Source organism: Anarhichas minor, unplaced genomic scaffold, assembly GCF_050575085.1.
Source record: "Anarhichas minor isolate MPS153535 unplaced genomic scaffold, ASM5057508v1 ptg000087l, whole genome shotgun sequence".
NCBI lineage: Eukaryota > Metazoa > Chordata > Actinopteri > Perciformes > Anarhichadidae > Anarhichas > Anarhichas minor.
This window is the reverse complement of record NW_027466533.1, coordinates 2,427,898-2,572,076: the sequence shown is the minus strand read 5'-3', so window position 1 is coordinate 2,572,076 and position 144,179 is coordinate 2,427,898. Positions and strand designations below refer to the sequence as shown.

General features: G+C 44.5%; 5 protein-coding genes across 5 annotated transcripts in view; 2 read left to right on the top strand and 3 right to left on the bottom strand.

Moving 5' to 3' along the window:
- Positions 1-1,059, bottom strand: part of gpr183a (G protein-coupled receptor 183a) — a 5,098-nt gene extending 4,039 nt beyond the window's left edge. Inside the window, exon 1 of the mRNA XM_076081939.1 lies at positions 857-1,059. The gene's annotated coding sequence lies outside the window, so the exon portion shown is untranslated. The remainder of the gene's footprint in view (positions 1-856) is intronic.
- Positions 1,060-10,241: 9,182 nt separating this feature from the next.
- Positions 10,242-12,304, bottom strand: LOC142938647 (G-protein coupled receptor 183). Its single transcript, XM_076081960.1, has 3 exons — positions 11,944-12,304; positions 11,004-11,518; positions 10,242-10,921 (listed from the first exon to the last, which is right to left on the bottom strand). Exons 1-3 carry the CDS (start codon positions 12,302-12,304, stop codon positions 10,694-10,696), a joined length of 1,104 nt encoding a protein of 367 aa, XP_075938075.1. The 3' UTR covers positions 10,242-10,693.
- Positions 12,305-29,216: 16,912 nt separating this feature from the next.
- Positions 29,217-99,098, top strand: clybl (citrate lyase beta like). The gene is made up of 8 exons (XM_076081927.1): positions 29,217-29,264; positions 63,146-63,359; positions 83,708-83,896; positions 88,715-88,816; positions 90,189-90,282; positions 91,517-91,684; positions 95,631-95,755; positions 97,063-99,098. Exons 1-8 carry the CDS (start codon positions 29,221-29,223, stop codon positions 97,165-97,167), a joined length of 1,041 nt encoding a protein of 346 aa, XP_075938042.1. The 5' UTR covers positions 29,217-29,220; the 3' UTR covers positions 97,168-99,098.
- A 13,852-nt stretch (positions 99,099-112,950) lies between these two features.
- On the bottom strand, positions 112,951-115,937 carry zic5 (Zic family zinc finger 5). The gene is made up of 2 exons (XM_076081896.1): positions 114,852-115,937; positions 112,951-113,411 (listed from the first exon to the last, which is right to left on the bottom strand). The coding sequence occupies exons 1-2, from the start codon at positions 115,900-115,902 to the stop codon at positions 112,951-112,953; spliced, it is 1,512 nt and encodes a 503-aa protein (XP_075938011.1). The 5' UTR covers positions 115,903-115,937.
- Positions 115,938-120,942: 5,005 nt separating this feature from the next.
- Positions 120,943-124,061, top strand: zic2a (zic family member 2 (odd-paired homolog, Drosophila), a). Its single transcript, XM_076081880.1, has 3 exons — positions 120,943-122,241; positions 123,504-123,667; positions 123,861-124,061. The coding sequence occupies exons 1-3, from the start codon at positions 121,269-121,271 to the stop codon at positions 124,059-124,061; spliced, it is 1,338 nt and encodes a 445-aa protein (XP_075937995.1). The 5' UTR covers positions 120,943-121,268.
- The last annotated feature ends 20,118 nt before the right edge of the window (positions 124,062-144,179 follow it).

Here is a 144,179-nt window from a genome sequence, read left to right as displayed (position 1 = left end):
ATAGAGTAACTGTGCCCCACTGGCTGACTCACAGGACATAGCTGTTGTTTTCGTGCTGTTTGCTGCTAAAAGTGACATGAAGGAAGTCTGTGAACAATAACAGGTCATGACTGGGATTCTGAATACAGCTGCAGCACTCTCACACTTAGCTTCTTTTTTTTAATGCAGAGTGTGTGTTGAGAGACGTCCTTGTCTATAAGGAAGTCAGCTTCCCCAGGGTGCTCTGCCTTAGAATGGCAGGCCGCTGGAAAGTCATATTGTTGGAGCCAAAATTATAACCCGCTCTGCTGGAGCACATGATGCAGCGAAGAAACACGCTTCCTGGCTCATTAGCACAAGTGAAGAAAAAAAGAATCACTATTTCTAAAATGCCTTTCTTATCCAAATGAAGTTATACACGTACATTTAACAATCTGTAAATGACTTATGTTTTATGTCAAGAATATGCTCTGTACTTTTCCAATAACACTCGAGCTGTTGTGAAAGTGGTTTGCCTCTTAACCGTGGGTGTTGTAACTAAGATAGATAGCTTGTAAATGTGTATTTTTAGCACCGAATTTCCTTCAGAGAAGAGCAAGCTTTTTATTTTTTCCATAAGACAATATTAATTATGTTTAAAGTACAGAGGATATAGTTTGTAAGGGTGTGACGATCCTCCATTAGGTTTCATGTAGTAGATATCTGAGTCTGGAATACAATACAACCTCTCTCACAACGTAAATCCATCACAAGCCAAACTGCAAAACTGACACAGCTCGATGTATTACCCACGTTCACTTCACACGCGATGTCGTGTCACCAGGAACGGTTCAACCTGACCCTTCAAAAACAACACAGTTTGTGAAAGGGAACCTACCTCACAGATGGAATATCTTTTCCCCTTTGCCTTAAGTCACACGGATCCAGAAGACATGACACTTCTCTTGCAAAGCTTATCTCAACTAGAAGGGATGTCCTGACAGCACTACCACGAACTCTGTCCTGTACGAGAGCAGCATGACATTCAGAAATCAAGATCTGCTCAAGTAACCATAGTGACAAAATATCCTCTCTCTCTCTCTCTCTCTCTCTCTCTCTCTCTCTCTCTCTCTCTCTCTCTGCCAACATGTGTGCGTGTCTCTCCGCCTCTCTCACTTTTGCATAACCTTTCAAACTTTCTTTCTGTCAGCACACACTTTTGAATCACTTACTGATTGCAACCAAAAAATGAGATAAATCATGTGACACATTGACGTGTGTAATATGTCATTTGGCCTTAGTTGATTGATAAAGCTGAGGGGGTGGGGGGGTTGAGCCATCTGTTTGTGTGTGTGACATATATTGGGAAAGGAAAATCTAGGTTTCATAAAGCATGCCGTGTGTGTGTGTGTGTGTGTGTGTGTGTGTGTGTGTGTGTGTGTGTGTGTGTGTGTGTGTGTGTGTGTGTGTGTGTGTGCGCTCTTTGGAGGATGTGGCTTCAGCTGTACAGATGAGATCGTCCAGAGTTGCTTTTGTTGGCCACCCATCTTGTTTTGCAATCTTTGTGCTAATACTAATACTAATTTATTAATGTTGCACAATAAACACATCACAATTCTTTCTCTCTTTTTTCAGTTTCTGATCAATTTGCCTTTTGGTTGTAATCAAATGAGTGGCAGCGAAATGAGGAACTTCCCCTTTGCTCCAGAAGCACCTTTGTTTTGATGTCTTGAGCTCAGAATGACTTTCAGAAAAGAAGAGCCACATGACTCTCTAGATCTACATCTCTCTCTTTTTATTTCTTTCTTTTGAAATAAATAACAATGATTTGCTTTCAGACATCGAGTATTAGGTGTTAGCAGTACTGATTGCAGGTGTAATAAGATTTGTTCTGCCTCAAATCACCAGTGACTTCCTGTGGTTAAAGCACATCGATGCCACAGAGTATAAAAGCTGAAAGCAAAAAGGTGATGGTTTTAGATGTAAGTGTATAGCAGCGTACTTTGGAGTGCGAGATCAGAGACCATTTGAAATGTAAGATGTGGTCAAGCCTTGAGATATTACAGGCAAGAAAATGAGCAGAAGAAAATGTGTTATTAGGTGAAGATTCTGCTCTCAATATTTGGATCACAGGTTGCTGAGCACATACTTAAGCTTTGTGTACAAACTGCTGCCCTGTGGTTTTCACACCTGTGAATTTCTCCCGCCCTTCTGAGTACCGCTCAGTAGAAGTGTTTCTTTCCAGCTGCAATCAAGAGAAATACAAAAAAAAGTAAAAAATTTAGTTATTAAGAATTGTGCCAATATTTAAATGCTGTTTGATAAAAAATATATATGTATACAAGCATCATATTGTATGTTTTTTTTTTTGACCACAACCTTCCTTTGTTCAAAACAAGTCCGGCGGCGAGGCAGAGGAAGCAGCCTGACTTCCTCATCGCCTCGCCTTGTGGGTCTGACTCACTGGGCATCAGACGGCCGGATCACACCGATCGCTGACAGACAGCAGACATGGTGCTCTGCCACGGCTATTCATAGAAGACAATGGAGCTGAAAACCAAAGGACCACTACGGCGTCTTTACACTCTGTCCCTGTTGAAATCGGGATGAAGATATAAAACAATGATGATGATGAAATATATATATATATAAATGTGCAGAAACCATGAGAGAATTGGCAGACTTCTCAGAGCATTTGATAAGAATCATTTTTTTTGCATATCCTTTGCATAATAAAGGAAGTTATGAGACAAAAAAACGTCTAAAGAGGAAATCCTCCGTATCTGTTGAAATATACGGTTATCTGCCATTTATGCTCTAATTTATATGTTTTTTGGAGGACGATTAACCTTACAAAAACTGTAATATAGTGCTTTGGTATTCCCCTATCATACGCTAGTTTCTTTTGTTCTATGTATTTAAAACTTCTCTTATATGGCTCTTACCAGGGGCGTTTCTAGGATTCAAAGAAAGGGGGGGCTTAGCCCCAAAGGGAGAGGCATGTTTGGCAATTTTTTTTGGGACCCATATGGCGCAGCGGATATCCATTGTTTCAGACAGTTCATAGATTGGTTCAATCAGAAAGAGTGTGATTTTGCTTGCATTTAGTATATGATAACACAAGAGACAGAATTTCAGGGTCATAGTGAAATTTGACAACACAAATATGAACTTTTCTCAAATAAAGAGAGAGAAATTATTTTCCTGCTTGTAAAGGAAAGACGGATAAACTAGCTTTCATATCCGCGTCACTCCCAAATCCTAATTCTTAAAAGGACCGCACACAATGGATGGAGAATGGACCTGACAACTTTATATCGTTAAGTATGATGATAGGCTATTGGATTGTAATTTGAAGGGGGAGAAAACATACAAACCAGAACGCACGCACAGATGTAGCATGTTAGAGTTATAAATAACTTAACATAACATGTGAGAAACAATAGTTTAATTTAATGACATCTTTTTTTTTTTTTTAAGCCAATAATGCCAAATTATTTGGGGGGGCTGAAGAACATTTTAGGGGGGCTTTTAGCCCCTGGCTCTTACTCTGTGTGATTTTACAGCACGTATATATATTCCAGTTTGATCACACTACTGACTGGAAGATAATAAATCTCAGCGAGACCTTTGCTCTGTGGTACTAAGACAGAGCTCGGCAACCTGCGGCTCTTCAGCCCCTCTGTTGCGGCTCCCTGAGTCTACATCCACACTAATACGTTTTCGTTTTAAACGATCTCCGTCCACACGGCGTTTCAGCATCGTTTTCTAAATGATCTCCGTCCAGACTTAAACACCTGAAATGGAATATCACGTGACTATTCACGTACACTGGGCATGCGGGTGGGTGCTGGTGTAAATAGGAAGTAGATTGGTTGCTCAAAGCCACTAACGTGACTTCAGACGGCCGCTCCGTAGGTCTGATAACGCCGCTGGTCACGCTGCTCGCTAATCGCTCCAATAACAGCTGCTTCCTCCGCAGAAATACAGACTTTAACTGGACAACAGCTGCTAGTAAAGACAACAAGGTCAGTAATACCTGACCTTAAATAAAAATGTTTTAATATTTTGTCAACTAAAATGTGCGTCACATCCTATTACGTCGCTGTCAAGCGCCTTTCCCTGCAGGTGGCTAATCATGATTTGCAGACCCCCGCCCTCGGTAAACTATCAATGGATAAATCCAAAAAAAGAAAAGTCACGGAGGAAAATAGAGAGTTTAACTCTGCGTGGACGTCTTCATTTGCTTTCACTGCCAACGATGCTGGCTTACCTGTATGCTTGATATGTGCAAAGAATGTAATGTTGAAAGACACTTCCAGAACAAACACACAGCATTTGCTGAAAAGTGTCACGCTGGAGATGAGCGACAAAGAGCGATTTCTCAACTGCCGCAGCAAACTCTCCTCTTCATAAGAGTTTGATATTGTTATAACAGGTAAAATACCAATAAAATGTCAAGAATTGTCTTTATTCTTGTTCTATAATTTCATAAATACAACAAACTATAGTTTTTGTATATATAATATAACTACCGTATTTTCCGCACTATAAGGCGCACTTAAAAGCCTTTCATTTTCTCAAAAAACGACAGTGCGCCTTGTAATCCGGAGCGCCTTATATATGGATCAATTGGTTAATTGGTTGATCCATACTGGTTGTACACGGCGCTCTGTCAAAATGTTTCAGTACGACTGGTAAACTACAAAGCCGCACCGCGGTAAACACCGGTACTGTGCTTACTCCTAGTCCAACACCACTTGTGTGTATAAAGACCCCAAAATGGCACCTTTCAAGAGACACGCTTACGACGCTATTCTATTCTGTGCGCCTTATAATCCGGTGCGCCCTATATATAAAAACAGTTCTAAAATAGGCCATTCATTGAAGGTGCGCCTTATAATCCGGTGCGCTTTATAGTGCGGAAAATACGGTATATATAAAACTTTATAAACTGTGATATCAAATCGGGCAAAATGGCTCTTTGGATAGTAAAGGTTGCCGACCCCTGTACTAAGATGACAATATGTGGCTCTTGACGTTCAGCCGATCAATTCAATTGCAGACTCCTTTACCAACAACATTAGGATTATGTACAGTGCCCTTTAAAGTAGCATTATCTTGGACACCATGTTTCATGAATGCAGTTTATGTGTTCACAGCGTGCAGATGGTATAAAGTTGCGTTCTCATGGTGATGAATAAAGTGTCTGTAGTGTGTAGCCTCTCTCCTGTTGTTCAACACGTGGTTAAGATAAGATTGCAACAGTTTACAGGAAACCTCTGTGGTGTTCAGAAAAAAAGAAAGAAGAAAAAAAGCATTGGTTGGGCAACACAATTTACATCAAAATGCCAACTATTGACATTTTACAGCACTCTGGTTTTATTTGACATTTGATGATTAGAAAGTTGCATACATTTTATGGTTTTATGGTAGACATATCAACACATCTTTAAGACGTTTAACAGAGTACTTCTACAGTTTTACAACCATCAAATTATAGTAAATAACCTTTTTCAAAAGAATAACACTTTCTGTTTTTCATTTTCACTTTCAGTCTAGCAAACAGCATAATTTAGATTTGGACCAAAATTCTGACCAAATGATGCATAATGTGTGCTGTAAGGTCAGAACGTGTCGGCCAGTGACACCATTGTGTTGTGTTGGCTCTGCACTCTGGTACACTAGATTTACAATAAAACAATATAATGGCTGATTTAATGAACTGTGCAGACAGACACTGATGGTCTTGATTGATGGCCTGATGTGGCCCAACCCCTTAAGGGTTAAAAGAGCTGAGGGGGGTTCCCCCAAAACAGATGTCAACACTGAAAATTAAAGGCAGCACTTTAACCTCAAAGTCACAGTTTCATTTAAAATCCAATGTGTTGGAGTACAGACCCAAAACAAATGAAAAAACACTGTCCTAAAACTCTGAAACTGCTCTATAGAAGTCATGTGATTACAGTGACCTTTTTACTGAGGATTAGTTGGAACTAGCTCCTGTTACAGCAGAGGACATGTTGTAATGATTACGTTGTGGCCTAATATCAAAGGCCATTTGTTGTCTGTACCATCTCATATGCCACTTTGAATAATGACCCCAACAATACATTTGGATGGTAGAATTTGGAGTACATTTAAAGTATCACATGTTCAGAATTATACTCTTCTCCCCTATGCACAATACATATCATAAAACCAGGCGCCTCTTCTCAGACTCACAGGGCCTTTCTCAATATGCGTACTTCTCTGTACTTGTGAACTCGTGGACTTTTGAAACGTCATCAGTCTCAGCCCAAGTACTGTTCCAATTCAAAGTTCACATTAAGCCAAGCACGGTCCAAATGCCCGGATGTGGCTCGCTCCGCCCATTTGACCGGGTATGTATCGGAGGTGACTTGTCTGTACTTGGGACAGCCAAATATCCCAGAATGCATTTTGCACCAGCAACAGGAAACAATGGCGGAGGAGAAATCACACAACTGGAAGTTGAAACTTTATAAATACTACTGTTGTTAAGTCACAGAAAGTAATTTTAGGATGTTTTGAGGTGAGAAGTTAGTTGTTAAAGCATCAAATCTGTGGTCGGTTTGTAAAGATTCAGCCGATTTAAAAATATGCTCCGACGATTTCGGAGATGTGAGGTGTTGCTAGCGGGACCGGCAGTAAACCAGCACCGGGGGCTCAGCGCTCATGTTACCCGCCTAGAACAGCCTGATCTCGGCAGTAAACCCCGCCAGCACCGGGGGCTCAGCGCTCACGGTGCCCGCCTAGAACAGCCTGATCTCGGCGAGTCTTTTTGAAACTTGCCGCTGGTATTGACGTCTCTGTAGCGTTTTCCTCGTCGGCAAAGAGTACAGCAATCCGGATCTGATCCACATACATATATATACATACAATTATATATATACAATTATTTATGTATATATATATATATATATATATATAAATATAATTGTATGTGTGTGTATATATATATGTGTATATAATATAATACACTTATATAATAATATAACATTTTTTATTTTAAATGAAAATGAAAACAGCAGGGTTGTCATATTTAGTTTGATTGTAAAAATACTTTACAGTAAAAAAACGGATTAAACTCATTAGCAAGACCAGCTGAGGTGGTGATGTCATCAAGTAAGCTGCTGTTCCAATTGTCCCTACTGCGTTCTCTGGACTTGTGAACTTGGGTATTGAGAAAGGCCCACAGTGTCCTCTTCTGGCTAGGAATGAGTACTGCAGCTGTTGAGGTTCCGCTCATTTACAGTGGGTTCAACAGGAACAGAATAGGTCAAAGATTTGCACTTGTTTAGAATATACTTAGAGTTGTGCTGTAACTTCGTCACAGGATGGCAGCAATGTGTTTACTGCTTCATCAGATTCCTCTTCAAATAAATTCATAACAGCATTGCAGACAAAAGCTTGTTTACTAACTACAGTTAACTACGTGGAATATAAACAGATACTATACACTGCAAGTCCATGGTTGTCATCTAAAAGGTAATAAATATTGATGGAAACCACATTAAATATGCACAGAAATCTCCGAAATATTGAATCTTGAATGAAATTAAAATTATGAGAAACAAAAGAACAGAACATTGTATTGTATTGTATGTAGCTGTACTTGTAACAGTCTGGTTCTGTGTTAACAACAGCACTGTGTTTATCTGATACTAATACTAGCCTTATTGGTTAGCTCAGCAAAAGTAACGACCCCAAACCAAAAAACACTAAAATAACTCTTCAAATCCTTTTTAAAGATATATTAATACATCATGTTATTGGGAAATAAATGTCAATATCTCCTTTTTCTCTAACTTGTCTAAAATCCTATGTACATATAGCAACTAAGATAAAGCACAAAGATAAAAGATGAACCCGCGCATATATGAATTTAAGTTTCTTCTTTGAACCATTGGGTCTGCCCCACCACCACAACGCCATCACCATGACATGATTGTCATTTTGGTTGTCTCTCATCTTGTTTTTTTCCCTCTAAATAAGACATTATTATGCGACAGAAATGTTAATTAACTTTCATGAAGTGAAAACACACTGTGAAAGGATTAAAGTTGTAAGACAGAAACACGGCAACTCTCAGACTGGACAACGCCATGGTAGCAACCTGTCAATCACAAGGTAGCCCCGCCCTAAAGCATACCCTGCTTTTATTTACTAAATGAACATCATGCTGTATTGAAGAAGACATGAAACAAGCGATTGAGACCATAAACTCATGTTTACAATGTCCATCCATCCAACCAACCATTTTCTAACCGCTTATCCTGTTCAGGGTCGCGGGGAGTTTAGGCACTTCAGTATTGGCTTCACTTTTTGTTGTTCGATTGTGACGGCAAAGGTCAGAGTTTCTTATCCCATCAACCAGCAGTTAATGTTGACTTAAAAAACATTGTAAAAAATGTTTGACATATCAAACATCATATGGTACTTTTTACATTAAGGGACAACTGCCCTTTAAACATAAAAATACCATAATCATCTCTCAATTTACACGCACACAACTTGAAATAAACTTGCTGTCCTTGAAATGACATGCTTCTTACATATACATGAAATTTCCGTATCAGAACCTTTTTAAAATACCTGAATATGAAGGTCAGACTCACCAAATACGCAACATTAAAGGCTTGACTTCAGGTTATACCACGAGTTTGGCTTTGCTCTTAAAAGTTAATAACTTCATGCACATGTCTCCTTAATCTTCATACGAAACATTTAGATGGAAGACTGTTAATGCCTTAATGAAAACAAACCAAACACAGAAATATAACCAGAATGCATATTATTTGATGGCAGCCATGACAGACGGTCTTTCAACATCAAAACAGTTTCCTGTATGCCAGCCGGCTGGACGGACACCACTATTGACTGCACAGTTACATTTCTGATTGACTATCGGTATTTTTAAGAGACGGATTGCGGTGCTGTAGGCTGTGAAAACAGATGCTTTTAACTGGATCTTCTTGGCTGAGTTATCTGTAAGTGTAGACAGCTAAGCTAACTGGTTTTAGCTAGCTAGCGTTAGCTTACAGTAAATAGCTGGGTTAATGGAGAAATGCCTTAAGTGCTGAACTTGAGACTACAGGATGTATGAATGCCATGCATAACGTTACTACTGATGAAAGCAGTAAGTTTAGAAGCTAACTTCTAGTCATTTAAATAAATAACTTTTGGGAACAAAAGTTGTTCCCTCCTTTCGGAGGCGACATGATTCCCATCATGCCCTAGGTTCTAAAACCTATGGCCGCTCCTTTCTCATGAGGTTATCGTTGCCTACGTGTTCATGGCGTCAGAGCAACTGAGATCAGGCAGCAACCTCGGGTTCTGAAAAGTGAAGCCAATGTCCGTTTAATCTGCGACTCCTCGGGTTGTTATATAGAGAATTATATAGAAGTCTATGAGAAAATGACTCTACTTCTCACTTGATTTATTTCCTCAGTAAACATTGTAAACATGAGTTTATGGTCTCAATCTCTAGTTTCAAGTCTTCTTCAATACAGCATGATGTTCATTTAGTAAATGATGGTCCATTTAGAGTCAAATAGACCATAAAGCAGAGTATGCTTTAGGGCGGGGCTACCGTATATGGCGTCTCTGCCACGGCCTGTCTAACCTGTGTAAAATTGGTGTTCCGGACGGGCAGTCGGTCGGTCCCTTGGGATCAGACCCCCGGTGCCGTGGGTTGCACCGACACAATAACTGACTTTCAGAGACCCTATAAGAATAATTTATATAATTTGTCATAATACTTGTTTGTGTATTCTGTGTCTTGACAAATACATCATGTACAATAACATCGAAACGCATCAGTAATCATTCAAACCAATACAACCCCTTCATGACACAATTTGTGCCGTGAATTACTTTCTATGCAAAATCACAGGGCAACATTTCCAAATACGCAGGAAATGTTAAAGGTTAAATTTAAATATGGCACTCTGCGTTACAAACAGAGAGAGTGCACCTGCTTAAATTTGTCAGACACACACACAAGCAGCAGCCCGACCACAAGATGTGGAACCCAGCTGGAATGAGGCCCGTGAGGGGGAGCAGGAAAGGTGGGTGAGGAAGCGGTGACAATGCTCATCTACGCACTCCCACACAGAACTCAGAAGTGGATATGAAAGAGAGATGTGTGACACGGTTTCATTTTGGCATACCCAACTTTCTTGCATTATATGTAGCTATGGGGACCATATGAAACAAGTTTTTTAGTAATAACAGAGCACACATTACAGATGTATTTATTAGCAGCTTCGGTGTCCAATAATAAACTAACTACCCACTTACACACGACTTGGTCCGCATATGTGTTTCTCTACAAAAAGGAAGCGAAAGTTGCCGTTGTAATGACCACAAAAACTGTTACAGAAAAAAGCTTATTTGGGACAGTGAGGACGTTTCCTCCCCCTTACACTGATTCAAGCAGAATTCATTTTTACATTACTTTATGACACTGTATCACAGACGCATGTTAACAAGAAAAGCAATACGATATAATGTAAAAACAGAAATATAATAGATATAGAAGAATAAATCACACAATGTTATCAACCAAACATCATTGTTATTAACACTTTTGTTTGTTATTTTTAGCAAATTTGATGTTGCATTTTAATGTTTACCCACTGCATATGAACATGCCACAATATCTCAAGTGAAAGACTTGTCATTTCCACAGACAGAGGGACTAAAATAGGCCTTAATGTAGGTCTTCTCTGTGACACTGGTTGTGTATCTCCTGTAAAGCTGAGCTGTGGTTTCTCTCTGGTGTTGTGCTGCTGTTCTCAGCTGTCATTTTGGAGGAGGCGGCGGAAGTATACAGATAGTCCTTGAACAGGCTCAGCACCCGCTTCTTGTAGGTCTTAATGGCAAAGAAGTAGATGACTGGGTCCAAGCAGCAGTTGAAGTTCATGAGCGAAACTGTGATCTGCAAGGGAGAGGGTATATCATAAGGAGTAAAAATTGACGGGGAATGGTTCGACAATCAAACGAAGGAGCACCGGTCCTACCTGTAAGGACACCTTAAAGGCCCTCAGTTCCTCGCACGTTGCCTGATGGTGTATCTTTCTGGACATAAACTGCATGACGTTGAGGTGGTAAGGGCTGAAGCACGCGATAAAAGTGAGGAGGATGAGGAGAATGATGGTGTTGACCCTGTGATTCCTCCTTGATCGACCGGTCATTGAGTTCTGCTTGGCCGCGGCTCGCAGCTTCAGGTTGATCTTGGCGTAGCAGCCGGCGATGACGGCGAGCGGACAGCAGAAGGAGACGGCGCAGGCCAGGAGCAGGAGATAAGGCGTGAAGCGGGAGCCCTCAAAGTTGAAGTACTCCATGCAGGTTCGCCTCCCCTGGTGCTCGCGCAGCATGCTGCGGAACAGTAGGGGGGCCACCTGCAGGGAGACCAGGGCCCAGACCACGCAGGAGACCCTGCGAACCACCCTCACGCTTCGCAAACACTGCAGCCGGTGTGGATGCACCATGGCCAGGTATCGATCCAGACTGATGCAGGTCATGAAGCCAATACCTGGTGGAAATATGATGGATACGCAATGTAGTTTCTGCTTAACGCATGCAGGGCAGGATGGCAAAACAAATACATAATTCCACAGATAATAATCAAAAGTAGAGATCATGAATGTTGACCAAATGGGCTGCGCATCCATGACTTTGTAGAAGGTGTTTCCACCATACTGGTCCCATTTTAATAATTGAAATGGTCAACAAACTTTTTACACTTCATATACTTGGAAGTATATGAAGGTTGGATGCAAATTTTGAATGAACTCTTAATCGTATACTGTTTTTTTTCTCCTATGTAAATGCTTATGTCTCTCTCACATAAAGTTAAACGTGGAAAAATAAAGTCTGAACGTGGAGATGTGGTAGCATATGTTTACAAAGTGTAAAAACACACTCGTGGAGCCTTATTGGCAACAGAACCAATATTACCTGCATATGTATTTGCAAAGAAGAGGAGCGTTGTCAGTCTGCAGAGGAGGTCACCAAAGGGCCAGTCAAAGTGGCGGATGTAGTAAATAATTCGTCCAGGCAGCGCCAGTGTGAACAGGGCGTCGGACAGCGCGAGGTTGACCAGATAGACAGAGGTGGAGTTGAACTTCTGCTTCCTCTGGCAGATCACGTAGAGGACCAAGCTGTTGCCGCAAACACTGATAATGAAAACCACAGAGTAGAAAATTGGGAAGAGCACCACGGCAGACCTCTGGTAGACAAACACGTCGCAGCTGCTCTGGTTTGGAGGGTTTTCGGCTGAGTCCGGGGTGATATTTTCAAACGCCATCTCACCTGTCATTTTGAGAAAAGTGTGAAAATCATAAATCAAAAAGCAGAAGACAAGAGTGCATAAGCAAAGGAACAATAAACAAAGGAAAACGGAGCTATACAGTAGATAAAGATAATACATATGTATAGTACTTACAACAAGAGATACGGTTCCCCAGCTGATTTACTGTTTACACTCCTGAGTCTGCTGGTTGTGGTTGTAAATTGAGCTGTGTTACTTGAAATGCCTCTGAAAAGGTTGGAAGCAGTGTTCAAATCCCACCTCTCCTTTTTGACATCATATGTCTGTCTTACTGAAACACCAGTAGTTTGAAGATCTCTATGCACTGTGCGTGGCAGACTGTTTTATAGCTTTACATTGACAATTTTGAAACAAATGTGATCTATAGTCCCCTCAATTTTAATAGCATGATAACTAAATGAAGATAGAACATTTTGTGATTTTAACTAAAATGTTAATTTGACCTCTCTCTCTCTCTCTCTGTCTCTCTCTCTCTCTGTCTCTGTCTCTCTGTCTCTCTCTCTCTCTCTCTCTCGCTCAATTCAATGTGCTTTATTGACATGACATTTTCAGAAATGTTGCCAGAGCATCAATATACAAAAGTACACAATAATATTGATATGAATATTAATTATAAAATGTATATCTCAGTCACCTGTTAAGGACATTTGATGAGTTGCAAACTCTTTCAAAGCTCCTACACAAATAAGGATTGGTGCATCTGCATGTATAAAGGTATACATGTATGACATAGACATCGTACTGTTCCGTCTTGGCCAACACGTTCTCACTCCCAGTGGCCCTACGTCTCAAACTATGACACTCTCAGTTCCATTCTAGCATCAGCGTTGTATGTGTCAGCTGTTTACCTGAGAAGAGAATGAAGTCTCTCTCTCTGTGTGTGCTGTTATCAGACTTTCTCCTTGCTTTGTTGACATAGCCGGGCTGGCCGTGTGTACTTTAAGTGCATGTTCGTGCATGTGAGCATGCCCCTCTGGCTAGCTCATCACCGCCGCTCTGCACTGCGCTGGTACGGTGTTTACAGCTTATAACGTCGTCCCGACAGACAGGGTCGTCGCGAAGACGTGGTGCCCACCCTGTGGTTCTCAGGTAAACGCTGTTAGCGCTGCTTTCCGTTGTTAGCACCAATGAGTTGCGAGCCACTGAGAAGCATTTGAAATGCTCCCAATCTTGCACCATTAAGTAGGCCGACATAGGTTACGTTTTGTGTGATTTAGGTGTACAACACTAACTGTAAGTCTAAAGGAAAGTATCACCTCTAAATATTGATGGTTAACCTTTTGGGTACCCACTTTTTGTCCCAAATAGAAGGTGAGTCCCCACTATGGGACTAAGGGCACAAACCTCACATTCCCACAATGTGGTTAAAACAAGAGTGCTACAGAGTGCTTTCAGTGTGTGTTAGAGAGATAGAGAGAGAGAGAGAGAGAGAGCGAAAGAGAGAGAAGAGAGAGAGAGATAAAGTAAGCGTGTGTTTGCGTTAATGTCGCTTCTCTGCATGCATGAAGTATCCATTTCAGTTTGGTCGCTTTGGTCTAGCTGGAGTTCAATGAAAGAGTGCACGTATTTGCACTACCGCTTGCAGCGGGTGCAGCGTATTTTTGAGAAAGGTTAGATGAAGTGATTAAGTGTGAGGTTTTATAATACCTTCCTGCCTCTGAGGTTTCTCAAGTTTGAACTCAACGTAGCTGAGGTGAAGGCATGCAGGCCTGAGGTGGAGCTGTTGGAATATATAGAAGGAAACGGAAGTGTTGCTGGTGCTTGTATAACAATAACACAACCAAAAAAAACCTGTGATGTGTGAATGAATCACTAACAGTTTGAAGAAGTTCACCTCTACATACAGCTCAACCACCAACCAGCTAAAATAATTTAAAACGTGAACAATCCCAACTGAAAAAAAAACTGGTTAAATTCTGAGAATAGTTATGGTGTTTATAAAGATGTGGCAAAGTAAGCTGCAGCAGCATCACTTCAGCAAACAAAACCTCAGTTTGCAAATTCTCACTCATCATTCTTTATCAAATTTATCTCAGTGATAGCCTGAGATGATTATCATTTTCTATGATAGACATTGAAAGCTAGCATTTTATAAAAGATCATTTGTGGAGCATCTTGGTAGCCAAATGCTGAAAGTGCATACCATATTAACTCACGGTCCGGGGGTTTGATACTGGCCTTTGGATATTTGTTGCATGTCATACCCCTCTCTCTCTGTCCCTGTTTTCAGTTTGTCTCTATACTGTTATCTGTCTAATAAAGGAGAAAAAAAGAAAGAGCCCTTGTAAGAGTTCACATTGCCACGACCTTTCAAAGAACATAAGAGCCAAAAATAATAACCATTATTATCACTTAAACCCTCAATCAAAATACAAATGTGATACGACATGAGGTCCAACGGTGTGCTAAATCATATCAAATTATTGTAAGACTAATGGTACAGTACAGTGGCCAAGCTAACAATATCAGTACAGTAGTAGTAGTAGTACACTGGCTACAGTATCTCATCTCGCTCGCCCACCAGAGCTCTCCAGGTTGGTGTAATTGAAATGGATGGCTGCTGGAAAGGCAAAAGGTCACTAATTGTCACCAGTCAAATGCGGTTATAATACAGCTCAGTTAGGTCACAATAAGAGCTTCATGTCACCTGCAGGTTAGGAGCCTGCTGCACTTCAGGCATGCATTTCATGCTCCATTAATTGTGTGCGCAGAGTTAAACATCTCGTGTGCTGGAAAAAGGGAAAGACGCGTCGTTTGTTGAGCGCTCGCTAGGTGTCCTGGGGAGGGGGGGAGGGGGGGTTCTCAGTGTTAAATACAGCGGGAGGACATGGAAAGAAGGAGATGATCACTTCTGCTCATGCATGCCCTTTGAGTTTTCACAAGTCAAAACAAGCAATGTAATTAAGAGCTGCATCAATGACTTTTACCTCTCTATTCATCTCAAACATGTGCAAACCTGCTCTTTAAAGTTAATCCGAAAGCTTGAAATCGCAACGGTGCCTCTCTTTTTGGATCAACTCTGCACCTAAATGTAATCTAGTCAAAATGACTGCTTAGAATAGGTCGCTTTTTGATTTACAGTATTCTACTTCATAGATCACACCAGCACTGTGGAAATGGTGCACACGGTGTGTAGCAGTTCTCTGGGTTGATGGGTGTGTGACATGAAAGGTCTTAGGAAATTGAAAGTGACGACCCAGCATGGAACATGCATGGAAGTCACTTCTCAGAAATGTGACCTTTTTCTGGTTGTTAAGTCAGGGGTGGGCTCAAAAAAAAAGGGGGGGGGGGACAAACTGATTTAAAGAGAATTATACAATAGTCAATGGTTGCGACTGCAGCCCCATAAAAGAACACCCCAGAAGGCATATCGTTTTAAAGGCACCCCTTGTGGTGGTGGGGGGGGGGGGGGGGGGACCAGCGGTGTGTTGGTGAGGCAAACTGGGAATGACTTCTGGTGTCCTCGACGCGTGCGGAACAGCCAGCGTGGTTCCACAAACGATGCCTAACCAAATTTAGGATGTTTTTCGCTGCCAAAATGAATTGTGTGTGAAACTTTCCCCCCACGCGGTCGAACTTCTAGTCTGCTTTATCGGGCCAACTTAGCCGTGCTGCTGTCGACCCAGTCAGCAGCTGAACAAAAGCAGTGTTCTGATGGACAATCACTGTTAAGTAATGGGGATTTTTTTACAAATAGACATGCAGTATATTTGTGAGTTCAGTTGCAATGCAGGCTGCTATAAATGTTGACTGCTATTATTGCATAAAACCACTAGAGGGGGTGCAATCACTACGAATCAGAAACAGAAAATAATGCAGCGCCATTCAAATTAAAGGACGAAATTAATTTGAGCAAAATGTTTCGGTTTTAAAAAAAATGTTTTAGTTTGTTTTACTCTCGTTATTTAATATTTCTATTTTACAAAGTCAGTGTGGTGGTGTTAAAATTGCGTGCTTGTGTGCGTTTATGCATCTGTGTGTGTGTGTGTGTGTGTGTGCATAAGTAGACTGCTGGACATACCGCAGGGGGACTCCTGCGTTGTCAGGGGGCCTCATGTGGCTCGTGTCCATTCTCATCATCACCACCACCCCCCCTGCATCAGCCACCGCCTGCCCCGCTCAGAATCCATGTCCCCTGCTCCACACTCTCTCCTCGTTCACACTTTGCGTCCCCGCTTGTCACCGTCGCCACTGACGAGCTCTTGTGTGGTTTTCAACCAAAACACTATTTAGACCCTTCGCTTCACAGAGACAAGTACGCCGCTTCGCTCGGCTTGCCTTACCTAAAAATTAATGTAAATGAAGATACAAGTGCTCTCGTGCTGACTGAGGCTGTGTGCGTGTGAAGGGCCCGACATTTCACGCTGTCACAGGTGTGCATGGACAGCGTTTTAAAGCCACAGTCCACAGTCCCTTTCGTTCATGGCGAGCCTCTCCTAATCTAACATGTCACGGTGTTGACACTAGTGTGGCTGGTTGTGCTAAAAACACACGCCTGCTCATCGTGCCTGGTGTCCGTTTGAACTGCTCGTGACTTCACACTCATGAACAAGCCGCGATCTCCACCTTGCTCCCACATTTAGGAAAAGCCTTGCGGTACATAAACTCACATACACATACACAACTCACTACAGCAACTGCAGACGGTAAGCTCTGATTGGCCACATGTCGAGGAATCGTTGATTGTTATAACCTGAAAAAGTTGAAGTGGTCTGATAATTTTTTTGCTTGCTCAGAAGTTGTTCCCGGGTTTTAGATGCATGAAAAAGTTTTGTTGGAGCTTCAGACAAAAAACCCGATGCAGCAGCACAGTGAAATAGACATCAAGATGTGAAGGCCCAATTCTGAACAGAAAGCATTGAAGGTAACATCACTGCTGGAAACCAAAACATGGTACTGTCATTTAATCATGTTGTACAGCAGTAGCTTTAAAGTACATTGAAACCATAAAGAGTACGCAGAACTCAAAAAGTTATTCCTTAAAGCCTTCAATGTTGTTTTCACTCATCATGCCTCTTAATGTGTAAGTGCAGTGGCCATACAATTCACTTGGAATTACCAGTAATTTGCTAGTAATTCCTCTATGCTCTACTGTTTTAGGTTAGTTGTTTGCTGAGCACAATTGATTAACTGATTAACTTCTGTAGAGCTACAGTAGCTGGGAATATTTAGTGAGAAACAAAAATGTTGATATTATTTGATAAATAATTAGAATCCCACATGCACAGTTCATTTACAAGACAAACACATGCAAATGCAATGGTGTATTCTGAGCTGAAATTGAACACAAACCAGTCCACAGACACACACACATGACTTCTTGTAGTTTGATTGACTTCATCTTAAACGGTTTCAGTCAATCGAGCAAACAAAAAGTGAGACATCAATGATCATCTGGACAATTAGCCCACTCCCCTCCATAGGTGAATCACAGGTCAGAGGTCAGCTACAGTGCCGCTCCCCTGGGGCTGGTAGGGATTTAGTGACTTGGTCAGCAGCACGGATACTGGATCTGAAACCTGAAGTGAGGAGGTCTCACATGACTGTCTTTCAATGCAATGCGGTTTTGTCTGTATACTTCTGCTAAAATTATTTGAGAAATGCAGCTGAGCAGCACCATCTTCAGGATCTGCAGCAAAACAGTCCCTCTAGTTCTGAGCGCTGACCTTTGACCTTCTTTGCTGGTGTTTTTTATTTTCTTATTTTTCATATTTCTCTTAAATTTATTTTTCTTTTCAGGTTTAACTGCACATATACATATATGACCTGGGGTTCTTGCTTTTTTGCTCTCTCTGATATGATTTGGTGATGAAGAAATGTGTAAATCTTTTTAAAAAACGACACGGTACCTGTTTTCAAATCTAATAAAACCTGAAATGCAAACGTACACTGCAGCAAATGTGTGCACACGTCAAAACTCATGTACATAAGGTCAAACAAACGCTGTCCCAATGACTGCTGCGTTTTCCTGTCGCTGTTCCCCTTCACTAACGTTACCCCAACATGTACATAGAGCACTTAAAACAAAGCCTGCATTCATCTGTGGCCACCGGCTGAAGACGAGGCCTTGTTCGGCGGTCCGTGCCCCGGCAGGTTTTCAGGTCATCTGAGACTATGTGCATATTTTGGATGTCATCTCCGCTGTATTATTGTTTTATTCACAGGGCATGGACTAATTATTTCAACAGCTCTCTTCATTCGGGCGCAGACTGACAGTTGCCGTCATTGGAGTGATCAGTCCGCTCCTCGGACTCGGCCGAGGCTATTTGATGTATATTAACAATAATTGGTGCCACCGCCACAATGATGTTTGGTAAACCTTTGTGCTATTTTCCAGGAGGATGCCCATGAGGAATTTCTGAGTGGCTGCTCCGTCTACGCAGACGCCTTCAGAGTCAGGACAGATGGGGAGGACTGCTGTCCTCTGCAGATCAGAGACACCACGACCTAATCATCATCACATGCGGGACATACGGTCATCCTCGTTGTCTCGTTGTCTCGTTGTCTCTTCCGATCAACAGTATCTACCGCATGTGCTCCAATTCCATTACTGTAACAGCTTCATCTGCTGGATCATATTGAGCGAGTCGAAGACAGTGTGGCGTTTGTTATCATAAACAATTGTAGGGATACCTATATTGTTTGAGACAGAATTTACCCGTCATGTGATAGTGACATGCTAGAAAGTCACACTCATTTAAAAATTAGGTTTATGTGAGTCATGAAGAAGATAATAAATGAAGATCTTTTTTTTCTTCAATGAATAATATGATTTGTTTGCAATCATAAGCAAACAAACACCAGTAAATACAAAATATAAAAGTCTCAGCACCTTTTTGAATACATAAGTGACGGCAGACAAGTCATTGTTACAATTTTATATTTCGATAAAAATCGACGTTCTTTCATCAATCAAACTTTTTTACTGCTTGCCAACTTAAGAATTCTTGTCAGGCCTTGTCCTTTTTAAGTGGGCCGACTCAAAATGTGTGCGCGCTGTTATGTTTGATTCCGTGGTACAAGTACAAGTTATTTTGCTCTCCTCCTTGTAATCCTGGCAGCCGGGGCCGATTGCAGTGAGGTGGTGGAGTCTCCGGTTCCAGCATCTAGCGGTGACTCCAGCAGGTCTTGAGTGTGCCAGATCCTACAAGTGAATGAGAGGCAGATGTGTGGTGACAGCGCTACGCTCATTAGGCCGAATCAGTGTCACAGTGTGACAACTGGCCAACTTGAGGCTTCTCTCGTCACTCAGAGCTTTACCACGTTCAGCCGAAACCATCAACTGCTCTGCATTCTCTCTTTTGCCCAAAAAACAACACCTTTTAGGGTGAATCACTTTCTTAAATTCTGTGAATACACTGTCACCAACCAGCCATAACGTTTCTCTAAACCTTAAACCAACTTCTTCTCCACACCCCACCTCTGATCCCAGTGGTGTCCCCTGCCTCTGACCACTGATCAACCCCTTCTCCGCAATCCCAGCTGTGTGGTCAGCTCCGGGCCCCTCGGGGGCCTCCGTCCCTGGGCTGAAGTTGTGATATCTATTTCAGTCCACTAGAGACCGAGACAGCCGCCGCCGTGGCTCCAGAGAATTCCCTGTCCGGCGATTACCGATGGTTGCGCTCCGCTCATATGCTTCAGCATCTCCTATGTCCAAACTGCTTAGCATCTGACGGGTCGCTCTGAGCCATTAAGGCCAGTTCGCAATTATAGATGTGTGGCTGCTGGACACAGAAACAGATGTGCTTTGATCTATTTACGGTAGGGTGGATTTGGGGGGGGGGGGGGGGGGGGGGGGTGTTCATCACAGCTTACTAGCATGCGTGGGTCAGCTCACGCACCTCTGACATCCCTTGTCTTTCAGTTCACTTGACATGCACTTGTGTTTTTCAATCAGCAAAAAGTTAAGTGATGAATGGGCACTGAGAGAGAACGGCAATAGCAGCTGCTATGTGTGTGTGTGTTTGTGTGTGTGTGTGGGTGTGTGTGTATGGGTGTCAGCACACATAATTAAGCACGTGTGAATGTACTGCGTGCGCGTTTATGCCTTCAATCTGCATCTGCCAACCGCAACCGAGCATGTGTGGAGGTGAGAGCTTACTGAATGGAAATTTCTGACGACCCTGTTGCACTGAATAAAAAAGCAAACCAATTGGAGCCCCATCTGTTCAAGCACCCACATCCACCAAGGGGCAAAATAGTTAGTGTTGCGGTACATTTTTAACGCCTTGTCTCCTTTTTTCTTTTTTTTCCCTCACCCCTCAGCTTGAAGTGCTTTGGGTGGTGAAAAATGGAAAACAAATGTTCTGTTGACAGCTTTCTTATGCCCAGGGTGTGTGCGTATTTATATCATAAAGGTGCCAACACATCCTGGTTTTACAGGCTGACCATCGCTAAGGGGAGAAGAGAGGGGGACAAAGCGAGGGGGGGGCAGGGCTATCCTGTAGATCATTCTGGTAATTACTAGATCAATGATGAATAGGCCGCGATAAGCCTGTGACAAATTAGCTTACAACTAAGTCTGCTGTGGTGTGAAATTTGTATTCATTTGAAAAGAATGTAGCTTTATAATCAGAGTAGGACATCTACAAGTGAAACGTGCTGATTGCATGTTGGGTCCTGGTGTAAATACACAGTACACTCTGGATCTGGACTGCGTCAAGATTGAGGCTGAATGTCTCCCGTGCCGCTCGGAGCGCAGTAATAACGTGGACTCGGCCCCGGAGTTTGAAGCAGAGCATGCCTCGGTGACATTCAGTCATTCTTCCTCCTCGTCACTTGTCTTATTGTCACCACTTGGCTGGTATTAAAAATTCACGGGTCACTTGTATGGCATTTAGTGGCTGTCTCCAGCGGGCCGCGCGCCCGTGCTAACTAGTCAATTGTGACCACTTTTCACAGCGGCGGCAAACGCCTTGGGCGAACTGTGATTTCATAAATGTTTACGGTGTCAGTGGCGAGCCTGATGGGGGGAAATGGTAATAACTCTACTCTACCAAATATGAATAATGAATGAACTCATATCATTTCATAAATCAGACGGGATGTGCAACATATGGAAATAAGCAGGCACATCCTTGCCACTGGGTTCGGCTGTTAAACAAGAGCACCGCGTTTTTAAACCGCTTTCACCGCCGCGATGCTTTGTCCCGTATGTTGCAGCACTGTCTGCTGTAGCATCACAGAGGTTGCATTCAGAGAGCACAGAGGGAGTCCAACATTGACATTGTGCTGGAAGCAGGCCCTGTCCTGAGGTGAACCATGTGTACACAGCTTTAGGTCCTCTCTGATGTAGGTGTTCCTCAGTCCGCCAGCGTCGTGTTGCGAGGGCCACCGACCCACTGTGCTTGCGCCGCGTCGGTGCGCTATACTCGGAACATTCATTCATAAAGCTTGCATCCAGCGAGCCACTGCCCGCACTAGGAGGCAGTGATCTTGAAAACAGTGTCGTTTTTTGCATCCCAAGCTTTCCCACAGCTCATATTTTTGCCGTTTTAGTCTTTTGAGACTTTAAGTAAACATGTTTATCGATTGTAGAATTATCCCCAGAATCACTGAAGTGCAAAAGCTCATTCCCTCAACAAAATGACAGGTGCCCAAGAAGTTAATATTCCGAGGTCTGGCTGGTCCTGCTCATTACTTCAGTTAAATGAAGTGAGAGAGGGGGAATCAGGGTGAACCGAACAGGAAAAAAAGAGCCCTTAAAACCATTTCCTGCCATTTGGGTAACGTGCAGAAAAGTCGGAGGCTCTGTTTGTCCATCCTGCTTTTCTTTACGCCGCTTTTTAATCTCAATGTGGATGCGTGTTTGTCTTATTTTCCTCACTTTGGTCTAATATCTTCTCCTGTCTTTTGCGGCATTGCTCCTTCCTCTCTCTCTCTCTCTCTGTCTGTTTTTCTCATGATTGCTGGGTCAGTAACTTGGCGGTGGATTGGGTCAGGGGGCGCAGTCGGGTTTTGTCCACCAGCTTTGGGTTGTGAAGGCTAATGCCTCCTGACACACTCAGCTCCATCAGTCCCGGCCGCATCATTCCAGTAATGCAGAAGTCATCGGGGCCTGGGATTGCGTGAGGGCTCTCATCTGGAAACCCAAACAACCTTAACCTCATTGAATTCCTGTTGAAGAATGCAAAAATTAATGAATGGATTAAATTGCTGCTTTGTCTCATTGGATTACACAATATTGTTTGGGATTGCTGCAATTTTGGAGAAACATCTCCAAAGTGTTCCCATGTAGTGATCGAAGAGGAACATGCCAACATATTTTCTCACCTTAAAATCCATAAACATACAGTATTGAGTGTGCGCAGGCTATGTTGTAATGTATGTTCAAAGGCCAAAATTTTATCTGGATTGCGTGGCCTCTTTAGCTGGTGTGCTGGTCTTTTCCAACCATACTACACTTCCTTTACAGGCACTCAACTGAATTGTTGCTTAACCTGCGCAGTGACCCTGCCACATGCTATCTGCAGCCTTCCATCCCTGATCCACCGCTACACTATTCCCCTTGTGGGCAAGGGTTTTTGCTACGCGACAACCGGAGCCGCAGACTCGCAGAGAGAAATCCATAAACCTTGTGTGTGTAGGGCAGAGAAAAAAAATAAAAAAATCAGCACCAGTGCTTACTCATCTGTTAAAAACGGAGTGATCTGCAAAGTTTGTATGAGAGGGTTTTTGACGGTGCCCTGCTGCTTTGTCAGTGCAGCACATGCTGCAGGCACTGGCATCCCCTATTGCCTTCCAGGTCATTGGCCAGGCTCAGCGGGAGGTGGGCTTCTAGCCCCATGACACGTCCCTGATTCACAGCTGGATCCGTAACAAGGTATCATAGCAAATGAGTCGGTAAAACATCACTGGTTTGAAGAGCGTGAAAAATTGTCATGATATCATTTGTAATTCCGGATCTGGACTGCCGTTGGTAAGGATAAGGGGCGATGGAGGGCGAGAGATGTGGTTATGAAGGGGTTTTATTCCTCTTCGCCATCTCCAATAGTCTCGCCCCCCCCCCCCCCACACACACACACACACACAAACTATCATCCCCACTACCCCACAGCCTGACCCCCAAAACTGATGCCTGAGGGGGGGGGGGGGGAATCCAAGCTAATGTAAGGAGGCAATAATTAAACATCTCGTGATTCTAAGCCAAGTGAGTTATAGGTGTTGGACTCGTAACATGTGAGCTTCGTGACACCATGTCCACTTCTTGAATGCGGATTTTGCTCCTCATTGCACATGACGTGGTGGTCGTCGTGGTGTGTCAGGTTGGTTCCTTTCCCCCGGTGTGCTGCGGCGATGGTGGCGATGTTTGGGGAGACTGGACAGAGGAGTTAGTGAAATGGTTTGAGAAACATTACAGCTGCTGAGCACAATGCAAAAATAAGTGCTAAAATATCCACATACAGTAGTGTTACTTATCATTTGAAAAAAATGTAAACTGAAAAAAAATAGGACAGACAATATATGCTGGATAAAAATTGGTAACAATTTTTTAAATAAAATACTTTCAAAAGAAAAGGCGTCTTTTATAACATATCATGTAACTGTCAGTCAATAGAAAACATTACACTCAATTGTTTTATTGCCAAATTCTGTCATTGTCATTAAAACCATTGTTTGTGTACAGTACATTGGTCATACTTGAAAATCTTGTATCTTGTGTAGTAATATTCACGAAGGAAAACTATCACAAATTGACATAAAGACATAAACCACAGTCTGTATTATGCAATAAAATTAGACACATAAACCCTTGTGATCTTTAACCTTTCTGTGTTGAGAGTACAGTTGGCTGTGAGGCTGTGTACAGGTTTGATGGATGCAAAGAATGGACAAACATCAGCTCCCTCTAAAACCACAATGGAGACCTTGGATCTAAATGTCATGGTTTCATAACGGATACACTGACATTTGTGTGATGGGATTTAGCCATGGGTTAATATAGCCATTGCTGGCACACCGCATTGATGTCCATCTCACTCGGGCTGTGAAGTCTATCTTACCATTCTTTGTTTTTTTTTGGTGCCCTCACAGAAGTTTCATTCAAAGGGAATTGGATTGGATTCTATGCTGGTTAAAGCCAATTATTTTATCAGAAAACAAACCTGTTTGATATGTAGGTTTGTTTTATATGATGATAATGTGCCTCAGGAGCAGTTCAGATCATTCTTTTTTTGTTGAGTGTTGGTGCTGGGGAGTGTGTGTGTGTGTGTGTGGGGGGGGGGTGGGGCGGCTGTCGGGGGGGAAAGGCGGGCGATCAGCATTAAAATCAGAGCCATGTAAATCTAATCAATTATACAGTTTTTCAGATAAAATGTTGGTAAATCAAAACACATTTTCCAAAAGTCACAGTATAATGAGAAATTTAAATTGGAAACAGAAACCATTTGTTTATTATAAATGCCAGGGTGAGGTGGTGACTTGCCATCCATAAATTTCGTTATCCTTTCATATTCCTTTTATCTATGACTACAGCTTTGGCACTCATTCAAGATTTTAATGAACCCAGACTTCTGAGGCATCAAGGCCTAGTGATGCATTGTCCATTTGGATCAGGGCGTACGGAGGGGGGACAATGGCAAGAGGCTTTTGCCTTTGACATAATATTTTATATTCTATTGCCTTACAGGGGGGTCATTAGGTGATTGCAACATTTAACAACATAACAGATTGACAAGAATAAACATATATTCAGCATATATCTGGAATTGACAACCAGACTGATGATCTCGTGTGTGTGTGTGTGTGCATGTGGCAAAGGGGTGACTTGAATCAAAAAAACTATTTTCTGAGCTTTACGGGGACACAGAGAACCCCCCTGCTCTGGCGCGACCTGGTGTCGGCTGCTTTCTTGGGCTCAGAGGTTCCTAGGGGAGACCAGAATGGAAGTTGAGCATCTCGCTGTGATCCAAAGAAAGTGTGCCAAATGCTATCAAAACTGGATTAGCAGACAACAATTGTGTTCGATGAACGGAAGGGGGGAGGGAAAGATGTAGTTTCTAAGTAACCCGTGGATGGAATTTTCCAACTCCGTCGCATTTCTGGAAAGGTTGCACACATAAACCATCTTTAGTTAGGGATACAATCTATGTAAAACAACCCACAGAAACAGCACACTGAGATATGTTGATATAGACTTTATAAAAAACAAGGGCCTATTTGTAAGTCATTTCTGATCCTTTGAGGCTAACTCGTCTTTCTGCCATTTGAGTTGAAATATGTTTTCTATGCGTTGTCAGCCTTTGGAAGAGAGGATCATCTATTAAGAACAGGCCGATCTGTCATCAAAATGACCTAGAGAGTAAATGGCAAATAGTCACATTATAAGCAGTCCCTGCATGCAACCTCTTGTTACAGGTTCCATATGTCTATGAGTTCAACCAGACAAATGTTTCTGTCTCAGATCGTTTAAGTTAGATAATTTTTAGAGGCCACTTAACCAATAATTTAAAAAAGAAATGATAAATGTCCAAAAATATGATACCAATGATTTGATGAGCAGAATTGTGTCCCCCGTTTTGTTGAAAATCACATGACCCCTCCCAGTGGCGGCTGGTGGAAAATGTTCTAGGTCGGGCCATCCTATCAATTTCAGCAAACATCCCAGTATGATTTAATGCAAAAAAATTAAAGTATCAAACACGCATTACTGCTTTGCAGTTAAATATTTAACATTTATTCCAACACGAAAAAAAGCAGTAAATAACACTTATATAATATAATATAATATAACATGTTTATGTATTGAGATGCCCCTATGGACCTTGTTATAGGACGTAAAGATCAGGAGAAGTAAACATGAAGTGTAATTATGAATACTGATGTTAAATTAAGCTATGATGAGTTTTCACTGTTAATTTAACATCTCAATTAAATGTTGATGCCTCCATGACCAAGTTAAGCAGATGAGACTGAGGGCAACTATGTAGAAGAAAAGATGTTCACTTTGCCTAATATGTAGCTTGACAGAGTTCTCCATGTGTGTCCTGGTGTTCTCATGTTTCCTTACCTCCTCATCCCTCACTCCCGTAACTGTCCGTGCTGGATCTGTCCCCGTTGTTTTAAAAAGCTAAATAAGTTATTAGCATGACGTCATCTTGCTAGCCAAACCTGTCTGGTGTACAGGCTAGTACAGAAGCTTCGCATGTACTGCTTCCCTTTCCCGCTAGTCTGCTGTCTTGATTGTGAGGTCAGGTTGATCTGATATCAGCTCTTTGGCTGCAGAATCTCCGCCAAAGTTCTCCTCTCAAACGAGACTTGGAGGAGTAGTGCTCGCCTGTAGAGACTTCTCCTGACGAGAACACGCAGCTAGGGGGGTTTTGGCCCCACGCTGAATCTATTTGAGGGCGCTGATTGGCTAAATTGTATGTCACTCATTTATATCTTTAATCAGCAATTGGCTAAACTGATTCATAGACCCGCCTCTTTTGGGCCAAAATGATTTTGCCCCCCTAGCTGCGCGTTCTGAGACGTGTCGTGCACACAGGCGGAGAGCACGAGCAGGAAAAGCATATATTTTGCGCAGATATCATATTTTACACATATTACTGGGTACATTCCATAGTTCAAAGACACAAATATTGACAATTTGTATAATTTATGATTATTATAATTTTTTTGTGTGTGGCTCAAGGTGGGGCCAGGCCCTCTATTGACCAGCCGCCACTGACCCCTCCGACTTATTCAGTGACCCATTGGGCTGGTCCTGACCCCCAGGTTGGGAACCAATGCATTGCATGAACTGAGCCACTGGTGTAAAGTCTATTGGTGTACACTTTCTGGTCAGAACACAAGTTACATTTAATAAAAAAAAAAAACGGTTTATGATGTCAAGGCAGGACATCTCCAACTGAAGCACGACCGAGAAATGGTCACCATGGACTAAGGCCCTGTCCACACTACTCCGTTTTTACTCCGTATTTGCTACGTTTACACTGAGCGGCCACACTACGCCGGAGTTTTGGAGCACCCTAAACGGAGGAATCTGAAAACTCCGCCGAGGTTGGAGGTATTTGAGAACTCCGGGGTTGCGTTTGCGTGTGGACGGTCGGATACGGATGTGCTTAGAAAAAATTACGCCCACACCCGTGTTCGCTACTGGATTGGTTCTTGGCAACCATGATGTCTCCGTCCCTGATTCGTCACACTCACTATCACGTGACCTGTACCCGGAAGAAAACAAACTGGGTTACCAGCGATTCATTTCAACATGGATAACTAATTGCAAGCGTTGCTGCTAGCACAACAGCTACATTATGTTGCTGCTAGCACAACAGCTAGCATGTTACATGTTACATGCTGGCTATATCATGGATTGTTGTTTTGTATTCATGTAATGTGTATAGGGACAGTTTGTAAAGCCATATTTCATATTGTGTTTCCACAGTTTTACAAATAAGAAAGATTCACACTGAAGTCTTGAAACTCTTCTATGGATTCCATGGTCTTTATTTCACGGATCTACTGTTAGCGATCTGCTAAGCTTTCCTGCACGAAGCAAGAGCAGAATAGAGTGAGAGACGTGTGTTGACCACATTGATGGACCCATATTCTAGTAAACGTTTACGTGTAAGTGTTGATTTTAAAGTAAATTTGATGTGAGAGAGAGAGAGAGATAGACCCGCAGCGCTGTAATGCTAATCGCGGTTAGCATTTCTCCATTGGCGGTAATGTTAAAATTAGCTTAGAAGCTAGCTAGGCGGACATGATGTTCAGAGCTACTAGTGAGAACAGACATCAACAACACGGAGGAAACGAATGAGAGACCACATTGATGGACCCATAATCTAGTAAACGTTTATGTGTAAGTGTTGATGTTAAAGTAAATTTGATGTGAGAGAGAGATAGACCTGCAGCGCTGTAACTACGTCTGAAAAATAAAACTTCTAAAACTTTCCACGAACTGTGTCTGTTTGAGTTTATAGAGGGAGATTTTAGAGGAAGATCTTAAGTATCAAATACAACCTTTCATTATTAAAGACTACTTTATTACTCTGTCGTATTATTTTTTTTTAACTAAGCAAGCAATCCACTTCCTGTTTACACCGTCACGCGCATGCCCAGTGTACGTTAATGGTCACGTGCTGTCCGCCTTCCAAGGCTGCCGTGTGGACGCAGATCAACTCGAGAATGATGCTGAAACTCCCGTGTGGACGGAGATCGTTTCTATTTGACAAATCTGCATCCAAGGAGAAACGGAGTAATGTGGACAGGGCCTTAAGGTCGACCACCGGACACACTCGGCTCTACAACATTGACGAGATAAAGTAAGTTCAGCAGCACATTCGCATCATTCGAATGCACCCACAGCACAATCGCTGACATTTGGAGCAAATCCCCTGCTGACTTAATCACTGCGAATATTGCGTGTCATTTGTGCAGCACACTTGGACCTGGCTGATGTTAGTGGTAGTAATTCACCACCGCTGCGAGAGAGAAGCCCCGGGGTGACGCTGCGCCTTGTGCTCTCTTCTCTCTTTCCCTTCACCCCCTCCCGGTACTCTCCGTTGCAAGCCTCAGCCCGTCCCCTGTCTCACACAGCATAAAGACACCAGAGTAGTTGTAGACAGAGACCATGTGTGAGGCAAAAAATCATGCCACTGTTTACCTAATGTAACTTTCATCTAAAGTAATTTATAATACTCATTTTTAATTATCTTGTAAATTAAATTAAATTTTTATCATAACTCACTCTTTGGCTAATTTCCCTCTCAAAACATCCTCCTCTCCCCTCAGCAGCACCACCACAGCTACTACCACTCGCTGTTTACCGTCCCATGTGCTCGGAGTCCTCCGTAGCCCGGCCCCTCTCCATGCTCTGGCCAATCACGCAGCTCGGGCAGTGCGAAGGAACTACGTCTGCAGCCAATTGCTGCCTGCTCTGATACCGCGTCATCGAAGGAAACATGGCGGCGCACATCACCAGAGCCGTGAAGCGTCTTGTTCCTCAGTAAGTCACTTCATATTTTCTTTTCTTATCGCTCCTTCTCTTAAATGTGCTCTAGAGAAACACCGCCTGCAAAATGTAACGGCGCTAGTTTTAGTCGGTAGGTTTCCCCGCCATGTCGCAGCTAGCAGCTGTCGGTCCAATGTCACTTGTTTTGTTGGCTGGGGGAGAAGTAGACTTATAGCAGATGTCAACAGTGTTTGCTAACATTCTGCTCGTTTGTCATCGCCGTTATGTTAGCTTAAATGACGAAGTGGAGACGTGTTTGTAGCTACTTGTTTGCTACGAGTTTATAAAAAGCTGGAAATATGCACAGAACTTGTACATACCTCAGCAGATAGAAGATAAACACTGCTGCGTCCTGAGCTCCACTGTGCTGCACTGGCTCAGAATGAAGAGAACGTGCTAATCGTTACTGGTACCAAAGACACACCGAGGGCACTGCAAAGTGAGATTCACCTATTTGCACACAAAAACAAAGCAGAAGAAACAAATCAAGTTGTGCAGGTGAGATTTGAAAAATCCCCTGATCATGGGAGGAACTCACCTGAATAAATATTATAGTCAAATACAAAAGTGATATCATAAAAAGGAAAATGGACATGCAAACATACTCCAAAATCAAAAAGCAAAGATAAAGCAAGCATCTTAAATCAAGCAGATAATATAACGTAGTAAGAGTGTGTGTGTGTGCATGTTTGCATATGTGTGTTCACAAAAGCACACTTCTGATCAGTCCTTATGAAAGGGGAGTGCTAATTATAGTCAGATATGCTCATTTTGAATAGTTGAGTTCATCAGACAGGATCTGAGCCTACATGTGGAATTCTTAAATGAGGTAGACTGAAATGCAATTTAAAAAGATAACTGTTCAATAACTAAGTCCTCGTATGACAAATGGAGAATAGACAGAGCCCAATAAGAAACCTTGGGAGGTGTAACCATTTGTTTTTTATCGTTTTATAGTTTTGGACCTCACTGTTACCTCACTGGAACAAATACTTGACAAGGTACTAAATGTGGCAATTCTGCAAAACCTTTTTTGTAGGATATAAAGCTTGCGAAGGTGGGATAAGAAGCTCCCCAAATGATAATGTAGTATAGGAGGAAAGGATAAATCAAGCTTTAATTAAGAGTGCATAAACACTTCTGATGATCCAAACTATGACTTTTGCCAACGATGCAAATAGATTAAGATATTTTATTGTAAACAAACCGAATATGACTCTTCCAGCTTCGAGTTTCATCAATCAGGACTCCAGGGAAACAGATCTGGGTGCTGTTGAGTTGTATTATTTTACTGTAAGCGATGTTTCTGATATATAATCTACACTCACTGATAAAAACAGGACAGGCAACATTTTAGATACACCTCTGCAGTAAAACTATCCAACGTGCCTATTCTGAAGACTTGAAAGTGGTACATTACAAAAACTATATCAGCAGGATCCTCAGATTTTATGTAATTATGGTAATGAAGGTTATTGGTATCGCTTGCATGTGAGGCTATGCAGCAAAGCCAAGATTAAACCAATTCGACAACTGAGCCAAACGTATGCCAATTACAAGGGTTAAATCAGTAACATGCAGCAAAGGTCAGTGTTTGAATGGTAGGGAGTAGATCTGTTGGTGTGACCATGTGGTCCCACATAAATAATACAATCTGCATGTTTTATATTCATAACGTTTTTCATAATCGGTTAATTGTTTCAGTCATCTTTCTTTGTCTTTTATTCTCAGTCATCTCCAAGTACTTCATCACATTGATGCAAAAAAACTGATACAACAAGACAAGGAGTCTAAAGCCTGTGAGGCTGTACTGACGCACATCAGCGCCAAAAGCTAACTTTAGCATGCTAATATACTCACAATGACAATGCTAACATGCTGTTTAGCAGGATTGTTCGCCATCTTAGTTTAGTATGGTAGCATGCTAACGGGCACTAAACACAAAGTGCAGCTTGGGCGTATGGGAATGTCATTAGTTTGATGGTCTGATGGTGGTGCTGCTGAATATCACCAACCGTGACCGTAAATGTAGTTCTAGCATATTCATTAGTATGGCCGTTCCTAAAGTCTGCACCTCCTCTGGCCGTCACTCGTTCCAGTTTGCCGCTCCTGGTGACTGGAACAAGTTGCAAAAAAAAGAGATGCTAAAACTCCACACCTTCATTCCTGTCCATAAATGTAATAATATTTTCTGATCACTGCACCTGCTTTTGAATTGGCTTCTCTGGAACGCGGTACATACATCTATACATTCATTTCATTTAGTCTCAAGTTGTTTCATTGCACTAGTTGTGTCCATGTTCTAATGTCTTGCATCGTCTTGCCTTCTGTCGCTGCTTCTTGGCCATGTCGTCATTGTAAATGAGAATTGATTACAAATTGAGTTATCTGGTTAAATAAAGGTAAAATAAAGAATGGATTAAAAGGGATCACCGTGGTTCTCTCGGTTCATCCACACAGCTAGTGTGGTTAAAAACTTCCAATATTGTTGTAAAATATGGCACACGATGGCCTTCTACATGTCTGAGATGTTAATAAGGCATACTTACTAAAAATAGTATTGCCCCCAAGGTAGACGAATTACAGTCATAATAGTAGTCATAAATGTGGGATCCAGTGTTTTTGGAGACTTGACTAAATGTCTGGATTGAGCCTCTCTCGCTTTGATTTTCACCATTCTTTTAAAAATCTGGAAAGTCTCCCAACTTTACGGGAATGCAAAATAAAATTGCTAGACTACTTTAAAAATACAAGCTCTTCCATTGCATATTAGTCTTGTGTGAATTTCTGCAGGGCTTCGTCATGAGATTCAGTGACCGATGGTCAGCAGTCAAAGTGGCCTATAGTGCTCTTCTACCTTTGGTAAACTCTCACGCAGGTCTCATAACTGGCATAATGAGAAACCTCAGACAGTTTGAGTGTTACAAAGAACGTAAGTGAGTTTAATATTCTAGCAACGCGTCCGTACTGGTCAACTGCGTTGTGACATGTGGCTCTAATTCAAGGCGCATGAATTTCCAGAGGCACAAAGCTGATGATCCTGCCAAATTAGAGTGTGAAGTGATTGTCACGCCAGTCTGGTGTGTGTGTGTGTGTGTGTGTGTGTGTGTGAGTGAGAGAGAGTCTTTGTCTGTTTGTTCTTGTGGTGATAGCCTGAACAGATAAGAAACAAAATATCATCTCATCTCAGGAATCCCTCTTTTAACTTAGCATCTCACATTTTTCTTGTAGCATTTTAATATTTACCAATTAACTTGTAGTAAATATTAAATGTCTTTCCGGATATTTTGAAAATGTATATTTTTTAATGATGTCTTGCGTGCAGCATATGCAGATGAAATCTCTACCTCCCTAATGGGATTCATACTGAGTTTTTGGCTGGTGTTTCCGGGTAAAGCGGTACCTACACGATTAAATGCGGCTCTCTCAGAGGGCTGGAACCAGGAGAGGAATGTGTGTGCTTGTTTTATGGACAGCCTAGAGCCCTCGCCCTGGCATTGGCGGCAGACTGCTCTTTGTCACAAACACCCCCGTGTCAAAGATGCAACAGCATCCTGGAGGAAGCATTGACTGCCGCTATGAAGTCGACAAGTGATGAAAGTAGCCTAGAGGTTGTCAATTAAGCCAGCCAAGGCCTGGACCTTATAAGTTAATGGGCAGTTTCCCCTCCCAGGGCCTGCTAGGGCTTTATAGCACAGCTTATAAAAATAAAAAAAACCCAAGTGTAATGCACCCCTATAACGTTTTCAATTAAGAGAAAGGGCATAAAGCAGTGCAGACACTTGGCAGTCATGCTAGAATGTTTATAAAGTGGCATTTGGCATAAATTGAGAGGGGAATTTTTCAATTGCCCCAGTTGTTTTAAAGCAGCAGCTACTGTGCGGAATTTTATTTTGATGGTGCTTCATGCTGACTGGAAGCATTACAGACTTCCTGGTGTCTTCCCATTACCGGCTCTTTCAGCTCGGTCATATGGACATGCAGCCTGAAGTTTAAAAAGCTACGTCTTCTCAGTTGTAAAAGAGATTAGAAACAAGACAGAAATTTGATATATACTTTTAATGTTACACACTTCTTTTGTGTGCAAATTTTCTTGTTTTAGTACAACGTGTCATAAATGCCAATGTCATTTCACAGTACATTGGGAAATTACCATATAAACTGTCTTACACTAAGAGGAATTTACATGTAATACAATTAAAGACAATTAGATAAAAAGGAGCAGATTATTGTTTGTTAACATAATTGCCACTTGAACACCACAAAGCCCTTTTGTTTGTAATGCAAATAGAAATAAGCAATGATTTAAAAGGCTCACAGACCCCCCCCCCCCCCCCCCCCCCCCCCCCCCCCGATCATCTGGTGTCCTCTGTAGCGGAGCTTGCTTGGGCAGCTTCCGGTAGATAAATAAATGAGTGTTGAATAAACACCCGCATGTTGACACCTCATTTCCTCATTGATTGGTGGTGGAAGCCAAGCTTGAGGTGTGTGGCCATAATCCAATCAAGCAGGAAAACAACCACGGGGACTGTGTAACCAAATTCTTCAGCAAAGGGAGGGCGAGCGCGGCGGCCAAGTAACCTCAAACCTCACGCTCTGTGCCTTTTCAGAAACTTTGTATCTCATCTTTTTACTAGACACTTTCTTGGCACTCTCTTCCTACTTTCCTCCCTTTTTATATTATGTAGACCGTTGGTTTTGTCAAGCTGAATTAAACAAAAGTAGCAAAACACATGATGGGAAAGTAAAGAAAACCCACACCACAACATCACCGCCCGTAGATGTATTCACCAGGCTTTTTCATTTTAGATTTTTTTTCTTTTGAGCCAATGAATCAGTAATTCGCTCTATTACCTGTTGTTGACCCGGCTACAGTCCTGCCTTTTGAAATTTGTAACAGAGCATTAAGCTAACACATGTTGTTGTGTGAAAACAAAGCTGGCGTGGCAAGCCAGCTGAGTAAACGCGGTTGTGGGATGGCAGCGGAGAGAGAGGACTACACTTGTCCTCAGCGCCGACGGAGGCGGATACATGCGGCCAACAGATGGATACGTTACCCCGCATCCCCAAACCAAAACAAGTGTCTCTGCTCCGGCACCGAGAGCCTTTGATCCGCAGCACATCTTTTTTGGCATCAGAGCAGGGCTGCTTTCAGGACCCCAGAGTGCACATGGAATCGCATCTGTATAAACATGGCCGCGCGGGGAGGAATGTGTGAACAATGCAATGAAAGAATTTGGTTCTAGAAACGCGGGCTGTGCTTGGCTAACGGGTGGTTTATGTGGTTTTGGTGTTTGAGCGCGGTGGTCGTATTGAATGAGAAGCTGGGGGAATATGCTCTGCTTTTAATGATAACATGACTGGGGGAACTTGTTTTTACATTTTTTTTTTTTTTTTTTACAGATGTGAGCCAAGTGCAGTGAAATTATCCTTTTTTTTAAAAAGTATAGTGCAGGGTGTCAAAGATATTGACACAGCAATGTATAAGTAACAGTTTCGTTTGTTGCGATCTTTGACGTAATTACATTTTCTTCTGTATTTTTTGTTTTTTTTACACAAGCTGCTACAAAAGTCATTGTTGTGGTTGTCCAAGCCACCTATCCTTAAGCTATTACACATTATGATCATTATCTATTGGGATCAAATTATTTTGGATATTACACGCAGACCTCCTGAGAGAGACCACCCAATCTCCTCCTGAATGTCATGACAAGTTATAGCCCGTGTTGATCTGTTTATTGAACTGTATATTAAAGCATTTACTGTAGACGTGACTAAAGATTTCACATAAAGAGTGTGTTGGGGGGCTGGTACAGTTTAGCCCATGCAGCATTAATTGGGTAGCCGTCAGAGTTGTGTGTGTGTGTGTGTGGGCAGGATATTGCTTCCAGACTTGGAGTCAGCGTCACCGTCAAAAGGCCAAAGGGGCTCTTTCGGCTATTAAGCAGATACAGATTCGGGTTCAGTTTACACCTCAGGAACCTGTTGGAGGACACTCGCATCCCTGACATTAGCTCAGTGTCGTCAGTCATCGGGCGAAGCCGCGGCTTGTTCTTCTCCCACTTTTACCCGCTGCCACGGTGGTGTTTTGGTCTTCTCACGGCACCGAGGTTGGCGCATCACCATGGTGATGGTCGGCTAGTTCCAGGGCGATGAGGTGTAATTTACCCAGCATTTCCTGTCTGATACACAGCACCCTAATGAGAAAAAGGCCTGCTTTTACAGCAGCATGTTTGTTAACCAGGCACAGCAGGGTGTGTGTGTGTGTGTGGGTTTGTGGTTCTCTCTCTGCCATTCGGCCTTGTTTGTTTAAGCGCATGCACACCTATAGGTGGGACCGTCTGTAACAGCCCACGGCTGCAGTTCCTGGTGTAACCCCTCGGTGTCAGTGTTGACAGCGTGCTCCGTACTGGGGACTTGGAGAGCAGCTTGTGGTGTTTGTTCCGGCACCGAGTGAAGTTTCATCTCTTGACTGTCCCTCATTAAATAGTCCCACACTGTCGCTAAGTGACTTCATCTGGAACATCAGCCACTGTGTGTGCATAATGTTTTTATTTTTTTTTTTATTTTTTATTTTTTTACAACAGTAAAAATAAAAGTACTATTAATCGTATGCACCTTTTAGTATTATTAAAACTAGTGTTTGAACTGTAGTAGCATTGTTACAGTAAACAAAAAATAAGCTAACACAAAGGCTAAAAAACTTGCTTTAATTTAACTACATTTAATGCTTAAAGATTAAGTAATTTGACAGGAAATCAAGGGGTGACAATTGTTGTTCATTAGCTAAACTACCATATATTCACTGTGATTAGCTCCTCAGATGTAGATGTAGTTTCTCCACTTCACATCATTGAAATGTCCCAGAGGTTTTTTTTCCACTGCAATCGCAAGACATTGCATGGGCAGCTGTGATGGACATCTGTCCATTTTGACATTTTACAGACTTGATGATCAATGGATAAATTGGTATTCATCAGTTGCAGCTACATGGCATTCAGCAGCATCTGTTGTTATTATTAGGCTATATAATTACTGCTGTTCGATGTGCATTGTGTGGGCTCTTGTAACACAAATGATAAGGCTAGATCTCCAATGAGGGGGGGATTATATATCCGTCAGCCCTAAGGTGAAAACACTTCAATACTCCTATAGTTTTATGCTGTAGTGGATCTTGTTCTTGCCATTCTCCACTGACTTTGCAGTTTTTGCAGCTTCTGTACAGTCGGACAACTTCTCTCATTGATCGCTGCATATCGAACAGATCACTACCACATAAAACAGGACAACTGTGATGTGACGGTCTCTCTGGATTCATTGTAATAATCCAATTTCTGATTCATCCGGGCGTGCAGAGGAGAGTTGGCTTGTTATGGAACTGTCTTACAACTTCCCCGTCACATCCCCGTGGCACAAGTTGCAGACAGGCGGCCTCTTGTTAGCACTACACTTCATTAGAACCAGGTTTCAGTGGTACCACACACATTCAAACAGCAGGGCCATCTCCCTGAGCATCAAAGGACATTTCTTCTTATTTTTTTATACAAAGGCTCGTCTCTGTGTCTGTCTTCCCATCAGCGTCTGCTAATGATGCATGCCGCACACGTTTTTACCATCGACACCCTCATCTCCCCATCACTCATTCGCACACTCGATCTCTGCTCCCCCCCCCCCCCCACCCCTCTCTCTCTCTCTCTCTCTCCCTCTCTCTGCCATTCGCGGTGTTTGTTTGGCTGCTGGGTTTTGTTTGTTTATTGTTTCCAGATGGCAGACGCAGACTTCATTTGTGTGGCTTTCAAGTTTCCAGAGAGCTTTTTACTGCCTTGGCTCAAGCGCTTATCCTGTTTCCTCCAGCCGGGCTTTATGATGGGCCCTTTTTTTTTAATACGTAGCAACTGGAAACAACTGTCACTACCAGTCTGAGAGCAGGGGAGAGCCCAGAAAAACAACAACAACAACAACTCTCCATCTGAACATCTTCATTAGTGACAGAGCAGTCGATCCACAGATGAGTCGACCCCACCCCCCTCATAGAATGAAAGAGGGAATACCCTCGACTGTGTTTGCTGCTCTGAACTTCAACTGCAGCATCAGCAGAGAAATAGGATGTGCACAAAAAGTGATTCTTTGTTGACATTCTGACTTTTCTCTCAACACTTTGCTGAGTGTAGTCTGGGCATCATTAAGTGCTGTGACATCGCTTATTTACAGGAACACAGGAGGTCCACCGGCCCAGTAAATGTGTGGGGGAGGAACCATTGCGCGTCTTTACTCATCGGATGCGGTTTTTAAGACGGAGCAGTAATCAAAGCGCTCGGCTATATAAACCCCCCCCCCCACACCCACCCCTTCTCCTTAAGGAGGCCTTTTCTCCTGGCTGCTGCTGAATGAGTGATTACCCTGGCATTCCAACCTGCCTAATCCCATTTCGAGCAGTGATTTAACAGAGTAGCAGTGGCCAAGGTGCTGCGTTCACTGCACTGCCCCCCCCCAAAAAAAATATAAACTAGTCGCTGGAAGGAAATGCCAACCTGTTTGGTTTAATATTTCTGTCGCAAATATGTTGGCGAAGCAGACAGTTTTTTTTCAATTAAAAGGCATCATGCGGAGGATTCCAGGGTTGCCAGCTGTGTCGCTGTTCTTCATGCATTAAGTCATACAGTAGTGTGTTTCTCAGATGATGTCAGGTCTTACCACTATGTCATCTACGTGCTTGTTTAGGGTCCATCAGGGTCCACGGTGCAGAGGTAGCAGTGCCATGTATGCTGGGAATAACGGTGGCGCCGTCCTTCTACTAACCCGCTTTTGACCCCTGCACAAGGTGATCCGAGTCGAAGTGTGAGGGGATCCAACTTTAATGTCCACGTAATCAGTGGTGTTTGTGCTTTACCACCACTGAGCGCCTGGCCGGCCGGCTAATCTCATCAGGGTTTGGGCTCTGGTGCCGGGGTGAGGGAGAGGACAGCCTAGCATGACCCACATCTCTGTGCCAGGACGGCTAACAACACTCCGGCTCCACCGCGCAGCTCCGTCAGAGTTTACTACGAGGCCCTTTGCCAGGGTGTTTACTACTGGACTGTCTGGCACAACAAGATAATGCTTGTACTAATGCCCTCTAAAGACACAGCCACTCTCACTAAGGAGGGTCTGCATCATCTCACATGACAACATCGTGGATCGATAATGAGGTGTAGACTGGGTTTGCATTGTAACCGTTTTAGTGATATTCTGTCTGTATGCAAGGGTGGACAAAACAAGTACCGTCAGAGGAAAATGGAAAGAGTGTGATAGAAGGATTTCTTGTTGGTTTGGATTTTCTAACTTTTCCTTCAGAAACTAGTGTGCTTGGTTACTTAACGTTATACAGCCTCTTTGCACAGAAGTCAGATTCTCGCAATGTCACAAGATCGTGGGATCATATATCACATTCTAAGCTTATTAGATACGATTTATTGCAGGAGGAATGGTTGCATTAGGTTGTACAAGTGTACCCAATAAACTGGTAACTGCGATCGCCCAGTAATCTCAAGTAGCCACTAGTCTAGAAGTTTTAGACAACTAAATCACTCGGTTAAATTTAGTAAAAGAACGTAGTTGATGTTAACTTTACTTACTAACGACCTTTATCACAACCGAGTGACTCAACGACTTTACTAGTGAGCCACCTGACTCACGTGACTAACGACACTTTGATTAACGCTGCCATAACTAGATGGCAACCTCCGGTTCGGAGGAGTGAAGCCAATGAGGAAGTGTCTTAAACTTGCATTCTCTCTACTGGCCACCAGGGGGCGACTCCTATGGTTGTATTGAAGTCTATGAGAAAATGACTCTACTTCTCACTTGATTTATTACCTCAGTAAACATTGTGAACATGAGTTTATGGTCTCAATCTCTAGTTTCAAGTCTTCTTCAATACAGCATGATGTTCATTTAGTAAATTATGGTCCATTCAGACTAAAATAGACCATACAGCAGAGTATGATTTAGGGCGGGGCTACCTAGTGATTGACAGGTTGCTACCGCCACCAGAGCCGTATTCAGCGTCTCTACGTCGCTCCTCTTCTGTCCAAATATGGTCACTTCCGTTCACTGGTTGCAAAAAGTCAAGATGGCGACGGCCAAAACGCCAAACCCGAGGCTTCAAAACGTCAGTCCACAAACCAATGGGCGAGTATGTCTACTTCTTATTTACAGTCTATGGCCATGACAAAGTGACAACATTTATTTTTAGTTTTGCACAGGACACGAACAGCGTTCTCCTGGAGGAAAGTCCTGTGTTTGCTTTTTGAGCAAACGCCACTACCGCAGCCCCATTTCTCTGTTTTCGCTGGTCATGTAGCACCAATCAAAATAAATAGATAACATGTTTGACTTTCTACTGCATTGACAGCCAAGTTTTATGAAAATATCATCTTTCCAAGTCTTTAACCTATATGCAGTGTTTTTGTATGTGATATGATTTCGAACTGGACATATTTTATGTCCCATAGGTATCTGCACCACACTGAGCCATAACGTAAGCCCCTTTTTATTTTTTTATTACTCGATGGTGTAAAAAAAAGAAAATTGCGAATAGAGCTGAAGCTTTTGCTGACTTTGTAAAATGCAAATACATTACAGTAACCTCACCATGGCTGCACACCTGAGAAGTCACCTGTTACCTTGTGAGGATAGTGAGGCACCACGAGCTAACAGAGGAACATCACTTCTACGATTTTGTCTTCATAAGGCGTCATGGGGAAATTCATTTAAAACAAATTCTGTTATCATTCATTTGATTGTCATGATTTTTCTTTACTTTTTATGACAACCCTTTTTTTCTGGGATAGAAATTCAAATTTTACATCGAAATTATTGATAATAAACTAATATACTGTTAGCAGGTTGTATAAAAGTCTGTTACACACAGTGTTGTTATAGTGAACTGACACCGTTGCACTCGCTCTGCTGCGCCCATGGGAGGTCAGAAACCTGCTCAGTCCACTCCCTCTACTCACCATCCAACCTCTGCACACACACACACACACACACACCGGAAACAAATGAGCAGCTGGCTGTTTGATGGTCTAATTTAAACCAGTGGATATTTTTGAGCTGTTTCAATCCCCTGACGTGTGTGTGTGTGTGTGTGTGTGTGTGTATGTGTGTGTGTGGACACAGGGGCATAATAAAGGAAGTTCCTTTCATGCGAGGGATGGATAGTTTTCCTATTTTGCTGTTGAGATGTATTCTAAATATTTAGTTTTCCATTTTATAACAAGGCTAGTCATTGATATGGATGCCAGGAATGGCTGCACCACCCTTTCTGAGCCGCTGTTCACATTTTACTGCCGTTTCATCTGCCTTGCTTGGGCCTCCAGGAAAAGCACACAGTCCGTATCTATTCACACCACAAAAAAAAAACCCTCACTCAGATCCACCACAGTCAGGAAAACATAACAGAAAACCTCCAGTCTTTGACTTGTTACAGTACAATTCACCTTTATTGTGAGACGTGCAGTCGGTGGCTTATTAAACCATCTGATCCACTGTTGCACAGGCTTGATGGGCCTTTAATTTGCAATAGTAATTAATGCAGGATACTCCGACATCCATCTGGGAACACGCGTTCAGATCAAACAAACCATTTAAAAGAGTTAAAATCATCGCTGGGGCCTAATTATCACCTAATAGCTGATGTGGCAACAAGCAAGTAATTACTATCTCCTTTTGCTTCTATTAGCCCAACCAATGACTGCAGACTCCTCCGGGTATGGTAATAAAGGGTTGGTGTTTGTGAAAATTGACCCTGGGTGCTAAATGCAAAAATGATTTGATTAGGATTTTAACTTGATCCCTCAACTTCAGAATTTTGGTCCAGCGTTCGCTGTTGCTGTATTTTATCTCCCATTTGTGTGTGTGTGTGTGTGTGTGTTTGTGTGTGTCTCATGCCTCTGCATGATCAAACATTATGAGAAAAGATTTTGAATTATGTTTTAAAAAAAAATGCATTGTCTTTCACAGCAAGGTATGTCGTCCTCTGCTGTAAATTCCATTAGCTTTTCTTCAAACATGCACCAGGTTGTTAGACTGGAGGCTCATTTGTTTAGCCAATGGCCTGCCACCTAAGCTTATTAAATCAATAGATTAAAAAGATGCCTAGCTGCGACACTGAAGACTAAAACGCGCGCGGACACACAAACACAAGCAGCATGCTAAGTTGGCTTATCTTTGATGTGTCCCGATTGACAAAGAGACTCCCTCCCGTCAAAGGTTTGCAAATAGACTAATGCACAAAAGGTGGCCCGTGTTCTCGCCATTTGTTTGTTTGAAATAAAGTCTGCTGTGAATTAGTTTGAGTTTCTGCTTTTGATCTAAATGTACCACATGATGGCTAGTCCTATTTTTCCTTTTTTTGGTATTCTTTTAAAGGCATCCTCCCGGTTTACCTTGTGTCACAAGAGCAGTGTTTGCTATCGTGGATGCATTCTCCATGAAGACTGTGCCGAATCAGATGGCGGCGCAGGCCTGAACCGCGAGCAAATCGCCGTGCCTTTTTCTTTTTTTTTGTCTCATCTTCGATGATGCGGCACTTCCTCTGGCTTTTGTCTCCAGTTTTGGGGGGCGCAGCTGCTGGGGGGCTAGGTGCTATCCACGCTTCCCCTCCCTAAAAAAAGAAAACCTCAGGCCACGCGCCGCTGCACCCCAAACACTAAATAGGAGCATTAGACACACCGTGTTAGTGGCTGCTGGTGTTTTGAGCTGTGGCTGTGGGTGCGTGTCTTGCCCAATGGGCCAGAGACGGGCGCATTACTGCAAACACACACTCACAGCTGCACACCACACTGCACAAGTTCTCCTCTGCTCCACACCCTCCTATAAAGACAATGGATTTATTCTTTTGTGTCACTCGTCCCGTTTGTCCCGTCACCGACTAATGTTTCGTCTGCTGCCCGTTGACCCCTCTCTCTGCTTTGAGTCCCCCCCCTTCCCGCCCGGCTACAGATCTGCACTGTGAAAATACCCACAAGGCCTTTTTTTTCTTTTTTGTTACCCATATGAAGTGTTGCAGACTTTGATTATGCGGCCACCGGCATCACACCTCAGCAGGGTATATCCAAACATGAAAATGAATTCACAGCTAAATGCTGCTATATGCAGTCTTGAGAGGAGAACTCAAACACAGGTTTACACTAGTGAACAGCATTAAGAAATAGAGCCTGAAGGCAGCGTTCATTAATGTGCAAAGCAAATGGAACAGTTACCACCCCCCACCCCCCTCCCCTCTAAAACAACACACACACACACACACACACACACACACACACCCACACGCACGCACACAACATGAATGCAATGGTCATTTCAATAGAGGGAAGAGCCCTTTTGATTGCAGGGCATTTCAATTGGCATAAAAGAAATTGACCTAAATTAAATAGATGTAAAATATTCCCGGTGCTGCTTAAAAGAAATCCAGTTATTGAAAAAGAGAGAATAAAATCTGCATAATGAGCAGTAATTATAAACAGAGCCGAACACTCAGGTGAGCCGCATTGATCAGTCTGAAACGAGAAAGTTCGGGTTCGAGTTGCTCGCCGGGTTTACTAAGCAAACTTGTTACCTCACAGCTTGTGGATGTTGTTCACCAACTCAAGTTTGAAGTAAAGTATTTTTAAATAATATTTTTTTTATTCCTGTAACTGGCAAAAGGTGTTTTGGACTTTTTAGCCACAGCCATGGTGTCCTTTTAGACTGTCTGTTATGAACTTTAGCACGAAAGTTCTTGGGCATGACTTTGTCTCGGAGCAATGCAAATGGAATTGCCCCCTGATGGTTTGGAATGCACCCAGCTGGCCTTTAAAAGGTGATAATTGGAAAATACAGGATGAAGCCACAGTCGAAGTGGGGACCTTGTGTTAGACTGAGTTAGCCATAGCAAGGATGGAGGAGAGAAAACAAGCAGAGATGTGGGAAGAAAACATAAAATACATGCATTTCAAATGCATTGTTTCAGGGCTTTCTCTGTGTATTCTGATTGCATTGTGTGCAAAATGCAAACAGAATCCTGGCTGTAAACGTTTGACAAATCTGTGTCTTCAGAAGTCATTTTCAGAGAGGGTGGTCATTTTACATAGAAATATAAGGGTTGCCGTTGTCAATCATTTTTAGAAGTTGACAACCGATTCTTGTCATCAGCCGCAACCACTTTTTAACGTACAATAAAACCACAAAGAATATTGTTCTGAATATTGTTGTTGCCTGAATGGGTACTGCACATGCAACATAACTGCAACGCCCCCACCTTGGTACCTTTTGTTGCATGTCATGTGTCTCTCTCTCCCCGTTTCCAGTCTGCTGAAAAAGGCAAAGAGACAAACTAAAATAAACTTAAATAACAACAAAAAACAACAACAGGGAAAGCAAAACCTGCACCCCCAAATATCTTTTTAAATAGCTAGAGACGATGACGATGGGGCTTTGCTTGGTGACTGTAATACATTCTTCATTCTTTTGTGTCACATCTTCATTATCAAAAGCACAGCTGCGTAGTATCTTAATTACTCAAAATAAATATGGTGACTAAAAAAGGGCAACCTTATTTTCAGTTGTACCTGTTTGCCAGCCTGGCAACCGCTTTTAAGAGTTGGTGTTGAGCCCTACAGCGGTTAGAAAAGGCAAAGTTTGCATTCTAGACATAAAAATATGAACAAAGTCGTAGTACAAATTCCTTGAACTTTATTTCAGGTTTATTCATGGTCATCACAGGTGTCAGAGTTCCCATGGATTGATCACCAGGGGCAGCAAACAGACAATTGCCGAGCTTAAATACATCAAATTGTTGTTGCTGAAAATTCTCTTTTAGAATTTGCTGAGGGGACGCTGAAATGCACGTCCCGACTAATTTCTAAATCCTGACACAGCATTCCTTCGCCTCTCGGGAAGGAAGTGTAGCTGGCAGGTCAAGAGGCCTGTACAGGAGCTCTTCCCTTTTTACAAGGCAACATTCAAGGCATTTCTTCACTCCTCTCCTTGTGTTAGCCTAACCCTAGTGTAAGCCCGCGCATCCGGTCTCCATTACTGTGCTCTCTTCTGAGAGAATGTGACGGCGATAAGGTTCTTTTGAAGTCTGGCTTTACTACAGGACCTCGAAAGAGAGGGCCAAAGCCTGCTGCTACATTGGAGAGGAAACTCAACCAGCTCTCTTTTTACTTTTGTTCTGAGCTCCGACTTTGAGTTTTAGTCCACATTTCTAGTCAAAGAATGCTCCGATATCTTTGCCATATAAATCATAATTTCTCCCTGTTTTAGCAGCTGAATAAGTATCCTAAGCATTCTTCTTCATGGATTGTGTATGCGTGCATTGATAATAGAAAAAACATCAAAACATTTCAAAAACACTTTGGTCATTAGGCTACACACACAGTGAAAACAGTCTGCATGTCACCCGTCATGCCCCGTGTCAATCAGCAGACATTTCCAGCAACAATATGCCAACTCCCACTCTGCACTCTGTTCAGGAAGCCTTTTACTAACTCCAAATGGAATCTTCTTAATGACTTCCTGTACCTGATGCCTACACTGCTGCTGTCTGGATTCCAGCAACGGTACCAGTCTGACTGACCTTCATATTGCATTTCGACTGTTTTAGTGGCAGTGGCAGAGCTGTGGGTCAGCTCAGAGACACACATTTGATTGTTCACAGACACACGCGTCAATAATCGCTATTCACACAAGCGTTGGGTTCTCAGCTGTACTTTCGTTGGACTTAGAGTATCACTGTTAGACAATAGAATTAAACAAGACTCTTTGCTATTCATGTATTTTGGCACATTAAAGGTACGGTTGGAAATCTTCAAAAAAATTTTTATATTTTTGTTGAAATTCTCATAACATCCCGACAGCAATCAATAAATCAAATGCTCTGACCAAAAAAAAAAGAAAAAAATCTGGTATCTGTGAATGTCGTTGGACTGTAATAAGCCCGTCCAATCATTGCATTTGACCCGAGTGTAATGATTGGACAGGCTACCTGCCTGTCTACCTGCCCGTCTACCTGACCGTCTACCTGCCTGTCTACCTGCCCGTCTACTAGGGGTGGGAATCACCAGAGATCCCGTGATACGATATTATCACGATACTTAGGTCACGATACGATATTATCACGATACTTAGGTCACGATACGATATTATCACGATACGATATTATCACGATAGTTAGGTCACGATACTGCGATATTCTGAGTATTGCGATAACATAGGCCTGTATTGCAATTTATTACTTTTTTCAACTTCAAATTATGTCCCCAAAGGAAAACTGTGTCAACATGTTTTCTCTAATAAGATAACGTTTTCAGTCTGTTCATCTCACTTCAATCATTTTTATTGCAGTAAAATATGATTGTCAAGCAGACAGACTGACCAACAATGTCATAAATGTTGCATGAATCTGACAAACTGAACTGTTTGTATTACTACATAGTCCAACTTAACTAAATGCAAACGTGTGGACTCAGTATATGAACTATAACTTATATAAGTAGGATATAAGAGTTATATAACTCAGTATAACTTGCAATGCGTGGACGTCAAGGGCAGAGAGACAGTTATGCGCTGCACTCACCCCATGAGCCTGGCTACTGTTGGCAGATTTAACCCGTTGTGAGGCCAGATGTCTCTATCTTTGTTTTGACCAACTTCCTACCAATCACGCTGACCCGGGACCTTTCCTGACCTCACCAGAAAACAACTCGGCACCATCTAGTGGACTGAAAAAGCAATTGATTTGATTTTTCGAGTAATTATTTATTTATTTTATTTTTTTAATAGTTTATATAATAAAAGATCGATACTTGGCGTCCGTGTATCGATACATTATCGCCACGCAAAATATTGCGATACTATGCTGTATCGATTTTTTTCCCCCACCCCTACCGTCTACCTGCCCGTCTACCTGCCCGTCTACCTGCGCACGTATTGCTCATCACCAAACTCTTCCAGCTGTGAATACTAACAATAACGTTTACGTTCATAATGAATATTTTGGGGGAGTGGCTCTGGAGGGAGGCCTCAAGGGAAGGGCTGTCGATATTTCCGACTGAGTTGGATCATTTTAAAAATCTTTAAAAATGTAAAATTTCTCAAGATTACCAACCCTAGCTTTAAAGGAAAAAGCAAAACAAAATATCTAACCGGCTGTTAGTAGATTCCTATGCAGTTCACTACTACAGCTTTATGACCTCGCACCACTTACCCCTTAACTTTGTAGATTTCTTTTCATGTTTTTATTCGTGTTTTTGTTTTGATAGATAAGAGCAGACTGTATGACTGACGGGGATGGGAGTTGCTTTAATAACATGTATATAGTTAATGGTTAGTTGTAGATTTATTGTTAAAATTCCAGTCATGTGTGGTGCAACACATTCAGGTTTTCCCAAATCTCCATCAAGTATTGGTAAAGTGTAAGTAATCTTTTTCAGTATAACAGTAACAACCATGCGAGTACTGTATCTTATCAGCTGTTGTATCTGTCAATAGTAACACAGTTCATTCTTGAGAAAGTAAGCGTCTCTTCTCCAAGTTCAAGCCTCTTGATTGCCACGGTCTTCACAACATATTGGGTGCTTCAGTACAATGGTTTCAGTCTGGTCCTGGATGGCGTCGGTGCCAGACAACTTTCCATGATCCTCCCGGTGAGGGAAGGAAGGGGCACTGATTATTGCCCAGTTGCCCACCTCGCCCACACCACACCCTTAATGGAGAGATAGGCCAAGCTAGGGTCCTGCTCTTTCCCTGTCACTTTCCGCACTGTGTTTATGTTTCTGAATGTTTCATCTACCAACGCACAGGAATATTACACACAGGAATGTCACAGGAAGTGTGACAAGTAAAACACCCTCTGTTCGTAATATCAACCTTTGTCTCTTTCTAGAACTATGTCACTGCATGGAACAGACTCAAATTGTCTGTAGTGTGGAAAACAAAAGTGTTGGTATCGTGTGCAACTGTATAATTAAAGCTCTAATACTGGTTTGATAATGGTCAAAATTACATGAGAGTAGCACATGCCAGTTAGCAGATTGAGATATTGCCCTGTAATAAAAAAGTCCTGTTTTTTCTAAACATAGTTTGCTTGCCTGTTAATGAGCTGTTGATGAAACACTGGATGTGAGTCAATTATTTTAACAGGAGCACCTGTGCAACATTACTAATACAACCTAATAGACCTGGATTAAATAAGACGTTTTCAAAGCCAATAAAAAGTAGGCGGCAACCTCCGGTTCTAAAATGTGAAGCCAATGCTGAAGTGCCTTAAACCTGCATTCATTCTAATGACCAGCAGGGGGCGACTCCTCTGGTTGCAAAAATAAGTCAGATTGTATAGAAGTCTATGAGAAAATGACTCTACTTCTAACTAGATTTATTCCCTCAGTAAACATTGTAAACATGAGTTTATAGTCTCAATCTCTCGTTTCAAGTCTTCTTCAATACAGCATGATGTTCATTTAGTAAATTATGGTCCATTTAGAGTCAAACAGACCATAAAGCAGAGTATGGTTTAAAGCAGGGCTACTTAAAGATTGACAGGTTGTTGCAATGGCTTTAAAACTTGAACCCTTTCACAGTGTGTTTTCAAATCATTAAAGTTAATTGTAACATTTTGGTCACCTCAAAATGTCTTGTTGGTTGTACTTAGCTCCACCCTCTCTTGTTATTTCTGGTTGCAAAAAAACAACAACATGGGGACGGCCCAAAACCAAGATGGTGCTGGCGAAATGCCAAACTCGAGGCTTTAAAACGGCAGTCCACAAACCAATGGGTGACGTCAGGGTGACCACATCCACTTATTATATACAGTCTATGATGATAACACATTTTGATGATAAGTTGTCAGGGAATTGTTGATTCGAGTTAATGTGCATTTTGATACTGTAGTTTGTGTTGTTGTACCTAACTACCTCATCTTGTAACATGAATCCAATGTTATGGACAAAATAAGAGGATTCTTCAATGAGAAGTTAATGTACTGGCTGAGAGGCCTCGAGGACACTACAAACACCTAGCATAGTGTTTCAACAGTAACGATTGGTATTGCTGACTAAAGCAAATCAGGCCCTCATGGGGCTCGGGTTGGGAAAAGGGTCATGGATGCATTCCATCGATGGAAAACATTTTTATTTTTTTTCTCCCCAGGAAAAATTAACTCTCTAGATGTGAATGGGTTGCCACAGCTTATATGACCCAGGTCTGTACCATAATCCTGCATAGTTTTGGTCTTGTCACAGGTTGATTTTTATTTGTAGGACACATTACCACCATCATCAAACCACTGTGGCCCTTTTGGAGTCCTGGACCACCAATAAAACGGAGCCAGTGTTTGTGTAGCTCTCGCGCTTGCGTGGGGCTCACTGGCTCACCACGTCACCGGTGGCTGTGTTGTGGTGAAAGCCGCTACAAGAATTCTCTCCATGTGGTGCGCGACACCCGCAGCACACCGCGCTCCGACAATCCCAGCCTCCTACTCGCATCGCAGCTTTTGCCACAGGAAATGTGTTGTTGATTTAATGATGTGTGTGTGTGTGTGTAGGCCTTTTTGTTGTGGAGACAGTTTTTGCTGTATTCCCCCCCCCCCCCCCCCCCCCCCCCGACATGTAGAGCCATTACAAAGTGGATTAAACTCGGATACAACCAACTCTACATGAGTGAATTAACATGAATGTAATTACTGTTGTCGAGCCATTTTATAAACTAAGTGCGAACAGACAGTGCACATTGTATGTGTGTGTTGAAGACACACAGAAAAAGGGAATAGAAATGCATTTTTTCCGCCCCTACTAGCTTACTTCTTATAATGTGTAATAATTCATGTAGATAAGAGACTAGCTTGGCGTATCAGCGAAGGGTTAATGCGGAATGCGTATAGGCGTACCTCGATCCTGTAAGGCCTCATGCACTGACTAGAAGGGGCTTTCGGCTTACAATCCTTTTTCATGTGGGGTGCGGGGAGGGGCTCTGGGCTCTGCTATGGGGGGTTGTGGCCTATATAATACTTCCATGGTTTTGGCAGTCAGATTTTCGAGAAACTTCCTGGTGTGTCAGGATCAATCGGGCCTAAGCCAGTCTTAATTAAAGGCTTGGGGCTGGGCAGAAGTCGAGGGCAAAAGGCATCCCTGTTGGTTAAAAGAATGAAGCGTCTGTCATTACGACACTATAGGGAGCATCAGCTTTATTACTTAAAATTCCTCTTGCAGCTCAATGACGACACGCAAATGATGCTTCGATTATATTTGTTTTGCCCAAAATAAATTTGATGGAAAAGGCAACACTATGGTACTAATTTAAGAAAAAGTTCCCATATATTTCGATTGTTTTGTGGTATTAACCTCAAGAAAGTGACACAACAGACCTGCAAAGACCAGAAAAGTAACAATTTCAAGATCAACAAATTGCTCAGTAGTTTGTCAGCCCGCTTGGATATCATTCTGCCATCTTTCAGCTCACAAAGTTGACAGAACTGATTTTTATTCACTTCTAATCATAAACATATTGTGAAGAGGCAAATATCCATTCATCTCTGCTCGCACTATTATTGATGTATACTTGAGTTATGTGAAGATGTTTTGAGTAACCAAAATAGGGATTTGTTAAAGGCATTTCTTATTTATAGTCACTTACTCTCAGTGCTTGTTAAAATGTTAAAGAAAAAGGTTCAAGAGTGTTAGAAGCTTAATTTTTGCTACTGAAGCAGTTGTGTCACAAGTTTTAAACGATGCAGTTATCGTTTTCAACCACTTGGGGGCACAGGCAACTTACAGGGAAGAGATGAGGAGCCGTGTGTGTGTGTGTGTGTGTGTGTGTGTGTGTGTGTGTGTGTGTGTGTGTGTGTGTGTGTGTGTGTGTGTGTGTGTGTGTGTGTGTGTGTGTGTGTGTGTGTGTGTGTGTGTGTGTGTGTGTGTGTGTGTGTGTGTGTGTGTGTGTGTGTGTGTTCCATTAATTAAATGGAATATGATCCAAAAGGGTTGCACTCACTCATGACACATCATGTACCACAAGAGAGGAAATAAGACAAATGCCACAGATGTCCCTTTTTCTCCGTCCTGTTTTTCTCTGGTTTGTTTCCCTCCAAATCCAAACGTCAGACAGACAGCGCCTTAGTATGTTTTAGTCTCCCGAGTGGATCTTTCCAGTACACCCATCTGTCAGACAGTTTTTTTTTTTGCGGAGGTCCGAGGAGGGGTATGGGGGCGGTGTTTGTGTCTGGGCCCGGCTGGGTGGATGGGTGGGGGTAGGAGATCAGACGCGGCACATATCACATCGCGGGCCAAATATCCTAATAGTCTGATGTACCATCTGATCTGCTGTCACAGTCATATCCATATCCAGGGCTCATCAGCCCAGATTGTCCCGTCTAGTGTAAGTTAAAAGACCTTTTTTTTTTTTTTTTTTTTTGCTCGCACATTCCACCCTTTCTCTCTCACTCCACTTCCGACTTAATCGGTGCATCTGCTTTGACCTGTATCAGCCCCCCTTCACTCACATCCACCTTCTCTTCCCACCAGAAGACCCTGAACACCTGTAGAGTCGATCCGGCATTGCCTCATGTGCTTCAACTCTGAATCCAAAAGTTGAGTTGATTTTACACTCTGGGGAGCAAAATACTTTTTATTGCCTCCTGTTTAGATGTTCCACCATGACGAGTCAGCTTCAAGTGTGTATAACTGTTGTTTTACCTCGCATAATTACCCCAATGAAAGCTGGCTTGGTGTTCCAGCATCCATCATTTTGTCCCCAGTTCTGTTTAATTTATATATTGATGATCTGTCCAAGCAATTGAAAGCCTGTAATACTGGGTGCATGATTGGTAATACTCTGGTTAACCATATCATGTATGCAGATGATCTGGTGATCTTTAGTCCATCTAGCGCTGGTCTTCAACAGCTCCTCACTATATGTACTGTGTATGGTGTGGAACATGACATCAAATACAATGCCAGTAAGAGTGCTATCTTGATCTGTCGAACCAAAGAGGACAAATTTCTAAACTTGTCTGACTTCAAATTGTCTGACAAAAATCTTGTTGTCTGTGATGAAGTAAAATATCTTGGTCATTTTATAACGGAACATATGACCGATGATAATGACATTTCTAGGCAATGTCGTAGGATGTATGCACAAGCAAACAGTCTCTCACACAAGTTTGGTATGTGTACAGATGGAGTGAAGATGTCTCTGTTCAGAGCATATTGTACACCACTCTACACTGCACACTTGCGGTCAAACTACAAAAAAAAAGCTTACAGAGACTTCAAGTAGCTTCTAATGACGCCATGAGAATACTGCTAAAGAGACCGAGATGGAGTAGTGCTCGTGAAATGTTTGTGGCTGCACGAGTCAATACTTTCCAAACTGTTTTAAGAAATTTCATGTATAAATTAATTTGTCGACTTAATGACTCTGAAAATGAGATCATATTGGTTTTAACAAACATAAGGTTTAGTAGCACATGCTACCAGTCCCAGCTGTGGTGACATTGGTACAGCTGTCTCTGTGTAAAGCATTGCTAGGCCTATGTACTTTTATTGTTTGTGTATGTAATTTTATGTATTTGTCTCTCTGGACCCTGAGTCTGAAATAAAGTCTATCTATCTATGTAAATGTGAGGCGGCACCATTTGTGAGCAATTGGAAGTGTTCTCACCGACAGGACTAATGCCGTTAATGCATTCACATCATTGAGGGTTATGTAACGGTGCTAGCCACCTCGCCAGTCTTAATGCATTCGGGCCCCACGGTGTCAGATGGGCCCTCAGTGATCCAGGAGGCTCAAGATGGCAATGCTGTTGTTGTTTTTTTTACAGTCCGGATATGTGTGTATGTGTATTTGTGTGCGGGCCAGAATGTGTGTGTTTGTTAGATCAGGCACGGATGTGTGTATCCATATGGTTCCGTTGCGACATGTTTGAAACGTTCTGGCCTCGTGCCGAATGAATGTAATAGACATAGATGTGTGTGTGTGTGTGTGTGTTTTTCTTGGTCACATGATCTGTTTGCTGTCACGTGACTTTATGGTCAGAGTCTGTATTGAGCAGCCATGATGATAGGTGGATTATTTGGTGTCGAGGGAAGACGTGGGCCCTTTGCTTTGCCATTGGCTGAGAGGCTGCCGAAAAGTAAACACCGATCAATCCTCCCTCTCTCTCCTCCTCTCTCCCTCCCTCTCCCTCTCTCTCTCTACTGCCACTATACAGACAGACCCAGCGACATGAGCTGTGGAGAAAGCTCCCCACCTCTCCTCCGCCTCGTTTCCTCCTGCTCACTCTAATCCCGACACAGAAAGAAACCGCCCCTCAGAGAACAAGTGTCAGCCTCAGAATAGAGCGCTGGTGAATAGTACGTCAACACCCCCCCCATTTTATCCTCTGGTTTATATGTTAGAGAATGCTAATGTTGATGGAGGTGACAATTAACTATACAATGATCACAGGGATGGCGCTCGTGCCGCCGCCTCGCAGCCTTTGCTAAAGAGATAAGTGACTGATCTCGACTGGGCAGATGACAGATAAGTACATAAAGGGACGGTTACTTTTGGTGTAACACAGTGTTGGCTTGTCTACCAGATGTTCTGCAAGCTTTATGCTTCATATTTGACTTGCTAATATCATCCAGCCTGTTTATAGTTCCCGGTGAAGCTTTGACACCCTAATTGAGGCCTTATCCTTGTATATCATATATGTACATACGATGAATCTCCACGTTAAATGCCATTCTTTGAAAATGTAATCTGTTAACCCGAGACGGGGCTGAATTTCAATTGGCAGCAATGGAAACAACAATGTTGAGTTATTTGTGTGAGCACGCTGCTGCCTCCGCTGCTGCCTCCTTCGCCAGGCACCTGCATGCCGACTCATGAAAAACAGGGGGGGGTTTGGAGACACCACCTGAGATATCGACCGCCTCTCGGCCCCCGCAGTCGGGTCGTGAAGCGGCCCCCAAAAAGATATTTGCATGAAATAAATGAGAATCTCTCTCTCACGTCCGGCTCTGCCACGGCCAAAGGTTTTTTCCATCGCAGATGCGAGCTCCATCTGGCCCCCGCTCCCCTCATCTCCACTCTGCAACATGGTCAGATATGCCATCGTGCTTTGCGCTCGATCGCAGGCGATGTTTGTTAGAGGGCTCCAAATGATGCTCTTTTTAAGTGTAGGATGGCATTAGTTTGTTAGGATGAAGTATGTAGCAGGGGGACACCAAAGTCAAAGATGTCACAGCATCCCCAAAGTGAGCCTTTGTTTGTCCTGCTTTTGATTTCGGGGCAATACAGGGTTGAAGGGGGTCAAGTGGTCCCTCTATCCTGAGCAAACACGGACATGGTGACAGCCGTTGGGACAACAAACCTCCACGAGAACCGGCTGTCCTGCCAACATGCTCCCCACCTCTCCGATGCTAACACAACGCCCCTCCCCCACCTCAGCCCTCAGCCCAGGACTGTGATCCTGCATAGCCGGCATAATGAAGCCATATAAGCCTGTTATTTGCCGCTTTACGGCTTGTTTTATGAAGGTGAGCCGACAAGCAGCTCCCAGAATGGTTCCTGTTGCTTAAACAGACCGCATTACCAAGAGAAAAGGAGCGTTTGGGGATGGGGGGGCAGGGCCGGCCGGAGAACGGGCCGGGGCCTTTATGTCAGCTTTGCCAGGGCTTTGATGGGTCGAGGTCTGGCTGCAGGCTATCACTGGTACATTTTATGTCTTCCGCCTTTTGTGTGTGGGGGGGGGGGACGACGACATTATTGACGTTTGACCTATGTTCTCATTCCCGCCTCCTCCTCACTAATCAATTACCACATCGATCCATTAATCAGACAGCGGTGATGGCCAGTGAAAGGGGCCCTTGGGTATGTGTGAAGAATTGCGGGATCGGCCTCGGGCTATCGTGGAGGAGGGCCTTCACCTGTGGAGTGCACCGCTCAGCGTTTGGCTAACAACAAGTAGGGCCCAGGCATCTGTAGGTTATTTCTATTCACGAGACAATGTGTTTTTCTCCGTATGCAATGTGTGAACCTCGTGTATGTATTTGCGTGAAAAACGATTCATCAACGCAAGCAAAATGAAGCCGATTTCTTAAATTGCCATCTTTTCACACAAATTCCTCTCCTGGGTGCACGGAATGTCATGGATGGATTTTAAATTAAGCCCATCCGTTTAAGGTATCTCACACAGACACACACACACGCACACACACAGCTGTGTGTATTGACATGTACTGTATTTTCTACAATTGGAAATAATAAAAAAACAAACTCACAGTTGTCCCGTAGCCCAGAAGCCAACAGGGGGAAAATCGGCAGGAAGTGTGTCTTATTAACGAAGCTTTATTCGGCATGACTTGTGAGACCTTGGCACAAACACCGGCAGCCATTACACTGTGTCAGTAAAGTCAAAGGAGGCCTTTTTGAGTGAGAGCAAACATGTTTTTGTCCGCCGGACTGTTTCCATGGAGGTTAGGCGGCAGCATAACTGTGTTTAGAGCACAAACAGAAACAGATCAGACGCGCAGACAGCCAGCAGATCAAAACGGAAGCTGCGGGAGCGGAACCCACCACGCTTTGATTAGGTTTGGTTTGGTTTTCGGTTTGGTGTGTGCAGACTAAAGCCGCCACCCCAGTCCGCCTCGTGCCCTTGCCAAGTCGCTTTGCCAAAACAGGCCCCCCCCCTCCCCCTCTCAGACTGACCAGGGTCCAGCTGACAGTCACCCAGCTCTTGTGGGTTTAGTGAATTGAGAAGACACTTCTTGTGTGGATTTTTCAATTCTTCAACGTGTCATTTGGTGCCATTGTCCCCGGCCCCTTTTCTCTCCGCTCCTTCTGCCGAGACGAGTCGTGTCATCCCCTCGTGATCAGCACTTTTGTTGCCTTTGTTTTTGGCCCTACCTCAGAAGTCCATCTTGTCTTTTATGTCCCTGCCTTTCATGCATAAGGGAACAGTTGTGGCCTGTTGTGGGGCTGTTCCACTGCATTTCCACCAGTGGGGTTTCCTTTCATTCTCTTCAAAGTACTACAATGGGGCTCTGAGGGCCTGAATGGCCAATGCAGAGCGCACAATCCTACAGAGCCCGCTCATTTTGTTTTGCCAGAGTCAATAAAAATGCTAAGTTAAAAGCTAACCCCCTTGTGCCCTCCTCGAATGGAGCAACTTGTTTGACCTCCCCTCTCAATTAACTTTTAATGATAAATTCATTGATTTAAAACAATAACAAAAACAATTCATTTTTTGTAACTCATCTAAAGCATTCTATTCGGCACACATTTAGTGCTGCATTTTATAATTAATTTTTTTATTTCAAACTAATTTAGCCCAAACTGTGTATATATACAGCATACATATGTATGAGCTAATGAGTGGATTTATGGAGTTGTCTACAGACAGGGAAAGAGAGATAGCTGACAACTGTCACAAATGATAGCTCCTCTATCTTTTACACTCGGACCCCCCCCTGAGACCTAGATGAAGACATCTCCATCCTTCTACAGGAGTGGGATTAAACTAGTTTTATGTCAAGGGATGAGAAAAGAAAAGAGGAAAAAGTCTGCAGTTAAAAGCATTGTGTGCCGATTTTTGAGCCGAGGGAAAGCCGGGGACTTTGGGAAGGATTACAGGTAGGCAGACATTGGCTGCTGAAGATAACCGCCATGACTTCATCCTCATTGTGTAGATTAAGGCATAAAACGCAAACTAATGAGATGGGAAAGGGGGGAGAAGACATGGACGGGAGGAGGAGTGAGGGGTATTGTTCATTGTCGCCGGAATAAGCTTCTTCTTTTTTTTTTTTTTAAGTGAGAAGAGGAAGATGTGTGCCCAGAGGTGATATAATCTGAGGAAGTGAAATTAAAAAGAAAGGATGCTCCGAAATGAAATGCTACATTTAGGTAAATGGCTGTAATTTAGGTTACAGGGATCTCAGAGGAGCATGGTGTTGCATTTTTATGATGGCAGTAGAACTTTTATGTGTTGTGACTTAACTGCTCAGAGCAAACTGAATGTTTGGTGTTTTTAAATCAACTGCAGAATACCTCAGTACAGTCAATCCAGTATTACTGTTAGCAGGTCCAGTCTGCTTGAGAGACCAGCCCCCCCCCCCCCCCAGTAAACTCAGCCCCCCATCTCATCTAAGCTGAGGGTTTGGGGGGGACGTGGGACGGATTGCTCATCCCAACTCCCAATTTGCTGGAGGGCAAGCAAAGGAAGCATTGGGGGGGAGAAGAGAAAAAAAAGTAGAACACAAGTGTTTGATTCTCTCCTTTCCCTGTGTTGGGTGTCTCTGGTTAATTTTTCAGCATTTCTCTGCCATCCAATTGTGTCCTCAGACCTGAGGCAGTGTGGAAAAAAACCCCACAGCATCATGCTGAGTGGATGGCCGTATTTGGGGAATGTTTTTCTCTCTTAAAAACAAAACAAAAAAGTGTCTGACAGGCAGGTGGACACAAAGCTAGGTGAATATTGATGACTTTTTGACCATTTTATTTCCCACCCGCAGACAGCCTTCTGCAGACGGAGAGCCTGTTCACACCTCAGGAAACATCGATTTCCCACCTACTCTTTATTCATTCTTTATTTTCACCAAATTGAATCTGGAATCTTAAGCACACCACATTTTGAGGTATGCGGCGCTTATTAAGAAGTAGCTGGTTATTGTGGGGTAGAAACCCAGATCTTTAATTTTAGTGCATTTTCGACACAGCTTCCTGCCTTGCACCGCCGCACTGGAGATAATTGTGGAAATCTACATATTGAGAGGGAGGCTAACGTCGTGGTCTGCTTTGGAGTGGGGCCTCTTGTTCTGCTGTAATTCATGTGGTACGATGAATATTACCACCTGAATTAGGCTATTATGCTGCCAGGTGGAGGCCAGCGGAGTTACAGGAAATAGTGATCATCATGTCATGATAATGAAGCAATTACTACAGGCTATTCACGGTACAATATTGACCACCAGGCCGCAATCAGCAGTGGCTAGATATGACATGGCTGTTATGTCGAGTGGAATATTTATTAAGATCTCATTTACTCTTCCTCCCTGCTTCTGCTGGACAGACTGTGGTACGCTGCAGCGGCAGAGGCCTGAGGCGTCCAGCCCATGTGGGCTCACTGCGTAAAACACCCAATCCATTCGGAAATACACCGCTTACATGAGCCATATCAAATTCTGAATATTGTCATGTTCAGAATAATACTGGTATATGAGTGTGCTTCATAGTTACCACTTGAACGTGACCAGATGTCGTCCCTGGGTGTTTGCTGAAACCATGTTTTTCTTGGGAGGACCGTCTCAAAACGTCCCAGTTGAAAATCTTACTCGTGAGTCGCTGTTCAGACCCATTCACAAGGTTTTTGTTTTTTACAAAATCCGGCTCGTTTCACTAGCATTAGGAGTTTCCCATATCACCACTGATAGACAAAATTGGTGTAAACTTGTGAACTACGAGAAATAACTAAAAAGCTCTGGGATGAACTGATGAACTCTGTTACATTTGACATGTTCATGGAACCCCCAAAATGTCAGTGAGCATGTGTATTATAAGATCCTTCCTTAGTGACATTACCCGTTACCTTGAGAAATCCGGTGCACCCGTCTGGATTACATGACAGGGGATTTCAGAGATGAAACTTGGGGCCAACCGGAGCTCAATATTACAAAAGTGACAGTAGTTGTGCGAGAGCGGCGGAGATAAGACGTGCAGTTCAAGGATATGTGGCTCAAGGTGGATTTATTGTAGTCGGACACTACAGAGAGCCGTACGGCGAGTGTCAGATCACCAGAGGCCATTCTGTTGGATTGAAGATCAGTTGATAGCTCTATACCAGTCAACTTCTTTGTCCAAGATACACTCTGGTGTTGGTGGAAGACTGACACACATCTGCATGTAAAATGCTGCTCAGCCGCCATGGAGAAGTCACGTGCCATATACTGTGTAGGGGTGTAAGAAAATATCGAGTATTGAGATAGTGTGTTTTGTGATACTGTCTTTGATTTTCATAACACTGTGAAATTCTTAGATTCTTAATAAATAGTTTGCATGCAAAGATGAACTCCATCAATACTTCACTTCCTTTGTAAAGAGATGTGTCCGATCAAAGTAGTGCTGTGATGTGGGATGTTTCAGGGATTAATGCCAATGCAGATTACATCGCAAAGTCAACTTTATTTACTCCGATTTTATGCACATGGTGGTGTGTTCTTCATACCATGATTTTCAGCAGATTTAAAATATTGCCTTGCTTACATCAACGTATCATCATACCTATGATATTTTACATAAAGTAACTCCTCATTTTTCGTGCGTTTTCCTACAAAAGACAGCAACACGTGTCAATTTCCATTCGTTATATGCGTACGGTCTGTTCAACATGAACCGGACACTACTCAGTTAGGTTTAGAAGAAGATCGTGAAATATTTATTTCGTTTTTGGCAACAAAACTACTGAGCTTTAGGAAAAGATCTTCGTTTGGGTTGAAATGACTATGGAAGTGCCGTTATTTGAGATCGCTGTTTGTTGGACTCCACTATCTTCCCTCTTACACTTCCTCGTTCATGATCACCTGGGTAACACATGGGTAACAATTATTCCGTGGGATATCTACGAATTTCGGCTCATTGTTTTTCGTGGGTAGAGCTACGAATGCTGGATGAGCCCAGCCTGCTTACAGTATCACAATATTTCGTAATATATTGACTGGTCACCCTTGTATCGTGACACGTATCACATCACCAGATTCTCGCCAGTACACAGCCCTAATACTGTAGAGAGAAAAAATGCCTGAAAGTGTATAAGAACAATGTTTTATTGGGCTATTGACGGGAAAGGTCCAAATATGACGTACCGTACTGTTGAGTCTGCGAAAACTAATGCACGTGCCTCAGGAAGGCCCGGGTCTAGTCTAACACAAAGCTCACCACCCTCTTACCGCATCCCCCCCACCACACCCCCTGTAATGCCATTGGGCCCAGGTCTACTGCTGCCTCCCTGCTAATGAGAACCAGTCCCATCCAGCCCCATATAAACCCACTAACACACACTTGCCTCTGATCTCAGACCAGTAAACGTAGTCAGTGTGGCCAGGTCCCACCACTTTACAGCTGCAAATTTAGCCACACAGCCCTGTGTTATCATAACCTTTCATGTAAAAAAGAAAGGAAAAGAAGTTGCTAACATAGGTGCATATGGCACTTTGGGGACTGTTAAATATATAGAACACACATATATAGTGATCTAATAATGGGGAAATGTCCACCAGATGTGGGATGGTGTAAATACAGATATCCAGATAGTGTTTATTATATGGAAGTGATCCCCTATCGTTACAGCTCTGCTCCATTCCATGTATCTGTGGTGTGTATCGCTGCCTGGCGTCGCAAACGGCTCCTTTTGGGTTTTTGTGGGATTGTTGAAATGGTTGATATTAGCCAACACTTTAATTTAGTCATTTGTCAAACCCTAATGCTAAAACAACAGCAGATTAAACAAGTTCAAAGTAAATCAATCGAATAAAGAAAAGCAAATACACTGATCATAGATGTGAACACACAACTATGATCCTTTCACAGTACTATAACTGTCTCAGAAAATAGCATGGTATACGCCATTACATTATTATTATTTGTATTATTATTTTATCATATATTATTATTATGAAGTAGTTGTTTCTTTTTTTAATAAAAAAAAAAAATGATATATCAGTTACAATGACCCTTAAAGAAATGACAACAGAATTATAACATTAAACAGAATTAAAAACCTGACTTAAAAGAATAACATGTAACTATAAAATAATTAAGGGAGGCGCTTCAGTTTACATGTTAGCGGCACATTAGCATGTCCAATTTACTATTAAATGATAACTTAACTGCAGGTGCGCGACAGCACAGCGACACTGCTCCTGTCTATACCGCTTCACCACTTTTACTACTTATACTCATATCAGTTTTTACCAATACCGTAGACATGCAAATGTACACGGTATGATAACCGTAATCTTCATACTGCGGTACAACCCTACCACCACCCCGTTTTGTTTTAGCTTGGTGATTGTCCCAGCAGATTGTGTAAACATCATTACATCATACACTACTCACCGTATTGTTGAGGGTACGCCTGTCCTTTGCATTCTTGGGTACAGCTTTGGGCAGAAAAGATGTCTCCAAGTTTCCTATAGCTTCAGTGGAACTAGGTAATATGTGTTGTCTTTTATGTGCAACTCAGCTACATCACCTTTTGTTTTGTTTTTGGAAACGTGACCTCCATAATTGCTTTTCTCCGGGGTCAAAAAGGGAAACAGAAACATCACAATGTATCGTGATGTCGTGTATATGTAGGGCTGACTTGATCGACAGCAAATGATCGTTTTTATTAAATTTTCTTTGGTTGCAGCATCTCAAAATGTGACAATGTGCTGCTTATCTTTGTCACACGTGTGATTGTCCACCACTCAAACATATTGAACTCACTGTTGATTGGTCTAAACAAGACTTTTAGAGACGTGGATATTACACATCACTTTTATTTTTAACCCCTTGGTTGCCAGTTTACTGTAAAACGAGCTCCTGTGTGAGAGCAGAACGAAGGTAGCACGGTGAAACGCTGATTGTTGGTCTCTGTTATCGACCTCTGCTCCTCGTGTCCTGTCTCTACCCAACATCAAGGCGCCTCCACTCTCTCTCCCGCTTCTCAGTTTTCTTCCCTCATAGTGAAACCTACTCTTTAATTACACCCACCATCTTTTTTTTATACTTCAATACATTATAATATATTTGCCTTTCTAAGTGGCCACTTAGCATGGCTTTTTAAAATTTCCCCCTGAGCGGTATACGCACAGATCTCTCTCTCTCTCTCTCTCTCTCTCTCTCTCTCTCTCTTTCTCTCTCTCTGTGTGTGTGTCCCGAAAATCACTGAGAGCTCTACCTTTTTTTTATTTTTCCAGCAGTCTACCATTTGTCTGGTGTCAACCTTTTGCCATATTTTCTCCCCCAAGCCTTTTGCGAGCACTGTTCCCAGTCTCTATATACCTGGGAGCACTAAAGTGCTGGGAGCAACCTGCATTGGGTTTAAAATGCTCCGCTCCAACCGCGACATCTCAGCGCAGATTAGGCCTGATTGGGACTGGAGGGCGTGTGGGAGCGTAGTTGACGGGATTAAGTGGCTATTGAAGTGACTTTCTGCTCCTTTTTTAAGAGAGTGAAAGACAAGAAAAGACTCATTCAGCACACACCCTCCCCCCCCCCCCCCCCCCCCCCCTTTCAACAGAAGGAACACACCCCCTCTTCCTTAGGAGGACACTAATTACAAATATGATCCCTTGAAGGGCTTCTGATACCCGGCGAGAGTTGGATGGCGGGGGGAGAAGCTGTTCCTCGCCGTAATTAGACGTATCTGATCCTAAACATTTAGTCACTCATTTGGGCCAGTGGTTTCGGAGGCCAGATTGACGGAACAAATAATTAAGACGTGTGCGCAATGATTGTGATTATCGGTGTGCGCAGTTGTGTGTGTGGGCGGATGGAAGGGGGCACACGAGCCAAACTCACTGCTTGACTTTGTGTGTGTGTGTGTGTGTGTGTGTGTGTGTGTGTGTGCGCGTGTGCGTGTGCGTGTACTTTTTTGACACGTGCACGTGGATGTGATGAGGAGCATGGCAACAACCGGTCGACCTGGTATTTCATTGTGTGGCAATCCGAGTAAATACCTTTTTTATTTTCATGGCTGGAGAACTACAGTAATTTGCTAAAATAAACATAAAATAGCCCCCAAAAAGAGTATGTTGCACGATTTTCTATACTTGTAGGAAGCATCCGCTGAAGAGCAAAGACACCACAGAACATTTGAACCAAACACCCAACATAAAAAAGTAATTCTTTCCGTCAAAAGGTAACTAATCTTGTGACGCTTTACTCAGAGAGGTTTGGTTTTCAACACACTTAAATAAAAGTAACTTGAATGTTTCATTGATTGTTCACTGAAAGTTGTCAGGCTTGTCCAGCGTTCGTAGATATCCCACGAAATTATGTTGTATGTTATCTACGTAATAGTGTACAAGGAAGCATCAAGACCGGCAAAGCCCACACAGGGCCAAAAGGAAGGGGAGGTGAATGTATCCAACACACAGAGATCTTTCAGCCTTTCGTTCGTTCTACATGTGAAACGAGAAGTCAACGTGGATTATTTGTCAAGTAACTTGCGTACTTCGGTAACGGCACTTTTGTAGTTATTTTATCCCAAACAAGGATCTGTTCCTAAAACTATTGTGTGACTGAAAGAGCAGAATCATATATATATAGTAGGGTTTTGCACCTTTAGTAGTAGCAATGAATGTGCAAAAGTTGGCTTTTTTTAACACATGAACTACAATAACACAGCTACTCTGTTTTCCCCAAACTTTGTAACGTTTCCATGACTCAGCTCCAACCTCTGCGCTGACTGACACCCTTACTCATTCACTTCCTGCCTCGATATTCAGCAGTGTGGCAGCATTAGCATATGAGTGGCTCAGTGTTTGGGTGAGTTTGTCCTCAACAAAGGCTGCCAAAGCACAGGTCAGCGTCTCTCATCCACTTCAATGGACAGCTGAAGGGCAAACAGAGCTCCGCAAATGAAACGTTTCCACACTTTCGCTCCCGTCTGGAGGAAGAGGCCTCCCTTCTGGATCCTCACGTTTTATGATAAAAACACTGCAGATATTATGAAGATGAATGCAGCAACAACCTTTTGATTATTCATCGCCCTTAGCCCTGCATGGATGCAGTGTGTTCTAATGAGTAATGTATTCGTGCATACAGTCTGAGCGTGAAATGCACACACACTCATGCACGTGTGCTTATGTGTGTTTATATATTTGTGTTGACAGGGAGAGCGGTGGGCTCCTGCCCGCAGCCTGGTGGGCGCATGCCGAAGCGCGGCGTCCTCTCCATCACTCGGCGGGCCCCTCGCTGCGCTACATCCCCCGCAGGGCCGTTCTCTACTGCCCCGGCAACGACGAGCGGAAATTGAGGAAGCTGGCGTCGCTTGATGTCGACTGCGCCGTCCTGGACTGTGAGGATGGCGTGGCCCTCGGCAGAAAGGTACATTAAATACACACCAACGCACAAGTGAAACACAGCTTTTTCGCGTGAGGGTCAGCAACGTAAACGCACATGCACAGCTGTGCGATCGTGACTCAAGGAAATGGGGGGGGGGGGGGGGGGGGGGGGTGATTGGAACTGAAATTGGGGACAAGTGCTCGGTCTTAATCACTGACAGGAAAACCACCTAAGTGAGATGTTTAAAACAAGCACGTTTGGCTCTTATTGTGATGTGCATAAAGGCTGCGCTGCCCCTCGATCAGAGTCCTTTTAAAACAAGGTGACCACGTCCTGCTGGGCGAGCAGCGGGACAGCACCAGATGCAGCAGGTTAAAAGCATTCTTCCCCCACCCACGCGACCTCCCCATTGGCCCGGCTGAGCTGCCCATGAAATCGTGATTGGAGAGTGGGGATAAAGAAGGGGTTAAAAAAAAAAAAAAGTTAACCAACAAAGGTTTTTAAGTCATGATAATAAAGATGATTGATATGGCTCGAGGCTGTTCCTGTAGGAGACAAAGGCAATAAGACGATGGCCCTGTGTGACTGACGGGCTAAAGCTGTGACCCCGTGATGGAGTTGGAGGATGTCGGAGCTCCTGTCTTTATTATGTGTGAGAGGGGGAACTATGGAGAGGAATGCAGCGCTGGAGCAGCCATTCAGGCTTGAGGAGAACTCAGACGGTGGATGTCAGCATGTGACAGGTCCATGTCTCTATCTTGTTTCGACAAAAAGCACCCTGCTCCAAACTCACTCTATTTTCTCTCACCAACCCACTCATTTCACTTATAACACAAGGCATTTATTACAGCTGTTTTTCCTTCTCTTTTCAAATGCCGTTTCCATGTTAGCTTGTGGCTTGTACCTGTGGAGGAGGCCATTTAGGCCCTGCTATATGCTGTTAAAAATAAAGGGGTAAATTATATTAGCAACAGGGCAGTTCCATTCCCTTTTTTAAAATGCAGAATAATTTCCCTCAGCAGGCTTACCTCTCCCTCTCCCAGTAGCACTCGAACAATAGCAACAATACATTGTGGAAAATAGTATTGCACCTCAATTACAGTGCCTTGCCTAATATCCACGTTGCTTTCTCCTTCTCTGATCTGGCTACATCAGCACCACACAGCACAAACCACGGCATCCGATTTCAGCCATTTTTTTAGACAACAGATGTCCACGTTGGCTTTAAAAGAGTCCGGCACAGTGTGCAAAAATCCTGTAACCTTTTATGTGGTCGCTAGGTCATGCTGCGTAATGTAGAAATGAGTCATTAACTCAATAACATAATGCACTTTTCCTACTGGCACCCTTTCTTCACTTCCCACACTCGCAGCTTCTTGCTCCACTGTGGCAATTGGAAATCCATGGGGGTTGTTGTGTAGTTATTACTTCCCTTAAGATGATGTTTTTTTTTCTGTTGGATGAACTGTGCTTCTAGTGTGTGTGTGTGTGTGTGTGTGTGTGTGTGTGTGTGTAGGCTGGCAGGACTACCGCTTAGACATTTGTTTTGGATATTAATTTCCATGTTCTGAAATCAATTTGGCACAATACCTTTTCTTTCTTCACGTTTTGCTAGATGTTAAAAAATTCAATTTTCAAATAGTCATTGTTTTTATTTGTCCTCTTTATTTCATATACTGTGGGATATTTACTGAGTATTTGCAGCCCCTCTTTAGGTGCTAAACCAGGGGTCTCAAACTCATTTTCACTCCGGGCCACATCAGCATCATGGTCGCCCACAAAGGGCCGGTTGTAAATGTAACTACTCGTAACATATTGTGAAATAACTCTCTGCATTTGATTATTGTTTATTCAAGTGTAAAAATAATTTTGACTTTCTATCTCATTTTGACTTTCTATCTCAGAATTATGACTTTCTATCATAATTATGACTTTCTACCTCATAACTTCGACTTTCTATCTCATAATTTCGACTATGGGGATAATTTTATTATCAAGTCTAACTTTAAAAAAATTGTAATTTCTTTTTTTCTTTTTCTTTTTTCTTTCTTTTTTTTTTTTTTGCTGGCGGATTCGCGGGCCACATAAAATGACGTGGCCGGGAGTTTAAGACCCCTGCGCTAAACGGTCTAATTGCATTTGTCCCTATTTACTGAAAGTTTTTGTAATCTTGCAATATATATCTTATGCTGTTCCTGTTAAGAGATGCAAAATAAGAAGTGAGGGAATCAAAACGTATACGTTATTTTCTTAAATATGACTACGATGTGTATTGGGCTCATAGTGCAGCCAAAATGTCAGTGCCCTACACAACAGCACTGTTCCTGAACGCATCCTGAGTAGATGCTGATGGAATATTGGAGCTGTTGCGGTTGACATGCTGCTCACTACGCTGCATATGTAGACACGGTGTCAAATCTGGAGAAACAGTTTTATTGGGTATGTAGAGAGATTATTGCCTCGTGAAAATGGTGACAGAGTGTAAAGACAACTTCTGTCCTTTTTTTTGAGATAATAGAAAACACTTAAGTGACACCAGTGAAGAATAATGCACCAAATGAATAGATGCAGAAGAGGTCTCTTCTAAGGAGCTCCACATTTAGAACCAACATCCATCCATCCATCCATTTTCCTCCGCTTATCCAGGGTCGGGTCGCGGTGGCAACAGGCCAAGCAGGCTGACCCAGACTTCCCTCTCACCGGCAACATGTTCCAGCTCATTCTGGTGGATCACGAGGCGTTCCCAGGCCAGCTGGGAGATGTAATCCCTCCAGCGTGTTCTGGGTCTTCCCCGGGGTCTCTTCCCAGTTGGACGTGCCTGGAAAACCTCCAGTGGGAGGCGTCCAGGAGGCATCCTAATTAGATGCCCGAACCACCTCAGCTGACTCCTTTCGACGCGAAGGAGTAGCGGCTCGACTCCAAGCTCCCTCCTGATGACCGAGCTCCTTACCCTATCTCTAAGGCTGAGCCCGGCCACCCTACGGAGGAAGCTCATTTCGGCCGCTTGTAGCCGCGACCTTGTCCTTTCGGTCACGACCCAGAGTTCGTGACCATAGGTGAGGGTAGGAACGTAGACCGAGTGGTAAATTGAGAGCTTTGCCTTTCGGCTCAGCTCCCTCTTCACCAAGACGGTCCGGTGCAGCGCCTGCTTTACTGCTGCAGCCGCACCGATCCGTCTGTCTCTGATCTCCCGCTCCATCTTACCCTCACTCGTGAACAAGACCCCGAGATACTTGAACTCCTTCGCTTGAGGTAGGCACTCCGTCCCCACCTGGAGGGAGCAATCCACCGGTTTCCGGCAGAGCACCATGGCCTCAGATTTGGAGGTGTTAACTCTCATCCCCGCCGCTTCACACTCGGCTGCAAACCGCCCCAGTGAATGCTGGAGGTCACGATCCGAGGAGGCTAACAGGACCACATCATCTGCAAACAGCAGAGAGGCGATCCCGAGACCCCCGAACCTGATGTTCTCCACCCCCCAACTGCGCCTAGATATCCTGTCCATGAAAGTCACGAACAGGACCGGAGACAAGGGGCAGCCCTGGCGGAGGCCAACACCCACCGGGAACGTGTCTGACTTATTGCCGAGAATGCGGACACAGCTCCTACTGCAGTCGTACAGAGACCGGATCGCCCGTTGTAATGGGTCCGGCACCCCATACTCCCGCAGCACCCCCCACAAGAACCCCCAAGGGACCCGGTCGAAAGCCTTCTCCAAGTCCACAAAGCACATGTAGACTGGTTGGGCAAACTCCCAGAACCCCTCCAGTAGTCTTGCGAGGGTAAAGAGCTGGTCCACTGTTCCACGGCCGGGACGGAATCCGCATTGCTCCTCTTGAATCTGAGGTTCGACAAACGGTCGGAGCCTCCTTTCCAGCACCCTGGCATAAGCCTTCCCCGGGAGGCTGAGTAGTGTGATACCCCGGTAATTCGAGCACACTCTCCGGTCCCCCTTTTTGAAAATGGGAACCACCACCCCGGTCTGCCAGTCCATGGGCACTGATCCCGACCCCCATGCGACATTGAAGAGGCGTGTCAGCCAGGACAGCCCAACTATGTCCAGCGCTTTCAGCATCTCAGGGCGGATCTCATCCACCCCCGGCGCCTTGCCACCGAGGAGCTTTTTGACTACCTCAGCGGCCTCTGCCAGGGATATGGGGGAGCCTCCCCCTAGATCTTCAGGCGCTGCCTCCTCTGCAGAGGACATGTTGGTCGGGTTTAGGAGTTCCTCAAAGTGCTCTTTCCACCGCCCGACGATGTCCCCTGTCCAGGTCAGCAGTTCCCCCCCCCCCTGCTGAGAACAGCCTGGGGTAAGCCCTGCTTTCCCTTCCTGAGTCGTCGGATGGTTTGCCAGAACCTCCTTGAGGCCAACCGAAAGTCCTTCTCCATGGCCTCCCCGAACTCCTCCCATGCCCGAGTTTTAGCATTCGCGACCACCGCAGCTGCGGCCCTTCTGGCCTGCCGGTACCTGTCAGCTGCTTCGGGAGACCCCTGGGCCAACCAGGCCTTGAAGGTCTCCTTCAGCTTGATGGCTTCCCTCACCTCCGGTGTCCACCACCGGGTTCTCGGGTTGCCGCCACGACAGGCACCGATGACCTTCCGGCCACAGCTCCTAGCGGCCGCGTCCACAATAGAGGCTTTGAACATGGTCCATTCGGATTCCATGTCCCCAACCTCCCTCGGGATGTGTGAGAAGTTCTTCCGGAGGTGGGAGTTAAAGACCTCCCGGACAGGGTCCTCCGCCAGACGTTCCCAGTTCACCCTCACTACACGTTTGGGCTTGCCGGGTCTTTTCAACCGGTTCCCCTGCCATCTGATCCAACTCACCACCAGGTGGTGATCAGTTGACAGCTCTGCTCCTCTCTTCACCCGAGTGTCCAAGACATACGGCCGCAAATCAAATGACACGATTACAAAGTCGATCATTGATCTCCGGCCTACGGTGTTCTGGTACCAGGTACACTTATGAGCCACCTTATGTTCGAACATGGTGTTCGTTATGGCCAAACCATGGCACGCACAGAAGTCCAATAACAAAACACCATTCGGGTTCAGATCGGGCAAGCCGTTCCTCCCAATCACCCCCCGCCAGGTTTCTCCGTCATTGCCCATGTGAGCGTTGAAGTCCCCCAGGAGAACTATGGAGTCGGTAGGCGGCGCCCTTTCCAGGACCCCTCCTGGAAAGGGAGGGGTCCTTTCCAGGACCCCTCCTGGCTCAAGGACATACACACACACGTACACACGTTCACACACACACACACATACATACACAACTGACTATAGGATGTTTGCTGGCTTTTATCCCACTGTTCTTGTCATCCTCTTGTTGTTATGTCTATGTATTGTCTCTTGTCTTTCAATAAAAAAAATAATATTAATAAATTTAAAAAATGCGTTAACGCACGATAAAATAATTGTCACCGTTAATTAATTAATGCGTTAACGCGATAATAACGCGTTAACTTGCCCAGCACTAATATATATTCAAGAAGCCTAGCAGTAGTAACAACGTCTCTGTGTAGTCAACAACTGTCAAATCAAATAAAGAAAGTACACATCAATTATATTTTAACAATTATTATTCTGTTTTCTAATTTAACTGGATGGATTATAAATAATACATAGAAATACATAAATAAATTAAAAGGTTAAAGAATAACTGAAGCTTTTTAAACATGTGCATCTTAAAATAAAGTAATTCATTTTAGAAAAATCAATTTCACTGAATTGTCCTGCAGCTTTAAATTCAGTTCATTCAGGTGTGATGTCAATAAAAAGCTACAATATTATATTTTTTTCATCTTGTAAAAAGATAAATTAGTGAGCATGGACTCTATCTGTGGTTATTAAACCACTTGTTTCAGTTCTATTCCCTCTGTTAACATCATTGTTGTGAAGTTAGGGTTGGGATTAGGGAACTAATGCGTTAGGATTCTGAGGTTTATTTTCTGTGACTTCATTTCAGATGTGAATGGGTACGTTTGCACAAAAGAGTTGTGCTTTGTCTCGTAGTGTCGCTTCATATTACTGCTTTTATTAATCATCACGGTCTCTGAACATGGGAGACCTACTGGTTTTAAACTGACCGTGGGAAGCATTAAACTATAAGAGTCTGTTCATTAATGGTTAAAGACTCTGGTCTCTCTGACCAATTTTCTCTTTTTGGAGAACGTCATGTGAAACGACTTCTCTGACTCATGCATTTCTCCTGCTCTTCTTTGTCTTTCCTCGTCTCAGCCCTGTGTGTCACGGTGTGTGTACGTCTCACTCAAGTCAAGAAACATGTCAGAATACCCTGACAATACAGCTGAGCTGCATCACGTGATGTGATTTACAACGCATTGGTCGGCGTGTTTCCTGCACCGCTGAACAAGTGCCGTGAAGGCTGAAAAAGCTGCGCCGGTTAAAATAGAAGTGCTCTGTCAAAATTGAATAATTCTCAATTATCTATCGGTTTTAGGTCCTGGGTCCGGATACAACGGCGTCTGGGTCCGGATCCGGATCGCGGTCCGCCTATTAGGGACCCCTGCTTTAGAGGAGCTCCCTAGTCGGGGGGGGGGGGAAGATGATGTAGACCTCCGTTTGATAGATTGTCCGGATTGTGCCCACATGCCCTCCACCTCACTGAGATCCAAACTCAACGCGACCCAGTCCACCTCGGCATGTGGTCTGGCTGATTCGGATCCCACTTTGAGCAAGATCAGATCTCGAAGCGTTACAGACTTGACCTTTCATGCATCCTGGCATGATCGGATGATAAAAGTGGCATTGAAAAAACAAGTGTTAACCACTGCCAGCACTTCCACGCTTTGTCATTTAAAAAAAGCACTTGCAGCGTAGATCTCTGAAAACGTTTATTTAGGGTGCTCGTGTCGAGAATTATTCCTTCCCCTCATCTGTTCACCTATTGACTCCTAACAGCCGGGGGTAATCCAAACTTGAGGTCAGTTGTCGGTCAAGAAATACAGTAGCTGCTAGAGCAGTAGGCGTCCCGGTCACGACTCTAGACATGCACTAATTTAGCCTTTCTTAGTTTCTTCATCAAGGACATAAGTGCTTAGAGCTCATAACATACACACATTCCCACGCTAGTTGCAGTGACAACATCCTCTCAGTAGATGCAGTGGAGCCAAGAGCCCGAGACATCCCCAGAGGCTTCTGACTCACTGATTGACTGAGCATTTAAATCTTGACCTCTGATTAGGCGTGCGTATGTATGCGTTTATGGCTTTGGGACAACTGCTTCCACGTGTAGCTTAGTGGAGGATTACCTTATTGGGCATCTATGTCTGTACATTGGAGAATTGAGGGGTGGCTGTGCAGTTGTAATAGTTGTGATAACACTTGTATTGCTGTTACTGGATCCTCCTTGAATTCAAGCATCAATAAACCTTCAGCCCAAGACATCGAGGAGTCTCCTGTTGCTTCCTCGGCCTCCAGTTAATCTGCTCACAATAGCTCGCATTTCCAGTTTTCCTCGTCTTCCTTTTGAGCGTCGATGCACTTCATAGTACTTAATTTAAAGTCGCTGTGGACTTATGACTCTGCCCAAATATATTGAATGTAAAAGATCCTACATGGCTGCACTTCATGCAAATCAGATGCACATGTTGCAGGACGCTTTTACGTAAGTACTCAGCCGAAAAAAAAGAAATTGTCACTTGTGGTAGACTTTGTCATTATCCTCCAAAATGTCTAGTCAAAAATATTACCCTTCCTCCTCGTATGTAAGATTAAGATCTGTTCTGGGACCAGCTGAATCGTAAATAGACGAGATTTAGCTTTTACATTGCGAGTGTGTCTGTGCACTGACAATTTCCACAGCGTATACCGTAGCTGCGATTATATTCGTCATGACAACCTCACAGTCAGCACTGTGTGTTCGCCAAGAGATGCCAGGCCTCAACAATGGTCTCATAATGCATGTCTGTTTTTTCCTCTTTTTTTCTAGGGAGATAGAATAGAAGCAAAGCAGAGACTGAGCTCGCTAAATGCCACGCTGAACCGCTGTTTTGGTGAAAGGCAGCAAAGGGTTATGGGTATGCGTGGATAGGCCTTAAATGGGGCTACTGCCCACAACCACCCTCCTATTATGTGTTCACTAATGTATTCTTTTCATTATCTGTCACCTTCACCTTAAAACAGGGAAGGATATTCATGACAAAAAAGGTACGCCATGAAGGTCAGTCCACCCCCTCCCCATGAAAATTGAAATCCGGCGGTGCCCGCTTTAATTGCCTGCCGCTTTGACTCCGAAAAAATGTCCGCGCTCCGGCTCGGCAGTAACGCCGGCTGCTTAGGAGCCAGGGAGATGAGATAAAGGAGTAAAGGGTAGGAGCCACCTAGAGCTTGCTAACTGTCACCACAGACCCAGAGGGGAGAGGAGGAGGAGAGAGGGGAGGGGAGGGAAGACGAGGCTGACTGCTCTAACACTCTTACACATATCATCATATCTGTATGATCAGTGGGGTGGAGGAAGAGGGAGGGCAGGTTGAAACCCCGGAGCGGAACTGACGGCTACACCTGTCCTCTCTCCTCTCTCCCTCGCTGTCTTGTTCTCTCTCATTGTCCCCCTCTCTCGCTCATCTCCCCTCGCCGGGGTCCTCGGGGTTAAGATTGCTTAGCTCTCTCTCTCTCATGTTATCTCTCTGTGCCCTATGGTCCAGTGTTCCTCCTGGTGTTTTCTCTCTCTCTCCCCCCATCTCTTTTCCCCACATGGGTCCCTCCATCCTCCCCGACTCCCCCCCCTCCCTTGCCTCCCTGCCGTAGAGATTCTCTCCTAATCCCTGGAAGTTTGGAACTAATGAACTAACTGCTGAGCCGCTGCCACGGAGCTTGGTCCCAAACTATACTGTACTTCACACTCGATTTCCTCTCCAGATGGCATGGTGGCGCGGCCGACGCGACGGGGAGCACCTCTCACACACCAGCACGCGCCCGCGAATGCACATGGGTACACAAGGCATGCAGAACACACACACACACACACACAAGTGAGACACATGCGGACAGACATTCACGCACAAATGCACATGTATGCAAGCGCATACACGTATTGTTACAGTCTGCAGCTCACTGTGCATCAGTCAAGTGTGACGGAGGACCAGTGTCCTGCATTCACCATCAGTGTATTAGAGAAGCAGGACCACTTTTTAGTGCTTAAAATTAGTTACTTCAGTATTTTTCTATCTGATGCCGTTTAATCCATCCAACATAGTTACTAGTCGAGTAGCATTAGCTTTTATTGGGTCCATGTGGAAGCCAGAGACCCTTCACTCCGGGATTTCACATTTTTATGAGTACACGGATGTGATTACAACCTCCAGACATTGTCACGGGGCATGATGAGGACTCAGACGCAGACAGTCAGGTGTAGAGAAAAAAATGTTTTTAATGAACCAAAAACAGGGAATCCAGGGACAAGACAAAAGACGAGGGGGAAAATCCGGCAGGAAAAGGCAGAACAGGCAGACTGGAAAACCGGGAACAGGACGAGCAAAACGGGCGGGTTGGACGGGAAACAAACACAATGATCTGGCAGTGAGTGAGTGAAAGACCGGGGTTTAAATAGTGACTAGGCAGAGTGAACAGGTGAGAGTAATGAGCTGATGAGGTGAGTGTGAGTGGCAGGTGCACTGAATGAACTGATTAGGTGAGTGAGGAGCTACAGAAAGAAACAAAGACACAGAACACACAGGGCAAAGCCTGATCGTGACAGTACCCCCCCTCCAAGGGACGGATTCCAGAAGTCCAAAACAAAAACATCTTCCAAGGGAGGGCGGTGGGGGCCCGGAGGAGGGTTATAACTCCTCCGAGGCCGAGAGTCAGAGTCCACAACCGGGTGGGTGGAGGGGGTCCGGAGGAGGGATGGCCGGCCTGGCAGACTGGGGAGACTGGGGAGGACGGAGCTCTGGAGACTGAGGGTCCAGGGGTCGGAACTCTAGAGACCGAGGGTCGGAACTCTAGAGACCGGGGGTCGGAACTCTAGAGACCGGGGGTCGGAACTCTAGAGACTGGGAACCAGGAGGGGGTCGGAACTCTAGAGACTGGGAACCAGGAGGGGGTCGGAACTCTAGAGACTGGGAACCAGGAGGGGGTCGGAACTCGAGAGACTGGGAACCAGGAGGGGGTCGGAACTCGAGAGACTGGGAACCAGGAGGGGGTCGGAACTCGAGAGACTGGGAACCAGGAGGGGGTCGGAACTCGAGAGACTGGGAACCAGGAGGGGGTCGGAACTCGAGAGACTGGGAACCAGGAGGGGGTCGGAACTCGAGAGACTGGGAACCAGGAGGGGGTCGTAACTCGAGAGACTGGGAACCAGGAGGGGGTCGGAACTCGAGAGACTGGGAACCAGGAGGAGGTCGGAACTCGAGAGACTGGGAACCAGGAGGGGGTCGGAACTCGAGAGACTGGGAACCAGGAGGGGAACGGCACTCGAGAGACTGGGAACCAGGAGGGGAACGGCACTCGAGAGACTGGGAACCAGGAGGGGAACGGCACTCGAGAGACTGGGAACCAGGAGGGGAACGGCACTCGAGAGACTGGGAACCAGGAGGGGAACGGCACTCGAGAGACTGGGAACCAGGAGGGGAACGGCACTCGAGAGACTGGGAACCAGGAGGGGAACGGCACTCGAGAGACTGGGAACCAGGAGGGGAACTGCACTCGAGAGACTGGGAACCAGGAGGGGAACTGCACTCGAGAGACTGGAGAGCGGACTGGGAACTGCACTCGAGAGACTGGAGATCGGACTGGGAACTGCGCTCGAGAGACTGGAGATCGGACTGGGAACTGCGCTCGAGAGACTGGAGATCGGACTGGGAACAGCGCTCGAGAGACTGGAGATCAGACGGGGAACGGGTCTCCAGGGGCTGGAGATGAGGCTCCGGGCAACCGGAGTCCATAGACTGGGGCTCAGGGGGATAGACTGATGACCCAGCGGGGTAAAGGGCTGGAGGTCGTTGCAGCGCGGAGGCGGCAGCGGCCGGGACTGGAGGTCGCTGCGGTTCGGAGACGGCGGAGGCCGGGACTGGAGGTCGCTGCGGTTCGGCGGCGGCCGGGACTGGAGGTCGCTGCGGTTCGGCGGCGGCCGGGACTGGAGGTCGCTGCGGTTCGGCGGCGGCCGGGACTGGAGGTTGCTGCGGTTCGGAGACGGCGGCGGCCGGGACAGGAGGTCGCTGCGGTTCGGCGGCGGCCGGGACTGGAGGTCGCTGCGGTTCGGCGGCGGCCGGGACTGAAGGTCGCTGCGGTTCGGCGGCGGCCGGGACTGGAGGTCGCTGCGGTTCGGCGGCGGCCGGGACTGGAGGTCGCTGCGGTTCGGCGGCGGCCGGGACTGGAGGTCGCTGCGGTTCGGAGACGGCAGCGGCCGGGACTGGAGGTCGCTGCGGTTCGGCGGCGGCCGGGACTGGAGGTCGCTGCGGTTCGGCGGCTGCGGTTCGGCGGCGGCGGCGGCCGGGACTGGAGGTCGCTGCGGTTCAGCGGCGGCCGGGACTGGAGGTCGCTGCGGTTCGGCGGCGGCCGGGACTGGAGGTCGCTGCGGTTCGGCGGCGGCCGGGACTGGAGGTCGCTGCGGTTCGGCGGCAGCCGGGACTGGAGGTCGCTGCGGTTCGGAGACGGCGGCGGCCGGGACTGGAGGTCGCTGCGGTTCGGAGACGGCGGCGGCCGGGACTGGAGGTCGCTGCGGTTCGGAGACGGCGGCGGCCCGGACTGGAGGTCGCTGCGGTTCGGAGACGGCGGCGGCCCGGACTGGAGGTCGCTGCGGTTCGGAGACGTCGGCGGCCCGGACTGGAGGTCGCTGCGGTTTGGAGATGGCGGCGGCCGGGACTGGAGGTCGCTGCGGTTCGGAGACGGCGGCGGCCCGGACTGGGGATAGCTGCTGCTCCGAGGTGACAGCTGGAGTCGGCTGGATCGCCGACCGGACACAGGGAGCTGGAGTCGGTCGAACCGCCGACCTGACACGGGGAGCTGGAGTCGGCTGCGGCCCAGCGGGAGCGGGGAATAACTGCGGCCCAGCGGGAGAGGGAGTCTGGCCCTTCCTCTGCCTCTGTCTCCTTCGAGGTTTGACCGGGATGTCCATTAGGTCACGGTCTGCCTTCTGGACACCTCGAGGTTCTCCAAAGGCCAGACGGGTTCCCATGAATTGTTCATACCAGTCGGGGAGACGACACTCCATACTGTGGTCTGCTGAGTCCATCTTGGGCCAGATCATTCTGTCACGGGGCATGATGAGGACTCAGACAGTCAGGTGTAGAGAAAAAAAGGTTTTTAATGAACCAAAAACAGGGAATCCAGGGAGAAGACAAAAGACGAGGGGGGAAATCCGGCAGGAAAAGGCAGAACAGGCAGACTGGAAAACCGGGAACAGGACGAGCAAAACGGGCGGGTTGGACGGGAAACAAACACAATGATCTGGCAGTGAGTGAGTGAAAGACCGGGGTTTAAATAGTGACTAGGCAGAGTGAACAGGTGAGAGTAATGAGCTGATGAGGTGAGTGTGACTGGCAGGTGCACTGAATGAACTGATTAGGTGAGTGAGGAGCTACAGAAAGAAACAAAGACACAGAACACACAGGGCAAAGCCTGATCGTGACAGACATACACGATTCGCCATGTTTAATTGATGCAATTTGTGGAAAGTTGTCAGGCTTTAAGCAGGCGGCAACCTCCAAGTCTGAAATGTGAAGCCAATGCAGAAGTGTTTTAAACCTGCATTCTCTCTAATGGCCATGAGGGGGGGGGGGGGGGGGGGGCCCTTTCTGGTTGTAAAAAGAAGTCAGATAGTGTAGAAGTCTATGAGAAAATGACTCTACTTCTCTCTTGATTTATTTCCTCAGTAAACATTGTAAACATGAGTTTATGGTCTCAATCTCTAGTTTCAAGTCTTCTTCAATACAGCATGATGTTAATTTAGTAAATGATGGTCCATTTAGAGTCAAATAGACCATAAAGCAGAGTATGCTTTATGGAGTGGCTACCTTGTTATTGACAGGTCGCTGCCACTTTTCCCCCTTTCACAGTGTGTTTCCAGTTCATGAAAGTCAATTGTAACATTTTGGTCACCTCAAAATGTCTTATCCAGCATTCTGTTTGTACTTCAGGGCTCCACCCTTTCTTGTGACCTCTGGTTGCAAAAAAACAAGATGGCGGCGAACAAAAAAACGCGGCTACCTTGTGGTTGACAGTTCACTACCTTGCCTGGTTTGGCTGTGTCATCGAATGCTATCCGCCATCTAATGCTCGTATTCATACTTTGAGCGACAAAAGCAACTATTTGGCCGGCGTGGCCTGCGACATTGTCGCCATTGAAGTGCTCGTTGACGTAGTTATGTCGATAAGTTGCACCGGGAACTGGCTAACGACATTTATTCAGATGGAACGGGGTGAAACCAAAACACATGATCGGTTGGCGTTTCACAGCGTCATTGGAGTGCTGAAAGAAGTCAAGCTTAACTTTGATTTGTAGCGCTTCACGTCTGTCACGGATCGACAAGTGTCATGCATCAGTTTGTAGCTTCATGTTAGCGGCTTCCATTGAAAATGACTTAGAGTAGAATGTTGCTGTGTCACTCGTGTTGTGAACACAGGATGTAACCCCTTCCAGAGTGTGTTTTCATTTCATGAAAGTTAAGGGTAACATTTTGGTTGCCTAAAAATGTTACGAGCTACGAGCAGCTACGAGCGTGTCTTCGGTGTGTGAGGTGACTGTTTGTTCAAAACAACAATGGCGGCTGCAATAGCATCAGTTATATCAGATCTGGAGAGCATTTTTTCATCGAACAAGCAAAGAACCTCACTGAAGGCTTTTCTCGATGGAAAAATATGTTTTCTCTCTCTCAAGAGTTTGATTGACAGATGGTTCATCCAATCACCTGCCAAGTATCTTTTGAAAGTGCCTGCTCTTTTTCCAAACAGTTTCCAATGACTGTTTCTCAGATGGTTCTGCATGCGTAACAAACTATCTGACTCGTCAGGTTAACTTTGATTGTTCTTGTCAGCAAAATTTCAGCAATTAGAGCTTAGATGAGATATTCGTTTGATTGTAGAGATTGCAGATGTCTTTTTGAGCGCTCTTTTCATCAATAAATGTTTGTGGAACTGCTGCCTGTAACAGTAAGCTCTGTGTACTGTACGACATAGAAGCTACTGAAGGTCCTATTCAGTTTTAGTTAACAATAATCTTCCGTGTCATACACATAAAGGGGCACCATAAGACCACAGAACGCCATGAAATATAATGCAATCCTATTCAGCAAGACAAACTACAGCTTGAACAATTGGTTGAGCGGCGACTGAACACCTCCCTGCTACAATCTCAACAAAGAATAACAATTATAAACTTCACGAAGGCATTCAGTTTAGGTTTAATTGTATTCTATGGTACAGGTGTCACGTCGTAGTTTAACATTAACTGTAACGTCTAATGCAAGAAAAGGCGATCATAGGCCAACATTGCATCTGGTCTGTTGAGTTGACAATTTTGTGTTTCAGTTCAAATTTACAACAGCAAAGTGAAAGTTTTTGAGTGTTTTAAAATCATATTTAATGTTTCCTATTCATAAAAGGCATTTCTGTTTCTGGCTTTACTTTGAGTTCTATAACAAGCGACTGAGAAACTGTTGTGTATTCATTGATAGAGTTGTTAACCCCGACTGTTTAACCTGATGTCAGGTTGCACACACTGATACCATTCTCTCTCTTAGAGTGGATGACATTATTATGGTCTATTAACTTTTGCTGGTTGTAACACAGTCAATATAAGAGCCATAGTCTATGCATGAACTGCACCTGACACCAGAGATTTATCAATTAACATAAATTATGCAGCTAACTGTCTAAACTGATACGTGACCTCAGTTCAATGCTCGCCGTGTTATTCCAGAGGACACTGAAAGATCTGCTCTCCATTTAAGTGGATTCAAGTGACTAAACTCTTGACAGAAAGAGCTCCTGGGAAATAATGTTAGCCAGTTGAATTATGAATACTGAACATTTGTATTTAGCGTGTGTCGGCGTGTGTATTCATTTACGTCCGTAGGCATGTTCTTGTGTGTGCGCGCGTTTGTATACTTGTGCACTCAACACCTCAGAGGACCGGGGAGACTGGAGAGAAACTCCCAGTCAGACTGCCAAAACTCACAAACGGGATGCTCAGCCAGAAAATAGACCCCGTCCCAGCCAGATCAGAAAGACCTGCAGATCCAAGCCTTACCGTCTGTCACAGTGTGTGTCTTAAGAGTCATGTGTCTGGTATCGATTGGAGTCCTTTTGGGAGGGCAGGGCGAACGAGAGGTCAGGGTGCAGAGGAGAGCGATGACAGCGCTGTGGTTAGCATTCGTTGTGGAGAGGGCGTGGCTTGTTGTTAGAGCACATAGAAAGTGACTCAAAGGGGGAGGGGGGGGGCTCTCACGTCCTTTCACGTAACAATATAAGCCATAGATAACATTTGAGCTTTCTCTGGTTTTTGGAGGATCTTTTGAAACCCACACTCATGCAGCCGATCCAGATACCCTGGGTTAAGGGGCGAGGCCGAGCGGGGGAATCGGGAAAACGGTGAGACGCGGAGAACAGAGAGGCCCTCTCTCCTGCTCTCATTATCCTGTTACACTCTTGTGTTTTCACTGGCAGCGCCGCAGCCCGCGCCGCTCTGTGCTACGTGGGCCGCGCAACGCAACACTTTGAGAGTAAACCCCCAGTAGGAGGAGTGATGATGGAGAAGGCGATGAGGAGAGGAAAAACATGAAAGAATGGGGAGGAGGACAGGAATGGAGCAGATGTATCCCCCCCCCCGTGGGGGGGGGGGGGGGGGGGGAATACATCTGATATAAGCAACCTCTCTTATTTTGCAAGAATTTCACTTAAATTGTTCCGTCTTAATGGCACGTTAAAATGACGGAACCCCAGCTAGCTATTATATACTATTCTAAAATGCTCTGCTAACACTGATGAAAACAATTTGGATGAAAGAGAAGATGGAAAATCATTTTCTACATATATGATATCAAATCAGTTTGACATACAAATTATATTATCAAGATATACTCAAGGATAATATATTAGTTCAAGTAACAAATGAAAATGTAAAAATGAGAATAAATCAAGTTTAATAAACCTCTTGGACTTTCTTTATTATTAAAATATTAAAATAAAGCGCCACATTTAGCATTGATCAGAAAAGGTGTCATTGGCCATTTGTCGACCTAGGTTACATTAGACTGCCATCCTAAAGTCATGAAAACGGCGGTGCACCTTTTTAAATGGTTGTTTGCGCTTCATTAACGTATTTGAATTGGTTAATTTGTGCAATTTTGTAAAATGCTCTGCTTTTCTGAGTTTACATAAAGATGCTTTTGCTCCTTTGTCATCTGGTAGGGTTTGGAAATATCATCGTTAATTAACTGTCTGTGGAATCATATTGCCTGGATATGATATTGTGTCATCGTTTTACAACATTTTGTAGTGTGCTGGATATTGTATGGAACAGGAATACTTGACAGGGTCAGGATTTGACAATGCCCTGAAGCTCAGTAAGAAAAGCCAAATGTAAGTCACCTAGAGACCTTGATAGTAATTAGTCTTAAAATCAATAATTGTTTTAAAATAAAGCTAATAGAGATGTCAAGTTAAGAGTAATTATTCCTCTATGTTGTGGGGAGACAGCTGTACTGGGAGTTGCAAAATAGGACTAAATTGCTGGGAAACAAACTGATGCATAATCACCAACGAATAAAAACTGTAAATCATTTCAATTATGCAGAGAATATACTAAAGATACCGAATGACGAGCCTCGGGAATTAATTTCCCCAAACCATTGCAGTGCAGCTTGTAACGAAGTGTAACCAAAGAGCCGTAATGAGCTCCTTTCATGGCTAATTAAAGTGAATAAACAGTGTGTAATAACTAGCTGTTCCTCTACCTCAGGCTGTCAGTTTTGACCCACAATGACAAGCAGGTTTTCCTGATTTCCTCCTCCTCCACCCTGCTCGTTGTCTGTCCTGACAGGATAGCGGATAACACGGCCGCGCCTCCGACTGACGGGAGTGAAGGCCTGAAATCCCCTTTCCGCTACGTCTCAGTTATCAACGTAGCCCTGAATTAGTCAGTCATCTCACTTCAGCTTTCTGGAGTGCAGCGTGTCACTTGTCAAAACCCATCCTCGATGACTTGAAGCCTGCTAACACACACACACACACACACTCTCTGACAGAGACAGACGAACAAATGTGTACACAGTCACACTTCAGGCAGGCAGCACTTCACCTGAGATAGTCTACAGCTCATTTTAAATGGCATCGCGAGTAGCACAGCGGGGTGCAAAACGCCAGGGGAAAAAAAGGAAAACCAAGTACTCGTGAGTTTCCCACTCTTTTCACACAAAACTACATAGACTTCCAGAATACATGACACATCACTCTGCTGTTTGAAGGCAGTGTGTCAGCGACAAAAGGTATGATCTACATACGGTACAAGATGTTTTTGAGTGAGACACTGACTTGTTAAATTCATCTCATTAGTCTATTATGTGTTTTGCTGTTTCTCAGTCTGTTGATGCCCACAATTTTTTTTTTTTCTAGACAAAATTGATTCTTCCCCTTTCTTGTGTCTTGTCTAATACACATTTCCTGCCTTGTTATCTTTCCTCACTTTCTATCAGTATAGATGCTCACAACCGTCGCCCTGTGATCTAATTCAAGTTGAGAATGTGAGTCTATACCCAGCGAGTGTGTCCAGAGGCGATGTTTGACATCGGACATCCACCAGAGGAAGGCCGTCCCACCGCGGACCGTACACGCATCAGTTAGGACGGTCTCATGTGGCGTCTGCTAGGCAGCGGCCACGCTGCGTCACGCACACACACACAACACAGCACTCACTAGGGTCCTGAGCGTCCAGGCTCAGACTGCGTGTCGAGGAGCTGATCTCGCTCTTCGCAAAGGTCAGCCTTTTGGCACACTTGAAAAAGCTTCTCGTCTACACCTTATGAGGGCCCCTACCTGCCCTGGCCAACTGATCGCCTGCCCGCCCGCATGTGTGTCAGCTTCTAATGATGAGGAGGAGGATGGGGGGGAATCAAAGAGGAGATGGAGCTGACGCTGGGGCGAGCTCTCCATGGGACACCAGGTGATTGGGGAGGGAGCTTTGAAGCAACTTGTTGGATGGCTGTCCATTAATGTAAAATATCTGCTTTTCAAAGGGCTTTTATTCAAGCTCGGAGTAGCGGAGCCCGTAGGGTTCAAGGTGTCTGTCGGAATAATATCTCACCTTTTCCAGAGACGGCGAGATAAAAGAAAAGGACGGCGTGCGCGGTGACCCGGCCTTTTCCTTTTTAGCCATTCCCCGGCGTCACGGTTTCAGAAATACCGTCGCGAAAGGAGAAAAGCGCAGGAGACAATTCTTGCAAAGAGCGGTCTCTGGTTACATTATAAGAATTTTAATACACGCAGAAGCTGCGGCTGGAGCGGGATACCCGGCCCTCCCCAGTCTATTTGATCCTTCGAACGTTATAAAGCATGCTTTTTGATCATTTCTGGCTCACTATTTATTTTGGTTCGGTCGGGGATCAATGTGACTCCCGGCATTACCAGGCGGCCGAGCGGGTTCTCACAGATCAATTTTCTCCAGTCACCATGAACTGGGGGGGACAGACAGAATGTAATCCACCAAGTAGCAGGTTTATGAACGAGTGAATTACTGCTGTGTAAAGCGCCCCATCCGTTTTAAGTTACCGCGGTGCATTTTTACGGGTCCGTCTCGGCTCGACCAGAGCGACGTCGCAGCAAAAAAACGACGTCAAAGATCACAGCGCTCTCATCGTGCGGCGGGACAGTCCCTCTTGTCTCATTCAATGAGGTAGAAGGCGGACACAGACGACACAGCCCGCTCGTGACCCCCCATTAACTCTGTGCAAATCTTTGATATGTACTTTGATACCGTATTTTTATTGATACTGGAGGGGCGTTGGTCGTATCAAGTGCAGTTCTGCATTCCAGGAGATCAGAGTGAGATCTGTTTTGTCTCAGAAGCTTGTCCCGTGACCCCTGAGGGCGCCCCATAAGCTCTCGTACAACTGATCCTAGGTTGACTGTAGTCCGCTGTAGTATTTTACTTCATTTGTTTTACAAGGGACTGTGATGTATGGGCTCTCCGTGTTATAACTGTCTGCGGTCTCTCTTTCATGAACACCCACATGACTTCGCTCTTCCAATGATCAGCCTGTTTAGATATTCCACTCAAGAGGTTTTTTCTTTTTGCAGTAAATCCAAAGCGTCTGCATCACGTTGCAGGATGACACCATCCACCGGCAATGCATTTTTATTCATCAACCCCATTTAATTTCACGAATAAGCATCTCCAAAACATTTCTTGCACATCCAGGTTTTTTTTTATTATTTCTTATGAGTGAATTTTCTAAGTATGTATATATGGAAATGGAGGGGAGGAAGAAAAATCCCAATCTGAGCATCTCCACAACTCACACATACACAAGCACTCAAAGGCTCGAGCCTCTGATCCGACCTGACATCTCCTAAGCTACCGTTTCCTCGTTGCTGCTTAACTCGGACCACATTTCTACCAGAGAGCCTCTCTCCTCTCGCCAGCCCGGACTTCTCTCCCCACTCCATCCCTCCATATCTCTCCCTCTCTCTCTCTTGCCGTTCCCGTGGCCCAGCATCTGGTTTGAATATAGTGGCGTGTGCTACTGAGTTCCCGATAGAAGTCGGGACTGTAGGCTTCCCTTTTGATTTTTTTCCATCCTCCTCGTCCCTCTTCCTGCTCAGCTCATACAATGCCCCGCATTGAGAGAGCAAGGTTGAGTGTGCGGCAACCGTCTTGTTGATTGGTGGCATACTGTATAGAGATAAACTGAGGTTACGGTTGGAGTGCTGTTGTGCTTTGTTATTTTGTGTATTTTCTTTTATTTTTTTTGAAATGTTAAAGTTCCATCTTGCTATTATTTATTCCAGATTGAGGTATGCTTTGTCAATGATGATAATGATGACACATTATTTGTGTCTGCAATGTGTTGTTTATTTTTATGATCATGCTTAATGGTCAATATCATTTATATAGCCTCATTTCCTTGGAGGATATTGGACTTTTATTTTCATTCTTTAACAATTTATCTAGTATTTATTCTTCTTTTTTTGGGGGGGGTGAATGGAACTGATTTGCATCAGTGCATTTCTTTTTTTTAACACATCACCAGTTTTCAACCTTTCTTTTTTGATCCGTATAGCATATTGCTCGTCTATTCTTGGGTAGTCATCTTCCACAGCTAGCTTTTTAAAATGTTCTATTTTGAATCCTAAAACGTTTTTGAATTTGAATCCCCAAATGCATCGCATGAAACAATCTGTATTTCTCTCTGTGTTTTTTTCCCCCCGTGCTGCAGACTGAGGCCAGGGAGATGATTCCCAGGATGCTAGCGGAGCTGGACCTGGGCCGGACGGAGAAGTGTGTGAGGGTGAACTCGGTGTCCAGTGGCTTAGCCGAGGCTGACCTGCAGGTCATCCTGCAGGCTGAGGTTCTCCCTCCTGCCATCATGTTGCCCAAAGTGGAGGACACGCAGGAGGTGCAGTGGGTAAGTTCCAAATATTGGCCCCACTTTAGAAGTAAAAAAAAAAAAAAAGGATGAATGGAATGATCAGAAAGTTTTTTATTTTTTGTGTGTAACAACTTTGTAAAAGAACAAGTTGCAATACATCAAAAACTAAATAAGGCTACATATACCCGTGAGTTTTCTCTCTTTCACCTCTGGGTGTCTTTTAAAAAAAAAAAAACACAGTGGTGCTCTTACACAAACTCATGGAGTAAGAGGAAACCACAGGAATCTTCAAAGCAATCATAACAAACTTTTCCATTTCCCAGTAAAAGTGGGAATCGATCCCTGTGGCTGGACTCTGGGACAGACGGCGTGTTTTTCTTGGCCGCTGCTCAAGAAACGCATGACATTTCTTTGGGATTAGCTTCAGAAGCCCGATAGCTTTCTGTAACAACACAACGGTGCCTTCTGCCACTGCTGAACTTACTGGAAATCCGCCTCGAACAGTGCCGTGTTGTGGCTAAGAATGAATTTAATCGAACTTAAAGCACTCAGCCAGACAAAATTGAAAAAAAAGAGATATGCCTCATATTGCGTTCCATTCCAGTGTTTCACGCAGGCCTTTGAATATTCTCGAATATTAAATCAAAAGGCTATCCTGTCAGTGTCTGAGGAAGATCACAAACTGATATCTTGATGTACCAAGTCAAAAGCAAGTGAGACCGCACAGTTGCTTTTGACTTGGTACTTAAAAAGAGCTCCCGTCACGTTTCACAACCCGATCTGACGTCAGATATCCTAAGCTCTTGCACTTTTGTTCACATGAAATAACTGTTAAACAAATACAAAATGATCGCTCACTGATATTGTTCCCAATGATATTATGAATTACAATTTGTCCTCAACTAACTGGGCCTGCGTGTGCCCTAGTTAAGAGAGGGGTTTGTCTGGGCTCGGCCATCCCTCTGGCTTCCTATAAAGGGGCGCTGCACGGATGTCAGGTCCCCAAAGGTCAGGAGACAGTGGCATCATTAATGCAGGCCGTTCTGATCGGCTCCATATGGTTCACTTACCAGGAGGAGCCCGGTTACTGTCCGCCTCCCTCACTGCTTGTGTTCGAATACAGTTCAAGGGTTCCGTATTAAAGTACTGTCTGCTAATTAAGATTAGGTTTTTACTCTCTCTCTCTTTGCATGCATTTTTGATACGGGCAAACAGCATACCAAAGCATTCTTATAAATAAATAAAGCTTACTCTGTCAAGCTGCAAATTCCAAACTGCGTTTGGTGATTACACAAGAGGAGCAATGAAAATGTGTTTAGAGGAGAGAGAGAGGTGAAAGGAAGGTGTCTCGTCTGGCTTTTCCCTCAGTGTTACGACACACGCACACACACACACACACACACACACTCTCATACATGGTCTTGGGGCGGGAGCAGGAAGTTTTTAACTAGTGCTTTTAATTAGAACACATCTATTTCCTGCTGCCCTTTTCTTTCTTCCAAGTCTAATTGCTGACAGGTGTTCACCAATTCTCTCCCTGAGCTCAGCTGTTCCTCACAGTGCTACTTTTCTTCACTTCCGTCAATTTTATTCTGCATTCATTTCCTTTAAAAAACAAATTAAAAAAAACATTCACTGTTATAATTATAATTATTATTACGCTGGAAATCGCAGTCAGCCCGTTGAGAGCTGTAAAAACATTGCCTTGCTTATGCATACTTCTTTTCCTTTTACAGCTTTCGTGTGCAGTGTAAATCTGTTTGCACATTGTGGATTTGCAGTGTGTGTGTTTTGCCGGGGTGCGTTTTTTGCAGCAGCAGGTGCATGTGTGCTCCTGAACCAGCCGAGTCCGCGTGGCTCTGGATGGAACCTGGATTTCATTGGTGTGTGTGTGTTTGTGCTCTCTCTAATCTCATCCGCAAACTTTCTCTGTGTCGTCTTTTGCGCGTGGTGTGTCGTCTGCTTTGTGTTGCATGCGTCCGATTCTCTCCGCTCTTGTAAATCCCTCACTTGTTTATTTTTCTCCCTCTTTTTTTAAATCTTTTTTTCTTGTTGATATTAGCACGGGAACCTCCAGGACTGATTTGTCGCTAAAAGATGGACTTGCTTGTTTCCCTTTGTGTGGAGAACCTTTAGCTCTGCCTTCCTCCTCTCCCCTTGGCCCTTGTGTGACTGACAGGCCTTATTGGGCTTTAACAGGCGTAACTCCCCCCTTTTGTCCGGGGGACAATTCTCACACGGACTCGGAGCCGTGCGCATTCTTTGCCCACCGCACTATTTAGTGTGCACTGGCACTGAAAGAATCGCGCCCCCACCCCTGTTCCGCTCCTCCTCCTACTCCTCCTCCTCCCCTCCCCTCCCTCTCGGCCCTCTCTCTCTCTCCGCTTCCCCTCTGTGAAATGAACACTTCAGCAGGCCGGAAACATTTAATCTGGCCCCCTTTTGAAGAAAATTAATTGAAACTTGTCCCACTATAGCCTCCTTTTCTCCAGCTCTGTCTCTCCCTCCTTCTCTTTTCAGGATTGGGTGGCGAAAAATTGTCCGAGGGTCTTGTTTTGTAGCGTAGGTCTGAATGGCAAGAAGAGGTGTTATTTCTTCTTTTTCTTTCTTTTTTTTTCTTCCCTTTTCTTATATTTTCTTTCCAATTCAGGAGTGAACAACATCTTAAAGGGCCCTGGTTTTTGAGAGCCATTGACGGCTAATAGTTGCTGTACGCACCGGAGGAACAATGCACGAGCGCCGCACCTCTTATGCACTGTAAATCAGGCCCTTCAAAGTGCACAATAGCTGAAGAGGAGAGTACAGCGGACGGACAGAAACATGTAATCAGAGGCTACGAGGCTCTTGAGCTGTCATTTGTTTCCCTACCGCCGGTCCCAAAACAGCCCGGCTCGGCTTGCTGCGGCCTCGTCGAGGGGTTTGCGTGGCCGAGGCCTCGCCGTGTGTGTGTGTGTGTGTGTGTGTGTGTGTGTGTGTGTGTGTGTGTGTGTGTGTGTGTGTGTGTGTGTGTGTGTGTGTGTGTGTGTGTGTGTGTGTGTGTGTGTGTGTGTGTGTGTGTGTGTGTGTGTGTGTGTGTGTGTGTGTGATATCAGCTAGGTTTCCCCCAACGACGGGGCCACATCTATCTGGTCTCCTCTGTCACAGAAATAGGTTTATCTACACCCTCTTTTTTTATACCCCCTCTCGGACAACTCCCCCCCACACCCACCCCTTCCTGTGTTCGCGAAGGAGGGGGGGATATTATGCTAAGCCCCCAGCGTTAGTTTTTATGTTGCCATAGCAGCCCTGCTCCCACAGGGTTGTGACCTCAGATGATTACAGTACAAAGCCTATTGGGTCTTGAAAACCTCTTTGAAGATGAAAAGTCTTTGATGGTTTGTATTTATGCAAATCTCTCAAATATGATTTATCCAACTGAGATTGAATGGAGAGATGATTAAAATTGCCCCTATTTATTTTTTTGAAATCCTTCAATGGAGGCCCCACTCTTTGGGTTTTTCAAGAGAACAAGAGTGCCGAGCGCCGGGTTGTTTTGCTCTTCATTTAGAGAAATGGCGGCGCTGCACCTGAGGTTATTTATATCTGTCTTTTTTTCCCCCGGTGTGTCAAAGAGGGAGCTAAGGAAAAGGAGAGGAAGGGTGGAGGGGGGGGGGACATGGAGTTAGACATTTCTACTCAGAGCTTTTGCGCTCTCTCCTTTTCTTTTCTTTTGTTTTTTTTGACTGGCTTTGAAAGGAAATATCTGACGGAAGGGGGCTTTTGTGTGTTTCCAGATGATAGATTTTGGAATTTGGGCTACCCCACTGGCAGTCCAGGGCTCGCTGTGAACTGGTCTGTTGGAAAAAATTGAATCGCTTTGGTCTTCAAAGAATTAAACTCGGGTTTTAAAACCCTACTTAGGTGAGGTTGCATATTAGCAGGAGTCGCGCGGAATAAAGGCCTCGGCAAAGTGTCACATCACACTGAGGGGAGGGTGGGGTTCGGGGGGGGGGGGGCAAAACAGAATAATGTAGGGAGTAAAACACACTCAAAGACATCCCAAATCTTGTTTCTTCTCCACTTTTTTTTTCCCCCCCGCTATTTTGTTTCTTCTTCGGTTTGCCGTGTGCGTGAGTGTGCATTTCCATGTGTGTGTGCACACACTCTCTCAGGGGAGCACAAGCTGTAGTTGTGCGGGAGCCTCTGTGAAAGAAGGTGGAGCAGAAGACTTCAGACGAAAGGGGGAACCCTGGTGATAATGTAAAATATTTCATTTCACCCGCTTTTGTCGCCTCTCTGTCTCTCTCTGTGTGCTATTTGAACCCTCGCAGACGTGTTTCTCAGTAAGGACCGAAATGGGAACGGTGCAGGTAATAAAGGTGTCAAGATTCAAATCAAAAGTGAGCTTTTGCGCGTAACGTTTTTTTCTTCTTTTTTTTCCTTCCTTCCCTCCTCCTCCTCCTCCTCCCCCTATCCGTCTCTTACCCCCACAGTGGATTTTGAAGGATGTCATATCATTTATGTATTTTCTAAATGCTGAACATTTTCTTCGCCTCCAGTTTTAAATTCGCTCTGACTCAATAGCTCAGCATCTCAGTAGGAGCTCCCTATTTTTTCTCATTCGTATAACTAATAATGCACTAATAAGTGTTCCTCTGAGGGTGGCAGCTGCACTTCACCACACATTCTTCATTCTACATCGGAGCAGGAACTCTTAAATACAGTCCACACAATATACCTCATACATATATATATATAAAATACATTGTACAAAATATCACTAATGGATTAAAGCTTATGTGTGAAAAGCCTTTTTTTTTATCACAAAAGCTGCGGAGAATACATACATACCTGACATCGTCCCTGTTTGCTTAGTTTGTTGGCAGGTTTCAGCACAACTTGAAAGGACGGGCACTGACGGAGCCCATTCGCCTGGTCACCTTTGTGGAAACCGCTGTGGGCCTGCTCAATTTTAAGGTAAATCACAAACAAACAGACGCTCCAGAAAAGTGCCTGCGTCAGACATTTTTTTGCAGTTTCTCTATTGTTCACTGCAGATTAAAGACTGCGTCAGCGAGCGGAAGCGACCCACGAAATGAAAGTGATTCAAAAGCTCTCAAAATGAGCTTTGTTTCTTTTCTCTTTCTGTCCGTGCGAGTCTCCCTCCATCCCTCTCCAGACACGCTGACATTTTTAAATTACTAACTGTTCTAATATCCTCATAGTGGAAGAGTTCTTAATGATATTTTGGCAAGCATCAAGGCAGCTCCTGTCTTGGTACAGCATCGACCTTCAGCTACGCGGGGGAAAGGGCACGGTTTTGGGGCATTCTGGGAGAAACAAGCTGTCCCTCCACCCTTTTTTTGATTTGTCTTTTAGTTCCCCACTCCAATTCTGTGACTGTGTCTGTTGTGTCTGTCGGTGTGTGTACTTGTGTGTGTTTTGATGGCAGGGGGTGCCTCTGTGTGCTTTCTTGAGAACACCCTGCATCTTTGCCCAGACTGAACCCCAGGTTACAAGCAGGAGAAAAAAGAAGAAGCTTTGGCACAGCTAGTAGTGAAATTAATTTGGAGGCCAACAAAAGCCAGGAGACGCATTGTTATTGTTTCCTGCTCTTCACCACAGACTGTCACATTCTAGAATTATTATTATTTTTTTCACATTTGATAATAAATGTGGCCAGAAGTCTTTTTGGGGGCTCATTACCGTTTGACATTTTTCAGTACTGCTACCAATATGATACATGACTTCTATTTCAATGCCATCTCAACAAAAAATCCCATGTTTTTTTCACCCTTAATTCAACAAAATAAACCAACTTCTCCATGTGTCAAAGTGGTCTCAATACAAAGTAGCCGTGCAACAACTTTATTACGGGAAATACGTTGTCGTAGAATAAGTAAACAAGGCTAAATATGACGAAACATTTAATGCTAGCTTTCAATACTTGACAGAACTTACGAAAAAACGTTTCCTGACTTGTACAGAAACATTTAGAATGCTACTCAAAAAGCATTGAGGTTGGATAGCCACCACTACTTAGCTAGGCGGCTTGGGTTGTGCAAGAAAGACGACCACATTAGTACATTACTATATGTCTTTGGAGAAAGGAAGCTGAATAAAAGTTAGGATGTTGACAGACGTGTTCGTTAGCATATTTGTTAGAGATAATTGAATGTGTCGTGCTGATGGCTGTTTTTGTAAACTCAGAAATCCACATTATCTGAACTACTGTTTGAATATTGGATCAAGATTAACTCCGCAGCATTGGTGCTAATACGTTTCTCTCCCTCTTTACACCTGTGTCACTTCAGTCAGCCTGTTTTGTGCTAATATATATTCTGTCCAGGCGGTGTGTGAGGAAATCCGTCGACTCGCTCCCGAGGCCGGTCTCCACCATGACGGCGTGGTGTTCGGCTCCGATGACTTCTGCGCCAGCATAGGTAGCTATTACACCGTCTGCCTAACCGTCTCACTTATTCTTGACCACACATGTGCTTTTCTCTCTTTCTTTTTTTTCTGGATTTGGGGCAGAGAAGTTAGGCAATATAAAATCTGTTTGTAAAAGCATGTCTCACTGGTTGATCCCCCTTCTTCCTGTTTTAGATGATTTAAAGTACTGCAGGAAAAGTGGTTTCGAATCCAGTATTTCTTTCTTTAAATAAACGGATGATTTGTGGATGTGGGATGTGTGAGTGATGAATGAGATGGAGGTTAAGACACATTTCCTCAGTGGTTAAACTGCTGGTCCACTCCCTTTTTGATAATTCCTGGCATATATAAGATAAAACAGATGTTGACAAACTGCATAACTAGCAGTAGGTAGGTAATACATCGCAATTCTCCGCATGTCACAAAATGTTTTAAATCGCAGTAATATCATATTGGGACTTAAGTAAAATGATAATATTGTATCGTGCCCCAAGTGTCATGATAATATCGTATCATGACTGAAGTGTCATGATAATATCGTATCGTGACTGAAGTGTCATGATAATATCGTATCGTGACTCAAGTGTCATGATAATATCGTATCGTGACTCAAGTGTCATGATAATATCGTATCGTGACTCAAGTGTCATGATTATATCGTATCGTGACTCAAGTGTCATGATTATATCGTATCGTGACTCAAATGTCATGATTATATCGTATCGTGACTCAAGTGTCATGATAATATCGTATCGTGACTCAAGTGTCATGATTATATCGTATCGTAACTCAAGTGTCATGATAATATCGTATCGTGACTCAAGTGTCATGATAATATCGTATCGTGACTCAAGTGTCACGATTATATCGTATCGTGACTTAAGTGTCATGATTATATCATATCGTATTGGCTTCTGGTGATTCCCACCCCTAATATGGATTTAATGGACACTGAGAAACAAGTATTTCAGCTAAATGATCTCATATAGTAAACTAGATTTAATGACAAAATTATGACTATAGATTTTAAGTGATCAAATCCACTTAACAAATTGAAGAGAAAGATATTGGTACTGTATATCTGTGTAATTGCTGTCCTGGATTCTACGTCTCTAACTCTTTCGTTCATGTGTTCATCACCCCACCTCCTCTGCGCCTTTCATTTCCTAGTTTATGCACCTGCCTCTGTCTGAGATCTTATGTAACCTGTTTGACGTGAGCGTACCCCTGTATTTTTTTCTCCAGGTGCCACGCGGACTGAAGATGCCAGGGAGCTCCTCTACGCGAGGCAGAAGGTGGTGGTGACCACCAAAGCGTTCGGTCTGCAGGCCATCGACCTGGTCCACATCGACTACAAAGACGTAGAGGGGCTGAGGCGGCAGGCCAGAGAGGGAGCTCTCATGGGCTTTACAGGTAAACTTCCTGCCATCTGGGTCTCAAAATCTGCCTCCTGTCCCATTACCTACTGCCACTTTGAGTCCTCACCTCAACGTGTCCGTCTGGTTACTGCAGTTGCGTCCCGTTGTTCTCTGTGGTTGCTCTTCATTTGTATCCCATATATTCTTCACTCCGGCCTGTGGCACAATAACAGACTTCCCTCTACTTCCTGTGTCATTCAGGCAATCCGACATTTCAGTTTTCACTCCTTCCTCCCTCTGTTACTCCGTCTTGCTCTTCCTGCGTTCTGTGTGAGGATAGGATGCATGAGTTAGTTGATTTTAAAACACTGTGGAAGGATGCAGAACATCTGGCTTTTCATTTGACATTAATATACTTGTATTGTTCATTGTAGGGACGGTCTGACCTCAAAATGACCATTATGTCTGACTGGACAACTGGCTGCTTTGTCTGTCTTTTTTTCTGTTTTTAGCACCTCAAGTGCTGCTAAAGTGAATTGTGAACAACGCTGCTGTCCTTTAAATGCTTTTCTGACATTTCTGTTGTGCCCACCGTGAATGGGTTTTGTGTGTGTGTGTGTGTGTGTGTGTGTGTGTGTGTGTGTGTGTGTGTGTGTGTGTGTGTGTGTGTGTGTGTGTGTGTGTGTGTGTGTGTGTGTGTGTGTGTGTGTGTGTGTGTGTGTGTGTGTGTGTGTGTGTATACACTCAGGTGGCGTACCTGCTTGTGTGCAAATGTGCGTGCGAGTATGATTAAAGGGAGTTTAAGTAGTGGTAGCGTCTACTTTAATGGTGCTCTGTGTGTGTCTGTAGCCAGGCAACGCTTTCAGAATGTGTGTGTGCCCCGCACACTGCATGTAACAGACCACAGAAGGCAGGACAGCCTGTTCCAAACTGGATATTCCAGTCATTTTTGCTTCGCTGCAGCAAATATATTTATTTTGGTATTTACATCCTTTTTGCGGCGGGTTTTATTTAATATGTTGTAATTTTGAGCTTGGTTTTTCCTTGAATATGAGAGCTTGGAATGTAGCAGAACAACGTCAGCAATAAGTCAGCTTTCACACTGGAAAGAAATGGAGATAAAAAAAAAAAAAAGCACATGACACTTGTTTTTTTGTCACTGCAAAACTGTGAATCCCTGAGCACGCCCTCCATGTTGCACTGGCCTACACACCATTACTTGCACTCCACGTCATCAAATCTGTCTCCTACAGCAATTTATTGTCCAGATGACCTCATTTGCCACCTCCTACTCTCTGGTGTGTGAATGTGCATTTCTGTGTGTGCACATCCGAATTATTGCAGTTATAATCATGTGCAAATTTCTTCCTGTTTTTAGACAACTTGCGTCTTTTTTACTGAACAGTTGTACGGTGAAGTACTGCTCCAATGTGATAGATTGCATCAAGGGTTCCTCTCATGTGTGCACATATTAGAAATATAATCTGTTTTATTTGTTTGCGTTGGTGGGAATCAGAATGACTTATCCTTTTTAGCAAAGATTCATGAAACAAGCAAAACAAAGCTGGAGGTTTTGCTCGTATGTGATTAAAAAAAGACTAATGATGGAAGCAGCCGGTTGATAAAATACATGGTCAGATTTGATATGGAACCGAACCATTCAGAGCACTGGATTAGTGGTTTACAAGCCGTGGGCACTCTGTATAATCTTAGTTAGTAGCTATTACTGGCCCCGGTGTGCTTAAGCAATAATACGGGGCAGCCAAAAGCCTCTACCTGTGCAGTAATTGACCTTGGCAGTACCTAAGCCGCGTACGGCACCCATTAGCACCGAGCACAGGACGCGCCGGTGGAACACAAACACCTGCTGCTGCTGACCGGTCGACAGGACGAGCAGCGCAAAACTCTAGTATCAAATCTACTGGGCAGGAGGGTCATTCATTTGATTATAAAGCATTTTTACTTCATAAGCACCTTGTTTTATGTGCTGTAAACTATGTGTTGCTGCTAAGACTCAATGATCCTTCTCAAAGTGTTCGCCTCCTAGAAATACAAAAAATAATACAAAAAAAACGTTCCACAAAATACTCTGCTCTCAGGGACCTCTCATTTCACTTCCATCCCGGGGACCCTGCCCATCATTCGCCTGAGAGCACTTTGCTAAATAGCAATCCTCCAATGAGACGGCAGCACCACATGGCAGGCCGGGATTGGCTGGAGGGCATGAATGATGCCTTTTTAGGAGAGCCAATGGGGTTGCAACTGAGGGCACCTGAGTCACCCTGTCTTGTTTCTTCGCTCCGTCATTCTCCTGTTGTCCCCCCCCCCCCCCCCCCCCACACACACACACACACAAAGAGACACCCTCTTTGAGTGTTTCTAAGCCTGCCAATTTTAGTGTGGAAACATGCTCCCGTCTCCAGCCCAGAGGTAAAACAGGTGGCGGAGGAGGGAACACACACTCCTCTTGCCTCAATCCTCGTAGAATGCAACACACACATGCACACGACACGCGCAGGTTGTTGCGTCGAAACAGATTCACATTACTGCTACCAGTTCTAAAATACCACTTGTTAGTAAAGCACTACAGACGAGGTGGTGCACAAATAAACACTCACACACACACACACGCACACACACACACTTGCACACTCTCCAGCGTAGCCCTGGGGAGTCCTCAGGCTGTTAGTCCAACAGAAAATGTGCAGTTGACAGTCTCTCTGCTGCACACAAACAAACAAACACGGAGGCATTCATGAATTCACAATGACCAACTAACAAGTGTCACATTTTGTGCCGAGCACGTTTCCCTCTTAAAGCTATCTATTAATCATAAGCTGCAAGTCGATGTTCTGTCATCAGTAATTGTCCCGAGCCTTTAACTATACAGTGTGTTGATTGTGTGAAGTGCTGTGTGTTTTTCTGAGGTTAACTGGGGTGAGCAGAGCTGGGTTCTCTCCTCCCCTCTCCCTCTCCTCTCCTTCTCTCTCCTGGGCTAAAAAATCTTTTTTCTTGCCCGCCCGTTCGGCCACCTTGAGGGATTTGTTGCCGGCGACGGAACTAAGCCCATAAAGTGTCGAGTTCCTGCTGGCTGAGCGCTGAGCCGTCGTTTCTCCCCAGACGTTTTCATAACCTTAACTTATCGCTACAAGTTTGATCTGCAAGCGTACACGGGATTATGTCTGCGGCATTAGCCCACATTTTAACTAAGAGGCAGTGGGAAGAGGGCGGAGGGGGGGGGGGGGGGGGGGGGGGTGGTCGTGTCAGACAGAGCCTTAACTCCATGTTAAGATTGTGTTTCACTTTTGGAAGGAATGTGACCGCCGACAACGAGCAATTATAGAGATTGTACGGAGGCGGTTTAAAATGTAAAAAAAAGACCAGGATTTTCTTCATATCACAGAATATTTTAAATGAGGATGCATGATGCATGAACACCCTTATAACTGCAATCCTTGGTGTGTGGGTGCATTGTCTTATTCTGGCTACTCTGGCTCTGTTCTAACGTCTTCGGTAGACGACTTGTGTCACACAGTGAAGTCTAACTGAGCGTCCAGCAGAGTTTCTGCGAGCAGAAGGGAGACGCTTGACGTCCTTCATGGTGCATAGCACCCTCTGGTCCTGTGCCGCCCATCTGACTCACCCCGGTGCCATTAGGACGTACTGACACAGTCTTGTGCATTTCCTGCTTCTCTGTGTTGTGCTCCTCTCTCGCAGGAACGGTGCCAGCTGCAGTCCCTCCTGATTCTCAGGCCCCTAATTTTTTTTTTATATCCATACAGCTCAAATGCAGTTTTATTAAGATAAAAATAATATAATTTTTTTTGGCACAAACTGTGTTATTGATAGCTCCGTGCCAACAAGTCAAAATATTGTTTGTTTTTTTAGCACAATTGGTTCTTGTGTTTGATTTTATTTGAAACAGCTGCTAGCCCGCTGTTAGCATTAGCATATTTAACTTCATCTCCTCTGTGTATGTGTGTGTTTGTGTGTCTGTGCAGGTAAGCAGGTCATCCACCCAGGGCAGATCCAGGCTGTGCAGGAGGAGTTCTCCCCCAGTCAAGAGAGGGTCCAGTGGGCCAAAGAGCTCATCGCTGCTTTTGACCAGCACCAAAAGGAGGGAAAGGTAACGTTAACCTCCTCTGCCAAAAAGTAAAATCCCATTATTTCTTTAAATGTATCTAAAATTGCTACCCGTAGATGCTCATTGCTGTTGCCAGGAAGTTCAACCCTTTGTTAGCATTTGTACTGGTTGTTCACTGAATATTTCCAGTAATTTGCTCTTAGGCTACAACCTCATTGAGATGTAACTTTAATCATTAAACAGAGTAGCACATATTTATCAAAAATCTGTTAAAATATACACTGACTTCACAAAACAACAATGCATTTTTAGGGATGAGACCTTGGATAAACCAGGGGATTATTTTATATATATATATATATATATATATATATATATATATATATATATATATATATATATATATATATATATATATATATATATTAAACTTAAAATGTGACTTGTGTTGGGATGACCGGAGTCTTCCTCTGCTCTGAGGCCCCGGGCTGATCCTTTTGTGTGCCCTCTCACACACCTCTGTAGTTCCAGAGAATACATACTGTACACCCCTGGGTGACTCTCTGAAGACGACATAGGGGACAGAGGGGTGGGGGGTGGAGTTGGGCCAATTAAGTGTACAATATTATTGTTCCTAATTTAGTGCATGGTTGGATCCTGTGTGCTGAGCTCTGTGGGCTATCTGCTGAGGTAATACACAATCTGCCCACACCTCTCTCCCTGCCAGAGCTGCTCCCACTAAGCATTGCCCGAGGGATTCATATCCTACCCATCCCTCTGCCGCTCTGCCTGCGTGTGTGTGTGTGTGTGTGTGTGTGTGTGTGTGTGGGTTTGAACAGCGAGCAGGGTCAGTCCCTTTGTCTCGCAACACGACAGGTGCTTGTTTTTCATAATTCTCACCTCCAGCTATTGACTGCATTTGTCTGACCTGAGGTTTCTTGGAGATCTTCCAAAGTAGTATATAATACCAGATGATGTGTAATTCACTGTTCTTCATGCGGTTTTTTTTTTCTCATTCGTTTTTTTTTTTTTTTTTTTTTTGCCATTTTTTTTAAAGGTACACTTGACTGCGTTTGTGCACTTACACACTGCTTGGTCCATTTGCAACTGCAACTTTATATTTGCGTTGATGAGTTTTAGTGTTGATTACCATGGATTAAAACATCTTTATATGCTACATCACCATACACACAAAGTAGTTAAAGTATAAAGTGGATTTGGTGTGTTTTTTTAGCACAGTGATCTACTTCCTGCATCTGCAAACCCCCATCCTTCATCTGACATTTTACCGTGCTTGTCTGGTCTGACGTTGCTCCTTGTGCTCTCGCCCCTGTTGTGAACCTGTTCAGGGCGCGTTCACCTTCCGCAGCAGCATGATCGACATGCCCTCGGTGAAGCAGGCGCGGAACATCCTCGTGCTGTCCGCCGCGGTGCCGGAGAAACGACGCGACTGACCGGTGGGAAGAAGCTGCTTTGAACTCGGACGGGGAAGCGGGAGCCGTTGCAGGTTTCACGACGACACCTCGAAAGCTTATGAACTGTGCGGACGCTGCTTTTAATTTAGGTTATTAATAATTTTGGAAATGTTTTCACTGCGATGCCAGTCGCGGTAAAGTTCTGGCTTTTTGTTGCTTTTTGTTGCTGTCCTCCTGTGTTTCAAATGTACCTTCAGATGTTTTTCAGCGACATAAAATCTGCACATGTAGTTACGGTAGCCTCTCAAATGTCAACTTTGGCACACTCTGCAGTGTGTGTGCGTGTGCTATCATGTCATTCTCCAGTGTGTGTGAGACCATGCCTCCCATTTCTCTAAGGTCCTGATGAATGCTCTCCCATCCCCACGGTTGTGGCAGCTGGGCGAAAGTGTAAACAAACACAACAAGCCACTGTTGTGGATCTATTCATTAGGCCCCCAGTCAGGCCCCAGCCCTCCTGCCTATATAGGCCTGACTCGTAGACATCAAAGTCCTAAAAAACAAACAAAAAAACCCAGATTGAAGTGCGTAAACTCACGATTTAGCTTTTTTTGTCTGTGTGTGTGTGTGTGTGTCAGCCTCCTTAGTAAAGACATGCGGCTCGCCCTGTGGCAGCTGTGAGCCTGCGGTCTTGATGGAGAAGGCGTGTGGCGTCGGACACACCACGACCTGTACGAAGAGTAAACACTGCATACACGCTGCCAGTGTTCTTTACCTGATCTCTCATTCAGCGCATAAGAGTTCATGTTCAGCTCATTGTTTCCGAGTTGTTGTTTTTTTCATCAGCATCTTCCTCTTCCACAGTTTGAAAAAGGTCACTTTTATTTATATATATATATATTTAAAAAAATCGAACTACTAGACGAGTTCAGGTCATGCCGTCAACAAAAAAAAGAAAAGAACAAGTACCATGGGTGCTCCGTGGAGGGCTCATGCACGTTGTGACTTCCAGAGACAGTGAAGTGGGTGTGATGTTGGAGTGAGACAGATTAGTGGCCATGTTGCTCCAGCAGACCGGGGCCCATGCTTTGTCTCTCCGACTGTGGATGGGAGGATAATTGGGGGGGTGTTGAATGGTTAATAGTGCCATTGGTGACCATGGTAATGAAAAGGCACCGTGCCTCCCCTAACCCACCTCGTCCACTCACCCCCCCTCTCCCCCCCCCCTCTCTCTCTCCCTAGTACTGTATTATCTATTGTGTCTGGGGCAGGGCTGTGGTCTGTGCCAGGCCAGGCCAGACAAAAAAAAAAAAAAAAGATCGAAGCCACTCCTGCGCCCTCGCCAAAGACCCCAACAGTAAGCTGTCTCTTTGGCATCCGGCCACATATTTCTCTCACCCCTGATATTTTTTTGTTTTTTTTCTGTCTGTCTGTCGGGAATTCACATCCAGCTTGTTTGTTTGTTTTCGCCCAATCTACCATTACGCCCTGAGGTTGGTGGACAAAACTGCCATTATGTGTGACTTTCATGAAATAAATCCACAATCATTGTTGTGAGTGTAGAGCCAGTTTGTGAGGCTCTGCTGAACGTTTGAAATAGATGTTGGATGAGCTGTATCTCAAAGTCGAGGCTTAAATGGTGTAATATTTAAAAGAGATGTTTCCTCAGCTTGTGCAAGACATTTGTAGATTGTGAGTAGCCTGTACCGACTGCTGACATCATAATGTGTCTTGTTTTGGGATTATGAAGCACTTCAGTGTGACATTTTGAACTTTCATCGATTCATCATTTGTTGCAGCTGAGTCTCGTTGCAATCCGATCCGAAATAAATGCGGAGAGAGTCGCAGGATAACAGTTCTCTTTTGATTTGAAAGAACTAAAGTGCAGTTTTCGCCCTCATTCGATTTTCATGTTTCCACACCAGGTGTTGCCTCTATCATTGTGTCGAAATAAAAAGAGTTGTCTCACATTGACCAGTCAGATCATTTAGTGCTTTTAAGATGTCCATTCCAGTGCAGCAGAGCTGCAGAAAGTCCCTCTCGACACACAGGGCGTGCTGCACTCTCGAGTCGCAAAAGAGGCTCACCAGGTGAACTCGAGTGGTGGAGGAGGCCAAGTCTGAATGGGACAACTTGTGCCACTCTGCACCAACAGGTGTTCCCCCACCCCCTCCCTCCTGCAGACAGGAAGGAGGATCTCTGAAGCTGGGGGGAGACATCAGACAGGGGGAAGTAAGGAGAAGGGCAACTGTTCTGAGGATGACCAGGAAGTGATCAGTCCAGTTTATACTCCCATCAAGACGCAACATCCCCCCCAGTGGTTCCTTTGACAGGTGTTTATTATCATTCCTTTCGTTCCATCCACATAATCATGCTCTTATGTGATATCCCCCCCTCCTTCTCAGATTTAAAGGTAAAACAAACGTCCTTTGGTCTCTCTAGAACTCACCGCGAAGACTTCGCCATTCAATCAACGCTCGCGGATGAATAAAAATCTCCCGCGAGAGATTTCCGGTGACATCTCTGTAGATTAGAGGAATGCGTCCCCCTGTCCGCCTCCGCTGTGTAATTCTACATGACATTTCTATTATGCGTGGAGCCCCATATAATCTCCAGTCCGGCCCCGGCACTTCTTTTTTTTAATTTTTTTATTTAAACACATCCGGTACTCACCCGAGAGAGTAAATTACAATTAACACGATTATAACCTCACCAGAAATTGTGACGGGAATCAATTAGGCTGCGAGCAGTATTTCAGAGACCGGTAATGTGCTGGTCGAGATTGCTTTCATAAATTACGAGGGGGGGAGGAGAAAATGCATGTATGCAAAACACTGTCAGAGGAAAATTAAAACGAAATGTTTTACATATTTTTCCATTAATCTAAATGGGACCCGTGTGGCAGAGATGGTTTTATTCTAATTCCTCGCCCGGGGACGCCCCGAATAATGACTTGATGTTTTAATAGACTTCTAATGACAATATATGACAAAGTAATTGCGGCGGAAGAGTATTCAAAAGCAATAAAAATACCTCGTTATTGCAGCTGCAGCACAGTTTGAGAAGTGTAAACCTATTAGCCCAAAGAGATGCCTTGAAATGGAACGTGCGCGGAGCCGATCAACATTAAAACATTTAGTTTAGGCTAATTAACTCTGTTTCAATATTTAGGAGTATTGTTTAAATGGGTTCGAACGCTTTCAAAGTGGCTCCAATAGGCCGTCATGTTCTGAGGAGCTGCTACTGTCACTCCTTCATTTTTAGGATATCCCAGCCCTCAGGCAGGACAGGGTTTTTTAATTATTATTATCAATTATTGCTTTCCAAAATAATAATAAGGCTTTGAATTAAAAAAAGAAAAGAAATTCATTCTCATACTTTCTTTTTGAGATAAGCATTTTGGGGTTGTAGAATTTAAAAAAAGAGGAAATAATTAAGCTGCTAGAAAACTGAATACCCTTTTTTTCGAAATGTAATTTTAGAATAAAAATAATAATGATAATATAAATGGTGGATTAATTGGACTGTTATTAAAATCTCCAACCTTTACCTTTATTCATCTTGTTTGTGTCATTTTCTGTCACACACAGCTCTGAATATGTCTTTGATATTTTCCTCAGAAACCAGTCGGTCTTTTAATAAAAATGTAATAAAAAGATACACCCGCAGACCCTTTTATTTCCCCTCTGATGACAGGCGCATGTCCAGCCTCCTTTTTGTTCTCCTCCAGTGCGTTTGCATGATATGAAATTCACCGCAGCCTGTCTGTGCTGCCTGAGTGATCGGGCACATGTGGACCATTACTAACTTCATTTGAGAAAAGCCTTTTGTCTGAGTGTCCCCGTCAGCGAGGAGTCCGATGGGACGCAGGCGGCGAGGCTGGGATCACGATCAGAGATGTTCAATCCAAACTTTCACCTTCATATCGTGACATACGTGTTTTTGTTGTTGTTGCTGATGCAGTGATAAAACCACACCTCCAACAGACCTCGTGTAAAGCTCACGAGCTTTACACGAAACAAAATATATTTTGGAAACAAAATATATTTTTCTTAGAAATGATTTTGTTCATTCAGGTATTTCTCCTTTTTCTTTTTTTTGCCCCTTCAGGTGAAATTTAGTCAATATTTCATCGCCAGCACCAGACAGGTGTATTAATATGATGCAGCTGCAGCCCACCTGCAACATGAGTAGCATAAGGTGATGGGCGGGGAGGCGTCCGTCTCTATTTATTTTCAACCCACCTAATTTGCCCATAGGCCTCTCTGTGTGCTTGAAGGCCCTTCTTGCTTCTTGCAGAGTTCAGTTCTTGGAAGGTCCGTTTGTTTTGAAGTCCGGGCAGCCCGGTGTGTGTTTACCTGGCGGGTTATTATCATCTGCAGTCAGCAACAACAACAACAAAAAGAAGAAGAATAACCAAAAATAAAGCAGCCTTTTATCTTACCCTCAGAGGTGTCTGCTATATGCAAATTAGGATTTATTTGTTCCATTAAAATAAAAAAGAAGTCATCAAGTACAAGTCAGATGATATGTCATTCAATTGTAGGTTGAAATATTTTGAGGTGCACTTTACCTTCCTGCTTAGCCCTCCTCTTGGCCCGACTTCCCTCGAGACTCCCTTCTCCTTAACGGGCTCAGATCAAAGGCTTGACCGGCCCCACTAAAAACCCGCCCGCTTTGTCTGCTGTTGCCAGGAGTGAGGAAGAGTGTCGGGGAGGAGGAGGGGTGGCATGGTAATGAGACTCGTTACAGACCGACAGAAAAAGTCTCTGCAACTTTTTTCCGTTTTGTTACCTCAAGTGTCCATCTGTCGTCGCGTCTCCCTCTCAGGTTTCCCTCCACATGTCTTCAACTTCGCTGCAGCACAAGTTCATTCTTTTTTATTTCTATCTACACTAGCTACTTTATTTCCTGTGGCGGCATTATTTGCACGTTGGTGTGAGAGGACAAACAACAACCCGTCGTGTATGTCAGAGTGTATTTGTATTCTATTGATGGATGTCTAAATGCGATTTGGTCGCGCACATTCCTGTCACAAATATACGCACTTTAATTGAATTGTGGAGCCGCACCACTCTCACGTGAGTCTTGTTTGTTAGTTTTGTTGTCCTTTGTTGTCCCTGAACGCACCAGACAAGGCAGACTAATAGAAAGTTTACGTGACCCACGCAGACAGTTTCAAGGGAGAGAAGAAGGGGGAAAAAAGTAACGGCACCTCATAAAGTGTCTGCGGAGGTCTGCGGACGTACAGACGGTAACCTGCCTCTAACTGCTAATTGGGCAGTAGAACTTGAAGCCAGGGACAAATGGATGAGGGTTCCATATTTGTCTCCATCTTGAAAACGTGATGAAACGCTCTTGGAAACAAATTCTGACTATAGGCAGAAATATTTAGCGTAACTTTTCAGGCAAATGTAGTGTCCTGCTCTCTTTGTTCGGTCGTGTTTACCTGGACGGCATTAACAGCATCCTCCATGAACTTCTCCACAATGGCTTCATCAAACCTCCTTTAAAAAAAAAATGTAATTCTCAGATGATGTTTCAGAGCAAAGAGGTGCGAAACACCAGATCACTTTGTTTGGGACATTCGATAACTTTTCATGTGGCGCTTTGAGAAGGGCGTGTCAGCTGAAGGGTTCACAGTTTCAAGTTTTTTTTAAAAACCGACCATCGAATAGACGCTGTTCCTCGTGAACTTTTCACCTGTAATGTGTTTCGCCAATATCACCAACTCTCTTTTGCGCGTTTAAAGGTTGATAAGACACGACGTGAATTTGGGCGATTATCCCATGCATGTCTCTGCCCCATCGAAAACCAATGCTTTTTGAGCTGCACCCTCTCTCTCTCCCTCCTCCCCCCTCTCTTTTCTCTCTCCTTTCTTTTCTCCTCTCCCCCTCTCTGTTCCGTTGAGCAGGTGGAGGCCGCGCACCTGCACGCACAGCTGCGCGCACCTTGTTATTGCTGCCGCTGCTTGACGCACAGATGAGCGCAGCACACAGCCAACAACACAATCCCGACAATATAAACCTCTCCAGCGCCGCAGCTCTCAGCCTCAGCGTGTTCCACTTCTCTTTGTTTTCTTTTTCTTTTTATTGCAGAGACACCAAAACATGCACTATTTATATGTAGTATTTATCAGTAATATCATATCTCAATGAAGAAGAAAACACAGCAAACGCATCATCTTTAACATTTGGTTTGATTAAACATTTTCCAAACTCAAGGATGAAGCCGTGTGTGTGTGTGTGTGTGTGTGTGTGTGTGTGTGTGTGTGTGTGTGTGTGTGTGTGTGTGTGTGTGTGTGTGTGTGTGTGTGTGTGTGTGTGTGTGTGTGTGTGTGTGTGTGTGTGTGTGTGCGCGTGCGTGCGTGCGTGCGTGCGTGCGTGTACATATATATATATATATATCCCAGCCGTCTTGCCGTCTATCTGTTGTTTGTCATGCTCCGGACTTCAACATGACACCATCTAATCCAATTAAACACGATAACCCCGGACTCACGTATTATTCTCTTCCTTTTTCCCCCTTCAAGTTGCTGACAAGCACTCTTGGTTTTGTGTGAAAGAGGGAGTCAAGAGCCCTCTCTTAATCCCGGGCACGACCAGGAGTGATTGAAAAGTGAAAGAAACCCCTCATTGGTCCTCGAGCTTGGATGCTGTTTTCTTTGTCCATGTTACTCTGGCTTTTTGTTTAGTGCGGCCATCATGCATAGCCGTCCATTCTTTTAGGTCTCTAAAGGAGGGGGGATCACGTCCGCTGAGCTGCTGACAGTTATTAGTTTGTATATCATTGAAACACGAGGAGAAATAATCACAACTAGTCTGTGTTCATTCTCTTGTTTAAAAGTTAAAGCTCGTTGTAATCCTCACAGCCTGCTAATTGGGGTTTATATGAAACAATTACACTACATTTTTGGTCGTTTAAAGTGTGCCTAATTAGTCGTTTGTTTAAATGGTTTTAAGAAGATTAGGGCCTGCGCCTATAAAAATGACTGATAACATTCATTCCTCAGTTTTAATCCCCCCCCCCCCCCATTCTCCCTCACAAACGATGTTCAGTGCAACTTCTGGCATACATGAGTTATAAACTAAAAGACTGCAGCTCACAAAACAAAATAATCACACATCATTATAATAAAATAAATTAAAATGACAACTGACATATAAAGTTGTATTCTGTTTCCATTAAAATAATCTCAGATAGCCTACGTAATGCGAAACTGCTTCTGGGTAAAAAAAACAAAAAAGGCGACGTGGTTGCAGAAAGCCCGTGCCGACATAACATATTGTGTTTCAAAATGACAGGTAATTGACATTAATCCGCTCTCTCTGAGACTCAGGGGGGATCTAAAGTAAATGGGGATACGGTTAATGAAGCACCACTTGCCCTTTGCATCTCGGTCACAGTGTGAAGCGGGGAAGTTTGGAGAAACTTCATTCGTTTATGTATTTCGTGGGCATGCGTCATTAAATATGATGCGGACATCTACAGCAATGATTGCGCTGCAGAGGTTTAAATAAGGAAATGTTCCAATGTTGCAGCGGATACAGTCATAATTAAAAAAGGGCACCAGCTCGGAGGAGGATTAGTGTACGAACTTTTTTATTTTAAGTGATGACTCAGTTTATTGCTCTCAGTTTATGTGACATCTCAGAGGCGTCGTAAAATTGATGCGTGCATAACTGGCTCTAATAATGCGCCATTGCCAACAGCCCTTTCGGCTTTCCTGCAACCACGAGGTTGTTATTATGCTTATTATAATTCATATTGGGAGCCCTCCCTATAGGAGCTGTGACAGACAGACAGAGGCCAGGTGGGAGAGGTAATATTTGAGCGCAAGGAGTCGCGCCTCTCCTCTACATGCGCACGCCGCTCGGTGCTACGGGGGACCGCGTAATGAGGGCACCTACGGGGCCCTCCTGGATGGAGAGTTGTCCGAACCCTCGCCACGGCCGGTCACAATTGAAGCACCGACACCTGCGCGTAACCCCCGCCTCCTCTTCCTGGCTCCCCCCTCGGGCAGCGCCTGCCACAGCCCCTATCACCGAGAGTTCATACTTCCGCGCACAACTTTTGACAACGATAATGATGTGCATGGTGATGCTGAAAATCTAAGGAGGGGCTAAAGTAGGGAAATAAGCACTCTGCGTGTCTGTGCAGGGGAGGGGCTGTTGTATTTCTCCTCAGGACCGGTTCACTTCTGCAGCCTCCCAAGGAATGCATGATAATCTGCTGGCAGCAAACATTGTATATACAAATAATTGCTTTGAAACCTTTCAAAAATAGTCTTAAACAAATTAAGTAATGCTAAAAGCATGCAGATAAGTTGACACTGGACATTAATTAGTTGGAGCATATTCGATTTCGGTCCGACTATCAGTCATGTTAATACAATATGACCATCTCTCAATGCTTAGTGTCACTAAGATGGATAAGCTTTTGTGGTTTGTGAGATATGCTGTCATTTACAATGGCAAGTGTCTAGGAAGGGCCAAAAGGTGCCCGTCCCCGACGGAGCTGGCCTAATTATACAATTAGTCTTGTGATTGGGACAGTCTAGAGCTAAGTGTCCTGTGGGACAACCAGACACATTATGGCTGTCATCAGTATCTCCACAGCAAGGGAAAGAGCTCAGCGTAATAAGTGTGCCGCTCATGTCCTTAGATGAGGTGGAGGCCTGCGGTTTCTCTGATTCAACATGTTTCACATTCTGTGGCTTAATACTGAATTTGTTGGGCGCCAGTGAGGGCCAAGCATCTCTCGAGGCAAGGGATGGCAAAGTGGATGGAGAGCTGTTTCCTGGATGCCATAATACCATAGGTCATCTCGGTATTCAATCGTTTTTGCCTTAAGCCTCATCCGGGGCCTCGGCGGACCAAAACCACATCTCTTTGAAGCCGTCGGTCAGATGGAGACCCCCATATCTCGATCTCATTGCCTATCCAGCCATATATCCTTTCTGGCTTATCCCTGGTCAGTTGGAAACATCAAGACACCACATTTCCTTCTGCCCATCCAGAGCCATATCTGTCATTACCAAACCCCAAGTCTGTTGAAGTGAATGGGCGTGAGGCTTGTGATGTTTGGCAATAACGCGGACGCCTCCATGGAGTCGGACGGAGGTCTCGGCGCTGCATGGAGGAGGAGGCAGCGGCGCCTCAGCACCGGATACTTTACTGCTCGTGCACTGGCTTATCACATTGGATTAGAGCTCCGGTGAGACAAGCCGAGGACGACTGGTGACCAACTTCACCAGTTTGCCGACGATGAACACAACTATATGCGAAGACGGTCAGGTGTTGGCAGAGCAGGAGTCAAACCCTTATCTGCTGTTGGCACAGATGACCGCTTCTTGTCTGCTCATGTTCCCTCTCTCCACCTGGACGCCAACCCTCTACCCTTTCTCCTCCCCCCCCCCCCCCTCCCCAGCTGTGATTTCCCCCCACTCTAAATGCTGACCTTTTTCTGCAATCAAGCTAGATGCACTCAGGGACCGCCATCTGATGTTCTGCACAAACACTGATACCAATCTTCACCCACACAATGGACAAAGTGATGGTAAGGAAGAGGAAGCAAAGAAAAAAGGGTGGATTAAAACGGTGGACTGGCACTATGCTTTGGAAATCGTTTTGGATCAATCATAGATAGGTTTTTCAGATATGTTAGGTTTGGAATTGAAGGGAGATGCATGGATTTGAATTTGATTAGGGGGTCCGCGGTGGTGAAAGTAATCCCTGAGGCCTTAATCTGTTATTTTTGTCCTCAGGTCAGCTTGTCTTCAAAAGCATCAATGCAGTGCTTCTGGTGCTCATCATACCGGTTTTCATTTGTCTCTATACATAAAAAAAACGGCCAAGATGCTTATTTTAAAATATATATAAAAAAGAACAAAACAGAGTTTGATTTCTTCGTGTGCCAGAGATGAAGCCGTTTCTTTTAGTTCAGTCTGAAGTACCTTGTAAGCAGTGTCATCCCTTGGCACAAATCAAAAATATCTGACACTTAAAAAGTCCATCTGCTTCTCTTTGATCGAGAATATAGTTCCCCATTTCCCTCCACCCGGTCAGGCCTAGGTTCCAGGTACGCTGAAGCCTACATCCTGCATTTAGAGGCTTTTAGGAAAGCCCTGTCATTCAGTCAGAGACTACTGGGGCACCATGCTTGCGCTTATCTGCACTTTAGTTTTTATTTTCTGGCCGGTGAGCTATATAAGGGCCAGGTATAGCCGGGCCCGGCTCATGCCGGTTGTCCGTGGACGACCTTGCTCTCCTCACCTTCTGCCTTGGAGTGGCTCCCAGTCCTGGGATGGGGCTTTGGACCGGAACCAAGTCTCTACCCCCACAGATGTTACTGAGCCACCAGATATTATGTCAGTTTGTGAGTGATGAATCATGCTCTTCTGCAGAGCAGTGCATGACTTTAAAGTAGCCAGGATGCACATGACAACACTGAACCTCATCCCTGAAAGATGTAGTTAGTATGTTATTATTATAGCTTGTGTTACTCTCATCCGTCATATCAGATATGTCAAGTCTTTACATTTGGATTTTGGAGCAGGAAGTGTTTTTACTTAAAATGTTACAATTAAATAATTACTTAAATATTAGAAATATACTTATAATTCAACTTGGACCCTCAAATATATATATTTTTTATTTATTTATTCCATCTAACACAAAAAAATTGTTTTAAAATATAATTTTGCTTCACATCTAAAGGCCAGCCTTATGGAACTTAAGTTCTAGGAATTTTCCAACTGATTTGTTTATTTCCGTTTTTGTTTTTCCACTTTTTTGTTGTTGTAAACATTTAAAACACAAACTAATTCAAAGATGGTTATTCCAGTTATGCTTTGACTTATTTATATATTTATATATATATATATATATATATATATATATATATATATATATATATAATAAAACGTTTCAAAACAAATGAAGGGAAACTTATTTGAAACTAGGTCTCACAAACGATAAGCTGTTGTGACTGCTGGTATTCTATAATTTAGCGCCACTTATCTTGAGATAGACGGTGAGAAACAACACTGTCTAAATGTCAGAGCAAGAATAAACCATCTTCCTACACAACACGGCGTTCTATGCGGGTTATGATTATATTTAATTGTAGAAGACACTGGAGAAAAAAAAAATATTTCTGTCTTTGAAAATACAAGAATCGTGATGTGCTCACTGGGTAATTGATTTAATGAAGTTCCTATGAAAACTAAAACCAAGTACAGGTCAGTTGAGTAACCCCCCGGTGCGCCCGTTGTCAGATGTTTAACTCCCGCAATCCTTTTGGGGAAAGACATCGGGGCTAATAGGTGAAACCACGGACGCTGAAGGCTGGAGAGGAGCGACATGTTCCCCCTGCAGACGTCCGACAGTCCGAGTGGAAAACCGGACAAGGAATTGTGCGTTTCCCCCCCTAGCTGCAGCAATCCACGAAGTCCTTCCTCAAAAATACAAACGTTTTGAGTCGCTGCTTTAACTTGCTGTCGAGTTGTGTGGAGCCAGTGCACGTGCTGGAAAAACTTCAGAATAAAAGCCGAGTCTATGCGCGTGTTTCCACTAGAAGAACATCAAAATCAGCTCCGAAAGGCAACCGGGGAGAGGTGCAGCAGCAGCAGCGACCGGACTGCGTTGTTTCCTGACTCGATCATGAAAAGTTAAAGACAGTATAGGCAGGTAGGGAGCTCGGAAAGCCCCGCTGGCGGAATGCCCGGATAGCAAAAATGTGGCCGTTAAAAATGAGAGTTTATAAGAAAGAAGGAGAGAAGGGGAACGATGGAGACTTTCACTCAGATAAAGTTTAAACTTGGGCAGGCAAACAGGTGTGTGGCCTACACTTCTGTGGGGGGCAGAGACACGCGCGCACCCTCATGTAAGAGTTATATGACGTTATTTGTAGCGTGTGTAATCATTTTTTGTTCTGATCATTATAGGCTGCTTAGCTTCACAGCAAAGTTTAACGGTGCACAGATGATGCATTAAAGCCCTCCGTTTTGGGGGGATTTACAGTGTATTTAGAGGGAGAGGTGAAGAGCAGCAATAAAATCTGTATTTTAATTACCCACATTAGGCAACATAAAAAAGAGGGTCAACTTAGTCCGTCCGTCCCCCCCCCCCCGAAACACCATGCCCTATATTTCAACATAGTTTTCAACATAGTTCTCACCTTATCGGGCTCTAATTTGACTGAATATGGCAAATCTGCATTCTCTTACTATTTCTTCTTTATTTCCAGGGGTCCTCGCCCACTTCTTAATATTCACTTCTCAGAGAAGAGATGTCAGATTTTCATTTAGTAACTGAGCTAAAAAATAAAAATAAAAACCATCCGAAGCTGTCACAAGGTGCTGCTGTTCTGCTGTATTAGATTTCTGTGCCGATGTGATGTGGTGGTGGTGTTGGAGTGGAGGGATGCTGGTTGCTTCTTCACACCTGCTTTCTGGTTCACATAAAAATAAACCTCATACAAAAACAAAAACAAAATTCGGCAAAGACTTTAAAATACTTAAATGTTGCCTCCAAGGTGAGCTGAGCACATTGACCTCTCGCGCAGGTGATCAAATTACCCTAAATATGTGATTTTTGTTGTTGTTGGTTTCCCTCCTAAATAACCAGAGCCTCTTAACTTTTGTGACCCCCCCCCCCAAAAAAAAGATCACTTCACAAGCGCATTGTGCTGACAGCATTCAGGAGGTGGATAATGCTTGTAAAGTCTGACAAGACGGCATTTGTTTTGGTTCCACGCTCGTCTGAGAAATTATCGTTCAACCCCGCGATTGAGGAAAAGCAGCAGCGGCGTTTTCACTGCGACTTCTCGCTTTGTCCCCCCCCCCCCCCCATCCGAAGTGGCGTCTGCATGTCTGACTCCGCCGGTTACTGATTTGCAGGCAGTATGTTAAGGTGGCCCATGTAAGTGATTTCCACGGGCATCCCACTAAAGGAGAACAAATCGCTGACAAAGGGAGCGCCTTTCCTCATTCAGCCTCGTCGTTGGGACAACCAAAAACTATTCCTCAGATAATAAGTTCTACTTCAAAGCGTTTCTCACTGAAGGGTGACCGCTTCACTCCTTGTTTTTTATTAAGTCTCCTCTCTCCTTTTTTTAATACCAGAGGAACTGCTTTTCACCGTGTTTATTTTGCAACATTCATGGAGCTCTTGTTTCCAAACAGGAGCTACAAGAGCGGGCTATACGCTTTTTTTGGGGGGGGGGGGGGGGGCCTGAGCCCTATAAAAACGTCCGCGCACAAAGCGAGAGGAGGCCCTCAAGTGCTTCCTACATTGAATGAAGCAGCAGATGAAGTGTTCTTTTTAGAAATGCTTATAGAGGACAGCTATAAAATTGATAAAGCGCCATGAATACAGCTAAACAAACCTACAGTTGTCACCTTTTAAAAAAGAAGCCTCCTAATGCTGCTGAAGTGGGAGGTTTTTTTTCTGCGAAACGCGCGTAACATTTCAGATTATTTGCATTATGTGCTGATCGAGTGTTTGCATTTTATGGCCACAGTCCCAGCATCTTCCAGGTTGACCTGAGTCAAGTGTCTTAATTGATGCAGTGTTGAAGCTCAGAATCATTTCCCCTGTGTGTGTGTGTGTGTGTGTGTGTGTGTGTGTGTGTGTGTGTGTGTGTGTGTGTGTGTGTGTGTGTGTGTGTGTGTGTGTGTGTGTGTGTGTGTGTGTGTGTGTGTTTTCCCCTCATTTGGATTTGTCAAATTCTAAGCAGGCAAATTGCGGCTCGTGCGTCATCTACCTGCCCACCGGTGTGTTCGTGCCAACACTGGAGAGAGGGTGCACCCTGAGCTATCTGCTTACGGTTCATTTAGAGGCAGTTAGCGTTTTTTTTTTTTTTTTTTTGTTGCAACCAGACACATTCAAACGTGAGCGTCTCAGCATAGAAATCCTAACGCGCCATGAAGACTCGTCAAAGCGGCCCGGCCCCTTCCCCTCTCCAGAAGCTGAAGCCTTTGAAGTGGTGCAGGACTCGCGCTGGTCAAATTTTTTTTCTTCAATTCTATGGAACTGGACGGGCAACTCTTTGAAAGTGAGATTGTGCGTTTTAATGGAGGAAATAAGAGAGAGAGGGGAGGAGGGGGGACTTGTTTTATACACTACTATACAAGGCCCTGTGTTGTCAAGATAGCTTTTTTATCTTTTTTATTTTCACCATGAATGATTCATGCCTCGGCCTCGCTTTGTGCCGTCGCCGCCTTTCAGAGGTAGCGCCATAAGGGGGCTATAAGTTTCCCCATTAGCTCAGTGATTAGTTTATACCAGCCTCCTTGGGCCCGTTGGGCCTTTTTTCCCCCTCTGAGCGAATATTTCATAGAAATATCTGGATAGAAGGTGAACACTTCTAATTTTTCATGTCATTTGAGAATGGCATTAATGTTTTGTTGACTCTTATTTACATTTAACATTCAAAAAGGTCATTATACCAGCTGAATTTCCGTGTATTCAGTCTCATTACGCATAATAAGTTGACACTTGTTAAATATTGACTGTATATGTCCTGTTTTTTTATTATTTTTTTTAGCATGAAATTTATATTGCAAATAAAAATTTTGAACATCAAGGGTCTGCACAATCATAGCTGGTTCATCTTTTCTTTTTCTTTTTTTTATCCATCATGTACAACGGCACCATGCACCTCAAAGAGAAAGACCACAAAAGGCATGCGAGAAAGGGACTTTTCACATTACACAGCCTATTCAAGTAAATGTTTCTTCTTTTACAGAACACAATAAGAAATTAAAAATAAAACAACAGAAAAATAAAATGAAATTGAAAAAAAAACATCAGCAGGGTAGGCTACTATGCATCACCAAAACTGATATTATTATTCTTTGGTGTTCCTGTAGTTCCAGTACAACATTGATACCAACAAATAAATTACAATGTACAAAACAACATTATTTTTTTTCTTCTTGTAATTAAAAACTACACAACATTCACAAGCATCAGTACAATTACATATATACAAATCCTACAGGGCCAAAGCCTGTCAGTGTAGACATTTAGGGTCTCAAGGGACTTACTCGTACTCTTTAACGAGCATAACACTTGTGTACTTTTGCATAAAATATAGTCTTAAATAGTTCTTAAATATTACAAAATTCCATCCAAACACATGTATTGTATAAATCTGAAAAGGTAAATGAGAAACCCTTAAGACACTCAGATGTTTGCCTCCTCTTTTTTGTTGTCCTTATTGGTTTATCAAAGTTTGTACCACATCTTAAAAAAATGGAATAAAAAGAAAAACCGCATCTTCTAAATTGTGTCCATCAACATTTGCTATGTTGCCATTATCTGGGCTACGACCAGTACCATTTGTTTTCCTTAAACGTCAAACGGAATATGACAATGATTGATAGCAGGCGAGTTATTAAACTGCTTGGGGGGGTGATGGGAGGTCACGTGAAACATGGCATTTCAGCACACCAGTTGAGTCTAAAGCCACACAGTTGATTAAACGCTGCATATTGCTCTTGTAATAATAATAATAATAATTGCTGGAAAGTTCTATTCAGAAATTGGCTCCCTTTAAAGTTGTTGGTCCTTTCAAAATAAGACTTTAAATTTCAGTTCTAATGTCAGTTGTTTTATTTTGACAGCTTTGATCTACATTTCAGGAAAGGTCAGGGGTCACCTCGGGAGAACTTCTCCCTTGTGTAGTTAGACAGATAATAGTGAATTATCTGCGTGGTTGAGTAACGTGATCAATATCCCGACGTGGATCTACACACTGTAACGGGTCACATAGATGAAATGTCTGACAGTCACGTGGTCAAAAACGGGGGGGGCATCAGAGCATTGTCCTCGGGTCTGAGTTTCTGAAAGAGTCCTCGTCCTCGTCCGACGTTGGCACGTCGCTGGAGGGGGTGTGGAGGTGGTGGGGTCCGCCGCTCCCCTGGCACACGTACCACTCGTTGAGGTTGGTGACCTGAGGGGAGAGGTTCACGGAGGCTCGGTTCCTGTGCGGCTCTGAGTTGGGAGACAGAGGGTCCCCGAGCGGGTTCGTGGAGGATATGTAGGGGATGTTGGTGGTGTTGTTGTTGTTGGTGGTGGTGGGGGGCGGCGGGGACTTGCAATGCACCTTCATGTGCTTCCGCAGCGAGCTCGGGTGCGTGTAGGACTTGTCGCAGCCGCGGACCTTGCAGTAGTACGGCTTGTCGCTGGTGTGGACGTGGGAGTGCTTCTTCCGGTCACTGCTGTTAGCGAATTTTCTGTCACAGCCTTCGAACTCGCACTTGAAGGGTTTCTCTCCTGGGGGGGTTCAAAAATGAGAAAGCAGAATGCAGTCACGTGCAAAGAACGCAGTGGACGAGTCTCTACGAGGGGGTGTTTAAAACATTTTCTCACAAAGGTTAGAGCTGCAGATTCATTTCGCCATATACCACCTAAATTAAATCCAAACATGCAGGGGGATTTCTGCTCCACTGGAGGGGGGGGGGGGGGGGGGGGATCTGATGCAGCAGCAGTAGCCACCACTGCTGCACACCCACTTGTTCCAAAGCATTTTCCAGTGTGAACACGTGTAACATGCCTTTAGGCCTTCTGGTTACATGCATGTGTGTGTATGTGGGGAGGGGGTAGAGATGGGGAGACACTAAGGAGACCACCAGGAGACGTTTATGTATACCGTGATGGACTCTGGTCGCAACTCGACACACACACACACACACACACACACACCTATACACACACACACACACACACACACACACACACACACACACACACACACTGTCACTCTCAAATGGGAAACATGCATTTCTCTTTCTTTTATTAAGTTACATGTTGGAGGGCAGTGTGTTCTCAAAATGACACGCGGTAAGAAGGTGTAGCTCTGACTTCCTCGTGACTTCTATATTTTTGGTAGATGACTCATGTATTTCCCTGGGGATTTTGCATCGTTCTGTGAGGTGTGGAGGCTTGTCGTTGGTGGGTGTGTGAGGCCAAAAAAATAGAGCCACATTAGCCAAAACACCATCTCTATCTGTGTAATGACGACGACAAAAACAACAACAACTCTCAAAAAGAGCATTTCGTGAGGTTCGAATGTTGTAGAAAGCAAGCGTGCCGTTACTCGCTGTCTTGAACTTTTAAGCACCGTGCAACTCTGGCCAACAATTCACCTCGACGCACTTGTTTTTGGCAATTGTTCTTGAGTGCAGCGTCTGTAGCCTATAGCACTGTTGGTTCACAGTAACTCAGATGCATGCAACTAAATAAATATCTTAATATGTAGATATCGCATACCGTGCGCACACACACACACACACACACACACACACACACACACACACACACACACACACCTACGCACACACACACACACACTCGTCACTACATAAACTGGCGTAAACGTCCCACGCCTGAGGATAATTACATTTACGCGTGTTCCAGTGCTGTCCTGCACGTATACGTAAGCACGTTTTACAAATCATATGCCCTTAATCCTCCTCACGGCTACCGCCGGCGTCTGGCCGAGTAGTACAAAAGTTTACATTTAAAGAAAGGAAATGAAAAACTGAGGGTGCGAAGGCGTCACTGAATACAACTTTCCCCCCGCTTTGTGCGCATTTACGCACAGTCCCACTCACCATCCGTTTAAGATATGAAGACCAACACGAGAGTAGATTCTAATGATGATAATAATGATTTCCACCAGCCCCCCAGATGACACAATGTAGAAGTACTGACCTGTGTGCGTCCTCTTGTGAATCTTTAAATTCTCCGATCGCGCGAACACTTTCCCACAGCCCGGGAAAGGACACGGGAATGGCTTCTCCCCGGTGTGAACTCGGATGTGATTTATCAGTTTGTACTTCGCCTTGAAAGCCTTCCCTTCCCGCGGACATTCCTCCCAGAAGCAGACGTGGGAGCTCTGCTCCGGTCCCCCGACGTGCTCCACCGTGACGTGGTTGACCAGCTCGTGCATGGTGCTGTAAGTCTTCGAGCAGGGCTTCTTCTGACTCTGGTCCTGGTCGATCCACTTGCAGATCAGCTCCTGCTTGATGGGCTGCCGCATGTACCTCAAAAACGCCCCTGCCGCTCCGTGAGGAGCAGACGCGATGTTCACATTGAGGTTCATGGAGTTGTAGCTATGGAGGGAAGACGGTCCATAGTGCTCCGGCCTGTGGCCGAAGTGCTCCGGCCTGCCGTAGATGTCCCCCGGTATACCCAGGCGCATCTGCCCGTTGAGGGCATGGTGGTGGTGGTGGTGGGCACCTGGAGACGCCTGGTCGTGGAGTCCAGTGAAGAGGGAATGGGCCCCGCTCTCCGCGTGCCCGTAAGCACCTGTTGGGGAGATGAACATGCCATGGTGATGAGGGGAGGAGGCGGAACTATGCTGGTCGCCAAGTGCATGCATAGCAGAGGCTGAGAGTTCTCTCCTGAGGATGAAGTCCCTGCTGCTTGAGTAGCCTGAGTGGGGGTGAGCCACGGGGAAACCGACTGTGGTCTGGGCAGAAGTGAAGGACGCCGCGGTCTGGGCTTCGTGGTGGCTCTGAATGTGATGAGACGGGCTAAGTTTGAGAGCGTTTGTCTGTGCCATGTGCTCTGGTCCAAATGGAGTGAGTGCCACTCCGGGGTCGTTGCCCAGCTCCCCAGGGTGGAGGTGGGCATGGTGGGAGAGAGGGTGATGCCCCCCTAGCCCCGGGAAGCCTGTCATATTCTGATGAGGAAGGGGTTGAGTCGCTGCCAAATCCGCTAATCTTAACGCCGGATTCCTCTTGCTTAAAGGGGGCTCCATAACTACACTGACAAGTCCATCCGCGCTCACCGCGATTGTTTCTCACCCCGCCACGCTCTCTAAAACATTAGGAAAATATGTATATAAGGGGCTCTATAAGTTCTTTTGTCCGGCTTCTAACTCTGCTTGCTCCCTTTTCCCACTCTGTCCTCAAGCGATTGGCAGAACATACAACAGTTGGAGGACACAGTGGGGAATACAGTTTAGAAATGGCACCGCGGGTATTGGACGGATTTTGGTGACTGGCAGTTAGGAGAACGAAGCGATTGGCTGTCGTTCAGCGCAGGGGCTCAGCAGGGTTCCGCCCCCTCACTCTCTTTATCGCTGTTGACTCCAAAAAGTTGTACTCACAAAGTTACCAGCAGATCTGTGTTGTTGTTTTTCTTTTTCTTCTCTTTTTTTTTTTTGCGCTGCTCTCTCCGTGTTTTACCGGCGCATGTGAATGACCGAGATGTCAGTTTTTATGTGACAAATACAGCCCAGTTTATCTCTGGTAAAGTGTCTTTACTATTGATTCGATGTTGCCGTTGAAATAGAGAGAGAGAGAGAGAGAGAGAGAGAGAGAGAGAGAGAGAGAGAGAGAGAGAGAGAAGCCCGCTGCTGGTGGAGAGATGTATGTGACCGGTGTATAGGTGTGTAGAGAGGACAACGGTGAGGGCGCAAAGTATATTTATTAAGCGTGTGAATATTATTATTATTTTTAGTTATCGAGAAGGATTTAGAAAAAAGCTCCTAAGACTTCACATGATTTGTCAGGAAAACATAAATTACAAAACCGAACCTGTGGAAAGTTATTGCATGTCTAAATTATACAAACCGATAAAATACCGGAAAATGGTGATTGGATACAATAAATTAAATTAAATCACCAGAGAAATATTTGATACTTCTTTGCTATTTTTTATTATGAACTATTGTTCATTTGAACCCTATTCCCCCTCTTGCAGTTATTATATGAATACCACAGCCCTCCCAATCTTCATAGAAATATTATTACTGCTGCACTTTCATTGAAATGAGCTTTAATATGAATTATGGGCAGTGTAGGCTGTCAACCCAAACACACTAAAATGCTGAAGTTAGGAAAAAACAATAAACATGTCTTACATTCTTATTAGTTCACGCACTTTTTCATAATGCCCCAATAAAAAAAGAATTAATCTTGGCTTAAATATATTACAAGTGCAGGCCGACCTCAGCGTGTGTTACACACCAAACAGTAAACTAAGACAGGAGTATCACAGCGTTATAATATATAGTGTCGGTGAATGTCTTGGACCTGAAAAGGTGCCATGTATTTATTTTTTATTCTCAGCATCATTTACCAACCGTTTGTCATTTTGATTATAATTGAGGTTGGCAACACAAACGTGTATTTAAGTTGCCCATCGGACGGATCACACCATTCGAATAGTTCCTGTTGACAGCAGGACGTGTATCTGTCATCGATACATATTCATTCAGACACCTTTCCAATCGATCTGTGGGAGCTCAAAACTACAAATCACCACGTCATCAGAGTTTGTGTAACTCCAACGGCAGCTGGCCTTAAATTAAAAAAAAAGAAAGTAAAAACTTCAAGTATATAATGAACACCACATTTCCCCACTCAGGACCATGTTCTATAATTGATTTCCACCGTGCTCGAGAGGGAAGGCTTTACACTGTTATGGGGCCTGTTGCAAGCGCTCCATGTGGGAAAAGCTGATTTATGAACTTGATATTCAGCAGAAACAAATGCTTTGAATAGGTGTGTGTCAACACCTTTTACAGCGGATACATAACGTGCTATAGTTCTGCAAAAATAAATACATAAATAATAATAATAACAACAATAAATATGTATTAATTAACAGTTAGATATGATTGGTCTCTGTATAGTTGGTTGTTCTGCCTGCTCCAGTTTATTGTTTATGAACAGCTGCTCATTTTTATTATCCACAATGACTGTCATATCTGTATTTTTTATGATTTAAAAGTCACCCAAAAAAATGAGCACGTGATTTAGTGAAATAAATAAAACATGCCCAGCTCCAATGAGAGCATCTGGAAACTCATAAAACACACGAGGAGCAGTGGGTGCACTGTTTATGATTTGTTTAAAGGGGGGGGGGGGCTATTTCATACGCATTAAATGAAACACCACATTAAATGAGACCCATAATCCCACAGAATTAACAACAAGAATTATACTTTTGCTGCGAAGGCAGGGGGGAGGGGGGGGGGGGGGGGGTGTCACCGTGGTCCCGTAACCGTGGCAATCTGTGAATGCCGTGCACGTGCACATTTAAAAAAAAAAAAAAAATTCCTGGTCACAATGTGTCGCCCGTTGCTGACACACATATATCATATTCTGCCTTGTCAAATGAGCGGAAATGGGTCTATGTAGCACCTCTTTAAAACGATCTAAAGAAACTGTTATCTGAACTTTCTGGAAGGAGCGGGTTAATTTTGATTGACTTAGCTTCCTAGCTTCTCTCTCCCGCTCCCTTTCTCTCTCTCTCTCTCTCTCCCTCCCTCTAAAACAAAGACTCTTTGTCATAAACAGGGTTATTTTACCAAATGGAGTCAAGAGTGCAACATATGTGGTTTTAACGGGTCATGGGTCAAACATCCATGAAACACAAGGTCACGGGAGCCACACAGTAACCTTCCAGTGTGTCAACATATTGATATTGTCATGATAGCAGAGAGGAGGAATACGCCTTTGGCCCCTCAACTATAACACACACACGCGCGCGCACACAGGCACGGCAGTGCGCCTTTATGTGATCGAGGCTGCTGACTTTATCGATTAGCTCTGCGTCATACTTAAAGCTGTAACTTCAGATCACAACCTATTTCCTGTAATTTCGCTTTAAAGAATCCGCGGGGCCGCGTCTCAGTGTGTGTTGCTGGTACTAGAACCTGTTGAAATACGGGTCTTAGGGGGTTTTCAATAGGCAGGACCCCCTTTCTTCTAGAAGCAGAAGCAGCCATGTGCCTCTCTGTACCCGCTAGATTTTTTTCTTTTCTCCTCCATTCTTTTTAATTTCGCTTTTCTCTCTATCTGGGGAAGGTTTTTTTTTTCTCCAGAGAAATAAAGAGCTTCTTATAAGGGTCGGCAGACGTGACTTTGAACTTGGATCAGCTCCTGCGTTTCCTGTGGTGCGGGCTGAAATAGACTGGGAAGAATGGCACACACAACGCTCAGCCTGTCCCACTCCGAGCTAAGAGACGCACACAATTTCACCAAAAAAAAGTTTCAACGTTTCCCTCTCCTTCTCCATTACTTGCCTGCTTACAGGAGCACCGGAGGACTGAAGCAGGCAGAGGGAAAATATGTGTGTGTGTGTGTGTGTGTGTGTGTGTGTGTGTGTGTGTGTGTGTGTGTGTGTGTGGAACGGGACAACTTGTGGGATTTTTGAGTTGGTGAAAATGTAAGTAAACTTCCTTTGACTTGTGGGTGAATGAGCAGATGTGGTGCATGGCCTGTGTGTGTATATATCTCCATTTGCAGGCAGGATTCGGTGCATGCTTGTAATGGGAAGTTGCCAGTAAATGAAACAAATCCTTTTTTATTTTAATGACTTTCCTGGGTCGGTTCTACATGTTTGTGCTAAAAAAAACCTCATCCAGAGCACCAACACATCTCATTCAATAACACTTCCAACACTCCATCACATCCATCAAGGCTCGACCAGGTCACTAAATGGTTAACACGGATCCAAACGCAGCTCACACCACCCAAAACATGTCATTGAATGGCTGCGGTGGAACGTGAGAACCAGAACCAGCAACCTATGGAACCGTTGAAAACAAAAATAAGAAGAACCAAACAACAAGCATGGGCGGTTGGTTACGGTGCGAGCAGCGGAGCACCGCTAAAGGCCCAGTTGTGGTTCTACAGCAGTGGACTCCATATGGAGCCACATATGCTTTTTCAGCTGCGAGGAATCAGATGGAGAGAACTCCATCTTAACTTAACGAAAGGTCATTATAGCAGCCTTCGGACATGTATAGGTGGTGTGTTTTAATATAGCTATTTATTATTACATGTTCTCGTGCTTTTAAAAAAAACAATAATAAAAAAGTGGGAGGTGTTACAGCAGTACATTCAGCCCATTTCTACAAAGAAAAGGTGTGTTCTTGCATTTATGTTTTTTTTCTATTTGTCAAGGAGACTTAAAGCACCCCCCATTATTTTAGAAGACATTGGGGGTCAATAAAATGATTTAATATTCCAACGTCATAGGATGCTTTATAGGAGTGAAGATGCCTGGAAATCAGTTAACACTTTTACTGGCGTGCGTGTAATAGTGCAATTGTAGATATCATGGTGGTTAATTGATATTTAATAGCACGGCTCTATATGCTGATAGATGAGCGTGATTGTTTTTTAAATATTATTTAGAAATGTAAAATACACAGAGCTACAGCATTATATTTAGGCTTTAAAAAAATTAATGAAAAACAGTAACCAATTTCTTATACTCAATCCTAATATTTACCTCCAATCTAATTATTTTTCATAAAAATGCTACAGTTCTGTCTATTATTACTACAACTTGGTACCTACTGGAATATAAACAAACAAAACATGTCCTCTCCTCTCTCTTGTCGTGATCCCTCCGGTTGTATATATCCCCCCTCTAAAAACAAAAAATCCTCTCCTAAAAGTAGGCGGTAATTATTTGTGGAAAAAATGGCGTTGCGCTATTAAGTCGCCAGAGCGCTACCGGCTATTGGAGGGGCACCTGGGATTGATGAGGCGCGGCGGCCAATGAGACCGCGAGGAGCGAATGAACGGGCTCCAGTTTAAAGGGGGCGGAAGAGGAGGTAGAGTCAGTCCACGGAGAAACAGGGACCCTCCGCGATAAACGCAGACGAGCCCGGAGAAATAAATTCCATGCCCCCTCACGATCGGTACGGCGTTTTTACACTGAGATGCTCCAGCTATACTCTCGCTCTGTGCGCGCAGAGGACACCCAGTAAGATAATTATTTCATTCTTCGAGTGCATATTTTTGGGGGGGATTTTTTTTTTCTTTGGGGGGGGGGGGGGGGGGGGTGGGTGGTTGTTGAACGCAGCCCAACTGTCGCAGTCAAGAGAAGAGGACACGGGGAAACTCCTCACTCCGTTTGGATTTTTTTTGAGGCACAACTTCACTAAGAAGTAGATCCGATAAGCCGAGCTGATTTCTTTTTTTTCTCTTTCCCCTTCTCCTCGTGAGTGGAGCAGCAGTTGTTTCAATTTGATATGGTGTTTCCAAGGTTTGGAAGTTGAATCGTTGCTCACAAGCATTTGATTTTGTTCTTTAACTTATTGGCCGTACAGCCCTGATCTGATTCAAACAAACAAACAACAACAAAAACCCTGCTTCAATCATGTTACTGGATGCTGGTCACCAGTTCCCCGGACTGGGAGTGGGGTCGTTTGCCAGGCATCACTCGGCGAGCGAGATGCAGGAGAGAGACTTGAGTTTGGCACAGAACAGCTTCGTGGACTCCGCGCACATGGGCGCGTTTAAGCTCAACCACGACCTCTCTCCGGGACAGAGCTCTGCCTTCACCAGCCAGGCGCCGGGCTACCCCGCCGCGGCTCTGGGGGCTCATGCCGCCCATGTCACGTCGTACGCGAGCTCGCCTTTTAACTCCACCAGGGACTTTCTCTTTCGCAGCCGCGGCTTCGGAGAGTCCTCTCCGGCGAGCAGCCAGCATGCTATTTTTGGCCCCGCGACGGGGTCCCTGCATCACTCCCATACAGACTCTCAAGGCCACATTCTGTTCCCGGGGATCCACGACCAGCACGGGTCCCACGGCTCCCCGAACGTCCTCAACGGGCAAATGAGACTCGGACTACCCGGGGAGGTTTTCGGACGCTCCGAGCAGTACCACCAGGTATCCAGCCCGAGGACCGACCCGTACTCAGCGGCGCAGCTGCACAACCAGTACGGCTCCATGAATATGAACATGGGGATGAACATGGCAGCCCACCACCACCCCGGTGCCTTCTTCCGCTACATGCGGCAGCAGTGCATCAAGCAGGAGCTCATCTGCAAGTGGATCGACCCCGAGCAGCTCAGCAACCCGAAGAAGAGCTGCAGCAAAACTTTCAGCACCATGCACGAGCTGGTCACGCACGTCTCGGTGGAGCACGTTGGTGGCCCGGAGCAGACCAACCACATCTGCTTCTGGGAGGACTGTGTCCGGGAGAGCAAGCCGTTCAAGGCGAAATACAAACTGGTGAACCACATTCGGGTGCACACCGGGGAGAAGCCGTTCCCGTGCCCGTTCCCCGGCTGCGGGAAGGTGTTCGCGCGGTCGGAAAACTTGAAGATACACAAGAGAACGCACACAGGTAAATATCACAAAACAATACGAGGGGCTTTATATTGTTGTTCTTCTTTTTATTGTTTTTTTGTTTCGAGTAATACGATTTGTTGCTACTAAGCCGGAGTGTGCGTTTATTTCGCTGTTGTAAACACGCGCCGTGCCAACGAAAACACGAATTAAGATCTAATTATCAGCGACTATTTCAGGCTGCTAAAGTCGATAGTATTCGTAGAAACGGACAGAGGAGATTTAGGAGCACGTCCAAGAGAACGAGAGCTAGAGGGGGGGGGGGGGGGACACATTAGTTTATAATAGCGGGGTATTGCACGGGCACATTTTACATTTTTAACATTTCTCCAAACGTGTAGAAAATAAACAGACAGGGCCTGCCGATGTTTTACAGTTTGGGGGGGGGGGGGGGGGGGGGGGGGTGGGTGGACTTTGCAAGAAAAAAAAGAATTGGGTCAAAGGGGACAGTGGGAGCGCGTTGCGTGCAGACAGGCTGGTGGAGTAAATCACATCAATTGGTTTCCTTAGTGGAGCTTGTTCTCGTATAGCTCGCGTTCGATATCCCATAACATCCAGAACGGGATTTGTCGGTAGTATAAATTATTTACACCGAACTCTTCTAATGGATTTAGTTTTTATTCAGCTGCGTGTTGTGGGGAGGTGTTTTTAAATGGTGAGGATCGCCTTTTGTGTTCGTATCCTGCGCTCTTCATAGATAAGATAAGAGCTAAAGGTGCCAGACGGGAGTCCGTTACCGGCCCCGCTCATCACTTTTTTTTCCTGGACTTATTTTTCTTGGGGGAAATACATTACGGTGTGGGCGCCATCGGTCAGGTGCTAATTAGATTTTTATTGTCTCCCAGGCAAATGGTTCGCCTTCTGTAGGGCCCACTGAGGACGGCCTTACCCCCCTCCCACACACACACCCCCCTCTCTCCAACCCCCTTCCAAATCACTATGCGCATTATTTATGAACCCCCCCCCCCCCCCTTTACTCCGACTCATCTCTGTTCTGAAAACAGCCTTAAACTTTGAATTTCGCACATGGGGGGAGGACACGCTACGAGTTGTTTTAAAACTGACACCGATTGCTGTGAATTTAAGGCAAAGCGCGTTCACACTAAATCATAACTTTGTTATTTTGTAAATGTTTGCGTTTGAATTTTTACGCATCCAATGAGCTGCACAGCTCCTTGTTGTTACACACTCACTTTCTCTGTGAAAAAATAATGTGGGGAAAAAATTCTGACATTTCTTCTTTTCTTTTTTTTCGTGCAGGAGAGAAGCCCTTCCAGTGTGAGTTTGAAGGCTGCGACAGAAGGTTTGCAAACAGCAGCGACCGAAAGAAACACATGCACGTTCACACGTCGGACAAGCCTTACCTCTGCAAAATGTGCGACAAGTCCTACACACACCCCAGCTCTCTACGAAAACACATGAAGGTAAATATGCCAGGAAATGTGTTTGTGTGTGTGTGTGTGTGTGTGTGTCAGGCCTCCATAACGTATTATGGTGTATTTTAAATTAATATATATTGTGCATCATTCATTCTCATCTAAATTCTTTCCCTTAGTGCCTGATTGTAAACACTAATTAATCCTATTCCCCCCCCCCCCCCCCCCCCCCCCCCCCCAGGTCCACGAAGCCTCCCCACCACCACCACCATCAGACTCCTCACCAGCAGCCAGCTCCGGCTACGAGTCCTCCACACCTCCAGGCCTGGTGTCTCCCACCGCCGAGACACACAGCAACACCAACCTGTCCCCAGCCTCGGTGGTGCACAACACCACCAGCCACAGTGGCCTATCCTCCAATTTCAGTGAATGGTATGTGTAGGACTGAGCTGAAACGAAGCGACACACACTCACTTCACAGCACTGGACCGTTCAGCAGGAGATTTGGGACACGTGCACGCGAGGGGCACACAAAACATTTTGTTTATTTTAATATTTTTTTTTCCACCAGGGAAGATGAGGATTATCAACAGAGGAAAATATGTATAATAGTCGAGGTGTATTTCATATTGTAAATAATTACTAAAAGCCCACTTTCCCCATCGGTTGTGATAGTTTGTCAGTCTTTGGTGTATAGATGTTCCTTCAATGGTAGCTATTTCTCTAACTGGACTTTTAGTGCACATATTACAATAAACAATTGTACTATAATGTTAAATATTGTGATCCTGAGGCAAATTGATTGTACTATACTAAACATCTATAAACTGGAACGAGTGCCAAAGTTAACATTTAACTCCAACAGACCACAATATTACGCTTGTGAATGTATATTTTTTAGTTTTGCTGGGCTTTAACTTGTGATGTTTTGTGCTTTGCAAGTTTGAATTGTGAAATACTATCTGGGGGATTGTGAGGAAAATAAACGTTGTGCCGTTCAATTTTCTGTAACTACACACCCTTCCTTTTGTAAATATCAACTGCCATATTTATCCATTTGTAATTAAATTATGGTATTTACTTGCTACAGATGAAACAGTATTTATAAAAGAATGTTTCTTTACTATAAATATGTACAATTGCGAGCTAAACATGGGCAGTTGTTTCGTTATGTGCTTTTGTTCAAAGTTTTAAGAGGTGTTTCCTTCCTTATTGTGATAAGAATTTTACTGCATACAAATATAATAAAAGGTGTTGCAAGTGCTAAATATTCCCTTTTGACTTTTTCCCCATTGCTTTCTGGTTTGCCTGCTGCTGGCGCGGCTCAGTGAGTTCCGTGTTTGGGAGGCTTTTAGTTATAAAACTCTTCTTGATTCTTGTCCTGGTGTTAAAGGACATTATGGTGTCTTATACCTCAAGCTTTGCAAAGCATGCTGACAGGGCCGTAAACGACGTGGCTGTTGTGGTGCAAAAGAAAAACAACAGGAGATTTAGGGGGAATTTTAGTGAACTGTGCACAGTCTGAATTTTCTTTGTGTGTGACAAGGCAGAACATTCTAACTAGTTTAAAAAGATGTGTAGCAGAGTTTAATTCAAGCAAAAGAAGCATCTTCATTCTGCTGTTAGAGGAAAAGCAGCTAAGCTACCTCTTCCCTGTATCGTATCTCTAAACTCACTTTATATTTTCTCAGGTCAGTTACTGAGTTTATTTGAAAACACAGCCTGTAAATGTGACCCCTCCCCCTATCACACACACACACACACCCACACACACACCCCAGACACTTCACTGCACAGGAGCTGCTGAACTTGAACTTGACTCGGCTTATGGGCCTGCAGTCTCTGCTGAGAGCTTCTTCATGCTCTGGTTTGTAGCCTGTGTTTGTAGCCCCCCCCCGCAGTTCATTCAGACCCTTCTAAATTTTGACTGCATTGTGGGGAAATATAGATTGCTGAAGGAGAGCTGGTGTTGCTCACACAGATCTGAGGCTCTTTGTAGAAGGAATAGTGCGATCCGAGTGGGCCTATATTATGGTTAATATAGGAATTAAATAGGCTGAAGGAGAATAACAGTGTCTGTCAGCTGGCTGCTTGGTTGTTTTGGGTGATGCATGGCCTTATGTTGCTGTTGTATGATTTGTGCTTGGTTGACGTTCAGGAACACAGAAAACAGTGGGACTTTGGTGGATCACTGCTGCAGGCTGAATCTTGAAGCAAGTGGCACTCTGTCTGTGTCATGGAGCTGCTATGACTGCAGGCTATAACGTTGTCTGCCATTACGGGCTGCTCACAGACCGATGTGGCAAATAAAGAGGCTGGTAGGATCATCTGATTACAACCAGGCAGTGATATCAACTCAAATCAATTAGAACCTATGTGTAAAACCTACGCTTTTGCTCTCTTTAAAAAAAACTTTCAATAGGTTTGTTGGGTTCGTAAGTCACGTATTTACATCATCAGCCAATCAAAAGAGGGCAAACTTTTTTTTCTGGCAAAAGTGTGCAAACTGAGATGAGCTTGTCTCAGGGAGAGATATTGGTTAATATGCAGCTTGTAAACAGCCTCCTAACGACCCCGCTGACCTCTCCGGCGGAGGAAGGTGTGACCTGTGGGGAGTGGGAAAGGTCAGCTCCACACAGTGCGTCGATGCCGGTTCCTGTTCGGCTCCAGCTGCGCCGATATTGATCCGCGGAGAAGGAAGCTTTTTTCTTCTTCTCCTTCTCACAGCTCCTTGTGCATTAGGCTACTGTAAGGATACTGTCAGAGCACACGCACGCACACACACACACACACACACACACACACACACACACACACACACACACACACACACACACACACACACACACACACACACACACTAACCTGCCTCTCACCGGGCCTGGAGCTCCAATAGCCTCGGTGGAGTTTTTCAGGAGTCACGCATGGACTCAGGCCAAAGTTCAGGCGGAAAATCTTAGAGGTCACGTAATGAGTTCAGCGAGCAATTTGAACCGTTCTGCATGAGTGTGTTTAAAAGTGGCGTTGTTGCGCGCGGGCTGCAGCGCAGAGGATGAAGAGGAGGAGGAGGAGGAGGAGGTGGGGTTAAAGGAGAGGATAACCTGCCTGGAACGTCTACGTTTTTATTCACCAAAACAATCTCTATTTGAGGGTAATGTTTTATTTATGGCATGATACCGTATGATAGATATTGAACAATTAAACTAGTTCAAGCCTCTTTTTCATTAGCACGATCCGAATAACCAGTATCTCTCTTTAACATCACCCCCTTTATGACACGTTGATTTAATAGGAGAAAATGACAAACAGCAGTTTTTGTATTTATTCTTATTTATTTTTTACATGGATTCATGACGTAGATTACCTGAATCAAACAATGCATTCGCAGTTTGTTATAGCACAGCGGGTGTGCTCGTTCAATGCAGCTTAGGACAATTATTTGAGAATGAAAAAAAGAATATACAGTATACATATATATATATATATTGCTTTTTTACACAATTTATCTAGGCTACGTCAGTGAAAATGAGTGCTGCGCCCCCGCTGGTGTGTGAATGTATGTGTGTGTGTGTGTGTGTGTGTGTGTGTGTGTGTGTGTGTGTGTGTGTGTGTTTGTGAGAGAGGAAGAGGTGCAGACTTATGAGGTGGACACATTTTTTTTATCCACACCAGTTGACAAAGGGGTCAGCGTGTCGATATTCGGGACAAACATTGACAAATTTTAAGCTTTTTTTGTAGTTTTCACTAAACGAGCTCAAATAGTTCTTGTGTCAGCTGTGGTGCGGGTTTGAAGTTTGAGGAAGAGCGCGCGGCGATTGGAGGCCTCCGGGGACTGAAATGAAACCGGTGCCGTTTCGCGCGTCGTTTCAGGCTCTACTTGTTGGGCTGCTACACGCAGCACCTATCAGTCCATTCAGGTGACTGTGGATGTGAAGCTGCAGTTTTGATAACAATTGATGAATTCGCTTCCACTCCCTCTCTCACAAACGCACACTAATTGTGCATGGTTAACTTGTTTTACTCGCCATATTGGGTACATCACTCTTGTGTTTTTGCATAAATATTTCTCATTTAACGGTTGTAGGTATAATACTACAGTAGCAGCCTAACTTACCCCCATCATAGATAACTGCTCTGTCATTCATAATTCATCATCCTATGGAGGGCGTTATTCTTTCCCCCCCCCCCTCATGTGTTTGTTAAAGGCAAATATTGTGTTTGTTTTTATGTTTTGTCGTGTAGCCCGGTGACACAGGTTTGACCCTTTTCTATGACTTGACTTGTGTGAAGCCATTTGACGCACGTGGAGGTCGCAATGATATGCAGCATTTAAGGACTAAAAAAGTGACTTACATGTCTTTAAAATAACAGAGAGCTTTAATAATTACAAGGAAGTGTTGTAAAATAATAATAGAAAATGTCTGTAGGTATAATTACAGTGTCAGAATTATCACAATGCAAATGAATGAATGAATGAAGAGATAAATAAACGGCCTGTCCTATAATTCTATCATAACTACAACGAACCAACAACGAGATTTATATTATCATCATTACTTTCTTTTTACACAAATGCACACGTTTGTAAATGCCAAAATTAATTGTTCCCAAGTCAACAGCAAATTTTGCCACTTAAAAAAAAAAAAAATCAGATGCAATAAATAATGAAATAAATATTGCACATAAAAGTTGCGCCGGTTCCCCCTGAACGCGCTTTGTCCTCGTTCACATGGAGGTAATCACACGTGGAGTATGCTCAGTGTTTCCAGACGATACGCTGTTCTTTTATTTTTATGAATGGCTGCGTCGTGGTGAAACCTGTCAATACCCACATTTAAATTAAGGAATGCAAACCTGCCTTGTTTCGACACATAAAATTCGTATCCTTTAAAACAAATTCGTTTCTCAATGTGATACTTCCCAAATGGGCCTCCTCGGTAGAAACAACAGAGACGCTCATGAAGAGTTTGTCGGCCACTGTGTTTTGAGAAAAAACTTTTTAAAACAAACGCCATATCCTCAAATTGAATTCGAAGTGCCCTAATGAAATTAATGTGTCCGTTCGCCGGCCTTTGTTATTCATAGTCACACAAGCAGCACCTCATACAGCGGGCCTGCTTGCCCTAAATAAATTTTGATATGGACAATACATTTTACAAAATATTTAAAAAAAGAACTATTCAACAATATTGAATTCACATTACTTATAAATATTCGGCTAATTAAATAATACTAAAACATACAATACAATATTATATTGCAGCTGTTTTATTACCTTGTGGTTTCTGTAGAAACCTAAAATAAAATGTTGATTTTTATGGGCTAATATGAATTATAGTGGCTGGTTGCATGCATACTGTTAGTGACATGGGCCTTTGTAATAATATTTATCTCTGTGTGTCTCTAACTCTGCAGTTAATAGAGAGGTCAGTTCAGTAGACCAGTATGGTAGGCTATAGCTTATTACTAAGTGAATCATATATATAATTAAAATATCAACATATTAACTCCAGTTCAGTGTAATTCCATACTTTTCTTTCTTAAATGCATTGTTAGCTTCTGTTTCTTGAGGAAAGTAATCTCTCTTTCTTCCTTTCTTTTTCTTATCTCTCTGTCTGGATCTCCCTCCCTCCCTCTGTCTGTCTGTCCGTCTGTCTGTGACATGGCCTGTTTTGTGTTTGTACTGAAGTCGATGTACAGTCTGCCTTCCTGTGCAAGCGCAGCCCCCGCGGCCTTTCATCTGAGTTCAGCGGCCGCCTTTTCTCACACAGATGAATGTGTTTTCTGTGAAAGAGCCGGAATGGCTGTCACTTCTCCTGGCACGGTGGAGAAACAAACAAAACCCCCTACTCCTTTAAGGAAGCTGGCGCAGGCGCCTCCCATCGGACACAAACACTACAGAGTCAGAAGCACAAATAGCCTCAAAAAGCTTAACACTCTCCCTTTCATGCAGAAAAGCTTGGCATGACTGGTCCTCTCATGCACACAGAGGAACACAAAGTGGAGCGGTGCAGAGTAAATGACATACTCCAGCTTGACTGAGGTGTGCTCATTGTTGTGGTCCCCCCCCCTAAAAAAGTGTTAGAATTCAACTAATCCCTCACAAACTCAGCATCCTCCCCTGCTGTTGCTTTTGCAGCGAGGTTCTCAATATGGCTCCGACACAACACCTTGCCAACTCTCTGTATTCGCCACAATGGGTAATGTGCTGTTAATGCGAGACGTTTTTCAGGTAACTCTTTGCTGCTGCAGCCAAGGCTCTTCCACAGACGGGAGCAGGTGTGACATCAAAGACCAATTATCTGGAAAGCCAAACACAAAACCAAGCAGGCCCACAGTGGCTAATAGCGCCGCTCGGATTTAAAAAGACAAAAATGTCTTCAGAGTTCATGCACATCTTTGGTGTGCATGAACTGTATGCATACTGTATCTGGAACAAGTTGCTGTGAGGGTGCAGGTGCTTGTGAATAACAACAAACTCGTCATGCCCCCCCCCCCTTCACATAGACGCCAACACACGTACAAGCGTAAAGACTTCCTCTCCCATTGGAAAACCACACTCAGCCAAGGAAATTTTCAATTTCCCAACACCTGTAAACATGCTGTTTTACCTCAGCTGCTTTGATCTTCAAACAGACCAGAGCTGTGCCCTGGGGAACACGCTGCAGAGAGGTGACTGGGCAGTGTGTTTTTTAAAAATCTTTTATAGGGTCTATGCTGCCAAGTAATGGAACATACCTCTTGGCCATTTTTTTGCATTTCATATTTTGAGCTTGTGTTTGAAAAGTCTGCCGTAGGTTCTTCATCATTAGGACCACCAGCTGGAACAAGACTGACGTCAGGCCCAGCTTAGAGTCAAGTTTGAGAGGCCAAATCAGGCCCGAACTAGCGTGGGTCAAACACGGTGGAAGACTACATTACATAGTGCTGCTTTAGCGTGAGTGTGAGACAGAGTGCGAGACGACATTATGTTGAAAACAAAGGTTAGGTTGAGGCAACTAAACCACTTTAGTTAGGTTTTGGAAAAACATCATGGTTGGGCTTAAAACAACTACGTTCAGTTAGGTTTAGGCAACAAAACCACTTTATTAGTTTTTTTGGAAAACATAATTGTTGGGCTTCAAATAATACGTACATTTAGGTTTAGCCAACAAAACAAGTGTTAAGTTTAGGCAACAAAACCGCTCAGTTAGGTTTTGAAAAAACATCATGGTTGGGCCTAAAAAAATAGGTAAAGTTTGGTTGAGGCAACAAAACGAATGTCAGGTTAAGGGCAACAAAACCACGTCGTTAGGTTTAGGAAAACTTTCACGAACGTTAGTTGTAGGCAACAAAACCACAACCACAAAACCACAAGGCGGTGTTGAACATTGATCTCGTGGTTTAAAGTCCTGTGTTTGTTGGACTCATCCATCTCCATTTTAAATGCTGTGTTAACTTGCTTTGACTGTTCTTTGGTCACATGGATGCATTTCATCTACCAAGAAAAAGGTTCCGACCTGACTTTCCATTGGCATTCATTTCATGAGCAACACGAAAAAAGACAGACAATCCCTGTATCCCTGTACAGGAAACCAATAAATTGCATTGTGTAACTATTTCGCGAGCTGCCACGGTACCTTGACACGTTATCGGCTCATTCTGTCTTATGTGAAAATTAGATTATGGTGAACGGCCCAACTCTATCGTCCGTGAGATGTTGGTCAATGTCTTAATTTAAAAAGACACCATTGACATTAAAAGAAGCCCATTTGTGATTTTTGTCACGCAGCTTCTTAATAGTGAACGGCATTTGATGTGTTTACTCCGACAGTGACAACAAAATGCTTACAGAGATGTGAAAATGCAATCTGCAAATCAGCCCCCCCCCCCACACGTTTGATCTCTCTCCAGTCTGAAAATACATTGTGACACATTTGGGAAAGTTTCACAAGCGCTGCTTTTTGTTCAACTGTTCATGTCAGTGAACCTAGGTGTGAGCACGCACTCCCTTCTGCTGTCACTCATGTTCAACCGGAGAGTGATCAGATAACACGAGTCACCGCTCATATTCAAACAGATTTATGTGACATGACACAGGAATGAGTTGAGTATGCCCCCTACACACACGCACACACACACACACGCACACACACACAGTAGCCTCCCAGCCATCTGTCACCTGCTCTGTTTTCCCTTCCTTTCAGAAGCCGTTTATTGATTTCTCCTTAAAAAATCTTACAAGACAGCCCCTCGACACGAGCTTCAACGAAGTTGAAGTTTTTCCTGGCGAATCTCCCTTTGCTTTGAGATGATTTAATTTGTGATGTGTTGTGACACGACTGTGTTGAATGTTTAATGTCTTAAGACACATCGGTGGTAAAAGGCTGTCTGACTTCCACAGGTTTTGTCTAATGAGACCGAAATGAAAGGGGACAGGGATCAAACCGGTTGCGGTCCCCGCGATACAGACTCTCATTCAGTAAGTCATTATCACTCTGATCTTAATAGCATTTCCACTGTCTGCTTCTCTCCAGAGGGTTCCGTTCACCGTGGGGAGAGACAAACAAATAGCACACTGGTGTAGGTTTTGTCACATGCAAATCAGCTGCGCTCAACTTTTTTTTTTTAGCATTCCCATCAAAACCAGCATTTGGTCACCAGATTGATACAGGCCATTGATTGTGTTTTTTGATATATTCCTGAGTATTATATGACGGGAAATCTGAAGAGGTCAGAGTTTTTTTTTTTTCATTGGTGCTAGCCTTTCTCTGCAGGGTGCCGCTCAGATTGCACCCCATAGACATTGTCAGTCCTCTCAGAAGAGTCTTGCCAGCCTCAGTTTTCTCAGGTTTAGTGGGCTGGAAGGAACTAATTTGATTGACTTTCACCTCCAATTTTTCGCACTCTCTCTCCCCCTCCCTCATACCTCACAGTCCCCTGACAGTGAGAGACCTTTCTGGTCAGTGAGCGTATTGACTGGCAGTCAGTTAGCACTTGACATGTCAATGCCCGATGCACGGTGGATCCCGGTGTTTTTTGTGTATTTCTCATTGATGGGATCGATTTCTTTGCCAGCAATCTAACAGGTTATGGCAATGTTATACATTGTGCAGTACTCCTCAAGATGGTAGGTTAGGTTCAATAACAATTTCGCGACCCTGATTGCCTGCAAATCTGTTGTCTCTCCTACATCCACCTCCAGTTAAATCTCGGCCATTTGGCCCTGAAATGTAAAACCAAACAAACTCACCTGACCTGCCCCGTACCCTCCAGGAATACAAAAACTGTTGATAAAAGTTTCTTTGAGCAGACATTCGGAAATGTATTTTCAAACGCTCCTGTCACTTTGCTCGTGAGGTATTCAACGTAAACAGGCACCTTTAGCAGGAAGACAAGTTGCAATCCATTTTGGGAAAGTTAATAATACCATATTTTTTTCACAGAGAAAGGCCAGTCACAATAGCTAAAGGCCAAACAAAAAAGAGTGGCATCATACTGATGGATAGTAGTTATGTCTGTCTACATGCCTGGTAAAAAAGAAAGTGTCAGGGTAGCACCCATTTTTACTCTTCTCAGTGTCAGTTTTATGCTATTTCTTTTGTTATATTTGAAACATTCATATTTGTCTTGCAGAACATGAATATAAACATGACTCCAAAAAACACCTCACGCGTGGCGGCTGCTTTCGGTGCTCCGCAGCAGACTGACATACCCTCCCGTCTCCCGTTTTCTCCGCTCACCTTGCAAAGGAGGTGTTGATAGGTGTGCGATGCCCCGCTTCAGGAGTGTCGGCTAAGTTTACTTCCCACCTAGAGTCTCCCGAGTCGGGGGCGAACTGAGGCTTGCCCCTCTGAAACCCCACCCCCCCCATACTCCTCCTGGTCCAGGAGTGCCATGCGGGAGCCCCTGTCCCACCAACACTTGAGACATAAATCAGACGCAGTGTTGACAGCCGCTTACAGTGACGCAGGAGGATGGGGAATTACATGAAAGGAGCGGCATTTTTCACGGCTAGTGGAAATAAATAAGATTTGGAGGAGGGGGCTTTTTGTTTTTTTAAAGGGAAAACAGTTTGCCGTTTAAACACACTCAGATTGAATGAGAAATTCCCCCATGTGTTAAACATTTGGAAAGTGTCATTGCTGGCTGTTGATAAAAGATAATCCTGAGCTGCATCAGGGAGCAACGTCGATGACACGTCGAGAAGCAGCCCTTGTTTTTGTCACATGCACATTGAGAGCTTCACTGAGAATAACAGACCCCCCCACCCCACCCCTGTGTGCTGTAACACTACACACACAGCCCTCTCTCTCTTGCCGCCTCCGATATGCCATATTTTATGGAAAGGCTATAGACAGGGCGGGTGAGAAGCTAAGGGTGGAATTACTGGAGCTTTAACACTGATACCATTGGGACTCAGGCCTTAATCAGGTGGCTAAGGTAACAGAGCCCAGGGCAAGAGTGGAATTATGACGATTATGCATGTTAGCACATGTCTGAGGGTGGAGTGGATGGACAGACGTATGAGTTCATCAGCGGTAGGGGTAGCTGGCTCCCATGCTGATCAGTAACTAGCACCCGGCCCTCGCCATGTCCTCGCGGCCTCTCGTTAAAAGTGAAGGGATAGGATAGTGGTTGTCGTGCACAATGATTTTAAAGCGAGTGCCCAATGATTTTAAAGCGAGTGCCCAATGATTGTCTAAGGTCGCGCGTCACGAGCTTCACAAAAAGGCCTTTTCTCACAATTCGATTTTGACTTTGCAACATGACTTTGTTATTAAAAAAGCGTAACGCTAACAGATAACCTCTGGGAAGGAGGCTCGTCGAGCGCTTTCACCCGTCTTTCAACATGCGTGTGAAAACATTTCATGCTTTTCCGACCGTGTGTGACCCTGCATTGTCAGATAAAAATGCACTGTAAGCTGGTAGGCATGTCAGGCCACAGTATGGGGTCCTTACTTGTGCTATAATCCCAGCCATGGCCTTTTAACCCTCTACGGCTCACCATTCTCTCCACTGCTATCTCCTCTCCCCGTACCTGACAGTGGAACACGGAAAAACAAATGGAGACCTTGAAAACCATAAGGCACCGCTTGTATGCCCTCTAAGTTGTTCTTTTTTATTTTTTTAATTTAACCAGATAGCTTCATGGCCTTGTGTTTGTTTGTAGATTTACTGGTGTTTTGTTGAGAAATGTAATATCTTTGCCTGAGTTGGCCCCTTCTAAATTCACATGCAGCCCAGGGATGATATTGATTTGCTGTTTCTCAGAGTCTGTCTCATCTCTGCAGTTTTTATTCAGGTGAATGTTTTCCCCACCTGTCAGAAAGTCAACTCAAGATGAGATCCCGCTTGACATTAAAGTAAGTCTTTAGATGCAGACTTGTCTTTTGTGGTCTCATCTGACTGCTATGAAAGATACCCTAGAGCTTATTTGCAAAATTCCTCCGAAAAAAAAAAAATCTTCAGGAAATCTGTGTTAAAGCTTTGGAACAGATGCCTTATTGTCAGTTACATTTTTATTTTCTTGCTTAAAGGTTGTGTGAATTGAATCTTGTTCTGCAACGGCTTTAATATACATTGTTTCCCGTTAGACGCTGACATCATAATTACTTTAAGGATTAAGTTCTGCACTTTTTTGCTCTCCTACATTACGGCGACTCTGTGAACTTGATTTCACTTTTCCCTCTTACCTCCCACCACCCCCCCCCTACTTTTACTAATAAAGCCATGTTCCCTGCTGATGGAAAATTGTCAGTTTACCTTGAGCTGTGGGGGGCCTGGCAATCAGTCCTTAGAAAAGCAGCGCCAGGTTAACCTGCTGTGATAGTGGACTCGAGGGACAGTGCTCCACCTCTGCCTGACATGCAGGGGCTCTGTTCGCCAATAAGAGGCATGCCTAACGCACAACAGAGCTGTTACCGGCCTCTTCAGTCTAATGGTATAAACAACAACCCTCTGGTCAGACCCGTGCATGCTTAAAATAGTTTCTTTATTTTCAATATCCTGTCCGATTGAATTTCTTCTTTGGGTTGTGACAAAGATTGTGCACAATATTTGCTTCCTTTATCAAAAGCTTTTTCTTCCACTTCCTAATTTCGTGTGAACGCTTAATTGTTTTGATTGCCCCGTTCAGTCTTGTGGTATACCTTCTAGCTAAGTCAACAAAAGCGCCTCTCATTAGAAGCACAAAGGGAAGCTTTTGGAGAGTCAATCTCGGCAATCTCCTCGAGGAACTGTTAATGGGACACTTGCAGTATGGGGCCTCAGAAGTCTAGCGTGGGGATGCGCGATAGCGAGTTGCGTTTCTACACCTCTACACCCAGGCTGAATGTGGGGGAAGCGCGCGGCTTGAACAATTGACAGTAATCCAGAGGTGCTTCGAGTGTGTCTTCACCTGAGCACTGGAAGCATTTCTAATGCAGATGCTCTCTGAATCACCCAGCTATGCAAAACTGTAAGAGCATTGGAGTTGGACAATTTGCCCGTCGTTGGATTTAGTTGCATGTCTATGCTCAAGCGCATTTACATCACAATACACAGCCATCATTGGACCCACAATGCAAATTTGTTTTTGCTTGGAGCATGGAGATGGGGAGTGTTGGATTGCTCTGCTATTTTTTTCCCCCAGCTACAGACTGAGCACCTGTTTACCCACAGAAGGGGTCTTTATTAATCACATTGTTGTGTTTGGTCACTATATGTAGCTACATCAACTGTTTGGTTGAAGTCTGTAGCCGGCCTCGTGTCAAGATGCGAGGTGTCACCCGCAAGCTAATCCCATTTTTCATGCAAGGCCCTTCATATTGACTTCACCACATTTGATTTAATGAAGTGAATTAATTAGACTCCTCCGCGAATCGGCACCTTAACGTGGTGGAGGAGTTTGAGTGGTTCAGTGATCCTGGGAGCTATGTTGTCCGGGGCAGTAGCCCCTGGTAGGGTCTCCCAAGGCAAACAGGTCTCAGGGGAGAGCTCAGACTAAGAGCGGTTCAAAATAACCCTGATCATAAGCAGCCCACGGTCTTCAGCCACCTCTCCCGGACCAGGGAAACTGGGGCACCCTCCTGGAGCCAGACCCAGGAGGGGAGCTCGTCGGCGAGCGTCTGGTGGCCGGGCCTTCGCCCATGGGGCCCAGTCGGGCTCAGCCCGAAGAAACAACATGGAGCAGCCACCCTGTGGACCCACCACCCGCAGGGACAAGCATCGGGGTCGGTGCAATGCAGACCGGGCGGCGGGTCAGGCCGGTGGCCTGGGCGAGCCGATCGCCGGCAGCATAGACTAGCTCTAGGGACGTGAAATGTCACCTCGCTAGCGGGGAAAGAGTCGGAGCTGGTGCAGGAGGTGGAGCAATGCCAGCTCGATATAGTTGGACTCACCTCCACACACAGCACTGGCTCTGGAACCAAGCTCCCGCAGAGGGTTGGACTTTGTCCTTTTCTGGAGTTGCCCAAGGTGAGAGGCGCCGGGCGGGAGTGGGGATACTCACGAGCCCCCGGCTGAGCGCCACTGGTGTTGGAGTTCTCCCCGGAGAACGAGAGGGTCGCCTCCATGCGCCTGCCGACTCCATAGTTCTCCTGGGGGACTTCAACGCTCACGTGGGCAATGACGGAGAAACCTAGCGGGGGGTGATTGGGAGGAACGGCTTGCCCGTTCTGAACCCGAGTGGTGTCTCGTTATTGGACTTCTGTGCTAGCCACGGTTTGGCCATAATGAACACCATGTTCGAACATAAGGTGGCTCATAAGTGTACCTTGAACCAGAACACCTTAGGCCGGAGATCAATGATCGACTTTGTAATCGTATCATCTGATCTGCGGCCGTATGTCTTGGACACTCGGGTGAAGAGAGGAGCAGAGCTGTCAACCGATCACCACCTGGTGGTGAGTTGGATCAGATGGCGGGGGAACCGGTTGGAAAGACCCGGCAAGCCCAAACGTATAGTGAGGGTGAACTGGGAACGTCTGGCGGAGGACCCTGTCCGGGAGGTCTTTAACTCCCATCTCCGGAAGAACTTCTCACACATCCCGAGGGAGGTTGGGGACATGGAATCCGAATGGACCATGTTCAAAGCCTCTATTGCGGACACAGCTGCTAGGAGCTGTGGCCGGAAGGTCATTGGTGCCGGTCGTGGCGGCAACCCGAGAACCCGGTGGTGGACACCGGAGGTGAGGGAAGCCGTCAAGCTGAAGCAGGAGACCTTCAGGGCCTGGTTGGCCCAGGGGCCCAGAAGGGCTGCAGCTGCGGTGGTCGCGGATGCTAAAACTCGGGCATGGGAGGAGTTCGGGGAGGCCATGGAGAAGGGCTTTCGGTTGACCTCAAGGAGGTTCTGGCAAACCATCCGACGGCTCAGGAAGGGAAAGCAGAGCCTACCCCAGGCTGTTCTTAGCGGGGGGGGGGGGGGCTGCTGACCTGGACGGGGTACATCGTTGGGCGGTGGAAAGAGCACTTTGAGGAAATCCTAAACCCGACCAACATGTCCTCTGCAGAGGAGACAGCACCTGAAGACCTGTATCCCTGGCGGAGGCCGCTACGCTAAGGTAGTTAAAAAGCCCCTTGGTGGCAAGGCGCTGGGGGTGGATGAGATCCGCCCTGAGATGCTGAAGGCGCTGGACACGGTTGGGCTGTCTTGGCTGACACGCCTCTTCAATGTCGCATAGGGGTCGGGATCAGTGCCCATGGACTGGCAGACTTGGGTGGTGGTTCCCATCTTCAAAAAGGGGGACTGGAGAGTGTGCTCGAATTACCAGGGTATCACACTACTCAGCCTCCCGGGGAAGGCTTATGCCAGCGTGCTGGAAAGGAGGCTCCGGTCGGTCGGCCGTTTGTCGAACCTCGGATTCAAGAGGAGCAGAGCGGATTCCGTCCGGGCCGTGGAACAGTGGACCAGCTCTTTACCCTCGCAAGACTACTGGAGGGGTTCTGGGAGTTTGACCAACCAGTCTACATGTGCTTTGTGTACTTGGAGAAGTCTTTCAACCGGGTCCCTCTGGGGTTCTTGTGGGGGGTGCTGCGGGAGTATGGGGTGCCGGACCCATTACAACGGGCGATCCGGTCTCTGTACGACTGCAGTAGGAGCTGTGTCCGCATAAGTCAGACACGTTCCCGGTGGGTGTTGGCCTCCGCCAGGGCTGCCCTTAGTCACCGGTCCTGTTCGTGACTTTCATGGACAGGATATCTAGGAGCAGCCTTGGGGTGGAGAACGTCAGGTTCGGGGGTCTCGGGATCGCCTCTCTGCTGTTTGCAGATGATGTGGTCCTGTTGGCCTCCTCAGAGCGTGACCTCCAGCATTCACTGGGGCGGTTTGCAGCCGAGTGTGAAGCGGCGGGGATGAGAGGTAGCACCTCCAAATCTGAGGCCATGGTGCTCTGCCGGAAACCGGTGGATTGCTCCCTCCAGGTGGGGACGGAGTGCCTACCGCAAGCGAAGGAGTTCAAGTATCTCGGGGTCTTGTTCATGAGTGAGGGTAAGATGGAGCGGGAGATTGACAGGCGGATCGGTGCGGCTGCAGCAGTAAAGCAGGCACTGCACTGGACCATCTTGGGAAGAGAGAGCTGAGCCGGAAGGCGAAGCTCTCAATTTACTGGTTGGTCTACGTTCCTACCCTCACCTATGGTCACGAACTCTGGGTCGTGACCGAAAGGACAAGGTCGCGGCTAAAAGCAGCCGAAATGAGTTTCCTCCGTAGGGTGGCCGGGCTCAGCCTTAGAGGTAGGGTAAGGAGCTCGGTCATCAGGAGGGAACTTGGAGTCGAGCCGCTACTCCTTCTCGTCGAAAGGAGTCAGCTGAGGTGGTTCGGGCATCTAATTAGGATGCCTCCTGGATGCTTCCCACTGGAGGTTTTCCAGGCACATCTAACTGGGAGGAGACCCCGGGGAAGACTCAGAACACGCTGGAGGGATTATATCTCTGATTTAAGGAACTCTTCAGATAACAAGCACATTAGTCGAGCCACCAGTTTGTCATGTGTCTAATTCTGCATTGCTTCCTGTTTCTGTCTTTGTCTGATTCAACTTTGTACATCCGTGTAACCAGCAATGACTCTAGGGATGTCAATTTACGTCGGTTTTGTTGGTCGACCACTTGTGCCCAGACTGAAATATCTCAAATATCTCAAATAAATTGATAGTTTGCCATGGTTTAAAAAAAAATTACATTCATGGTCTTCAGAGGATGAAACCTTCTGACCTTTTCTCTAGCACTACCATAAGGTGGACACTTACATTTTTTGTTAAATATCTTGAAAACTACATAAAGCTGTTGGATCTACAATAGAGCCCACCTGTCACTAACTGCACTCCGTGAGGAAATATTATCAAGTTTTTGGACCCCATATTATAGGGTCTACAATATGTGTTTCCCAAACTGATACAGCAGTATACTTTCAGTAGCTAGCGTAGCATTGACGTGCTAACCCTAGTTAATGATGTGCTAACATACTCTGTGTTAGCACCAGGTTTCTATGTAGAAACGTAACGTTTGAGAAATGTACTGTATATCTCCTTCCAACCTCTTTGGGTAACGAGTATCACTATTCCACAACGTTTAACCATATCTCCAAGTCCTCAAAGCCGGCCTGAAAATTAGGGAAATCTGAAACTACTGCATGAGAGACTATGAAGCAGAGACGGATAGTTGTTGTACCCTGGTCAGAGCTGGCCGATGCTGCACTATGATTGGCCAGTCTGCACTTCAGGGACGGGACTTAGCGAGGGGGTAAATTAACTAATGCTTGAATGCGTACATGCTAGTAAGATAATAACCACTAACATTACCTGCTAGTTAGCATATTCACTGTCCGCAAAGATGACGTTAGCATTTAGCGTAAATCAACACTGTGCCTCAGTACAGCCTCCCAGAGCATGGCTGTAGACTCTTACTTATTTTGAAAAAATACCGCTTCTTCATGCTAAATGTTGTGGCATTTGCGATGCAATGATTATAAAATGTTTCATTATTGCTGATTACACCCATAGACAATTGATAGCTCCGCTGCCTAGATACTGTATGTAGCATCTCTAACAGTCAGTACAGAGGCCCAGTTCAACAGGACCTGCCAATTGCTGAGAAGGTGTTATCTGAGGGATATCAGATCAAATAAACACATTTTGCACAGATCACGTTAGTTGTGAAAGTGCCTCTCTGGTACCACTTATTATTCTTTCATAATGCCTCCTGTGACATATCTACAAGGATGACTTCACGTCCCTTACGTCCTTCTCTAAAGTAAATTAAAAAAGGAAGAGTTTTTTAATTTTTCCGCGCTCAGCGAAAAGACAAGTTGACAACAAGTGGCTCATAAAGCTTCTACACTATAATGCTGCTGCTGTTCTGATGCAATTGGTTATAGGAATATACCTCCCTCGCAGGCCATTGTCTGTCACTTAATTAGCCTCCAGTTTTAGCACCACATGCTCATCAGGTACGTTTGTTTGTGTTTGTGTGCGTTTGCAACTGAGAAAAGTGAATACAGGTTTAGTTTGTTTTGCAAACTGTTGTGTGAAAAGGAGGCGAGACCGCAGAGTGTCAGCAGCACGTGTCTTCTTATATAACCATGCACATTGCAATTGAATCAATTAACTCATGTGTATATCGCACTGAAAAAAAAAGAAAATAAATTGTGAAACATAACATATGCAGATTTTGAGCTTAAATTGGAAGGTAGACCAAGGGGGCATGTTGATTTCTGACCGAATCAAATCAAAGTTAATCCATGAGAGCGAATATCACAGACGCAGAAAATGGAAAAGTAGCCTGAGTGCAATTCTTCGGCTTTCTCGCTTCAGATAAATTCATGTTTACCCTCTTTGGCCCCTGGCTTTAATTTGCGAGCGAGGCCGACCTGAAACTGTGTTGGGATATTCATCGCATCCCTTTTAGTCAATTCATTTAATTATGCCATTCTGCCCAGGGTGCCAGCGCAGAGCAGCATCTGAATGTTGCTCCTTCAATCTGCATGTATAAACAATGTCGGCAGCCAGGAGGAGCCTCGATGACCAATTGCATGTGTGTTTGTGTTTTTTATCCCATGTGCAAGGAGAGCCGGTAGTTTCTTGGAGAACTAAGTTGATCCACGTCTGGAGTAAATGGCGAGAGGCCTCCTCTGCACCACAAACTCTGTTAATTGGGAGGAAACAGCAGTTGGGATTAGTGTGGAGAGGAGATGAGCGTGTAACCGTTAAAAGGCTCCCTGTGTTCTTTTTAGATGTAGTAAAAGACATTGCTTTCACACTTATCAGTGACAAGATTTTTTTTTTCATGCTAGCATCTTTCGTGACGTGACATATGTGAGAACATACACTCCTTCTTCTCGTCCTCCTCTGTAGACTGTGTCGCACATCTGTGTTCCCGCTGTTTAGTGCAGTTCACATGTGTGCATGCCTACACCAAATTAAACTCTACCAAAACAAATCAGATAGGTAATAAGTCTTGAAAGTTGTTTTTTTAACAGGTCGCAGCAGCAAGAGTGCTGGATGCGAAGCGAGGTGGTTAAGTGAGTGAAAAATAGTGAGTTTGTCTTTTTCCTAAAAGATGTTCTTTTTCTGCTCCGAAGTTCAGATCTTGACGTGCAGCGAAATAAAGTACAGCCATTTTCAGACATGGAATACTTGACGTTTCTGGCTTAATCCCTCTGTGAAGGCCTTCACACACCGGTTGCACGATTAATAAGCAACACCTAAATGCGAAATACTTGCATGCAAATATTTGCCATCAAAACTTTTCATACCGATAGCGATGCAACTTAGCGCCATTAAAAGGTTTGAATGGATTCTAGCCAAGTCATTCTTCTTCTACTTCTTCAAAAAAGAAAAAATTCATCATCATTCTCTATTTTATTCAGTTTCCTTTTAGCAAAATACTTTGAGTACTTTGAGGAATTTGAGTTTCCTCTGGAAAACAGTTACCTTGTGTATACATCAAGGTCTTTTATTGTGAAAGGTAAGAATGGAAGGAGTGGATCTGGTCTGCGCTGCCTTTGACGAGGTTGAAAGGTTTGACATCTTGGTTCAAGCTAGAGAGCCTCCGTGTTGTTGTTTTATAATACTCGTAAATTTAGGCGCAACTCTTAATCATCCACGTTTTGAAGTGACATGCGTTCCGCATTTATCAGCTCCAGCTCTGATCGGCAATGATGAAAACAAGACATGCTAGTTGACGTGCATTCAAGTGAATATATAAATTAAAATTAACAAGGATTTGGACAATTATTCTAATTTATCAACACAAAACATACAACTAATAATCTCTCCTCAAAGCCACCAGACTCCAGGCAAACAGAAGGTGTTTTACCTCGCTGATCATCGAAACACTTCTTTTAAACTCGCCAAAATAACAAAATAACAATAAATAAACCATCGCCGACTCTAGTTTTTCAGAGTTTGGGAAGATAGACTAAGAATAAGTAGCAGATATATTAAAATAAAGTGGAAACCACCATAACTTTTTCACTGTTTTTTCTGATCTGCGGTTGTGACGCCGAACATGTCACACTAGAAAAGTAAAAAACAGAAAGGCATTCTCGTCTACTGGCGCTGGGAAAGAAGTCTGTCGCCCATTTTCAAAAGGTTTTCCGTGCTTAAAAAAACCTAGGTGTACACGCTTTCTGATGGAGTATTACGTGAAAGTGGCAGGTGTGCTTAATCAAGCGTGAGCAGAATCATGACTGAACGATTGAGGAAAACAAGAGTAGACTTTTTGTTACTGCACACCCATGCTTTTTTGTACTTGCAGCAGCTGCATGCTTCCAAACATGAACACGACAAGTATCAGTTTGCAATCGAGTTGCGACAGAATCCCGTCATGTTTTGACATGTACATAATGTATGACGGACTTCATGTTTGGTTGTTGGCAAAATGGCGGCAATGATTGCATTCTCCCAAACCCCCCCCCCCGCCCCCCCCAAAAAAAACTCTTGTGGAACAACGCGGAGAATGAGGAGAACCATAAGGCGGCGGCGGAGGAGGTGCAGGCGAAAGGAGGAGTTGGAGGCGAGCACAAGCTATGAAAAAAAAGAAGAAAATAGTCACATGGAAATCCCTACTGCATAGTCATGCGTCAACTGCCACAAAAGACTGGTGAGCATGTTTGCAGTCTTCCTCCTCACTCCTCTGCATACAAAAAGGTATATATTATGAGGGAATTTTAAAGGCAGAATAAATTATTTATCGAAACATGGGGGAGGGTGGTGGTGGTGGTGGTGGGGAGGGACAACAAAACCACTGCGGGTGGTAATTCAAAGCGGAAAAGAGAGCTGGGACCGGCTTGTGTTAACTGAGATTATTCTGTGTGGCTAAAATACAGTGCAGAAATTCCACTGTCTCTGGCTTTCATGTAGGATGAAAATGAGATGTGTTGAACCGAGACTCGTGGTGGTAACACGGTGATAAACAAAACGCCACATGAATACCCAAATTCTTGCTTTGAGTGAAGGCCCAATAGCACGTTTTTCGGGTCGGTTTGTAGTTACCGAAGCCACAGCTTGGCCACACTCCACGGCCTCATCGCAGTTCATCGTACACCGCGGATTTACGCACCGCGGAGACTTCGACAACGCGCGCGATGCAACTTGGACTTTTG

Excerpts from the sequence above, each read along its gene's own strand:
- zic2a (XM_076081880.1), top strand. The coding sequence starts at position 121,269 with ATGTTACTGGATGCTGGTCACCAGTTCCCCGGACTGGGAGTGGGGTCG. Across the intron at positions 122,242-123,503 it reads ACACAAGAGAACGCACACAG|GAGAGAAGCCCTTCCAGTGT; the intron begins GTAAATATCACA and ends TTTTTCGTGCAG. Across the intron at positions 123,668-123,860 it reads CTCTACGAAAACACATGAAG|GTCCACGAAGCCTCCCCACC; the intron begins GTAAATATGCCA and ends CCCCCCCCCCAG.
- zic5 (XM_076081896.1), bottom strand. The coding sequence starts at position 115,902 with ATGGAGCCCCCTTTAAGCAAGAGGAATCCGGCGTTAAGATTAGCGGAT. Across the intron at positions 113,412-114,851 it reads TCACAAGAGGACGCACACAG|GAGAGAAACCCTTCAAGTGC; the intron begins GTCAGTACTTCT and ends GAACCCCCCCAG.
- clybl (XM_076081927.1), top strand. The coding sequence starts at position 29,221 with ATGGCGGCGCACATCACCAGAGCCGTGAAGCGTCTTGTTCCTCA. Across the intron at positions 29,265-63,145 it reads GTGAAGCGTCTTGTTCCTCA|GGAGAGCGGTGGGCTCCTGC; the intron begins GTAAGTCACTTC and ends TTGTGTTGACAG. Across the intron at positions 95,756-97,062 it reads AGCACCAAAAGGAGGGAAAG|GGCGCGTTCACCTTCCGCAG; the intron begins GTAACGTTAACC and ends GAACCTGTTCAG.
- LOC142938647 (XM_076081960.1), bottom strand. The coding sequence starts at position 12,304 with ATGACAGGTGAGATGGCGTTTGAAAATATCACCCCGGACTCAGCCGAA. Across the intron at positions 11,519-11,943 it reads CTTTGCAAATACATATGCAG|GTATTGGCTTCATGACCTGC; the intron begins GTAATATTGGTT and ends TATTTCCACCAG. Across the intron at positions 10,922-11,003 it reads CCTTTAAGGTGTCCTTACAG|ATCACAGTTTCGCTCATGAA; the intron begins GTAGGACCGGTG and ends TCTCCCTTGCAG.